This window comes from Salvelinus sp. IW2-2015, linkage group LG1 (genome assembly GCF_002910315.2).
Source record: "Salvelinus sp. IW2-2015 linkage group LG1, ASM291031v2, whole genome shotgun sequence".
Lineage (NCBI taxonomy): Eukaryota > Metazoa > Chordata > Actinopteri > Salmoniformes > Salmonidae > Salvelinus > Salvelinus sp. IW2-2015.
This window is the reverse complement of record NC_036838.1, coordinates 17,755,585-17,899,763: the sequence shown is the minus strand read 5'-3', so window position 1 is coordinate 17,899,763 and position 144,179 is coordinate 17,755,585. Positions and strand designations below refer to the sequence as shown.

Here is a 144,179-nt window from a genome sequence, read left to right as displayed (position 1 = left end):
AAAAAGGGGGGGAAATGTAATGTTACTTTTATGATTGTATTTCCCTTGTGACCCAATAAAAAACAATTGTTCCCCCCCCAAAAAATTGTAAGAATGTCTCACCTTGTGTTCAAGAATGGTCTTTTTCCTCGCTCATTTTCGGTTATTTGAAAACAAAATAACCTCCAAAATATCGTTGTTTTTTAAACAAGCCGTAGAAAGTTGGTTGCAATTTCAGTTTAATCCACCAGAAAAGACAGAACAAATAATACAACAAATATTGTGGTTAAACTCAAATATACTAATTGATTTTAAAAAACTATCGATTGGAATCTTTAACAAGAGGAAGGGGGAAAAAGTATTGTTATTATTATTAACCCTGTTTTACACAAGCGACGCAGGCTGTGGATTCTGCAAACAACATTTCTAGGATGGGCTTTTAGCAGGACAATATATATTGGTCATGGCTCCCGAGTGGCACAGTGGTCTAAGGCACTGCATCTCAGTGCAAGAGGCATCATTACAGTCCATGGTTCAAATCCAGACTGTAGCACATCCGACCGTGATTGGGAGTCCCATAGGGCGGCATACAATTGGCTCAGCGTTGTCCAGGTTAGGGGAGTGTTTGGCCTGCTGGGATGTCCTTGTCCAAAAAATAAGCATGGTGGGCTTTTGGTTTCTCTCCCTCTAAAAACAGAAATAAATATTTTGGCCTTTATTCAGATTACAATTGCTCACTTTTGGTTTTTTGAAAACTAAATAATCTCCAAAATATAGTTATTTTTTAAACAAAGCGATTATTTTTACTATTAATACATTTTAAATTTTAAATTTTAAATTATATAAAATACCCCTTAGATATTATCACAGATCAGATTTGCAGAACGAAAAATGCCCCTTCGATATTAATTTAGAATCCCCCAATCCTCTAAATGTAATTATTGGTGGAGAGCCACGTCATTGAAAAAAATTATTGTAGATATACTTTAGGCCTACCGTAGGCGACATGAGTCTCACTAGTGTTGTGTAATGTGCTGTTAAAAGTGGTGTAGGTCCTTTTTATTTAAAAAACATATTGAAGTTTGAAGCAATAGCCTACCTGCTGTGGTCAACTATTTCAGCACCGTTTTGCGCTGCTCTGAGACAAGCATGGGGACTGGTCTTGATAAATCAATGAGATTTTTATTTTCACTGAATCTCTGTTTGGGTATTGGTTAGACTACAATTAGGGTGTGGAAATGTTACGCTCCTAGTACTGTAGCCTACTCCCGACCACCACATTGTACAGTGACATATTTTCCTAACGGAAACCATGAGGGTTTCGTTTTTCTTGGAATAGAAACACCATAATATCAATCAAATTAATTAAGCTACATTTCTTAAAATCAATTCCATATACTATGATCTTATAAAAAAGGTTTTAAATTCTCTAGTACAGCCAATATCGAAGGCTTTCAAATGCTTCTCAAATATGCCCTCTGGTGTGAAACTAGCACTAACTAGCATTAATGGTAACAATGGCTGACAATTAAATAACGTGCCATAGAATTCTGCGGCAGCCCGCAAGGTGTGCTGCAGTATGATGCAACTTTTACAGGAAGAACCACTGTAGGGCAGATGTTTCCAGCACTTGTGAACTGCTTGGGTGTCCCAATAAGTATAGCCTCAGCCTTGCTACTGTAGGAAGTTCTCTTTCATCCATGCCCTAATGTCCACTAGCTAGCTTTGATAGGACTGAGATGGTGTACGGTTTGGATTTAATATAAACCTGGGTATTGTCAGCGTAGCCGAGGAAGTTTGATGTTATAATCTCTGAGGATATGTGCGTGAGTGAGGATGTAAAATTAAAAACAGGATAGGCCCCAGCACTGTCCCTGTGGGAACCGCATATGACTGCAGACTCCTCCGACCTGGACTCTCCAATAGTGATGTATCGCTTCCTATTGAAGAGGTAGGAGGAGAACCAGTTCAGAGGTGTTCCAGAGACAGCAGTGTGCTCTCTGAGACACCGCAGGAGGATGATGTGGTCTATGGTGTCAAAAGCAGCACTGAGATCCAGAATCAGAAGCCATCAGTAGGGCATTGGTAACATTAACCAGAGCTGTTTCGGTGATGTTCAAGGGCCGGAAAACCTTGTACAACTGATTAGATGACAGATGCGATTGAAGCTGGTTTGTAACCACTTTCTCCAGTACTTTTGATAGGAAGGGGAGGTTGGACCTGTAGTTGGATAGGTAGTTGGATAGGATGTCCTGGTCAAGGTTGGGCTTCTAACGTAAGGGGGCCACTGCAGCTGTTTTGAAGATCAATGGGACCTCTCCGGTCAACAGGGACTTGTTGATCAGGGTGGTGACAAACATAAGCAGGCTACATGAGCAGGTTTTGAGTAGGGATAGGGTCAAGGGAGCAAGTGGTGGCCTTCCTTTTAGAGATGATTGACTGCACAGCGGAGGATGTGACTTCTGTAAAGTTGCTGAAGGAAGGGGCAGTCTGTGTTGAGGGCTCAGTCCGTCTTAGAGGCCATGATGTTTGTCCTGATGGTGTCAATCTTTGTCTTGAAAAAATCTGAGAAGCGATTGCACTGTTCAGAGGAGGCTGCTGAACAGCATGAGTTTGCAGCGTTGAAAAGGTGGATGATGGCAGAGAACAGTGTTTTGGGGTTAGCTTGCCTGGTGGTCTTTATAGGCCAGTAGGTGGACAGTGAGGCCATCCTTCCTCTGTCTCTCAAGTGTACTGCCATGAGTCTTCATTCTGCACAGTTCATCAGTGAACCAGATTCAACCACAAAGACCAGGGAGGTTTACCAATACCTCGCAAAGAAGGGCACCTATTGAATATCCCTTTGAGCATATTAATTACACTTTGGATGGTATATCAAGCATTGTATATTTGAGCGTTGATTGATCATGCAGCTAGCAGAGCAGGCCATAGAGAAGCAATATTTAGACATTGCATATCATGTAACAGTTCCATTTCACATGCTGTTCATAGAAAAATGTATTATAATTGACTGGTTTCTCACAGTGATTTGTCCCGGGAAACAGAAGTGGGTTTGGGCTTGAAATCTCAGTAAATCTAAGTAACCCATTTCCCGCTATTTAACCCTAATATACTGGAGGCAGGCTGATACCTGTCAGCTACTACAGCGAGGTGCAAATTGTGTCTGTTAGTCTCCATGTGCGGTGTGTAAGCACATGGCAATGTAGACACACACGCATTTATGCAAACGCACGTAGACACTGGTACACATACGCAGACGCACACACACTTAAAACCGGTGCTTGTCAAGCACTCTCAACCAAAGGCTGTCACCACCGTAATGACTCAACACAAATGGCAGTCAACTCAAATGGCAGTCAACTCAAATGGCAGTCAACTCAAATGACAGTCAACTCAAATGTCTCTCCGTAATGGTGTCGGTTTTGACACACTCATAAAATACTTGAGCACACCGCTCTCCTTCCAAGTGGCTAACTGATTACGTCTAATGAATGAATTGCAAGGCCGGATGTATTTCCTGAGGAAAACAAGTCATGGCGACTGAGCACTCATCACTTTTCAGGGTGTTTTTTTGCCTGTTTTACACCAAGCTGAGAACAACAAGTTTTGCCTGAATGCATAAAGCCTCTCAGCACAATCTGCCCTAGAATACAATCGTAGAAGAGTTTTAAGGACACAGCACCATCTTGAGCAAATAAGGGACGATAAGGGTAGAAATAGAAGACTACGGCCTGTATTCATTAAGTGTTTCAGAGTAGGAGTACTGATCTGGGATCTGTTTTGTCTTTTACATCAGAATGAATAAGAGGGGGGATTAGCGCGTTGGGTCAGTAACCGAAAAGTTGCTAGATCCAATCCCCGAGCTGCCAAGGTAAAAATCTGTCATTCTGCCCTTGAACAAGGCAGTTAACCCACTGTTCCTAGGATTCATTGTAAATAAGAATTTGTTCTTAACTGACTTTCCTAATTAAATAAAACATCAGCACTCCAACTCTTTGTGAATACGGTTACAGAAGTAGGCCTATTTTTTGCTGATAATATTGGCATACTCAATAATTTTCTGTAAATTTCAAGGCTTTCCCTCAAGCCCTCGATTTTAACACATGTAAATGCAGTCAGCCTTACCATAACATCAAACTACCACATTACCAACCAGTAATTACCACAAAACCCACAAGTCAGAATAAGCTTATTCTATTATCTCTAGAGAATCTAAACTCCCAAAATGGACTTACAAAACGGAATGGCAATACGTGAAACTACTCAGAAGCCGGGAGGAAATGACATGGCCAATCTTTTCTCCATCATGTCTCGCCTCACCTTGCCTGATTGCGGCCAAGCTACAGTCTTTGGTTAGCGTTCCGTTCGACACACAACACAGGCTGGGTTCCTCACTTGCACAATTGATGGAATATCTGCGCAGTGTGACAGACGCCTCTGAGGAGCAGACATTATGTTATTAGAGCCAGTCTGTGCGTACTACACAGCGTAGCCATAGACCTTCGCTAAATTGCAGAGCCCAAGCCACCCAACATGCCTATGCACATTGTTATGGATGACCAAGCAGGCAACGAGAGACAATGTAGAGGTTTTATTCTTTAAAATTGAAAAATACAAGTGCTTTAAAACAGACAAAATTAATAAATTAAATGAAAAAAACTGCCTGTCCTATAAAGTCTCAACTTAAAAAATAACTGAGGTCTAAAGTGCAGGAACAGAACGTTCATAAACCATAAATCAACTCCCAGGAAGGGACGTTACACCAGACAGGAAGCGGAAGAGAGAGGCCCAACTAGGTGGACAATCTGTCTCCCTCCAGCAGATAACGTGTTTTCGTTACGGAGGTCAATGAGTGTCAAATTTGGTCAACAACAAAAAATGTATGACTTATTTGCTACATGAGGTTTATTTGATTGAATAGAAGTTTCATAATGCTTAAGTTGTTACGAGTGTTCGGATATAATTATGACACGTGACATCCCTGGCAACTTTGAGAAAAAAGTTCTCGAGATTGGCTATGCATATTCATGGCATGAGGCTAGTAGCGTAACATCTCTCTCCATTGAATACAGGCGGTTGACGTCAACAACCCTCATCAAATATTCAAAAAAGGATTACAATAATGAGATGCATCCACCAATCCAAAGAAAGGATAGGCGGGAGTTAGACAGCCTGCCGTGCCGCTTTGTGGAAAACAACTCCCATTGTTAGGGCGTATCTTGTCAGTATATCCATAATCGTTGGTTATACAGAGACTATAAGGGGAATGTCCAGTTCCATTCTCTGTTCCAAGGGAGTCTGCAAAACACACATTTTCAATACCGACAATAACGATATAAAGTTTCGATGTACTTGTCAGGTTCTTAAATACAAGCATTATTTTAGCATTAACAGTACACAATATAAATGTGTAACTGTACTTGGCTATTTTAAACTCGCCCTGGCGGTGAACAGAGGCGTTTTTCAAATGCTTTGGGATTCCAGTCGGACCTCCTTTACTAGACAGAAAACAGCGGCATACATGCTGCAGGCATGGTGCCTGTAACTCTGCTGAGACACAGAGGTAAACAAGGCATCACATAGAACTTTGACTGTTTGTTTGAGAATAATAATGGTTAAATCATAAAGTTAGATGAGTTAAATTATACCAGTGACTGTTACCACGTAAACTATGAAGCGTGCACTCAACATAGAGAAACAATGATAACAAATGTCATGACTTGTAATTCTGCAATAAAGTTATATATGGGGAAAGATTTATAAGAAACAAAAACGGGACCGTACAGATAATTGTATACATTCATATATTATGTGTTTTATATATTATGTGTATCGCCATGTGTATAGTGCAAAGTGAGTGTTAACATGCGTGAAATGAAAATGGCCTGCGTTTTACTATGCGGTCCAAATTGCGGCCATCACACACATTAACACACGAATGTCAGTATGGTTGCACACTCAGAGGTACAGCCCCGCACATAGACTGTACATGCTCTCAAACATACGCACCAACACACAACTACGTATAGTAAAACTACCAGTAACACTTACTTAAAGCCTTCAGCTATCATAGTTTAGAACTTGTTATAATAAAGCTTATACTGTATGTTTTGTCTATGTATTTATCAACATTTCAACTTATTCAAAATGGCCGGCATTTAGTTATTATGAGAAGATACTAAGTCATCATAAAAGGGTCATGCATGTTAATGACAAGTCCGCCAATGAAAGCGGTCCTTTGTAGCTCCGTTGGTAGAGCATGGTGCTTGTAACGCCAGGGTAGTGGGTTTGATTCCCGGGACCACCCATACGTAAAATGTATTAACGCATGACTGTAAATCACTTTGGATAAAATCGTCTGCTAAATGATTCAATATGACCGGCATTTAGTCATTATGAAAAGATACTAAGTCATTACAAAAGGGTCATACATGCTAATGACAAGTCTTACAATACATAACCACATCATAATGCATTATAACCTACCTGTTGGCTTTAAGTAAAGTGTTGTCACAGTACAAAACCTTGTCCCCAGGCTATTGGGCAAAGCATTTGGCGGAAGTGTCTGGGAACGAGATTTCCACACTACCACCTGCAACATACTGCACACATCTTCCTCGTTAGCAGTGAGAGTGCCTGGAGTCTGGGCTCGGCAAGCACACCAATCCAACTGGGAGACTGGAGCTGGTAGCACCCTTACCCAATGGCAGTCACTGTTTTTTAGGCACTTGGCCCACAGCCTTTTGCCGGACAGGTGTTGCCTCTACATGCCACTACAGCTGCTATTACGCCTTCTCAATGCTACCTCCTGGGCCCACATGAAGATGTTTGTTTTGTTGTACAGTTTGGGTAATTTAGTTGAAATGAATCACACTTGGGCTACATTATAATGAGACTTCCCAATGGCACTAAATCAAAGTGGGACCAATGTGGGCCCGCCCAATACTTTTCTTTGGCCCCAGCCTCAGTCATGGAAACACAAAAGGCTGAGTCTTTAGGCCGAGCACCGATGTAAATCCCAAAGGTGGAAAAAGGACATGAAGCCTAAGTCGGCTTCATTTAATGTTCTTTTGAGCTCCCTTTTTTTTTTTTTTAAGCTTAAAGCAGAATGGGGCACAATGTTCATTTTGGGATGAGTGAGTCTGCATTAAAAAGTTTTAGAATCCTTATCAGTATTGGGTGATTAGGAAACAAAAACACAAATACATCTAATCTGACCGAGTGCCTGGACTAATTTGACAGGAGTGCCTGGACACGGAAATGTATATCACTCAAAGCATTTATTGTGGATGCATTCTCCCTCTAGATACAATCTGTTGCATGCTGGCAATAGTCTCCTGTATCGAGACTGCTGTGAAACCCTCCTCTCATCCCTCAACAATCTTGCCAGACAATTCCTTATCTCTGTCTTTCTCCTCTTGCTTTATCACTGCAAACGCCAATCAGGCTTTCAGGCACGGTTCTCATGTTGAAGGAGGAATCCATTTGTCCCGTCGTTATCTCCTAGGCGGTGTGTTAGTGTTCCAGGCAGCCAGATGTAATAGTCAGTGCCTTGGCAGGCAGTGCCTTGGTCTTATCAGTTCTACTCAGGTGAGCTCACTATCTACCTCCCGAATGACTCATTAATCAGTCGAGTGCTGAGGCGCCACTTTCTCAGACCCAGCACAGCCCAGGATAGATCTCAAGGCCCCCTGGGGCCATAACTGTGCCAGCACTGTAAAATGAAACATGCCTCGACATTGGGTTGGTCACAGCAAGCACCCAATACACACTCATGCATGTATAGTATGCACACACGCCTAGATATACATAGGTGTTTGTTTGGTCAATGCAAAGGGTCCGTGCTGCCGCTTGCGCACGAGTGTAAGCGGCAACACAGAGTTCTAGCAAAAAAAACGAAAACAAAACAGCATTCACAGTTATGTTATTGTCAGCTTGGAATAGATAGCAGTTTTATGCTAGATAAAGGCATGTTGTTTGTTTTTTATTTAACTAGGCAGGTCATTTAAGAACAAATTCTTATTTACAATGACGGCCTACACATGCCAAACCCAGACAACGCTGGGCCAATTGAGTGCCGTCCTATGGGACTTCCAAACACGAGCGGTTGTGATACAGCCTGTATTCTTGTCATTAGATTTTCTGTTTAATAAGCATTTCCACATTGACCATTTCACCCCTGGGCAGGTAAACCTGGGTTCAAACACTAGCCATTGGGTGAAAATGCCAATGAGTCTGAACCAATGACATATATAAACCATGGATTGCTGATGCCATGTATTGGACATTGAGAGGCCATATTGGCATTCCCAAGTAGAAGCAGTCCTCCATAGGATTGAATGGAATTCTACCAGTAGAGGCTGCTGAGGCGAGGACGGCTCTTAATAATGGCTGGAAAGGAGCGAATGGAATGGCATCAAACACATGGAAAACCATGTGTTTGAGGTTGTTGATACCTTTCGACTTATTCCACTCTAGCCATTACCACATGCCCGTCTTCCCCAATTAAGGTGCCACCAACCTCCGGTGAATTCTATAGTATTTCATTGAAAACAGAATTACATGTTTTTAAGCATTTTCCTGTTGTAGTGGGAACAATAACATTAGCAATCTCTGAAAACTATATCATATAACTACATAATGTAATTTAAAAGTAGGAATTCAGCTGTCTGTAATATAATAAATGTGGCAAAAACAAATGTAGACATTAATAAATGCATTTCTAGAGCTTCCAAAATATTTTTTACAATGGTGGGCGAGTGCCAAGATGGAGGCACGGTGGCTTTAACACAGCGTCAGTCATCTAGTGCAGTGGTTCTCAAACCTCTCCTCGGGGACCCCCAGCCGTTCCATGTATTTGAACTATTCCAGAGGTAGCACACCTGATTCAACTTGTCAACAAATCATTAAGCCCTTGATTAGTGAATCAGGTGTGCTAGTTCAGGGCTACACTAGAACCACTGATAAATCATTGGTCTGAACCCACTAGCCTGTTCACCACAGGGTGAACTCTGTCCCAGTGTGAAAACGCCCATACCATTTGCAAGACTTTTAATTTGTCTCTAATCAATGTTTTATTCATCCCCAGACTGACTCTAATGCATTGGCTGTACACTCCATTTGCTAGGACCAAGATTCCAAATGAGTAGATGTAGTGCTTTTGCAGGAAATAATGTTGATAAAAGCCTATTACTGTGATTGTCTATGGGAAGGAGAAAGAGAGAGACTAACTGCATATGACTTGATAAAAGTATATTATGTTCGTTCTATAGGAAGGAGGAAGAGAGATAAACAGAATAGGCGTATTATTGGATATCAGTACTTGACAAAAGCCTACTGTATTCATTGGTAAAGAGAAAGAGAAAAACTGCCTAAGGATGTGAACCTCATGTTTCTGACTTAGGCCACAACTGTATTTATAGAGAAAACAGGATGTGAGCGATGGGAAGACGGAGAGACAAAGCGTATAAATGCTCATTGATCAGAAGCTCTACTCTGTTCCCAAAAAATATCCATACTGCATTGAAAAACAAATGAAAACAGCCAGACAGAAAAAAAAGCCTCATATCATGATTCAATAATCTAGGCGCAAATGCAATAGTGTTCGAGCCATGTGCTTTGCTTTATGTGAACACAAAGTAGGAACTAGTGGAGCTGTCCAGTTGCTTTTGGTGCTGAATTAAGAAAAGCCCTGGAAGGGTTGCAGCAGTAAACTCAATTAGCTCAGTCAGAATCACATTAAATCAACAGACTAGTAACTATGTTTAGAGGGGAAATTCTGGCGTGACTGCCACTGGTAAAGTGTTGAAAATTCAACATATCTGTGTAATTTAAGGAATTCACACTGACACAGCAGTAGTCTATGATCTGATGTAAAAATGCATAATCCACGTTCCTAAAAGCATAATCGCATGGATCGCCTAGATAGCCTTTTGATAGTACTTTATCCATTTAAAAGGCAATGTCAACAACATGAACAAAAATGTAAAGGAATGACAGATTTCAAAGTGATGCCAAGTAGCCCAGATTAGATTGTTATCAAAAACTAATAACAATGTAGCCCGTACCACCATTCACACCCATATAAAGGATATGTATGGAATAGGCTACATACATGCCTAATTAAAGTATGATGATATTGAAATGATTTCTGCTCGTGCCAACCCACTGGGCACAAACTGGTTGAATCAATGTTGTTTCAATGTCATTTGTCAATGTATTGTGACGTGGAATCTAAGTGGAAAACACATTCGATTTGAAAAAAGTCATCCTTTTGAAAAAAGTAATCCATGACATTTTAACCACAGGATTATGTCGTCATTGTAAACTAAATTTCAACAGAGACAAACCTTGTGGAAAATATGTTGAATTTGTACCTTTAAAACAACGTCAGATCTTCAACGTTATATCCAGTATATATATTTTTTAAACTATATCTTTGGCAGTACCTCCTACTGGATCTATAGCTACCCTTTGGTCTCCCATCCAGGGTCATTGTCTCATGGCCATCTGCACTGATCTGTCTGATAACTCGCAAACACTCATGGGGTAGCTCAAAAGGAGGTTGGCTACAATGTGCTGTTCTAACACTAGAAAATATTACCAAGGCAACATCATCCTCTGAAACCCCTTTCATCATCAAAAAAGTCAGAGTTAATCTTCCCCAAAACTTATTTTTTTCATGAGCAAGTTCACTACTTAATCCTAAATTTAGCTAAGGTGTTTTGTGGTTGTAGAATCAGTATTTATGTGCTACCTAGCTAACGTTAGCATCTGTTGGGTAGGTTACTTTCTAAATGTAATCTGTTACGGATACTAGTTAGTTACCTGTCCAAAATTGTAATCAGTAAGGTCATTTTTGGATTGCCCAAATTCAGTAATCTGATTATTTTGTTACTTTTGATTACTTTCCCCTTAAAATGCATTAGAAGAAGACAAAAAGGATTCGCTCAGGTGGAACAAACTTAAACTTGCACCTTTTTTCAAAGCTAAATTCAAAGTCATTGAGAAAACAGAAAGGTGTGATAATGTATTTGTTTTTTTCGCAAACATTTAAAAGTGATCCAAGATTATCTGTAATTTGATTGCAATATTTTTCCTGGTAACGTAACTGATTACAGTTCAAGTTTTTTTGTAAGCAGATTACATGTAAACAGTTACTCCCCAACCCTGCGTCTGCTTGCTGGCTGAGCCAGTCTCATATCAATCCATAATGAAATGAAAGGGATGCTAAAAAACGCCAGTTCACACACAATGCTGAATACTCCGTCTAGCTAGCTAGTGTAGTGACATTCTAGCTAATAGCACAAGTGAGTTTTCATGATCAGGCAGTTTCCGTTCAGTTGTGATAAGTGTGCCGAGTGCCGCATCACACACTGTACTTGCACTGGCTGTGACGTTATCACGTTGACCAAATGGTATAAAGAAGTGAGGCACAGTGCCAGCTGTCAGAGTCAGATACATGCTGCTTTTTGAGAACATTCCCATAGCTTGGGTACCATACAACTTCATCAGCAAGCTGACAAATTAACTACCGTAAAGGCCACAATGATCCCGGATCCGGGATGGGTGGTTCAGAGAGGTTGAAACAAGCTCACACTAGGCTGCTAGATGGTGAAAGTTTGCTCAGGTGATCGAGCATGATTTGCCATAGTAGCCATTAGCCAGTGTGGCATAGCTACGGAGAGCGGAGTGATTTTCAGAATAAGGAACTAGTGTTAGGCTGAGCTAAATCTAGATTTTTGGGGGGATGGGTTACACATTAATAGTTGATATGTTGAATTCACGATTCCATCTCAACCAAAAATCGAAGTCATAAAAAATAGGACTAAATCAAATCTAACTTTATTTAAATTGTACATGGTCCTTGATTTGGTCCTACTCTTCAGCTTAGATTTTTGGTTGAGATGAAGGCGTGAATCCAACATATCAATGATTCATTTGTAGATAAAGTGGAATTAAAGCCAGACCAAGTTCCACAGATGGAAATATCCAAGCAGAAGATTAATCCCCTTTAAATGTTGATATTTGGTTGCATTGACAAACAAACAGAATTCAATATCACATTTCAAATACAATGAGTAGCCTATTAACTTGTCGACAAGTTAACAAATTATATGTTGGATTCACGTCTCCAACTCAACCAAAAATACAAGTATAAGAATTGGATTAAGCCGGTGGCTCAGATGGAACTATCCAAGCAGTAGATTCAGTGCATTCGGGAATGTGTTCAGACCCCTTGACTTTTTCCACATTTTGTTACGTTACAGCTTTATTTTAAAATTGATTAAATTGTCGTCGTCCCCCCCCCAATCTACACACAATACCTCATAATGACAAAGCAAAAACAGGTTTTTAGAAATGTTTGCAAATATCACATTTACATAAGTATTCAGACCCTTTGCTCAGTACTTTGTTGAAACACCTTTGGCAGTCTTCTTGGGTATGACTCTACATGTTTGGCACACCTGTATTTGGGGAGTTTCTCCCATTCTTCTCTGCAGATCATCTCAAGCTCTGTCAGGTTGGATGGGGAGCGTCGCTGCAAAGCTAGTTGTAGGTCTCTCCAGAGATGTTCGATCGGGTTCAAGTCCGGGCTCTGGCTGGGCCACTCAAGGACATTAAGAGACTTGTCCTAAAGCCACTTGTGCTTTCTATTGGCTGTGTGCTTAGGGTCGTTGTCCTGTTGGAAGGTGAACCTTTGCACCCCGTCCTGAGCGCTCTGCAGCAGATTTTCATCAAGGATCTCTCTGTACTTTGCTCCGTTCATATTTCCCTGGATCCTGACTAGTCTCCCAGTCCCTGCCGCTGAAAAACATTTCCACAGCATGATGCTGCTACCACCATGTTTCATCGTAGGGATGATGCCAGGTCTCCTCCAGACATGACGCTTGGCATTCAGGACAAAGAGTTCAATCTTGGTTTCATCAGACCAGAGAATCTTGTTTCTCATGGTCTGAGAGTCCTTTAAGTGCCTCCAAGCAGGCTTTCATGTGCCTTTTACTGAGGAGTGGCTTCCATCTGGCCACTACCATAAAGGCCTGATTGGCAGAGTGCTACAGAGATGTGGAAGGTTCTCCCATCTCCACAGAGGAACTCTGGAGCTCTGTCAGAGTGACCATCGGGTTCTTGGTCACCGCCCTGACCAAGGCCCTTCTCCCCTGATTGCTCAGTTTCACTTGGCGGCCAGCTCTAGGAAGAGTCTTGGTGGTTCCAAACATCTTTCATTTAACCTTTTCATAGGTGAGTTCCAAATATTTCTAACGGTCGCCCCAGCATGAGTTGTTTTAAGCACGTGACGTGAGAACGCACTCATTATTCCAAAACGTGATTGTTACGCAACATGTTAGTTAACAAGCGCTGCATGCTCATTATCTATAGGCTGTTTCAACTTGTCAATTTCTAATTATTTTCTAACAAGTTGTATTTTCTAACAACAGTTTGAATTGAGGTGTGTTCCGCCTCCTCATTAATTCACATAGAAGTAGCCCATTTCAGTGTTCACAGGCAATTTATGTTTTGAGGCTTTACTGAGCCGGACAAACTTCCCTCTTTGAGGAGAGCCCTTCCCCATTTTTTCCGCACATCAAGTATGCAGACATTTGCGCAGTCTTGTATGAACTGGCACATTTTCTGGCTGGTGCTCACATTGTTCCATTGTTGTTTTCCTTACAAATAATAACTTTGGACATGTGTGCGTTGCTATCAAAGTAAATGCCTTATTTTCTGTATATCGTGTTGTCGTTTCTACTGTAGCATACAGGGTCTGTATGTATGCATGTATGTATGTATGGAGCATAATGCACAGTACCAGTCAAAAGTTTGGACACACCTACTCATTCAAGGGTTTTTCTTCATTTAAAAAAAATATTATCTAGACTATAGAATAATAGTGAAGACATTCAAACTATGAAATAACACATTTGGAATCATGTAGTATCCAAGAAAGTGTTAAACAAAAGAACATATTTTCTATTTAAGATTCTTCAAAGTAGCCACCCTTTGCCTTGATGACAGTTTTGCACACTCTTGGCATTCTTTCAACCAGCTTCATGATTTCAATTAACAGGTGTGCTTTGTTAAAAGTACATTTGTGGAATTTCTTTCTTTCCTTGAGCCAATCAATTGGGTTGTGACAAGGTAGGGGTGTTATACAGAAGATAGCCCTATTTGGTAAAATACCAAGTCCATATTATGACAAGAACAGCTCAAATAAGCAAAGAGAAACGACGGTTCATCATTACTTTAAGACATGAAGGTCAGTCAATCCGGTAAATTTCTAGAACTTTTAAAGTTTCTTCAAGTGCAGTCGCAAAAACTATCAAGCACTATGATGAAACTGGCTCTCATGAGGACCGCCACAGGAAAGGAAGACCCAGAGTTACCTCTGCTGTAGGGGATAAGTTCATTCGAGTTAACTGCACCTCAGAAATTGGAGCCAAAATAAATGCTTCACAGAGTTCAAGTAACAGACACATCTCAACATCAACTGTTCAGAGGAGACTGCGTGAATCAGGCCTTCATGGTCAAATTGCTGCAGAAAAACACACGGCTGAAGTACACCAATAAGAAGAAGAAACTTTCTTGGACCAAAAAAACACGGGTAATGGACATTAGACCGGTGGAAATCGGTCCTTTGGTCTGATGAGGTTTTTTGGTTCCAACCGCCGTGTCTTTGTGAGACGCAGAGTAGGTGAACGGATGATCTCTGCATGTGTGGTTCCCACCGTGAAGCACAGAGGAGGTGGTGTGATTATTGAATCAATTTTAGAATAAGGCTGTAACGTAACAAAATGTGGAAAAAGTCAAGGGGTCTAAATACTTTCCGAATGCACTGTACATCTCCTTTAAAATGTTGATATTTGGTTGCGTTGGCAACCAAACACAATTTCAATATTACTTTTGTAATACAGTGAATTAGTCTTACAAACTAATGTAACATTCAACCTTAAAATGAGTAACACATTCATGGCCACATTTAGGTTACTGTAACTACACATTTCTTCTGTAGTCATATTCAAGATAAGTTCAAGATCGCATGCATAGGTCGTCGCAGGTCTGTGGGGACATTCAAAATTGCTATAATAATAATCATGTGCAGAATCTTAAACGGCATTGATCTCTTGCACCCAGGGAACCTCAACTGCAATCCAGGTCATTGGTTCTGCTTTTAGATGCAGCACTGTTATAACACATGAATCTGTTGTATAAATAAACGAAATATCTGACTTTGTATTCCCATTTGAACTTTGCTGTGCTTTTAAATGGTTGAAAGTGCAGTGAGACTAAAACTAAAATCAGACATTGTTTTTCCATTGGAATTTGGTTGAGCTTTTAGATGGTTGAAAGCATAGTGATAACTCATTGGCAATTCAACTAACTTTTAGCTGTCTTTTTGATTGGGTGAATATACAGATAACTGCTAAAATAAAGGAAACACAAACAAAGTGTCTTAATAGGACATTTGGCCACTACGAGCTACCAGAACAGCTTCAATGCTCCTTGGCATAGATTCTACAAGTGTCTGGAACTCTACTGGAGGGATGCGACACCACACTTCCACAATAAATTCTATAATTTGGTGTTTTGTTTCTGGTGGTGGAAAACACCATCTCAGTTGCTGCGGCAGAAATCTCCCACACGTGTTCAGTTGGGTTGAGATCTGGTGACACACACACACACACACACACACACACACACACACACACACCCTTTAATCCTCTAAATTCCCTTTCAATGTCACTGAGATCTCTTCTTCGAGCCATGGTAGCAAAAATAATGGGCAACTGGTCATTTTTATACATGACCCTATTCATGAAGGGATGTTAATTGCTTAATTAATAACTCAGGAAGCACCTACTTTCAATATACTTGTATCCCTCATTAGCTGGAATGTTTCCTTTATTTTGGCAGTTACCTGTAAATTGTAATCTCATTGCTCAATGTTTTAACCAGATATTACCCAATATACACGTTGAAATTACGTGGTATGCCCAGTTGGGAAACTATACAATAATGACCGCACGCGCAACAACCCTCACGCTACACTTCCCGGTGAGTCCGTCGTTTGAATGTCTTCACTGCCTATATGAAGACAATAATTAACTATGTTTCAGACGCCTCCCGAGACCGTGTTGGAGGCTGGGGGCATTTTTTTAGCACCCTGGTCATGCTTTTAACCCATGTAAACAAATACTTACACGTATGCGTGGTAAATGAATGCCCATCCTCTTGGTCTCTCCAAAACATTGTAAAGAAAATTCTGCAGTCTTCTGTAGAAAACAGTTCTCTTTGGAGGCTTGGGTTTGCCGGAGAGGCTGGATCTCGGTTTGCTAAGGATGCTGCCCCGTGTTGTTGCCTTGGCGTCCGCACCTGCTATGAGCAGCGCCGCATCTCTGTTTGAGTCGGTAGCCCCAGGTTCTAGCCCGACAAAGCCTACTTTGAGTTTTTTCTCCGCAGCTGGACCCGGATAAACACCGCCGTTGCCGGATTTCTTGACCATTCTGTCGAAATACTGTCATGTGGAGCTTGGAGATTTTTTCCGCCCTTTACCAGGTAACAGCATCGCAGTGCTGGGCGTATATAATGATCCGTAGAGCGCCCGAGACCCTGACTGTGCACGTTGCTGAGGCTACCCTGCCTCTCTGAGAAGCCAATTGAAATGCAGAGAAGAATCTGCAACGAACACAATTCTCCTACCTCAGCGTCTTCCGGCCACCTGACAACAAAAAAGAAATTAGGTGAAAACAAATGTTTATATTATAGCCTATATATAAACAATGTAAACACAGACAGTCAATTGTTTGATTTGCAGTGTAGCCTAAAGGCTACAAACAAAAAGTGTACATATGATTTCCTCTACGTTTGGCTATCCATCTTTAAATATTATATTACCGAATGAAATAGCCTATGTTCAAGGTTAGAACCACTCATCACAAGTCTTTTTCAAGCAATAATAGCAAAGTACTTCATAAGTTAGTGTTCATGTGGTAGGTTACTGTCCTAATTTGCCTAAAGCTCCAAACTAATGCGTAAGCAAATACAACAACTATATACAACAACTACTACTGTAATTTAAGCACTATAGTGCTTGAATTACAGTCCTTGCCCGTATTCATAAAGTGTTTCAGAGTAGTACTGATCTAGGATCATCCTAGATAAGCACTTTTAGTCAGATGCTTTATGAGATGGATTGCTACAGTATTCAGATTCTTCATGTGTTTGATCCAAAATAGCCCCCCCCCCCCATCTTCCCCTTAGGGACACAGACCTAATTACATCTAATGACAGTCAGTGGTAGTACCACCCTTAAAGAGACGTTTGGGAACTTTGGCGACTATGTAAGTATAAAAAAATAAATAAACACCAGAAGAAATCCACTTTTTTTCGAGCTGAAAGACGATGGCCAGAGCTTACCTATGATGTTGCACAATGATTTGTCAATAAGTCATCGTTTTAGTCAAAGTAGGATATATTGTGGCTTGAAGTGACATTCGAACTGCCCACTTCGTGTAAATCCATGTCAATGATGTGTCTTTTCCTATGAGATGGTGTGGAAATTATTTTTTAAGGGTTTTCTTTAAGGGCTGGGTTTTATTTGAATGTTATCACCCATCAGCATGGCATTGTTTATTTATCAGAAACACCTACAATGTTGTTGATCTTTGCGAGTCGCAAATGAGCCTAAGGCGATGGTCAAGTCGTGCATTGTCTGAACATGACCCGCCAAACCGCGTTTCTTAACACCCGCCAGCTCAACCCGGAAGCCAGCTGCACCAATGTGTCGGAGGAAACACCGTTCAACTGACTACTGGGATCAGCCTTTCAATGTAGAAAATAGTAAAAAATAAAGAAAAACCCTGGAATGAGTAGGTTTGTCCAAACTTTTGACTGGTACTGTATAAGGAGCCTGGAGGTGGAATCTAAACAAGTATTTACGCTCTAGGGCAGGAAATGCGTCAAAATAGGGGCGGCATTACAGTTTAAATTAGCAACAAAATCCCTAGTTTGAAAGCGACACGTTTACTGGAAGCTGTGCAGCGCCATTTTGAGTACTGCAAGCTTGGCCCACGTGGGCCAGACCGCTATTAATTAAAGTTCCAGCCAATGAGCTTCAGTCACTTGCCATTTGAGTGACAGCTAGCATGATGCACATTGACAGTTGCACAGCGAAGGAAGGCTGGCCCAGGCCTACCCCGCATTATCCAATGAGGTTCCAGGTCGGGCCCAACGGCTCAGTAACACAGCAGAGAGAGAGAGAAATTTCGTACTGCACATATATAGTATGGACCCATTTTGGCTCGAGCGCTACTTTCAGAACTACTGGCTAAAAGTATGCAAATCTTCTGGAAAGTCTCTTTAAGGACCCATCCCCCCCAGAGGTATAAGCTGGAGTAGGGGGATCTTGGATCAATATTGCATTTTCACCAATAATGGTTAAAGCTGAGATCCCCAAAAGGTGAAACAGCACCACAGTTCGCCCAAGAATAAAAAAAAATTATCATATAGTACATACTCTGATGTTGTATCGCGCCTGCAATGATGTCCAATAATGTCAGAGGAATTAAAATAGTTTTGTTGTTTGTGGTAACATCTTTGTTGTTGTCATGTCACAAAAACGTCAGTTGCAGGGGGGAGGATGGCTTTGAATTTAAACAACAGGCTCTAGGACAGCCAAAAACAGTGTTCCTCTAGGAATCTCCTCCACACACTCGTTTGTTAGCTTTAACCTCCATTCTACAGTGTATTAGTGCTAAGAGTAAGCTAGTTGAGGCATTTTATTCAATTTATTCTACCGAGTCTCCTACTATCGGTTGATACAGTGTCTCTCAGGGGTGTAATTCACGTGTGTGTGTGTGTGTGTGTGTGTGTGATGTAGTGTGTGTGTGTGTGTGTGTGTGTGTGTGTGTGTGTGTGTGTGTGTGTGTGTGTGTGTACAGTACTAAACCTTTTTTGTCAATCAATATAATTTATATCAACCTTTTTACATTTAATCACTCTCTTCCAGAGGCTGAGTGGCCGTTCGGGCAAAGGCCAGATGAGCAGAATTATATTTATTTGGCTAATAATGGAGGCCCGGAGGAAAAAAATAAGACCAGTATATTAAAAATGCTTGTGCCAATTTCTGGTCCCAGTCCGTCCCTGACCTCTTCTCTAAAAGAAACCACAACCGGAAACCCAGGGCTTCAATCTATATTCATTATGTTTGTTTTGTGGTGGGCACATAAACCGAGGACTGAAAACCAACAATTGAACAAGACTTTTACATGCATATATTCTGCATAAATATGGATTTATTGTCTCTGTGGTCAAATTTTACAACCTGAAATGGAATCAGTATAGTTATAGATATATTGGAATACTGTACTTCCAACCATGTTATATGGCAATAATACAACGATAAAAGGGGAAGTTAGTTATAAAAAATATTTGCTAGTAATACTTTTTTTTTTACATTGAACCTTTTATTTAACTAGGCAAGTCAGTTAAGAACAAATTCTTATTTTCAATGACAGCCTACCGGGGGTGGGTTAACTGCCTTGTTCAGGGGCAGAACGACAGATTTTTACCTTGTCAGCTCAGGGATTTGATCCAGCAACCTTTCAGTTACTGGCCCAAATCTCTAACCACCTGCCACCCCAACATAGTTGTTTAACTTTAAGGCCTTAAAAAGGCCATCTGTGATTGGTACATCTATATGCATTTTTAATTAATGATATAGTCCTTATTGTTTTGTTAAACCAAATTAATCACAAATAAAAAAAATTGTCTTCAAAGGGTAAAGGACGGAATCAGCTCACATGCGGTAAATACTGACTTATGATTTGGTAATCCTTCAGTAAAACTATATGGGTCATGATATATCGTAACATACATAAAACCTGTCTTAGAATATTTATTACAAGCAAATGTATCATATTTGGAGTAAAGTCATTCAGAACTTTGAATATACACTACGGGTCAAAAGTTTTAGAACACCTATTCTACATTGTAGAATAATAGTGAAGACATCAAAACTATGAAATAACACATGGAATCATGTAGTAACCAAAAAAGTTTTAAACAAAATTTACATTTGAAGTCGGAGGTTTACATACACCATACACATTTAAACTCCGTTTTTCACAATTCCTGACATTTAATCCGAGTAAGAATTCCCTGTCTTAGGTCAGTTAGGATCACCACTTTATTTTAAGAATGTGAAATGTCAGAATAAAAGTAGAGAGAGTGATTTATTTCAGCTTTCATTTCTTTCATCACATTCCCAGTGGGTCAGAAGTTTACATACACTCAATTAGTATTTGGAAGCATTGCCTATAAATTGTTTAACTTGGGTCAAACATTTCGGGTAGCCTTCCACAAGCTTCCCACAATAAGTTGGGTGAATTTTGGCCCATTCCTCCTGACAGAGCTGGTGTAACTGAGTCAGGTTTGTAGGCCTTCTTGCTCGCACACGCTTTTTCAGTTCTGCCCACAAATTTTCTATAGGATTGAGGTCAGGGCTTTGTGATGGCCACTCCAATACCTTGACTTTGTTGTCCTTAAGCCATTGCAACAAATTTGGAAGTATGCTTGGGTCATTGTCCATTTGGAAGACCCATTTGCGACCAAGCTTTAACTTCCTGACTGATGTCTTGAGATGTTGCTTCAATATATCCACATAATTTTCCTCCCTCGTTGATGCCATCTATTTTGTGAAGTGCACCAGTCCCTCCTGCAGCAAAGCACCCCACAACATGATGCTGCTACCCCATGCTTCACGGTTGGGATGGTGTTCTTCAGCTTGCAAGCCTCACCCTTTTTCCTCCAAACATAACGATGGTCATTATGGCCAAACAGTCTATTTTTGTTTCATCGACCAGAGGACATTTCTCCAAAAAGTACGATCTAGTCTGGCTTTTTTATGGTGGGTTTGGAGCAGTGCCTTCCTCCTTGCTGAATGGCCTTTCAGGTTATGTCAATATAGGACTCATTTTACTGTGGATATAGATACTTTTGTAACTGTTTTCTCCAGCATCTTTACAAGGTCCTTTGCTGTTGTTCTGGGATTGATTTGCACTTTCGCACCAAGTATGTTCATCTCTAGGAGACAGACCGTGTCCCTTCCTGAGTGTATGACAGCTCGTGGTCCCATGGTGTTTATACTTGCGTACTATTGTTTGTACAGATGAACGTGGTACCTTCAGGAGTTTGGAAATTTCTCCCAAGGATGAACCAGACTTGTGGAAGTCTCCAATTCTTTTCTGAGGTCTTGGCTGATTTCTTTAGATTTTCCCATGATGTCAAGCAAAGAGGCACTGAGTTTTGAAGGTAGGCCTTGAAATACATCCACAGGTACACCTCCAATTGACACAAATGATGTCAATTAGCCTATCAGAAGTTTCTAAAGCCATGACAACATTTTCTGGAATTTTCCAAGCTGTTTAAAGGCACAGTCAACTTTGTGTATGGAAACTTCTGACCCACTGGAATTGTGATACAGTGAATTATAAGTGAAATAATCTGTCTGTAAACAATTGTTGGGAAAATTACTTGTGTCATGCACAAAGTAGATGTCCTAACTCACTTGCCAAAACTATAGTTTGTTAACAAGAAATTTGTTGAGTGGTTGGAAAATGAGTTTTAATGACTCCAAGCTAAGTGTATGTAAACTTCCGACTTCAACTGTATTTTATATTTGAGATTCTTCAAATAGCCACCATTTGCCTTGACGACAGCTTTGCACACTCTTGGCATTCACTCAACCAGCTTCACCTGGAATGCTTTCCCAACAGTCTTGAAGGAGTTCCCACATATGCTGAGCACTTTGTTGGCTGCTTTTCTTTCACTCTGCGGTCCGACTCATCCCAAACCATCTCAATTTGGTTGAGGTCGGGGGATTGTGGAGGCCAGGTCATTTGATGCAGCACTCCATCACTCTCCTTCTTGGTAAAATAGCGCTTACACATCCTGGAGGTGTGTTTGGTCATTGTCCATAGCAAATCAGAAGGGATGGCGTGTCGTTGCAGAATGCTGTGGTATTCATGCTGGTGAAGTGTGCCTTGAATTCTAAATAAATCAGTGTCACCAGCAAAGCAACCCACACCATAACACCTTCTCCTCCATGCTTTATGGTGGGAAATACACATGCAGAGATTATCCGTTCACCCACACATCTCACAAAGACACGGCGTTTGGAACCAAAATTCTCAAATTTGGACTCTAGACCAAAGGATACATTTCCTTCGGTCTAATGCCCATTGCTAGTGTTTCTTGGCCCAAGCAAGTCTCTTCTTATTATTGGTGTTCTTTAGTAGTGGTTTCTTTGCGGCAATTTGACCATGAAGGCCTGATTCACGAAGTCTCCTCTGAACAGTTGATGTTGAGATTTGTCTGTTACTTGAACTCTGTGAAGCATTTATTTAGGCTTCAATTTCTGAGGTTGGAAACTCTCTAATGAACTTATCCTCTGCAGCAGAGGTAACTCTGGGTCTTCCATTCCTGTGGCGGTCCTCATGAGAGCCAGTTTCATCATAGCGCTTGATGGTTTTTGCGACTGTGCTTGAAAGTTCTTGACATTTTCCGGATTGACTGACAATTATGTCTTAAAGTAATGATGGACTTTCATTTCTCTATGCTTATTTGAGCCGTTCTTGCCAATATATGGACTTGGTCTTTTACCAAATAGGGCTATCTTCTGTATACCCCCTAGCTTGTCACAACACAGCTGATTGGCTCAAACACAGTAAGGAAAGAAATTCCACAAATTAACTTTTAACACGGCACACCTGTTAATTGAAATGCATTCCAGGTGACTGCCTCATGAAGGTGGTTGAGAGAATGCCAAGAATGTGCAAAGCTGTCATCAAGCCAAAGGGTGGCTATTTGAAGAATCTCAAATATAACAAATGTTGTTTTTTTAACACTTTTTTAGTTACTACATGATTCCATGTGTTATTTAATAGTTTTGATGTCTTCACTATTATTCTACAATGTAGAAAATATTACAAATAAAGAAAAACCCTTGATTGAGTAGGTGTTCTAAAACTTTTGACCGGCAGTGTATGCAAATGTAGATGAAGTAGTAATGCATTATTCAGCTATTAATGGTAGTAGTAGGCCTCCTACTGTAGCTACACACATGTAGCTTATCACATAGAGAGAGCAAAAGTGGTAGAGAGAAAGACCGAGAAGGAGAAAGAAAAGACAAGACCAGGTTTCCATCCAACTTTTTTCTGCGAGTAAAGTACATGTCGGATAAAAAATGTCACAACAGGCCTGATGGAAACGGCTAATTAGTCAGTAAACTTTCCAAATGCCGACAAAACAAAATGCACTAGACAAGGTGTGATTTAAAATATATATATATATTTCTGTAAAATGTATTTTGCGAAAAAGGGCAGTGGAAACGCCTTTATGCACAAATGTTGATATAATAACCATCATATCGAAGTGAATTTGAAGTCCCGTGATGATGTGGTCCTCCCACTACGACTCGGGGAAAGCATGCAGTTTATTAGGCTACAGATTAAATAAATGATGATGAACTTCACAGGGTGGTGAAAGTGCACAGTGATGAGCTTGACGCTTCTTTCCAATAGATATAGAGAGTCTTATTCTGGTGACATGATGATCGATCTCATCATGTAGGCTATGTCTGCAGTGTATCTGCGAGCTGTTACAGTGCACCTGCCAAGACCAGAGTGGGCACATTCGCTATATAACACATTTGTACCGACAAAACCATCAGCAGAGTTGAAAATGCGATGCAAACCCATTTTTTATTCAGTACATGGAAATGAAATTTTTACGTGCACTACATCATCACGCACAGGCTTTTATCTGCAACAAGTCAATTTGATGGAAACATCCCTCTGGTGGGAAAATGCGCATATTGCTTTTATGCAGATTTTAGAATATTCACAATCTGTCGCCTATTAGATGGAAATTTAGCTAGTGATGAGAAAGAAAAGGAAAGAAAGATGGCGATAGAGAGAAATTGAGATATTTGACCCACCCTGGTTTTAAGGTGCTGGGTTTGGTTTTCATCTAGTAAGGCTGTGTTTCCATGACAACTAACCCAGGGAACAATAAGGCGTCTTCCTCTCTGTGCCTCTTGTCCCTGACGGCCAGATGTGACGAGGTGAGACTCCACTCCAACCCACACTGGTGTCCATCTTGTCAATACACAGTCCACAGATACACCAGCTGCTTTCCACAGACTGCCTTTCTAACAGGACTGACAATAACGTCTATACCTGTAATAGTCAATTACACTGTTCCCAGAAACATTTTTAAATTATATAACTACTAAGTAGACACCTCTTTTCACAGCCTGGTGAAAAGAGGTGTCTGCTCATATCGTCTCTTTTGTGGGAGAACGTTGGTTGTGATGATTCACAGTTGAGTTGAGCAGATCCTCTGTGTGTACTGAGCCACTGATAGAGAATGATCGAATAGAATATGATGTTCGTTTTTTTCTTCCAGATTGGATACAAAGTTGGTTGGGGATGGTAACCATGGAAACTATGTATGCCTCATTCGCCATCACCACTTCAGCTTCAGGTAATGATTAAACTATACTGAACAAAAATATAAACACAACATGGAACAATTTCAACGATTTTACTGAGTTACAGTTCACATAAGGAAATCAGTCAATTGAAATGAATTCATTAGGCCCTTATCTATGGATTTCACATGACTGGGCAGGGGCGCACAAAAGGGGTTTACAACAGACAGAAATACTCCTCAGTTTCATCAGCTGTTTGGGTGGCTGGTCTCAGACGATCCTGCAGATGAAGAAGCCGGATGTGGAGGTCCTGGGCTGGTGTGGTTACATGTGGTCTGCGGTTGTGAGGCCGGTTGGACGTACTGCCAAATGATCTAAAACGATGTTGGAGGTGGCTTATGGGAGAGAAATGAACATAATTTTTCTCTGGCAACTGTTCTGATGGATATTCCTGCAGTCAGCATGCATCCAAGAGGCTTCTAACCAGCTTCTACCCCCTAGCCTAGTGGTTAGAGTGTTGGGCCAGTAACCGAAAGGTTGCTGAATCAAATCCCAGAGCTGACAAGGTCAAAATCTGTCATTCTGCCCCTGAGAAAGGCAGTTAACCCACTGTTCCCCAGGCTCCGAAGACGTGGATGTCGATTATGGCAGCCCCCTGCACCTCTCTGATTTCATAGGGGTTGGGTTAAATGACACATTTCAGTTGAATGCATTCAGTTGTACAACTGACTAGGGATCCACCATAAGACTACTGAACATCTAATACCCAGACTAATTGCATTGCCTCCCCCTCTACAATGCTGCTACTCTCTGTTATTATTTATGCATAGTCACTTTAAAAACTCTACCTACATGTACATATCACCCCGCACATTGACTCTGTACCAGTACCCCCTAGATATAGCCTCTCTATTGTTATTTTACTGCTGCTCTATAATTATTTGTTACTTTTGTCTCTTACTTTTTTTTGTAGTTTCTTAACTGCATTGTTGGTTAAGGGCTTGTAAGTAAGCATTTCACTGTAAGGTCTACACCTGTTGTATTCAGAGCATGTGACAAATCAAATTTGATTTGAACATTTCTGGTATCTTTTATTTCAGCTCATGAAACATGGGACTAACACTTTAAAATGTTGGGTATACATTTTTGTTCAGTATAGATTTGTGACCTTGGAGCTCGCACAGGTCTCTGAAAAATTGTTCAATCATTATATGTGGATTAATGGCATTTCTGAATAGACCCTCTATATGTCAAGTGTTCCCGAACAGTCCAAGTAGGCCTATATATACATGTATCATTTACGTATTTGTGATTACGATGATATTGAGTGGATATATTGAGTGTCATATTATTATAAAGATAACTGAGTTCCAGAGTTCAATCTGATTGTCTAGGATATTGTACAGTAGGAAAACATGTTTGATTTTATGTAGCTGCATGTCACACAATAAGCATGATTTTGTTGCGTAGGCAACATGGATCCAAACAACAATTTTTTGCAGCTCAAGAGGAATTGTTGTTGACTTCTCCCTGAACCCCAGTAGAGTAAATGTATTTATTGTAGCTGGGTTTCAAATTGTTTGATTGAATAGGGGCCTTAGGAAATAACGTCCATAAGACATGAATAATACCAATGTTCACATTGTATACTCTTGTTTCAGTGGCAGGCTGGGTCTGGCTGGTGCCTCTGGCCTTCCTGCTTGCCCAGAATCCTTTGCCAGGATACTGTTCTGCTCCGCAGTAACGTAGCCGGAGGGCACCTGCTCACGAAGGAGTGAAATAGACAGGCTGTTTACAGGGTGAAAAAACAAAACATTCTCACATTTGGAATGGAAGCCATGATGCGGAAGAGTGGTCATATTTGGGCTTACAGTAGGTGAGACTGGACTTGTGGACGTGTGTGTGTGTAGTTAGAATAAATAGTACAACATACATGCATTCAATGGCTTTGTTTTGAACAGGCCTAAAATACTCAGGCCTAGATTCAACCAGTTCAGCTTTAACCCGGAATAACCGGTACCTGCAGATCATTGATCACAGATCACTTTTATTTAGGCGAGATGACCGAGTTGTAACTGTGTTGGAGCGGTCAAATCAGTGAGCGGCTGCTCTATGGTCGTTGTCACGAAGCCACAGCCGTCCACCTCGAGCTAGAAGTTCAAAACGAGAAAGTGTGGGCTACTAAGAAATAATGACACTCACATTGAAAAGGATTGAACTAAATAATGAGGGATTTCTATCATCCTAGTAGAGGTTTAGATTACACCACACATTCCAGTGTTCAAACTTGTGAACACGGCAGCATGGGATTTATAATGCGACGCCAGGAGCCGCGCTAATCTGAATGAATCTAGCCCTCACATATAGTATTTACTCGAACGTTGTTAGATACTGTAAACTTCTAGTAAGGGAGCAAGAATTGCTATAATGAACACATATATTGCAGTAATGAATCCAGATAAGTCAATCAATAAAATATCAGTGGACCTCTTTCAGTGTCAGAAAAATACTTGGCCAGGCAAAAAAAATCCACAGGACTTCTGTTTTCAAATGTAATAAAATGGAGATGTATAAAGAAAATAGGAGGGTTTGGCCTCATGAATAGAAGCTGTGCTTTAATTAACCATACGGGCACAAAAAGAGAGAAGTGAAAGAAAAGTGAACGGTAACACTTCACTCAAAGGGCCCCTTTAATGTAGGCAGGTGTACTGCGTTATAATGCATTGTGAGACTTGTCATAAGCACCTATGACCCACCTTTGAGCCCTTATACTGTCTTATCTAAAAATAAAAAGTTAAAGTGGAACTGACAGCGTTTTAACTACTTTGCAGATATGAAACAATAACAGTAAAAAATATCAAATTCCCAGTTTATGCTACAAAACCAACTTAAGAGGTTTTAAAAATAGGTTGTATTTGACTCAACATTCCATGACGTACACCAAGGCATTGTTGGCAGAATAGACGGATGCAGTTCAATGCATGATTTAATATAATTCACCAATACATTTCTTGGTAGTCCAAAAAATATTGCTTTCAGGTTCTACATCACAGCTGGCCTGGTACATTGTTTGCTGCCTCCACTGTTTCATTTTCAATTACTCAATATTTTGGACAAAAATGAACAAATGTAACTAAGGCTGGGAATGTCAAAATGATCAAACTAGTAAGGGCATTGATCACAAGTCAGTCATAATGTGGTTAATAGACTAGCGTATCTATTTATGTAGCAAGCTAAAAATACAGAGCCTAACGTTAGCTAGCTAGCTGCTAGGAGGATGTCATGTCATTGGAGGAGTGGGTGAGGGGTATCCCCCCAATATCGCTTTTTGGTGGGTATACACAGCTAGAGATGCAGGTGTCATTTGGTTAACTAGCAAGAACTTGAAAGACTGTTATGCAGTTAGCATATCTCCTGCGTTAGTAAATTCACTCTGGCTATCTACTCCGATTTCAGAGCACTCTTGTCTGAGCGATTTTTTAAAATGTATTTTTATTTAATCTTTATTTAACGAGGCAAGTCAGTTAAGAACAAATTCTTATTTACAATGACGGCCTACCAAAAGGCCTCCTGCGGGGGCGGGGGGCTGGGATTAAAATTAAAATACATTAAATAAAAAGATAGGACAAAACACACATCACGACAAGAGACAACACTACATAGAGACCTAAGACAACAACACAGCATGGTAGCAACACAACATGGCAGCAGTACATGGTAGCAGCACAAAACAGGGTACAAACATTATTGGGCATAGACAACAGCAGAAAGGGCAACCTGTTGAATATGACCGGTGACAGTAAATGTAGGCAAAAAAATGTATAGTTAGTCACGAACGCTCTAGATAACATGTAAACAGTCTAGCTAACCAGCTCTGCTAGGGCGAGTAAAATGTTCAGAGTGAGGTGTTCTCTCATTTGTCTGGCAGTAGCAAGCTAGCAAGCTAGACAACTTTAGCCAGTTAGCTTGGGTGCAGGCAAGCTGCAGAAGGACGAGTAGGCTACACTTCCCCATCGTTAATCAGTGTAATTTTGATGGCCAACTAGGTGAAAAGGTTTGAGGGTTTATCTAATGTTCCTTCGTTTTTAGCTCATCTTTCTTTGACTGGCATTCGTTGTCGATCTTGTTGTGTGTTGCTGAGGGAGAGAGAGCCTACCTTTTTTATTGTTGTTTGATTATTAATAGGACTGTAAAGTTCCCAAATGTTATTGACATGTTTGCATAAATGTTACTGACATATTTGCATAAATCCATTCAGGTGTATTTTGTGGCTTTTGGCAAATGTGTTCTAATGATCTAAAGTCGCACTGTTGCAACTCCCTGTAAACACACATTCCAGTTCAAAGTGAATGATGGCAAGCCTGTGTGGCAAATGGTTTCTTTGCATAAAGGTCTACTGTAGCTCTGGTTGGCTATGGTGCACCGGTCCACGTAGACTCCGGTCCTGGACGAGACAGATGTTTTATTTACTGCAGTTTCTATTAATTGTCCAAACGCACGGCCGATTTCCCACGCTATATTGCTACAGAATTTTCACAAATGCCTTAGTATACATCATTCCCAAACATTAAGAATTTATGAAAATTACCATACCATATCTAAGCGCTTGCTTGCCAGAAAATGTTTTTAAAAAGTGTAATTCTTCCTGGGGGTGTAGTATATAAACACATTTTAATAAGATTTTATGTTGCTAAAATGCTGTCAGTTCTACTTTAAGGAATTGGTGCATAAAATGTATCATATTAACCTTATTATAAGACATTATAAAGGCTGCTTATAACATGTAATATTGCAGTCCTTTCCCTCCATCCTCTCCGTCCTCCTGGATTTATCAACACTGTGGTCCCAGGGACCATAGCTTACCTTCACTTTTCGGTTGTGCGCATAAAATTGAAAAGAGAGCATTTTTCCACCCCCTTCTTAATTTTAAAATCCGCTGAAACACTGCTGACATTGAGAAGAAAAGGGGTGATTTGGGGGTAGAAAAGTGCAGCATAACGGGTTGCAGCGGTGCTTCGGAGGGCTAAGATGATGTGGCATGGAACTGGCCCAGGCCTTTGCAGACCTTGCCAAGATGCTGACCCATCCCCACACTGGGAGAGAGAAAGCAAGGCACCACCACTGCAGCTATACCACTGCTGTGGTTGCCAGGTATTGTGGGGGTCGACTGCGGGTTGCCAGTTAATGTGGGGTTTTGACATTGACGAAGGGGCCGCATCAAGCCACAGAGGTTGACCGGGTCAGGAAGGACCGAGGGGGGGGGGGTTGTGGACGTGGTGAGGGGGGTGCACATTCAGCAGGAGCGTACAGTGGGGGGTAGGGAGGTGGAGGAGGAACGTAAATAACGATAAACTACTCCCCAAGAGGCAGACCATGACTCAGCAGCTTTGCCTGAATGTCCCTTGGGATAGATACTGTCGGTAGGTGTACTGTACACAGCCTAATAAGAGTATAACAGACACACACTGGATTTCAATCTGGATTTGGAGGTAAAGACTACTGTGGAATAGTGAAGTCCCCAGGTGGATTGTTCAATACCTAAATTGAAAAAGCAAATGATACAGCATCTTCTTACCCAATTAGGGGGAGTTGTTGTCTCTGACAATGTTTACCTTGGTTACCGGTATTCATGTAGAATATGAAGAATAGTGGATAAAAATTCCTCCGGCATCAGTATGGCTGGAGATTGACTGTGCGAAAAACATTCAGTTATTTAGTTAACTATTCCCTATCTGGTCAAAAGTAGTGCACTATATAGGGGATAGAGACTGTATATTTGAGACACAGACTATATATCTTCTAGTATTTCTCACCAAACTCCGCTACAGAAAGCATTGCCATGCTTTTAAGTACAGCTAGAGAGTATGTTATGGATTATAAACTGAGTGGTTCGGTCCCTGAATGCTGATTGGCTGAAAGCCGTGGTATATCAGACCATGTACCATGGGTATGACAAAACATTTATCTTTACTACTCTAATTACGTTGGTAACCAGTTTATAAGGCACCTCGGGGGTTTGTGATATATGCCCAATATTCCAAGGCTAAGGGCTGTGTCCTAGCACTCCGCGTTGCATCGTGCATAAGAACAGCCCTTAGCCGTGGTATATTGGCCATTTACTACACCCCCTCGGGCCTTATTGCTTAAATATAAGCCACTAAAATTGCAGCTAAAGATGAAAATATTTCAATCTTACCAATTTAGCTTTGTTCAAATCTTCCTTTTGTACAGTACCTGCTCAATGTCATTTTGTGCAGCCTCCCTGTCTCTCATCATCTATGTTAATCTACAAACACTGTCACATTCTGTCTGTCACATTCCTACCAGCTATGTTGTATTGCCTTAATGGTAACACTTTACTTTGAGCATACAGTATTAATGCATTGAGCACGAGGCCTTATAATGCTTTATAAATAACTGTGCGGTATAATATGCTACGTCGTTCTATTTGGCAATATTCCAACTGGCTCAGAATGAATTATTAAAAAAAGGAGTGTAGTTATTTGAAGGTTACCTGCATAGTTAGCCACCCCCCCGCTCACACCAATTCTAGGCGTTATGAGCTGCTGTGAGTGTGAATTAACACTCTTGAGCTGCATAGGGCTGTGTGTGAAGGCCGCGGGGACCACTTAAAAACCATAGAGAAGAGAAACATGCGTTAGGTGCGTTGTTTTGAGGACAACGTTGTGTTGTTTAGATACATTGCCGTTATGGTATCAGCTCACATTTCACTTTACATTATGGTCCTAAGGACATGGTAAAGTGCCATCAGAAAATATTCACACTAGGGTTGAATGGAGGGAACCCGGTTTCCGAGATCCATCGGGATTTACCGCCCAAAAACATTCCCTTTTCCTAGGATAAATAACTGAGAAACTGGTTAATTATAATAAATTATTTATATGAACAGCATGGCGTGAAATGTAACTTAAATTACATGCAATGTCTAAATCTGGCTTCTCTACGGCCTATGCATGATGAATCAATGCGCAGGGTGGGGACAGACAGCCCATCTGTCACGAATCCCGCTTCCTGAGTCTGTTTTTGCCTGTGTTCTGTCCTGGAGTGTTTTTCCGGTGTCCTGGAACGCACCCTGTCTGGTTGCCGGGCGACGTAGCTAGTTGGGAGATCTCTGATTACCCGCACCTGTATCCCATCAGCTATCTGCACACCTGGTCCTGATCATCACCCCTCCACTTCATAAGCTCTGACCTGACATCCATTCCCTGCCGGATCATTAGCCATGAACAGTATGTTGTGCCAGCGTATCAGCCTCCAGTTTGATAGAGTTTGTTTTGTACGTCTTGCTTGCCTTGAACTTACCTCTGTTTGTTCTGTCTACAGTCATTTACCCGGAACACTCACCCCATCCCTGCCTGGTCGTCGGTGGCTTCTGTTACTCCCTTGGATCTGCCTATTCACTCCCATCAACTCACCTCCGCTGCCCGCTCCGCCACCTGGATCTTTCTACCTCTACGTTTACACTTGTAAATAAATACTCACCTTCGTCCTACTCTCCTTGTCCTGGTCTGCTTCTGGGTTCTACTTTAGAAAACCGTGACACCATCTCTGTGTAGAGCACTGTTCACAATGCATGTAGACCTACAGTATCACTCATCATGGTAACTTTTTTTCTTGTGATAGCCTATGCTACAGTAATATAAAGACCACATTTGAGTGTAATTTATCCATCTCCATCTGGCTTTCAGGGGTCACCTTGTTTTTTTAATTGCAAAGATTATATATATATTTTTTTTTTTTTTACCTTTATTTAACTAGGCAAGTCAGTTAAGAACAAATTCTTATTTTCAATGATGGCCTAGGAACAGTGGACTAACTGCCTTGTTCAGGGGCAGAACGACAGATTTTTACATTGTCAGCTCGGGTATTTGATCTTGCAACCTTTCGGTTGCAATGCTCTAACCACTAGGCTACCTGCCGCCCCAGAGTTTTAAAACGGCCTATCATTCGAATATCATTCCTTTAAACAGTGCACACATGATCACTCTCTCGCAGTCTTTCTGTCTCTCCATCAACTCCATTCAAATTGCATCCAAAATAGATAGTCCTGTTCAAGATTGATATATAGCCCTATATATATATATTCTAGCCTACCTCTTTCAGGTAATACATTCAATGCAGTATTAGCCTTATATTTGTCTAATTAATGATGGGTTATGCATAATAAGCTTCTAACTTGTTGCCTTTGACTCTCCGCTGGCCTAACCTTAAAAAACGCTCCTTAGCTCTTGGAGTTCCATGCAGGAAAAGATAGACTAGAATAACTTGCTGGACATCTTTTTTTTTAAGCATGTCTTATACCAATAGACCAGTGGTTCCCAAACTTTGTATTGTCCCGTACCCCTTCAAACATTCAACCTCCAGCTAGCACCAGGGTCAGTGCACTCTCAAATGTTGTTTTTTGCCATCATTGTAATTCTGCCAAACACACACTATACGATACATTTATTAAACTTAAGAATGAGTGTGAGTTTTTGTCACAACCCGGCTCGTGGGAAGTGACAAAGACCTCTTATAGGACCAGGGCACAAATAATAATATAATAATCAATACTTTGCTCTAACCATCTTACATATAAAACCTTATTTGTTCATCGAAAATTGTGAATAACTCACCACGGGTTAATGAGAAGGGTGTTCTGGAAAGGATGCACATATCTCTGCAATGTTGGGTTGTATTGGAGAGAGTCTCAGTCTTAAATCATTTGCCTGTATTTAGTTTTCATGCTAGTGAGGGCCGAGAATCCACTCTCACATAAACTCAGCAAAAAAAGAAACTGCCCTTTTTCAGGACCCTGTCTTTCAAAGATAATTGGTAAAAATCCAAATAACTTAACAGATCTTCATTGTAAAGGGTTTCCCATGCTTTTTCAATTAACCATACACAATTAATGAACATGCACCTGTGGAATCGTCGTTAAGACACTAACAGCTTACAGACGGTAGGCAATTAAGGTCACAGTTAAGAAAACTTAGGACACTAGAGGCCTTTCTACTGATTCCGAAAAACACCAAAAGAAAGATGCCCAGGGTCCCTGCTCATCTGCGTGAACGTGCCTTAGGCATGCTGCAAGGAGGCATGAGGACTGCAGATGTGGCCAGGGCAATAAATTGCAATGTCCGTACTGTGAGATGCCTAAGACAGTGCTACAGGGAGACAGGACAGACAGCTGATTGTCCCCACAGTGGCAGACCACGTGTAACACCACCTGCACAGGCTCGGTACATCCAAACTTCACACCTGCGGGACATCAGTGCTCAGACTGTCCGCAATAGGCTGAGAGGGGCTGGACTGAGGGCTTTTAGGCCTGTTGTAAGGCAGGTCCTCACCAGACATCACCGGCAACAACGTCGCCTATGGGCACAAACCCACCGTCGCTGGACCAGACAGGACTGGCAAAAAGTGCTCTTCACTGACGAGTCGCGGTTTTGTCTCAGCAGGGGTGATGGTCGGATTTGCGTTTATCGTCGAAGGAATGAGCGTTACACTGAGGCCTGTATTCTGGAGCGGGATCGATTGGAGGTGGAGGGTCCGTCATGGTCTGGGGCGGTGTGTCACAGCATCATCGGACTGAGCTTGTTGTCATTGCAGGCAATCTCAACGCTGTGCATTACAGGGAAGACATCTTCCTCCCTCATGTGGTACCCTTCCTGCAGGCTCATCCTGACATGACCCTCCAGCATGACAATGCCACCAGCCATACTGCTCATTCTGTGCGGGATTTCCTGCAAGACAGGAATGTCAGTGTTCTGCCATGGCCAGCGAAGAACCCGGATCTCAATCCCATTGAGCACATCTTGGACATGTTGGATCGGAGAGTGAGGGCTAGGGCCATTCACCCCCGGAAATGTCCAATAACTTGCAGGTGCCTTGGTGGAAGAGTGGGGTAACATCTCACAGCAATAACTGGCAAATCTGGTGCAGTCCATGAGGAGGAGATGCACTGCAGTACTTAATGCAGCTGGTGGCCACACCAGATACTGACTGTTACTTTTGATTTTGACCCCCCCTTTGGTCAGGGACACATTATTCAATTTCTGTGAGTCACATGTCTGTGGAACTTGTTCAGTTTCTGTCTCAGTTAATGAATCGTGTTATGTTCATACAAATATTTACACGTTAAGTTTTCTGAAAATAAACGCAGTTGACAGTGAGAGGACGTTTATTTTTTTGGCACGTGGTTGCAAAGGTCATCAGCGTCTTAACACCCCAATTTTCCAAGGCAAGAAACTCTGAGCACAGCCCTGTCCAGAAATCTGCCAGTGGCTTCTGATTTAAATTCAATTTTCACAGAACCGCATGTTTAAGTTTTGATGAGGCTCTCTTGTTTAGAGATCGGTAAGTTGACTGGAGGCAGGGAATGAAACGGATAGCGAATCCAGTTGTTTGTGTCATCTGTTTTTGGAAAGTACCTGTGTAATTGCGCACCCAGCTCACTCAGTTGCTTCGCAATATCACATTTGACATGGTCCATAAGCTTGAGTTAATTTGCACTCAAAAATCATACAATGATGTAATGACCTGTGTGTTGTCCTTATTAATGCAGACAGAAAAGTGCTCCAACTTCTTAATCATAGCCTCAATTTTGTTCCGCACATTTAATATAGTTGCAGAGAGTCCCTGTAATCCTAGATCCAGATCATTCAGGTGAGAAAAAACATCAACCAGATAGGCCAGTTGTGTGAGAAACTTGTCATCATGCAAGCAGTCAGATAAGTGAAAATTATGGTCAGTAAAGAAAACTTTAAGCTCGTCTCTCATTTCAAAAAAACGTGTCAATACTTTGCCCATTGATAACCAGCGCACTTCTGTATGTTGTAAAAGCGATACATGGTCACTGCCCATATCATTGCATAATGCAGAAAATACACAAGAGTTCAGGAGCCTTGCTTTAACAAAGTTAACCATTTTTTATGTCGTGTCCAAAACGTGTTTCAAGCTGTCAGGCATTCCCTTGGCAGCAAGAGCCTCTCGGTGGATGTTGCAGTGTACCCAATTGGCGTCGGGAGCAACTGCTTGCACGCGCGTTACCACTCCACTACGTCTCCCTGTCATGGCTTTTGCGCCATCAGTACAGATACCAACACATCTTGACCACCAAAGTCCATTTTCCTGTTGTCCTGGTTTCCAGTGGTTTGCAGAAGAGGATGTCTTCCTTAATTGACCCCCCATAAATGTAACGGACATATACCAGGAGCTGTGCCAGGCCCGCCACGTCTGTTGACTCATCCAGCTGAAGCAGTAATTGTTTCAAAACATCTCCTGTCATGTCACTGATTCGTCGTGAAACAGTGTTTGATGAAGGCATTGTCTGTATAGTTTTTTGGGGCCTTTTCCCAGCCATATCCGCGGCAGCAGGAAGAATTAAGTCCTCCATAATAGTATGGGGCTTGCCTGTCCTAGCCACTCGGTAGCTCACCAAATAAGATGCTTCTAGCCCCTTCTTATTAATGGTATCTGTTGCTTTTATACATGTCTATTGAATACTTTTCAAATAACATTTTATTTGTCACATTGACCAAATACAACAGGTGTAGACCTCACTGTGAAATGCTTACTTAGAAGCCTGTAACCATCAATGCAGATTAACAAATAGTTAAGAAAATATTTAGGAAATAAACTAAAGTAAAAAATAAAATAAAAAGTTAACACAATAAAATAACAAAAACAAGGCTTTATACAGGGGGTACCGGTACCGAGTCAATGTGCGGGGGTACAGGTTAGTCGAGGTCATTTGTACATGTAGGTAGGGTTAAAGTGATAATAAACAGCGAGTAGTTGGGGGGGAGTGTCAATGTAAATAGTCCGGGTGGCCATTTGATTAATTGTACGCATTACCCTCTGTAGCGCCGGTGATGCAACCGGTCAGGATGCTCTCGATGGTGCAGCAGTAGAACTTTTTGAAGATCTGGGGAACCATTCCAAATATTTTCAGTCTCCTGAGGGGAAAAGAGGTTGTCGTGCCCTCTTCACGACTGTCTTGGTGTGTTTGGACCATGATAGTTTGTTGGTGATGTGGACACTAAGGAACTTAACTCTCGACGCAAACGTTTGCCCCGGGCGGCCAGCTCTAGGAAGAGTCTTGGTTGTTCCAAACTTCTTCCATTTAAGAATGATGGAGTTCACCGTGTTCTTGGGGACCTTCAATGGTACCCTTCCCCAGATCTGTGCCTCGACACAATCCTGTCTCGGAGCTCTACGGACAATTCCTTCGACCTTATGGCTTGGTTTTTGTTCTGACATGTACTGTCAACTGTGGGACCTTATATAGACAGGTGTGTGCCTTTCCAAATCATGTCCAATCAATTGAATTTACCACAGGATGACTCCAATCAAGTTGTAGAAACATCTGAAGGATAATCAATGGAAACAGGATGCACCTGAGCTCAATTTCAAGTATCATAGCAAAAGGTCTGAATACTTATGTAAATAAGGTTTCTGTTTTTTATTTTTAATACATTTGCAAAAATGTCTAAAAACCTGTTTTCATTTTGTCATGATAGGGTATTGTGTGGATTTATGTTTTTTCCTCATCATTTAATCAATTTTAGAATAAGACTGATCCTGAGTGGCGCGGTGGTCTAAGGAACTGCATCTCAGTGCTAGGCGTCACTACAGACCCTGGTTCGATTCCGGACTGTATCACAACCAGCCGTGATCGGAAGTCTCATAGGGCGGCGCACAATTGGCCCAGCGTTGTACGGGTTAGGGGAAGGTTTGGCCGTCATTGTAAATAAAAATTTGTTCTTAACTGACTTGCCTAGTTAAACAAAGGTTACATTTAAAAAAAATTGAAGTAACAAAATGTTAGTCAAGGGGTCTGAATACTTTCCGAATGCACTATAGCAATGGTATTTTTACTAATTTTTATTAACTGTGTATTTATTCCTCATCTCACTATTTCTAATTTGTATTTCTATCTTGAAGTGTTGTAAAAGGACCATAAGTAAGCATTTAAATGTTAGTCTACACCTGTTGTTTACAAAGCATGACCAATACAACTTGATTCTCTGCTGCCCCCCTCTGGCTCCAGTCACACAAAGATAGATTGTTGCCTAAGGGGTAACCTTTCCCCTAGGATCAGCTTTTATCTAGCATTACTAATCTTAACCCTTATTGGGAAAATGCAAAAAACTGACCCAAGATCAGTGTCTATGGACACCCTCACCCTAGTTTTTGCATACCGGTTTATAATTCCTATCTTTATTTGGAATGGGAGATTAACATAAATTCCAACTGGCCTACGCTTTTATTGGCCTATTCATATGAGAACATAAAGTTATAGCCCCATATGACTACGTAAAACAATTACTATAATTCTACTGTAATTACATTTTTATGGGCGTGACTACCACTAAGTCTGAGTAGGGCAGTTCAGGTGAAACACAATAATTAGTTTTGGAAAGGTTAAAAAATGTGTTTAAGCATGGTCGGTCAACTCTCAGGCAACACAGAAAGGTATTGTAACGGTTTTCTTCCATAGGTGAAGGAGAGGACCAAAGTGCAGCGTAGCCAGTGCTCAACATGTTTAATTAAAAGATCAAGTGAACACTACAAACAACTTACAAAATAACAAACGTGAAAAYCGATACAGACCTATCTGGTGCAGAACACAAACACAGAGACAGGAAACAAACACCCACAAAATCCCAACACAAAACAAGCCTCCTATATATGATTCTCAATCAGGGACAACGATTACCATCTGCCTCTGATTGAGAACCATATTAGGCTGGACATAGAAAMAGACAAACTAGACACACAACATAGAATTCCCACCCAGCTCACGTCCTGACCAACTAAACACATACAAAACAACAGAAAACAGGTCAGGAACGTGACAGAACCCCCCCTCAAAGTGCGAACTCCGGGCGCACCCCTAAAACTCAAGGGGAGGGTCTGGTGGGCATCTGTTCGCGGTGGCGCTTCCGGCGGTGGACGAGGACACACTCCACCACTGTCTTTGTCCCCTCCTTAGCGTCCTTTGAGTGGCGACCCTCGCCCACGACCTTAGCATAAGAATCCTCCCCAAGGCCCCACATGATTTTGGAGGTAGCTCAGGACAGAGAAGGTAGCTCAGGAACGAGAAGTAGCTCAGGACAGAGAGGTAGCTCAGGACAGAGAGGTAGCTCAGGACAGAGAGTAGCTCAGGACAGAGAGGTAACTCCGGACTGAATGGCAGCTCCGGACTGAGTGGCAGCTCCGGACTGAGTGGCAGCTCCGGACTGAGTGGAGCTCCGGATGAGTGGCAGCTCCGGACTGAGTGGCACTCCGGACTGAGTGGGCAAGCTCCGGACTGAGTGGCAGCTCCGGACTGAGTGGCAGCTCGGACTGAGTGGCAGCTCATGATGGTGGCAGCTCATGACTGAGTGGCAGCTCATGACTGACTGCAGCTCTGACTGTAGGGCAGCTCATGACTGTAGGGCAGCTCATGACTGTAGGGCAGCTCATGACTGTAGGGCAGCTCATGACTGTAGGGCAGCTCATGGACTTGTAACTGGGCAGCTCATGACTGTAGGGCAGCTCATGACTGTAGGGCAAGCTCTGACTGTAGGGCTCATGGCTGTAGGGCAGCTCATGACTGGCTGACGGCTCTGGACGCTCATGGCTGACTGACGGCTCCGGCAGATCCTGTCTGGTTGGCGGCTCCGGCAGATCCTGTCTGGTTGGCGGCTCCGGCAGATCCTGTCTGGTTGGCGGCTCCGGCAGATCCTGTCTGGTTGGCGGCTCTGGCAGATCCTGTCTGGTTGGCGGCTCTGGCAGATCCTGTCTGGTTGGCGGCCCTGGCAGATCCTGACTGACGAATGGCTTCTAGCGGCTCCTGACTGACGAACGGCTCTCTGACGGGGCTCCGGGACAGACGGGCGGCTCTAACGGCTCAGGACAGACGGATGGCTCAGACGGTGCTGGGGAGACGGATGCTTCGATGGCGCTGGGGAGAGCGGATGGCTCAGATGGCGCTGGGGAGACGGATGGCTCAGATGGCGCTGGGGAGACGGATGGCTCAGATGGCGCTGGGCAGACGGGCAGTTCAGGCGCCGCTGGCAGACGGGCAGTTCAGGCGCCGCTGGGCAGACGGGCAGTTCAGGCACCGCTGGGCAGACGGCAGTTCAGGCACCGCTGGGCAGACGGGCAGTTCAGGCACCGCTGGCAGACGGCGATCTCTGGCCGGCTTGAGACGCACTATAGGCCTGATGCGTGGTGCCGGAACTGGAGGTACCGGCTGAGGGCACGCACTCAGGGCGAGTGCGGGGAGCAGGAACAGGGCACCTGGACTCTCGAGGCGCCCTATAGCCGGGTGCGTGGTACCGGAACGGATGGAGTACCGGGCTGAGGGCACGCACCTCAGGGCGAGTGCGGGGAGAGGAACAGTGCGTACAGGGTCTGGAGATGCACAGGAGGCTTGGTGCGTGGTGCCGGAACTGGAGGCACTGGGCTGGAGACACGCACCATAGGGAGAGTGCGTGGAGGAGGAACAGGGCTCTGGAGATGCACTGGAAGCCTGGTGCGTGGTGTAGGCACTGGTGGTACTGGGCTGGGGCGGGAAGGTGGCGCCGGATATACCGGACCGTGAAGGAGGACACGCGCTCTTGAGCACCGAGCCTCCCCAACCTTACCAGGTTGAATGGTCCCCGTAGCCCTGCCAGTGCGGCGAGGTGGAATAGCCGCACTGGGCTATGCAGGCGAACCGGGGACACCACCTGTAAGGCTGGTGCCATGTACGCCGGCCGAGGAGACGTACTGGAGGCCAGTATTGTTGGGCCGGCTTCATGGCACCCGGCTCGATGCCCAACCTAGCCCTACCAGGCGGCAAGGTGGAATAGCCCGCACTGGGCTAAGCACGCGTAACTGGGGACACCGTGCGCTCCACCGCATAACACGGTGTCTGACCGTACGACGCCCTCTCACTCCACGGTAAGCCGGGGAGTTGGCTCAGGTATCCAACCGGCTTCGCCACACACCCTTTAGCCCCCCAAGAAATTTTTGGGTGAGCCTCTCCGGGCTTCCAGCCTCTCTTACGTGCTGCCTCCTCAATCCACCGCTCTGCGGCTGTGGCTGCTCCTTCTCCGAGAGCGGCGATTCTCTCCAACCTTCCCAGGGTCTTCCGTCCATGATCTCCCAAACCATTCCTCCTGTGTCCAGTAGTCCTGTGTACTGGGCCGCTGCTGCTCCCCGTTGCTACGCTGCTTGGTCCGGGTTTGGTGGGTGTTTCTGTAACGGTTTTCTTCCATAGGTGAGGAGAGGACCAAAGTGCAGCGTAGCCAGTGCTCAACATGTTTATTAAAGATCAAGTGAACACTAACAAACAACTTACAAAATAACAAACGTGAAAACCGATACAGACCTATCTGGTGCAGAACACAAACACAGAGACAGGAAACAACACCCACAAAATCCAACACAAAACAAGCCTCCTATATATGATTCTCAATCAGGGACAACGATTACCATCTGCCTCTGATTGAGAACATATATTAGGCTGGACATAGAAACAGACAAACTAGACACACAACATAGAATTCCACCCAGCTCACGTCCTGACCAACTAAACTACCTACAAAACAACAGAAAACAGGTCAGGAACGTGACAGGTATGAAATAACATGAGTTCATCATTGTCTGTGTTTTCTGCTCATCAAGTTTGATCATACATAAAAAGTGATAGAAACAGACTATTTTAACTACAACTGTGTAAGAAGAGAACCACACAGCATAAAAATCATAAGAAGTTCATTAAAATCTTTATTCGTTACATTGTGTTACATTCAATATTCAATGTGTTTCTTATGGACACATAATAAAACGGCATAAATACAAACGAGCCGTTTTTGTGCCTTTCGTGGAGGAGGGACAGACGACTGAAATGTACGCTCAGTATGTACATATCTTCCAACTTTATTCAAGTTTATACCTTCAATATTTACAGAACAAAATTAGACGTTTACGAAGAACAGGACAAAATCTAGTTCAGTTCCATGTGGCTCCATCGAGATGGTAGAATATTTGCAGAGCACAATAGCTGGCTAGAGTATCGATTAATTTGATAATTGATATTAATTGAAGCCATTTGATTAGCAATAGAGTGGACATTCCAGATTTAAAAAACTTGACACTAGGAAATTGACACCAGAATTAATGCCTTAAGTGACATTTTACTAGCCTGGTCACAGATCTGTTTGTGCTGGAAAGCACAAATTCTTATGTTGGAATTAATACAGCACAAACAGATCTGGGACTGGGCTAACATTTTACTGAATTTACATTCTTGTATTTGTTTCCCCTCTTGATCCTCATAAAAACACAGGACAAAAAGCAAATAACCTAAAGAATTACTAATATTATTCTGGGGGAAAAACATAACTCAAATTAGCTTTTAGCTTCCCCAGATACAGTCTTAAATTGGTCAGTCTTTAGTACGATTGAGCTTTTCCTTTAACAGTAAAGAACATGTCAATCTCTTCAAATTAAATGTAACATAATGAAACACATAATCAGTGATCTATGGAACGAAAGTGGAGGAAATCCTATTTTCAGAAAATCCAAATGTCACAATGGATCACCATCTCAAATATCATGCAAAAGATCTAGTTCTGCATTATTTTACATATAAAAAAACAGATTTATACTGACCAAAATCTAAACGCAACATGTAAAGTTGCAGGAATGTCCACCAGAGCTTTTACCAGAGAATTGAATGTTCATTTCTCTACCATAAGCCGCTTCCAACCTTGTTTTAGAGAATTATTACGTCCAACCGGCCTCACAACCACAGACCGCGTGTAACCACACCAGCCCAGGATCTGGGCTGCACAAACTCTCAGATACCGTCTCAGGGAAGCTGAACTGCGTGCTCATTGTCCTCACCAGGGTCTTGACCCGACTGCAATTTGGCATCGTAACCGACTTCAGTGGGCAAATGCTCACCTTCGATGGCCACTGGCATGCTGGGAAGTGTACTCTTCACGGATTAATATGGCGTTGTGTGGGAGAGAGGTTTGCTGATGTCAACGTTGTGAACAGAGTGACCCATGGTGGCGGTGGGGTTATGGTATGCCAGGGATAAGCTACAGACAATGAACACAATGCATTTTATTGATGGCAATTTGAATGCACAGAGATACTGTAACGAGATCCTGAGGCCCATTGTTGTGCCATTCATGTTTCAGAATGATGATGCACGGCCCCATGTCGCAAGGATCTGTACACAATCTAAAAACATTTCCAGTTCATCCATGGCCTGCATACTCACCCAACATGTCACACATTGAGCATGTTTGGGATGCTCTGGATCAACGTGTATGACAGCGTGTTCCAGTTCCCACCAATATCCAGCAACTTCCCACAGCCATTGAAGAGGAGTAGAACAACATTCCACAGGCCACAATCAACAGCCTGATCAAATCTATGCAAAGGAGATGTGTTGCGCTGCATGAGGCCAATGGTGGTCACACCAGATACTGACTGGTTTTTTGATCCATACCCTATTTACATAAGTATTCAGACCCTTTGCTATGAGACTCAATTGAGCTCAGGTGCATCCTGTTTCCATTGATCATCCTTGATGTTTCTACAACTTGATTGGAGTCCACCTGTGGTAAATTCAATTGATTGACCTTGATTTGGAAAGGCACACACCTGTCTATATAAGGTCCTACAGTTGACAGTGCATGTCAGAGCAAAAATGAAGCCATGAGGTCGAAGGAATTGTCCGTAGAGCTCCGAGACAGGATTGTGTCAAGGCACAGATCTGGGGAAGGGTACCAACACATTTCTGCTGCATTGAAGGTCCCCAAGAACACAGTGGCCTCCATCTTTCTTCAATGGAAGAAGTTTGTTACCACCAAGACTCTTCCTACAGCTGGCCGCCCGGTATAACTAAGCAATCGGGGGAGAAGGGCCTTGGTCAGGGATGTGACCAATTGTCACTCTGACAGAGCTCCAGTTCCTCTGTGGAGATGGGAGAACCTTCCAGAAGGACAACCATCTCTGCAGCACTCCACTAATCAGGCCTTTACGGTGGAGTGGCCAGACGGAAGCCACCCCTCAGTAAAAGGAACATGACAGCCAGCTTGGAGTTTGTCAAAAGGTACCTAACAACATTCTCTGGTCTGATAAAACTAAGATTGCACTCTTTGGCCTGAATGCCAAGCCTCACGTCTGGAGGAAATCTGGCACCATCCCTACAGTGAAGCATGGTGGTGACAGCATCATGCTGTCGGCATGTTTTTCAACAGCAGGGGCTGGGAGACTAGTCTGGATTGAGGGAAGGATGAACGGAGCAAAGTACAGAGAGATCCTTGATGAAAACCTGTTCTGAGCACTCAGGACCTCAAACTGTGGTGAAGGTTCACATTCAAACAGGACAACAACCCTAAGCACACAGCCAAGACAACACAGGAATGGCTTCGGGACAAGTCTCTGAATGTCCTTGAGTGGCCCAGCCAGAGCCCGGACTTGAACCCGATCGAACATCTCTGGAGAGACCTGAAAATAGCTGTCCACCGACGCTCCCCATCCAACCTGAAAGAGCTTGAGAGGAGTTGCAGAGAAGAACGGGAGAAACTCCCCAAAAACAGGTGTGCCAAGCTTGTAGAGTCATACCCAAGAAGACTCAAGGCTGCAAAAAAACTGTTTTTGCTTTGTCAATATGGGGTATTGTGTGTAGATTAATGAGGGAAAAAATTATTTCATCCATTTTAGGATAAGGCTGTAACGTAACAAAATGTGGAAAAAGTCAAGGGGTCTGAATTCTTTCTGAATGCACTGTATATGTGACCAACAGCTGCATATCTGTATTCCCAGTCATGTGAAATCCATAGATTAGGGCCTAAATAATTTATTTCAATTAACTGATTTCCTTATATGAACTGTAACTAAGTAACATCTTAAATTGTTGCATGTTGAGTTTATATTTTTTGTTCAATGCATAAAAATCAGTGTCTAAGACAGATCCAGTGACATATACAGTAGTGAACGAGACGTCAGTTGCATCCGTCCAACCCTTAACAGAACATTGCAAAAATAACTTGATAAAACTGATGTTTCAGCCCTTAATAGCGATGAGTTGTTATGACGTCTCGAATAAAGTCGAGCACAAATAAAGACACTAATTGGTGGGAAAAATTATGAGTACAACCTCTGCAGCGACACATTAGTGACTTAATGCTCTGAATTTTGGTTTTAGACTGGACATATTGGCATGGAAATATTATAGACATAAAATGTTCGGTATGCATCAGCTTCTGAAGTATCACATCTGGAATGGGATGTTAAACACAGTGCTCGTGACAATTTTTTTTTTTTTAATCATCCAACATGATAACTTTTTCCAACTGTGAATAACAAACAATCAACTGAAACTCACCTTTTATATCAATAATCAAAATGTATTTTATACATATTTTGCATTTTTATCTGATACGGGAAGAAACAAACCAATAAAGGATTCTATACCAAAAAAAGTAGAATCCATCAGTGATTTTGACTTCCTGAAGTTCCATATCGAGACTACCATCAGCTTCAGTGAATGTGAAATGCCACACGTTTTCGAGTGCACTAAAAGTGAATAATGCCTAAAACAAGGTCAGTTTGTTAGTCTCGAAAAGCCGACCCTCGGCGACACAGTGACTGGGGTCTGATTTTAATGATGGAATATTTAGGCGTAGAGGAACTACTGTACGTCACTGCTTACGTCGATAAGAAAATAAACACAAATGAACGCAAATAAACAAATATCCGGGGACTCTCCCAAAAAATGACGAGGCAGACATGCCAGAACGTTGCAATTCAAAATCAGTTGGCAGGCAGGGGTTTCAATTAAGGTAGTTGACGCAAACTAGCCACTTGCGAAATGCACTCATTAAAAATGACCTCCGTGATCTTCATCTTGCTAGCTACTATTTTGTATTTTATTCAAGCGGATAAAGTAGTGGCGTAGGCAGTGACGTATTTTCTCTATGCCAAAAGAGTCCATTATTGAAAGCAGACTATAGTCACAGTTGGTTGGGAGTGCATTGAGTACATTACCAGGGTCGCATTCATTAGGGCACACTAGCTAAATGCTTTGCAATGGGAAACACACTTGTTCCGCTACTCTCTCCCTATTTAAGTATATATTTTTTTCCTTTTCGTGCCTAAAGAAAACAACCCAGATACCGATGAATATAAAAGGCTCAAACTACCTGAGATTTAAAGTAAAAGCAGAATTCTACATTTTCGCTAACTGGTACAATTATGTATGTGGGAAGAGAAAACCAAAAGTCAAAAAATTACAATTTACTGAAGTGAGATTTGAGTTTTGTCAATATTAGTTTTTGTAGTGTCGTTGTTTAGTCAATGAAAAAGTAGGATGTTTCGACCTCTCTTTTCCATTCCAGACCAACAACAAATAAACAAAAAAACTGTTAGATATGGGAAATGGACAGACTGATGCATTTCATAGAAAAGCAAACAGAAGAATCGGACTTGAAAAACCACAGTGAGACGGCTGTGGGAACTAGTCACAGCCACAGAGTGGAAGCCATTTTGAATTGAGCGCCGACAGCAATCACTTTGCCACGTGCCGTGTCACAAGTTAATAGTCAGTTGTTTAAGCATATACCCTCTCCTCACAGCTAAAGGTGCTTCCTTTGCACAAGCCTGACGCCTCGCAGCCAGGTGAGGTTAGTGCCACAACCAGACTCCATCAAAGAGTCCTACAAGGCTTGGGTAGAACTAGAGTAAGTTGCAGATGAGCAGTGTTGCAGCGCGGGGTGGGAAAAAACAAAATTGTCGACTTGGAACGTGGCCACCCAGTGCTGATAATATAAATAACAAAGTAAAGAAGAAGAGAAACAATTTATAAATATAAAGAATCTTTGCAGTCCTTGTGGGGAGGGAGGTGAAACTTCAAAGTTCATCGGGGGTGGGGTCACGGTCGAGGCTGCTCACGCCGACCTCCTGGAAGAGCGCGGTATAGAACTCGGGCTCCAGCTGCTTATTGCGGTAGCGGTTCACCACCTCAGCGATCTTCTGTTTCCGACGCACGTGTGGCGGGTTGTACGAGTCACTCTCCAGCCGCTTCCGCCGGCACGCGTTGATCACTGTCTGCCTTACCAGGAACCCTGAGACAGAGTTGGGAGGGAGGGAGAGAGTGAGAGGTGGGATGGAGGGAGAGAGTGTGAGGGGGGAGGGAGAGAGGGGGGGATGAGGGGGGGTAGAGGGAGGGAGAGAGTGGGAGCAAGAGACACACACACAGTTGAATGTGGCACTTGCAGAGCCAGGATAGTGGGTTGATTTCCCGGGACCACCCATATGTATGCACACATGACTAAGTCGCTTTGGATAAAAGCGTCTGCTAAACTGCATATATTATTACAGTCTGCCTCACCAGGAACTCAGAGCGAGAGAAAAGAGGGAATAGAAGAGAGGGAGAGAGGCGACCGATGGCTCAGCACCGACTTGGAGAGAGACGTGGTGCAGCTAGGCCTGATGCTAAGCATCTGCATCTGGGATGACTCACACCCACATTTGACATGTGTGACGAAGAGAAGTGGGGACTGGGGTCTCTAAGATCATCGCCTGGTAGCAATCTCTCTCTCTGGCATAACTAATTTATATTCCTCAACAGTGATACTGTATGTCAGCCATCACTGTTGAAGAGTGCAGCATCTCTTGCAGACACTGGCAGTTTGCTCTCGCACGCACACACACACAGTTGTACTAGTCACAAGTCATCGTGATAGCTCACACACACCTTTCACCCCTCCCCTACCCATACCTTTACACACACACCCCAGCCCCAAAACACCTCCTCACCCCCAACCTCTCTCACCTAGTGACCTCCTGCTGACTACCATGCCGTCCACCAGGGGGACGACCATGCTGAACTTTCCCAGGGCCCCATGCAGGCGGATCCGGAACAGGCCCGTCTTCAGAGGGTGGATGAAGATCACCTGCACATCCTGACCGGACGTCGTGGGTCTGAGGAGGAGGAAGAGGGTTGGACAGGCATAGAGAGAGAGGTAGAAATGAATGTGCCTCTCTTGCAACGGCTCTATGCACACTCACTGGACTCCACTCACACATATTACACTGACCGTCCAATACACACACACACACACACACACACACACACACACACACACACACACACAACACACACACACACACACACACACACACACACACACACACACACACACACACACACACACACACACACACACACACACACACACACACACACACACAACACACACACACTGCTGCTACTCTGTTTATTTATCGATCCTGATTGGCCAGTCACTTCTTTACCAACATACATGTACATATTACCTCAATTACCTCGTACCACTTCACCTTGACTCAGTACCGGTACTCCTCCGCCCTGTCTCTGCTACATAAACACTAGTACTCGCCTGACTCCGTTGGTCCCCCCGCCACCATGCTGAGCCCACATCACTACACCTTGCACTGACTTAATAATACATGCCATTTGTACAGGACTTTGCTGTAAAAGACAACTGTCTGGTCTTGGTGGTGGTATATACATGGAGCTTCTACCTAGCATGTCAGAAGAGGGTACTTTTATTTCAAGGGTTTTGTCCTTATCATTGTCACCCTCGCTTGCTAAAAAAAACATATGACCACTTCGTGAATATGAATAAGTAAAAGACAATATTGTTTGACTGATTGAGAATTCCTCAAATCTGCAATGTTCCATAATTGTTGTAGCAACTACTTTCTCAGTTCAATTCTCTTTTGACTCAACTCTAAGTATGTCTGAAAAGGTTTCTAGCTGTCAAATCCTTGACGATCCAATGGTCCCTCCCTTGACCTTCTTTTCCAATGAGCTTTGAGAGGGAGGCGAGGTACAGAAGGAGGAGGAAGCAAGGACTTCACAGCTGGAAAACATGTCAGACAGTCTCTGTGTTGAGTAGTGATGGATGGGAGCCTGTAGTACCTTGTTGAGGTGCTACTGTTGGCCGTGGTTTCCACTCCAGTGCTCGTCTCTACCAGCAGGTCAGCCAGGGGAAAGTTCTCTACAATACAATGATTCAACATACACTGCGGTTAAAACAAATTAGGTGCACAAAATTTATTAAGATGAACTGAAGTCAGTAATTACCAGAAATGAGAACATTCTATAAAATACTTCTCAATAAAATCTCAAAATTAATAGTTCTATAGAATAGACTCATCAACTGGATCCAATCATTTTATAAAGAGCCAAAATGGCTGCCAATTGAGGTCAGTTTCAGCGTGACGCAGCAGGAGGTTAGCCTACCGATATCATCGTAGCGCTCCACCCAGACCACCAGTACTTTGGTCTCTGGTCCCATTGGAGGGATGGTCCTGCCGGGAGGCATCTTCTTAGACTTCACCGTAGGACTCTGAGGGACATACAAGCCAAAATCATGTAAACAAGCAAGAAAAAGGAAAGACAACAAAAGCATTTTGTTGATGTTTGAATTCCAGATTGTCTCTATAATCCAACCTGCACATTTTTCTTTATTTTTTATTTCACCTTTATTTAACCAGGTAGGCCAGTTGAGAACAAGTTCTAATTTATAACTGCGACCTGGCCAAGATAAAGCAAAGCAGTGCGACAAAAACAACACAGAGTTACACATGGGATAAACAACCGCACAGTCAATAACACAATAGAAAAATCTGTATACAGTGTGTGCAACTTAAGGATTTAAGGCAATAAATAGGCCAATAGTGGCAAAGTAATTACAATTTAGCAATTTACACTGGAGTGATAGATGTGCAGATGAGGATGTGCAAGTAAAAATATTGGTGTGCAAAAGAGCAGAAAAACAAAAACAAATATGGGGCCTTTACAAAAACATAACGTTGAGACCTTTACAAAGTTTTGCCTAGCTATTATTAGTGCTTGAATTGGAAAAAAAATGCGCACCCCTAGTTAGCTTAAAAATTTGAGGAGGAAAAACATATACCCCAAATATATTTAAGCAATAAGGGGGTGTTATGTTTTTATGCATAACGCAATGCCTGGATACAGCCCTTAGCCGTGGTATATTGGCCATATACCACAAACCCCCAAGGTGCCTTATTGCTATTATAAAGTAGTTACCAACGTAATTAGAATTGTAAAATTAAATGTTTTCTCACACCTGTGGTATATGGTGTGATATACCACGGCTTTCAGCCTATCAGCATTCAGGGCTCAAACCACACAGCTTATAATAACCGATCTATAACTACATTTACATTTACATTTAAGTCATTTAGCAGACGCTCTTATCCAGAGCGACTTACAAATTGGTGCATTCACCTTATGATATCCAGTGGAACAACCACTTTACAATAGTGCATCTAACTCTTTTAAGGGGGGGGGGGGGTTAGAAGGATTACTTTATCCTATCCTAGGTATTCCTTAAAGAGGTGGGGTTTCAGGTGTCTCCGGAAGGTGGTGATTGACTCCGCTGACCTGGCGTCGTGAGGGAGTTTGTTCCACCATTGGGGTGCCAGAGCAGCGAACAGTTTTGACTGGGCTGAGCGGGAACTGTACTTCCTCAGAGGTAGGGAGGCGAGCAGGCCAGAGGTGGATGAACGCCCCCCTATAACTACACTTTAATCTTTAGGCTAGAAACAAGCAAATAAAATCACATTTTATTGGTCACATACACATGGTTAGCAGATGTTATTACGAGTGTAGCGAAATGCTTGTGCATCTAGTTACAACAGTGCAGCATTTTTTTTTTTATACATTGGATAAAAAAGTAGAGACTCAGAGCTACAAAATGGTATATCATACACAGCATTTTTGAGGAACAATGGGAAAGTAATTATACTTTGAAAGGCGATACACTTGTAAAGTCACTTTTGAGAAAAGGACCTTAAAATGTTTTGGTACCTACTAGAGAGCTCTCCTTTGTCTACACCCATTGTTCACACCCTCTTAAGCCAGCCCCACCCATCTCTTTAAGGATTCACATGAGGTCATGTGCTAAACAGTGAGTAGTATAGTAAAAATGAAGACTGAAAGTGGTAGTAGCCTACAATAAGGAAAAATTCCAAGTCAACAGAAAAATATTGTATGAATATTTGATGACGCTTACCCAGATACACTCTAAATTGATGGGTCATGTGAAAGAAATGCTATAACCCCCAGCCACATCCAGTGGTGGAAAAAGTACTAAATTGTCATACTTGAGTAAAAGTATGAATCATTTAAAATTCCTTATATTAAACCAGACAGCACAATTGTATTTTTATTATATATTTTTTTTATTGACGGATAGCCAGGAGCACAATGTACTTAAGTATCAAAAGTAAAAATATAAACCATTTCAAGTTTCTTATATTAAGCAAACCAGATGGCACAATTTTTTTTTTTTTGGGATGGATAGCCAGGAGCACACTCCAACACAAACAAAGCATTTGCGTTTAATGAGGCTGCCAGATCAGAGGCAGTAGTCACGACCAGGGCTGTTCTCTTGATAAGTGTGTGAATTGGACCATTTTCCTGTCAAAATGTAACAAGTAGTGTTGGGTGTCAAGGAAAATGTATGGAGTAAAAAGTAAAAAAAAATCTTTACAAATGTAGTAAAGTAAAAGTTGCCAAAAATATAAATAAAGTAATGTACAGATACCACAAAAACGACTTAAGTAGTACTTTGAAGTATTTTTATTTAAGTACTTTACACCACTGCCCAAATGCCTTCACACCAGAACATTCACATATACTGTTACACATGCACTTATCACAGTATCCATACATATGTTTATTTATTTTGCACATGTACAGTACATAAACAGATGCATGCTCCATATATTTGTGTGCTGGACACTTGATACGGTCACATGATATTGTTGTGGTATGTCACAAAATCATGTTACGACCACACATAAATATTAATTTTATATATATCAATATTTTGCTAAGTCTTGCTAAGTGGATGGTCTCTACAGAAGCTGTAAATAGTACAGCCAAATGGTTACTTGCATAGTAGCAATATCAGAAATAGAGTGTCAATATAAATCAAATATACAGAATGTACAAGAACAATATCAATAATGATATCAGTGATAGACGAGGTAGTTATATGCATACAATCGTGGGTAAAGTGGCTGAGAAGCAGGATAAACCCCAAACATTGTAGCAGCATCGTATGCCGTGTGTGATAGGAGAGAGTCATTTGAATAGAGGCACTGCAGATAGTGCCGATGACTGGTCCGTCGCAAAACACTCTGATCTTCTCAAAAAGATACGTTTGTCTAGCTGTGTCCAGTCCAGGTGGTGCTTGTATAGGCAGACCATCTACGGGATGTCAGAGGTGCGCAGCAGCTAAAACCTGGTCCCAACTGAGTCCGAACGCTCCTTGGCGACAACACCACCAGGCTCCAGAGCATCGAAGCTGTAAAACAGGGAATAATAACAACAAATCAAAGACATTACAACATTGCACAACATCAATTTACCTCCCAAGTTTATATAAGAAGAATAACTTCATACAATGCAATGAAAATATTTTCACCTGAAGTGCTGGTCTGCTTGATCTGTGTTAGCGGCCTGAAGTACAGAGTCAGGTGTGGTTGCCAGCCATAGCTTTCCACCAGCACCGTATTATCCTCCAGTCCAACCAGCTGTGGGATGTTGACCCGTCACAATGTCCTTCACAACACCAGCAATCTCAGACAAAGTGTTCACTCTGGTCTTTCTGAATCACTGCTTGATGAGGCCGAAGCACCAGTCAGGAGCACACTTGGTGCGGCCTGTGATCAGGAAGTCCAGATTGCGGTGGAGCTTGTGCATGGTCCAACAGGCACAATACCAGAGCACAAACTTGTTCTTGTTTTGGCGACTGCAGTTATCACAATTCAGGTACACACGTGTTTTCGTAACTAGTTGGTGAAGAAATGGTGCATGTAGTTGATGACTGCGCTGCTGCCTTTGCTTGCCTGGGCCAGCTCTCTTTTTGATGACTGACTGGCGGATTAGAGTCAGGCCGGTTCTACTGATTGATGCTGAAAGACAGATTCCACATACAAATATTTTAGCATAATTATACAATAGATGCGAAATGGCATTCTGAGATAACATCACTACACACAGTTCATACAGGTAATGTTAGCTACTGTAGCTAGCCTGCCATCTAATGTCAGCTGGCTAGCTAACAGCAAGCTTTAACTGGCAATACAAACCGATTGTCATAGCTAGCTAAAGTTAACCAATAGGTTCAATGTTAGATAGTTAGCTAGCTAACATTAGGCTATAACAAGCAATGCGAAATGGCATTCTGAGAAATCACTAACGTTACACGCACCTCATACACATAAGCTAATGTTAGATAGCTGAGGTTAGGTGGCTGGATTGCTAACATTAGCTAGCTAACAGCAAGCTGGTGTCTTCAAAATCGAATCAAATTTTGTTGGTCACATGCAGATGTTAATGCGAGTGTAGCGAAATGCTTGTGCTTCTAGCTCCGACTATGCAGTAAAATCTAACAAGTAATCTAACAAATACACAACAACTACCTTATACAAACAAATACACACAAATGTAAAGGGATGAATAAGAATATGTACATATAAATATATGGATGAGCTAACCAAATAACGTTAGGTTCAATGTTAGTTAACAAGCCAGCAATCGAACTCCAGCTGGCTAGGTAACAGCAAGCTTTAGCTTGCAATGAAAACAACTTTGACAAAATTACAAATGTATAATATCTGAATCTATAACTAGATTCTTACCTGTATACATGGATGAAAGGTTCACGGCAGACTGCAACCCCTTTTAAAAGACACCCGGTGTTGTTCCCGTTTAGTTTGCACAGCTTGTTTGGCCCGTTGTGTTCCGCTGATTTCAAAACATGTTATTTTCAGAGAGAGTCAGCATTGCACGGTACGATCGTTGTCCAGAAAGTAGTCCATCACAACTCTTTCCCACTGACGTTTGTTGATAGCGCCTGATCAATTCAGGGCAGAAATGATATTGAGAGCAGTAGCAAAATATTTGCAGTTCTCCACGGCTAACGTTTATCTAAAAAAAAACTGCAGTGGAAAGGAGTATCTAATCATTACGAGCAGCTCATTTTATCGACACAAGATGCAACACCGCAGACCAATCCAAACTCATCTCTCTGCATGTCCAGTCCACTCATTATCTCAGCCAATCAAGGCTAGCGGGAAGGTTGCAGTCTTTCTCTGTGGCTAAACCAACTAGGCTTGTAATTTAACAATTGTATTCGTATTTACAGAAGACATACACGTTTGATATTAAGGCACATGAAAGTTCACATGTTCGAGAAGGCATTTCTTTAAAAAAAACAAAAAATGTACATTCAAAAAGCTCTCCATTGAAATCGTGACTAGCGACATACGCCTAAGTTCCCTGAATCGGGTCACATATACATATAAATATATGGATGAACAATGACTAAGCGGCATATGCAAGATGCAATAGATGGTATAAAATACAGTAAATACATATGAGATGAGTCATGCAGGATATGTAAGCATTATTAAAGTGACTAGGGATCTATTTATTAAAGTGGCCAATGATTTCAAGTCTATGTAGGCAGCAGCCTCTCTGTGTTAGTGATGGCTGTTTAACTTGTTTGGGATAGGGGGCAGCATTTTCACTTTTGGATGAATAGCGTGCCCAGAGTGAACTGCCTCCTACTCAGTCCCAGATGCTAATATATGCATATTATTATTACTATTGGATAGAAAACACTCTGAAGTTTCTAAAACTGTTTGAATGATGTCTGTGAGTATAACATATAACTCATATGGCAGGCAAAAACCTGAGAAAAAATCCAAACAGGAAGTGGGAAATCTGAGGTTTGTAGTTTTTGAACTCACCCCTATCGCATACACAGTGGGATATGGGTTATTTTTCACTTCCTAAGGCTTCCACTAGATGTCAACCGTCTTTAGAACGTGGTTTCAGGCTTCTCATGTGAAGGGGGGGGCGGATGGGAGATGTTTGAGTAAGGGGTCTGCCTACAGCCTCGTTCACAGCCACGCACTTTCACTTGAGAGGTTGCTCTCGTTCCAGTGCATTTCTACAGGCAATGGAATTCTCCGGTTGGAACATTATTGAACTTTTATGAACAAAACATCCTAAAGATTGATTCTATACTTAATTTGACAAGTTTCTTCGACCTGTAATATAACTTTTTGAACGTTTCGTCCGAATGGACCAGATCGCGCTTTTGGATTGTTTACCAAACGCCCTAACAAAAGAAGCTATTGGACATAAAAGGACATACATGATGGACATTATCGAACAAAACAAGCATTTATTGTGGAACTGCGATTCCCGGGAGTGCATTCTGATGAAGATCATCAAAGGTAAGTGAATATTTCTAATGCTATTTATGAATAATGTTGACTACCCAACATGGCGGATCTGACACAGCGGTTGCTTTAAGGAGAAGTGTATCTAAAGTTTCATGTATAATAGCTGTATTTTCATCAACATTTATTATGAGTATTTCTGTGAATTCATGTGGCTCTCTGCAATATCACTGCATGTTTTGGAACTACTGAATCTAACACGCCAATGTAAAATAAGATTTTTGGATATAAATATGAACTTTACCGAACAAAACATACATGTATTGTGTAACATGAACTTCTATGAGTGTCACCTGATGAAGATCATCAAAGGTTAGTGATTCATTTTATCTCTTTGTGCTTTTTGTGACTCCTCTCTTTGGCGGGAAAAATGGCTGAGTTTTTCTGTGACTTGGTGGTGACCTAACATAATCGTTTGTGGAGCTTTCGCTGTAAAGCATTTTTGAAATCAGACACTGTGGCTGGATTAACGAGAATTTTATCTTTAAAATGGTGCCTAATAGTTGTATGTTTGAGAAATCTGATTTATGAGATCTGTTGATTTGTATTTGGCGCCCTGCAATTTTATTGGCTGTTGGCGAGGGGTTCCGCTAGACAGGTTAACAGTCTGACGGTCTTGAGACTGAAAAACAGATTCTGTCTCTTGATCCCATCTTTGATACACTTGTACTGACCTCGCCTTCTGGATGGTAGTGGGGTGAACAGGCAGTGGCTCGGGTGGTTGTTGTCCTTGATGATCTTTTTGGCCTTCCTGTGACATTGGTTGCTGTAGGTGTCCTGGAGGGCAGGTAGTTTGCCCCCGGTGATGTGTTGTGCAGACCGCTCCACTCTCTGAAGAGCCTTGCAGTTGTGGGCGGTGCAGTTGCCTTACCAGGCGGTGATGCAGCCCGACAGGATGCTCTCAATTGTGCATCTGTAATAGTTTGTGAGGGTTTCAGGTGACAAGACAAATTTCTTCAGCCTCCTGAGGTTGAAGAGGCGCTGTTTTGCCTTCACCACACTGTCTGTGTGGGTGGACCATTTCAGTTTGTCCGTGATATGTATGCCGAGGAACTTTCCACCTTCTCCACTGCTGTTCGTTGATGTGGATAGGGGGGTGTTTCCTTAAGTCCACGATCATCTCCTTTGTTTTGTTGACGTAAAGTGAGGTTGTTTTGCTGACACCACACTCCGAGTGCCCTCACCTCCTCCCTGTAGGCTGTCTCGTCATTGTTGGTAATCAAGCCTACGACTGTTGTGTCGACTGCAAACTTGATGATTGAGTTGGAGGCATGCATGGCCATGCAATTATGGGTGAACAGGGAGTACAGGAGGGGAATGAGCATGTACCCTTGTGGGGCCCTAGTGTTGAGGATCAGCGAAGTGGAGATGGTGTTTCCTACCTTCACCACCTGGGGGCGGCCTGCCAGGAAGTCCAGGACCCAATTGCACAGGGCGGGGTTGAGACCCAGGACCTCTAGCTTAATGATGAGTTTGAAGGGTACTATGGTGCTGAGCTATAGTCAACAGCACACTTACATAGGTATTCCTCTTGTCCAGATGGGATAGGGCAGTGTGCAGTGTTATGGCGATTGAATTGTCTGTGAACCTATTAGGGTTGTAAGCAAATTGAAGTGGGTCTAGGGTGATAGGTAAGGTGGAGGTGATATGATCCTTGACTAGCCTCTCAAAGCACTTCATGATGACAGAAGTGAGGGCTATGGGGCGATAGTAATTTAGTTAAATTACCTTTGCCTTCTTGGGTACAAGAACAATGGTGGCCATCTTGAAGCATGTGGGGACAGCAGACTGGGATAGGGAGAGATTGAATATGTCCGTAAACACACCAGCCAGCTGGTCTGCGCTTGCTCTGAGGACGCGGCTAGGGATGCCGTCTGGGCCGACAGCCTTGCGAGGGTTAACACGTTTAAATCTCTTACATTGGCCACGGAGAAGGAGAGCCCACCGTCCTTGGTAGCGGGCCGCGTAGGTGGCACTGTACTATCCTCAAAGCGGGCAAATAAGGTGGTGTTTAGTTTGTCTGGAAGCAAGACGTCGTTGTTCGTGGCTGGTTTTCTTTTTGTTGTCCGTGATTGTCTGTAGACCCTGCCACATACATCTCGTGTCTGAGCTGTTGAATTGCAACTCCACCTTGTCAGTGTACTGGCATTTCGCTTGTTTGATTGCCTTGCGGAGGGAATAACTACACTGCTTGTATTTGGCCATAATCCCAGTTACCTTTCCATGGTTAAATTAAATCAAATCAAATCAAATCAAATTTTATTAGTCACATACACATGGGTGGTTCGCGGTGGTTCGCGCTTTTACTTTTGTGCGAATGCCGCCATCTATCCACAGTTTCTGGTTAGGGTAGGTTTTAATAGTCACAGTGGGTACATCTCCTATGCACTTCCTTATAAACTCACTCACCGAATCAGCGGTACATTTCGATATTATTCTCAGAGTCTACCCAGAACATGTCCCAGTCCGCGTGATCAAAACAATCTTGAAGCGTGGATTCCGATTGGTCAGACCAGCGGTGAATAGTTCTTAACACGGGTACATTCTGTTTGAGTTTCTGCCTATAGGAGGGGAGAAGAAAAATGGAGTTGTGGTAAGATTTGCCAAAAGGAGGGCGGGGGAGGGCCTTGTATGCATCGCGCAAGTTCGAGTAGCAGTGATCCAGAGTTTTGCCAGCAAGAGTACTACAGTCAATATGCTGATAGAATTTAGGTAGCCTTGTTCTCAAATTTTCTTTGTTAAAATCCCCAGCTTCAATAAATGCAGCCTCAGGATATATGGTTTCCAGTTTGCATAAAGTCCAGTGAAGTTCCTTGAGGGCCGTCGTGGTATTGGTTGAGGGGGGATATACACGGCTGTGACAATAACCGAGGAGAATTCTCTTGGGAGATAATACGGTCGGCATTTGATTGAGGATTCTAGGTCAGGTGAACAAAAGGACTTGAGTTCCTTTTATGTTGTTACAATTACACTATGAGACGTTAATCATGAAACATACACCACCGCCCTTCTTCCTGGAGAGATGTTTATTCCTGTCGGTGCGACGTACAAAGAATTCAGGTGGCTGTATCGACTCCGACAGCATATCCCGAGAGAGCCATGTTTCCATGAAACAGAGCATGTTACAATCCCTGATGTCTCTCTGGAAAGTCACCCTTGACCTAATTTTGTCTACCTTGTTATCTAGAGACTGGACATTAGCGAGTAATATACTCGGAAGAGGTGGGTGGTGTGTGCACCAGAAGACCACTCCGCCTACCTCTTCTCTGGCAGCGTTGTTTTGGGTCAGCCTCTGGAATCAGCTCAGATGTCCTGGGTAGTTCGGACAAAGGATCCGCTTCGAGAAAGTCGTATTCCTGGTCGTAGTGCTGGTAAGTTGGCCAGCAGCATACCACCCTGCATACCACTGCTGGCTTGCTTCTGAAGCTAAGCAGGGTTGGTCCTGGTCAGTCCCTGGATGGGAGACCAGGTGCTGCTGGAAGTGGTGTTGGAGGGCCAGTAGGAGGCACTCTTTCCTCTGGTCTAAACAAAAGATCCCAATGCCCCAGGGCAGTGATTGGGGACACTGCTCTGTGTAGGGTGCCGTCTTTCGGATGGGACGTTAAACGGGTGTCCTGACTCTCTGAGGTCATTAAAGATCCCATGGCACTTATCGTAAGAGTAGGGGTGTTAACCCCGGTGTCCTGGCTAAATTCCCAATCTGGCCCTCAACCATCACGGGCACCTAATAATCCCCAGTTTACAATTGGCTCATTCATCCCCCTCCTCTCCCTGTAACTATTCCCCAGGTCGTTGCTGCAAATGAGAACATGTTCTCAGTCAACTTACCTGGTAAAATAACGGTAAAAAAAAAAATAATAATAAAAAAAAAAAAGATATTAAAAAAAAAAAAAACAATTTTTTGACAATGCTCTGATATCTAATAGTTCTTCCCGGCTGTATGTAATAACGCAACATTTTCTGGGCTACTCCTACTGCTCTCTCACTGCTACTCCTACTGCTCTCTCTCGTCTGCCCACTGTTCTCGCACACCCCGAGAGCTTCTGGTCAGCGGGGTGGTGGCACTGGGATCCTCATTTCTCCCAAGTGGACATTCTCTCTTTCTCCCCTGACCCATCTGTCTATCGCCTCCTTTGAATTCCATGCTGTCACAGTTACCAGCCCTTTCAAGCTTAACATCCTTATCATTTATCGCCCTCCAGGTTCCCTTGGAGAGTTCATCAATGAGCTTGACGCCTTGATAAGTTCCTTTCCTGAGGATAGCTCACCTCTCACAGTTCTGGGTGACTTTAACCTCCCCACGTCTACCTTTGACTCATTCCTCTATGCCTCCTTCTTTCCACTCCTCTCCTCTTTTGACCTCACCCTCTCACCTCCCCCCCCTACTCACAAGGCAGGCAATACGCTTGACCTCATCTTTACTAGATGCTGTTCTTCCACTAATCTCATTGCAACTCCCCTCCAATTCTCCGACCACTACCTTGTATCCTTCTCCCTCTCATCCAACACTTCCCACACTGCCCCCACTCGGATGGTATCGCGCCGTCCCAAACTTCGCTCTCTCTCCCCCGCTACTCTCTCCTCTTCCATCCTATCATCTCTTCCCTCTGCTCAAACCTTCTCCAACCTATCTCCTGATTCTGCCTCCTCAACCCTCCTCTCCTCCCTTTCTGCATCCCTCCTGCTCCGTGGCTCGACGACTCATTGCGAGCTCACAGAACCGGGCTCCGGGCAGCCGAGCGGAAATGGAGGAAAACTCGCCTCCCTGCGGACCTGGCATCCTTTCACTCCCTCCTCTCTACATTCTCCTCTTCTGTCTCTGCTGCTAAAGCCACTTTCTACCACTCTAAATTCCAAGCATCTGCCTCTAACCCTAGGAAGCTCTTTGCCACCTTCTCCTCCCTCCTGAATCCTCCTCCTCCCCCTCCCCCCCTCCTCCCTCTCTGCGGATGACTTCGTCAACCATTTGAAAAGAAGGTCGACGACATCCGATCCTCGTTTGCTAAGTCAAACGACACCGCTGTTCTGCTCACACTGCCCTACCCGTGCTTTGACCCCTTTCTCCCTCTCTCTCCAGATGAAATCTCGCGTCTTGTGACGGCCGGCCGCCCAACAACCTGCCCGCTTGACCCTATCCCCTCCTCTCTTCTCCAGACATTTCCGGAGACCTTCCCCTTACCTCACCTCGCTCATCAACTCATCCTTGACGCTGGCTACGTCCCTTCCGTCTTCAAGAGAGCGAGAGTTGCACCCCTTCTGAAAAAGCCTACACTCGATCCTCCGATGTCAACAACTACAGACCAGTATCCCTTCTTTCTTTTCTCTCCAAAACTCTTGAACGTGCCGTCCTTGGCCAGCTCTCCTGCTATCTCTCTCAGAATGACCTTCTTGATCCAAATCAGTCAGGTTTCAAGACTAGTCATTCAACTGAGACTGCTCTTCCTGTGTTCACGGAGGCGCTCCGCACTGCTAAAGCTAACTCTCTCTCCTCTGCTCTCATCCTTCTAGACCTATCGGCTGCCTTTGATACTGTGAACCATCAGATCCTCCTCTCCACCCTCTCCGAGTTGGCATCTCCGGCGCGGCCCACGCTTGGATTGCGTCCTACCTGACAGGTCGCTCCTACCAGGTGGCGTGGGGAGAATCTGTCTCCGCACCACGTGCTCTCACCACTGGTGTCCCCCAGGGCTCTGTTCTAGGCCCTCTCCTATTCTCGCTATACACCAAGTCACTTGGCTCTGTCATATCCTCACATGGTCTCTCCTATCATTGCTATGCAGATGACACACAATTAATCTTCTCCTTTCCCCCTCTGATAACCAGGTGGCGAATTGCATCTCTGCATGTCTGGCAGACATATCAGTGTGGATGACGGATCACCACCTCAAGCTGAACCTCGGCAAGACAGAGCTGCTCTTCCTCCCGGGGAAGGACTGCCCGTTCCATGATCTCGCCATCACGGTTGACAACTCCATTGTGTACTCCTCCCAGAGTGCTAAGAACCTTGGCGTGATCCTGGACAACACCCTGTCGTTCTCAACTAACATCAAGGCGGTGACCCGTTCCTGTAGGTTCATGCTCTACAACATTCGCAGAGTACGACCCTGCCTCACACAGGAAGCGGCGCAGGTCCTAATCCAGGCACTTGTCATCTCCCGTCTGGATTACTGCAACTCGCTGTTGGCTGGGCTCCCTGCCGTGCCATTAAACCCCTACAACTCATCCAGAACGCCGCAGCCCGTCTGGTGTTCAACCTTCCCAAGTTCTCTCACGTCACCCCGCTCCTCCGCTCTCTCCACTGGCTTCCAGTTGAAGCTCGCATCCGCTACAAGACCATGGTGCTGCCTACGGAGCTGTGAAGGAACGGCACCTCCGTACCTTCAGGCTCTGATCAGGCCCTACACCCAAAAAACAAATACTGCAAAGTTTCCTAAGGACTAGAAGCACGGCAGCCCTCTGTCGGCGCCATGCCAACCGGACCCTGCCTACTGTAGCTCCTATCCCTGTTAACTTAAAGATTCGAGCCCTGGCTATCACCATTCATAACCCCATCTAAAAAGCTGTCAGTCGGAAAAGGCACAACATCCCTATTCAGAAGGTGAGAATGAAACGGTTAGGGTTGTTTTGGCCCTCCAGGACCAGAATCAAATAACACTGGGGTAGGGTTCAGGTGGGCTTTTGGCCATTGACCAGGTGGGTCTGACTGAGGAAAATAATACTTCTATACTTAACGGGCACCTCATCACTTTTTAACCTACATATATTTTCACATACAGTGCATTCGGAAAGTATTCAGACACTTACACTTTTTCCACATTTTGTTAAGTTACAGCCTTATTCTATAATGTATTACATTGTTTTCCCCCCTTATCAATCTACACACAATACCCCATAATGCCAAAGCAAAAACAGTTTTTTAGAATTGTATGCAAACACATAGAAAATTGGAAATAATACATTTACATAAGTATTCAGACCCTTTACTCAGTACTTTGTTGAAGCACCTTTTGGCAGCGATTACAGCCTCGGTCTTCTTGGGGATGACGCTACAAGCTGGGCACCCTGTATTTGGGGAGTTTTTCCCATTCTTCTCTGCAGATTCTCTCAAGCTCTGTCAGGTTGGATGGGGAGCGTCGCTGCCACAAGCTATTTGCAGGTCTCTCCAGAGATGTTTGATCGGGGTTCAAGTCCGGGCTCTGGCTGGGCCACTCAAGGACATTCAAGACTTGTTCTTGAAGCCACTCCTGCGTTGTCTTGGCTGTGTGCTTAGGGTCGTTGTCCTGTTGGAAGGTGAACCTTCGCCCCAGTCTGAGGTCCTGAGCACTCTGGAGATGGTTTTCATCAAGGATCTCTCTGTACTTTGCTCCGTTCATCCTTCCCTCGATCCTGACTAGTCTCCCAGTCCTTGTCGCTGAAAACCATCCCCACAGCATGACGCTGCCACCACCATGCTTCACTGTAGAGATTGTGCCAGGTTTCCTCCAGACGTGACGCTTGGCATTCAGGCCAAAGAGTTCAATCTTGGTTTCATCAAACCAGATAATCTTGTTTCTCATGGTCTGAGTCCTTTAGGTGCCTTTTGGCAAACTCCAAGAGGGCTGTCATGTGCCTTTGACTGAGGAGTGGCTTCCGCCTGGCCACTCTACCATAAAAACCTGATTGGTGGAGTGCTGCAGAGATTGTTGTCCTTCTGAAAGATTCTCCCATCTCCACAGAGGAACTCTGGAGCTCTTTCAGAGTGACCATAGGGTTCTTGGTCACCACCCTGACCAAGGCCCTTCTCTAGGAAGAGTCTTAGTGGTTTTAAACTTCTTCCATTTAAGAATGGAGGCCACTGTGTTCTTGGGGACCTTAATGCTGTAGAAAATGTTTGGTACCCTTCCCCAGATCTGTGCCTCAACACAATCCTGTCTCGGAGCTCTATGGACAATTCCTTTGAACTCATGACTTGGTTTTTGCTCTGACATGCATAATCAACTGTGGGACTTATATAGACAGGTGTTTGCCTTTCCAAATCATGTCCAACCAATTGAATTTACCACAGGTGGACGCCAATCAAGTTGTAGAAACATCTCAAGGATGATCAATGGAAACAAGATTCACCCCAATTTCGAGTCTCATAGCAAAGGGCCTGAATACTTATGTAAATAAGTAAAAACAACTGTTTTTGCTTTTTAATTATGTGGTATTGTGTGTAGATTGATGAGGGGGGAAAAATGCATTAATTCCATTTAAAAATAAGGCTAATACTTTCCGAACACACTTCATGTAGACACTGGTATGGTTGGAAATAATGATAATAATGTAAAAAAAAAAAATAAGTGTCCCTTATAATGGTTTGTAGTGCGTCTTACCCTCTGTGCGGGGGCCACGTTGTCAGAGTGGTTGGGGAAGAGCTCCAGTGTGAGGTTGGACTGTTTCAGCAGGTTGGGTAGCAGTTCCATCTGAGAGTCAGAATCCACTGTGGGGAAACTGTTCTCCGACGACTCAGCTATAGGAACAACACAAAGACAAGTGAGAACACAGTCTGCACCCTATTCCCTAGATAGTGCACTACTTTTAACCAGGGTTTTGGTCAAAAGTAGTGCACTATATAGGGAATAGGGTGACATTTGAGACACACACAGATGAACCCACGCAACTTCATCAGTCACGGCATAATGTGACTAAGTGTTTTACAACAGAAAAAAAGATGAGTCCATTTTCTTCTGTTTAGTGCCTAATGAATACACCCCTGCTCAATGACTTTCTAATGCAATTACAAAGCTCTGAAAGAAAATTTGTTGAGGAAATCAAATTAATTTAAATTTATGTAAAATTCTCCCCACAAAAAGAACACAATATATGGGGGATTAAACAGTCAGCCCTGTGCAGACTCTGCAATGAAGAAACAGAATCAATAGATCATCTCTTTTGGTACTGTCCTTTGGTAGCTCGCTTTTGGAGTCAGGTCCAGAGTGGTTGTTGAGTCATAATGTCTGTGTTCAGATGGACCTACAAACAGTACTGTTAGGAGATCTGAAAAACCACAATCAATCAATGTGAAATATGATTATATTCTTAGGTAAAGTATTTATTTTTAGGGCAAACTCAATAGAAATAGTACAAATGGAGAGGTTCAAGACCCTCGTAAGACACCACAGTAAAATAGAAGGTTGTATTGCAAAAGGAAATAGTGAAATGGCAATACTGGGAAAGATGGGTTAGTCTGTGGACATCTGAGTGATGGAATTAAGATTAGAGGGATTGGTTGATTTGACGATACACTTGGGAGTCCAGTAGAAATAGAAGGCTACATGGGTATATATATTGAATTTGAATGTTTTCTACCAGGTCCTCCAACCAGGGGATGGGGTGGTAGGGGTAAAAAAGAAAAAGAAAAGGGGATAAGAAATGATGCAAGTAATGTTATTTTATAGACTAATCTGTCTGCTAGTTTCATAGCTGATCTCTCCCCCCCAAACAACAAAATCCAGATGAGGAGTGGAGGAGAGAAAATAAGATGTGCTGATGGGAGAGATGGATGAGGAGTACAGGAGAGAAAGTAATAGAGGAAGATGGGAGAAAGGGATGAGGCCCACCGGAGGAGTCTGTGAGCGAGGGAACGACAAAGGCGATCTCGGTCAGGGCGTCGGCGTAGTACAGCACCCGCTTCTCTCCATTGAACACGCCCCCGCCCGTGTCTCCCAGGGTGATAGTATCATCTGTGGGGACAGAAAGGAACTTCCTTACTACTAGGTTTGGGCATTTTAAATATTTTCACTATTCAAATAATATCATTACATTTTTATCCCGACAGTCGAAATACACACGTGCGAAAAATAAATATTGTTTGCTGCGCGACTCGGCAGAGAGAGTGCTGCTCTGCTTGAGGGCGCCATACTTGTGCTAGTTAGACAAACTTGTTGTGGCCATATCTATCATAACATCTGGTTGTGCCTGTCTTGACTGCATCAAGAAGCCAGCTACGCTAGCCAGCTAAGTTAGTGAACTAGCTAGCAAGGCTAATTGAAGCCATTTAGCTGCGCTTCTCGTCCTTTTCTACAACAACACCATTAACTTTAAACAATACCTATTGGTTGCTCATTGAAGTCTACGCATTCTCGTTCAAATAATTGTGTAATTTGTATTCCATTTTGCATTGATTAGAAATATCCCACTTCATCAGCTAGGCTACATATGGAGTCTCTGACTGTTAAGCCTTGTTCACACTGCAGGCCTTAATGTTCAAATCAGTTTTGTTTCTCAAATCTGTTTTGGACTACTGAATGTCCAAACAGCAAGTTACAAGTGACCAAATCGGATATGTGTGTTGAGACCTCAGTCATTTGCTGACAATGCTACATTAGTTGTCATAGTAAGGATGGGTGTGTGTGCGCAGTGTTGTAGGCAGATTGGTGGTGGTGCTTGTGCTTCCCATCACTCAGAAGTTATTTAGCAAGCTAAGGTGACAGCAATGCCTGTGATGGACATTTTCCAGATGCTTTGAATGTTCAAAATCATAGGGTAAGAACAATTTTAAAGCCTCAAACAAATTCACTTTTAAGAAGGCACACCTGTTAATTGAAATGCATTCCAGGTGAATACCTCATGAAGTTGGTTGAGAAAATGTCAAGAGTGTGCAAAGCCGTCAAGGCAAAAGGTGTCTACTTTGAAGAATTCAAATATAAAATATATTTTGATTTGTTTTACACTTTTGGTTACTACATGATTCTATATGTGTTATTTCATAGTTTTGTTGTCTTCACTATTATTATACAATGTGGAAAAAAGTACAAATAAAGAAAAACCCTGGAATGAGTAGGTGTGTCCAGACTTTGACTGGTACTGTATGAGGAGCCTGGAGGTGGAACCTAAAAATGCATTTATGCTCTAGGGCAGAAAATGTGTCAAATAGGGTCGGCATTACTGTCTTACTTCAATTAGAAACAAAATCCCTAGTTTGCAAGCGACTGTTTACTGGAAGCTGTGCAGCGCCATTTTGAGTAATGGAAGCTTGGCCCACGTAGGTCAGCCCCTATCAATTCGAGTTCCAGCCAATGAGCTTCAGTCCCTTGCCATTTGAGGAAGAGCTAGCATGATGCACATTGACGAGTTTGATTTGGATTCGTTTAAAACTTTTTCAGTTACTACGTTATTTCATAGTTTTGATGTCTCACTATTAAAAAAAAAAAAATGTAGAAGAAAGTTAAAATAAAGAAAACCCCTAACTTTTGACTGGTACTGTATATTCTCAGGTTGGCATTATAATGCTCCCTCCCTCACCTGGTGGGATGCTGTCTCCGTTATTGTTGTTGTTGTGGTTGTTGATGGACCAGCTAGTGTAGACGCTGCCCGTCCAGCCCGGGTGTTGCCCCACCTCCACGGGCCAGCCCAGCGACATCAGGAACTCCAGGAAGTGATGCTGCACGTTGGCGCTCGACTCCACATTTCTCAGGATCTGGCATAGGACCATAGAGTTAGAGGCCTCATCATCGATATAACCCGTTTTTGCATGGACATGGCCATTGAGAGCGTCAACAGGGTGGGGATTCCTATGGGTTGGGAGTGATCAGCCAATGATCAGAGCATTGTCTTATACAAATTGGGTGCTATGGTTTGTAAATGTGACCCGTTTCAGGAAACTAGAAGTATGTCGCAAGTCACGACTTCACAGGAGAGCCATTTTAATGTTTTTGTATTTATTTAGAAAAATGTGTTTTTTGGGGGCAGAAATGCCTTCTTGAACATGTAAACTTTCATGTCCCTTAATAACAAACTTGTATGCCATCTGTAAATACGAATTGAATTGTTAAATTACGAGCCTTGTTGGTAAACCACAGAAAAAGCCAGTAACCTTCCCACTAGCCATGATTGGCTGAGATAATGAGTGGGCTGGACATGCCGAGAGAGGATTCTCATTGAGCTCAGTCTGTGTTGGTAATCCTGTTGAACGCGGATTAAAAATAAAATAAAAGTAATGTAGCTGCATAAGTGTTGCTCTCCACTTTCTGGAGGATCGAGTTTCAAATTAGTGTAATTAGAGTATGACAGCTAAAGAGATGGCAAAAACACCTGTTTCCTGATTAGGTCTTCAAACTAAGGGCATTTGTGGCATGGATTCGTGACAGTCCATCATGCATGATGATCTATAGGGTAAGATTGTCTAGCTAGCTACATTTTCAGATATTACACGTTTCTAATTTTGACAAAGTGTTTTTTGTTTTTTTATATGTGTATGACATTATTCATTGTTGTTTAACTAGCTAACATTAGCTTGCTGGCTCGTGATGTGTGATATTACATGTTGTTTACCTAGCTAGGTTCATTGTTTACCTAGCTAGCTAGCTACATATCTTGAGCTAACGTGTAGTTACTGTTAGGTAGCGTTAGCTTGTTGGCTCACCAGCTAACGTTAGGTGGCTGGCTCGTTAGCTAACGTGATGTGTGTGATCTTACATGTTTCTTACCCAGCTAGGTTCATTGTTTAATATCTTAAGCTAAAGTGTACAACACCCGTTGAATATAGCCGGTGTCAGTAAAGTTGGCAAAAAAGCATAATGAAATTGTTGCCAACAGAGCTGGTTAGGCTGTTTTCATGTTATCCAGTGGTAAACAAATCATCGGCCAGAGAGTCAAGTGTGCGCTCTGAGAACGAAACGAGATGGGTGGGGCTAAAGCTTAAGAGGGTGTGAACGATGCTGAATGGGTGTAGACAAAGAAGAGCTCTCTCACCGAAACACTAAAATACAATTTTCTAGTTTACAAGTCTATCAACTTTCAAAGCAGAATTACTTCCCATTGTTCCTAAAATGCAGTGTATGATATAGCATTTTGTAGCTCGGAGTCTCTACATTAATCCAATGTAAAAACAGAAATTCTAATTTTGCTACATAAGACCGAATCCAGGTTGTGAGTCACAAATGGCTTGAAACTATATCACCGCCATCTAGTGGAAAAAATGAATGAATGAAAAGATTTTTGTTCAGGAATCCAGCACTGCAGATGGTGGTGAAATCACCAATATTAGCTTTACTACTTTTTTCAAACAAAAAAGAATAAGAAAATGTACTACTTTAAAATGGAGATAAGACTCAATGGCGTGACCTTGCTCTCACAGAAGCCATAATGGGACAGGTACAAAGATCAGTCCTCTAACTAACTCTATGCATGGGACAAAGGGACAGACAGTCCATTAACAGAGGAGACGTGAACATGAAATATTTCATTTTCTGTAAATAGATTTAGACTGTAAAAGTTTTTGGTCAAAATTTCAGTTGTATTTTGCTGGTTTTATTAATAGGTTTGAAATGAGAGGGAGTCTGCAGATCTACCAATAGACCAGACTCTGGCACCTAATGTTTTTCCCCCAACCATTTTAGAATAGTTTAGCGTAACTGTCTAGAAGGAATTTCAGAGAAAGTAAACTAACTTCTTTCAAGCATTGATATTATAATCAAGACTTTTGCAACGGTCCATAACTCCTGAGCCATGCTCATTAGGGCACATCGTAGCAAAAAGTTAAAAAGTTTCAGCAATGGAAAACCAGTTTGACCTTTTTCTTCTGTTCATTCCTAATCAAATAAAATGTTATTGGTCACATACACATGGTTAGCAGATGGTAATGCGAGTGTAGCGAAATGCTTGTGCTTCTAGTTCCGACCATGCAGTAATATCTAACAAGTAATGTAACAATTTAACAACAACTACCTTATACACACAAGTGTAAAGGAATTAATAAGAATATGTACATATAAATATATGGATGAGCGATGGCCAAACGGCATAGGCAAGATGCAGTAGATGGTATAGAGCACAGTATATACAGTTGAAGTCGGAAGTTTACATACACTTAGATTGGAGTCATTAAAACTCGTTTTTCAACCACTCCACAAATTTCTTGTTAACAAACTATAGTTTTGGCAAGTCGGTTAGGACATGTACTTTGTGCATGACACAAGTCATTTTCCCAACAATTGTTGACAGACAGATTATTTAACTTATAATTGACTGTATCACAATTCCAGTGGGTCAGAAGTTTACATACACAAAGTTGACTGTGCCTTACAGCTTGGAACATTCCAGAAAATTATGTCATGGCTTTAGAAGCTTCTGATAGGCTAATTGACATCATTTGAGTTAATTGGAAGTGTACCTGTGGATGTATTTTAAGGCCTACCATCAAACTCAGTGCCTCTTTGCTTGACATCATGGGAAAATCAAAAGAAATCAGCCTCAGCCTCAGCCAAACATTGTAGACCTCCACAAGTCTGGTTCATCCTCGGAAGCAATTTCCAAACGCCTGAAGGTACCACGTTCATCTGTACAAACAATAGTATACAAGTATAAACACCATGGGATCACGCAGCCGTCATACCGCTCAGGAAGGAGACGCGTTCTGTCTCCTAGAGATGATCGTACTTGGTGCGAAAAGTGCAAATCAATCCCAGAACAACAGCAAAGGACCTTGTGAAGATGCTGGAGGAAACAGGTACAAAAGTATCTATATCCACAGTAAAACGAGTCCTATATCGACATAACCTGAAAGGCCGCTCAGCATGGAAGAAGCCACTGCTCCAAAACCACCATAAAAAAAGCCAGACTACGGTTTGCAACTGCACATTACATACACAAAAACATACATTTTGTGTATGTAAACTTCTGACCCACTGGGAATGTGATGAAAGAAATAAAAGCTGAAATAAAATCACTCTCTACTGTTATTCTGACATTTCACATTCTTAAAATAAAGTAGTGATCCTAATTGACCTAATACAGGGAATTTTTACTGGGATTAAATGTCAGGAATTGTGAAAAACGGCGTTTAAATAGATTTGGCTAAGGTGAATGTAAACTTCCGACTTCAACTGTACATATGAGATGAGTAATGTAGGGTATGTAAACATTATATAAAGTGGCATTGTTTAAAGTGACTAGTCCTACTGAACACAACCCTGTTGACGCCCTCCCCTTAAACTTCTCACCTCCTGGCTGCTCTTCTGGCCGGCCTTCATGTAGAAGAGGAAGACTGTGTCACAGGGCCGGCAGGGCAGCAGGTCCAGGTAGCTCATGTCGTCAAAGAAGCCCGGCAACCCAGAGTCCAGTGCAATCAGGTGGGGAGGTAGTCGACTGTTGCCGGGCTCCTGGAAGGCAGGAAACGTCAACGTAATTGGCTGGTTCATCAGCTAATACAACCTTAAAATGACTTTACGTAGGAATTGGCCAGTTTAGCTGCTGTATTTGGTTAACTATAATTTGCTACTTGGTGACTACACCTTGAATCAAAATAAGCTAAATTAAGCGAAGCCATTTCAGACGGGAAACTCAAGTATTTGTGATAGCATCAGCTGAGATTGCACCAATCAGATTCACCTTAATATGGCGTTCTATTTAAGTTGACCAGCTCTGCACCCACATCCTCTGCTGTTGCGCTAAGCAGTAGGCTTTTTTTTGCTGTTTAATATTGCTGCAGCTGTAACATTGCTGCCACCAGATATGTGTACTGATTTTGGCTAGCCCTCCACCACCCCAGCTTCCACCTGTTTGGTGGTTCTTCCCCCCCCCCCCATCAGGGGGATTGGTATCTTGCTCACTGCCTGTAGTTGATAATGGTAATAATTGACACACTGCTCTAGCAGCAGGCTCCCCTGAAGGAACAGAGCCAAAAACAGTGTCTTAAATTATGTTTTTACTGAATAAATAGTCATTGATAGATTGCATACTTTCTAGTTGATATAAACTGAACAAAAATATAAACCCAACATGTAAAGAGTTGATCCCATGTTTCATGAGCTGAAATAAAAGATCCCAGAAATGTTCATACGCAGAAAAAGTTTATTGCTGTCAAATTTTGCGCATAAATTTATTTATGTTAGTGACCATTTCTCCTTCTCCAAGATAAACCATCCATCTGACAGGTGTAGTATATCAAGAAGCTGATTAAACAGCATGATCATTACACATGTGCACCTTGTGCTGGAGACAATAAAAGGCCACTAAAATTTGCAGTTTTGTCACACTACACAATGCCACAGATGTCATTTTTGGGGGAGAGTGCAATTGGTATGCTGACTGCAGGAATGTCCACCAGAACTGTTGCCAGGGAATTTAATGTTATTTTAAGCTGCCTCCAACGTTGTTTTAGAGAACTTGGCAGTATGTACTACCGGCCTCACAATTGCAGACAACGTGTAACCACGCCAGCCCAGGACCTCCACATCCAGCTTCTTTACCTGCGGGATCATCGGAGACCAGCCGCCCGGACAGCTGATGAAACTGAGGAGTATTTCTGTCTTGTAATAAAGCCCTTTTGTGGGGAAAAACTCATTCTGATTGGCTGGGCCTGCCTCCCCAGTGGGTAGGTCTGGTCTATGCCCTCCCACGCCCACCCCTATTCAGTCATGTGAAATCCATATATTAGGGCCTAATGAATGCATTTCAATTGACTGATTTCCTTATATGAACTGTAACTCAGTAAAATGGTTGAAATTGTTGCATGTTGCGTGTATATTTTTGTTCAGTACAGTTTGCCGCGATTCGGTTTGATTAGAGGAACAATGATAGATGCGATTCACCATTTTTTTTCACATTTTCCATTTTTAAATGATTTATCTGCTGCCAATGGGAGCTCAGGAGCTGGGCCTCTCTGAGCTGGATCTGTCTGAGATTACTTCTCTAAGCTGAGTGGCCCTCAGTGTGTGTGTGTGTCTCAATGGTATGTGTAGGCACCTAAGCAGCCTTAGAGCAGGCTGAGCACGTACCACCCCACTATCCCCCCACTTTTTATGTGAAATCACTGTAATTTACTGATTCACTTGTCATTTTGCAGATATTTGTTTTTGAGCTAGTACTATGTCAATATTTATCTTTAGAAATTAGAATGACATTTAGCCAATTAATAAAATGCAACTGGATTTTACCCCCATCTCAAAAGCGAAATGGTTTAGACTTTGGGGAATTTTGTCATAGCTCGCAAAAATGATTATCCTTCATGAAATTACCTGTTCATGTAAAAATGACCAAAAAAACTGACTGTTTAAAGCAGAACTACGAAAACTATGTCTTATGGTGAACCTGAACAATGTTAATAAAATTTGAATGATTGGGGTTTTCAATCAGCAGTTAGATGTAAAAAATATATAAAAAAAATAAGAAGTTTAATAGTCTATAGATCTGAAGGAGAGGACACATCAATTCAGTCAAAACAGATAAGAGGTATTTTCGGAATCAAATATGAATAAATAAAAAAAACATTAGGAACCTTTTGAATTGGTTTTCTGATTGATGCATGCTTCATTTGGATCGGTTTGAGCTCCCGCGGACCGATACACTTGTACCTTAAACATTTGAACCCCGGATGATGTGTATCGGTGAATCGTTACATCCTAGTTCCACTACACATGTACATCCTTTTAAATCCCTTACAGCCACTGAACACGCCGATTGGTATGTGTGTTTTTCTGTTGCTCATTAGGAAAACGAGATTTCAGCCTTGGAGGTGGGTTTCCTAAACGATTCAGTGTTTGGTTAATGTTTGTCCCCAATGAGACACTGTAGATGTGGAAGCCTATTTCAATAACTCAAAATCCCCAGAATGAATTTAAGATAACTCAAGAAATCTGTAATTAATTTTGACGTTTTTACCGAGGATGTTTCAGTGGTGCAATTTTTCATCTAACTAAGGTGATTGGTGCAGTATTGCGCGACGTGTTGTCTTATGTAAACAGTTGGCGCTCCTGAGCAGGTCTGTCACACTGTCTATGTTATTGGATAGAGAGCGTTCACCCCATGTTAGTGGGCAAATGGACATCGTCAAATTAAAACCCAACCTTCATTTACCTGTTGTGGAGCATGGATTTTCCAAAATTTTTAGATGACTGACTTTTTGACCAGAATGATCATCTTTACACTTTGTAGTCAATTTTGCTACTAGAATAACCGTTTGACTCATATCGATGCCACATAGGCAGTTTTCAAACCTCTCATCTCTTTCCCCAGTACCTTGAGTGCCTCCAGCGACAGGAAGCCAAAGTGCGACAGGAAGAGGCGGGCCGTCTGGAACTCCTGCGAGGGAGACGGAGGCTTGCAGTCCGTCAGCACGTCTGGGAAGCTCTTGCTGCCCCAGCGCTCCTCGCTGCCGTGCTCCAGCGTCGTCTCGTACTCGATCTGCTTGGCCATCACACCTCGCAGCTTGTCGTGCTGCATCTCCAGCTGAGAGGGAGGAATGGATGATGGTATCGCCCCTTGACACTTATCCAAGGTCAGTTTGACATTTTTCACCCTCTAAAAATGGTTAAGATTAGAAGTGGCTGGTCCTAGATCTGTGCCAAAGGTCAATGGGAGACGATCCTATGGCTGTTGCTCATTCTGATCTTCATCTTATAGTAGTAATGACAAATAGTAGTCATTACTGTAGATACCCCCCAAAAAAAGAGTGCCATTGCATTGCTGGCAAGTGTCATTGCATACATCCATCGAAATGCACCCATACACAGACAATCCCCCCTCAAAGCACCTCACAAAACATCAAACACCCACAACCACTCACCTGACATGAACGAACCATCAACGCAGACAAACCTTCCCAAAACACCCAATAAACTCTGACAAAATCAATACAGTGCGCACCCAATCCCTACACCTTTTCGCTCCCACAGTCATAGTCAAACTGGAAAATACTGAGGAGTAACCAATATCAGCTGGCTCTGATAAAGAGCAAAAGGTTTGGTGGTAGGTGTTGTTAGTGAATCATGTCACGTTTTGTGTGTGAGGACAACTCGCGTCCGGATCACTGTACACCAGTGTAGTAGCTATGTGTCATGTTTGGCTTCTCAGTTGAGAATATATATATTTTTTCTTCTTTCAGACAGACACTTGTTCATTGAAGTGGACAAGTTCACAGAGAATGATAAACTCAAAAGTTAGCCTACATTTTGTTTAACATTAAATGGGCTAGTTGTCCTAGTTGTGCAAAGTGGATTCAGGTGTCCCATCACTCCTATGGGGCCATAGCGGTGCTGATCTTTGATCAGTTTTTACTAAATAATAAATAACAGGGGGACCTTGATTCTAGATAAGCACTCCTATTTTGAGTCACTTTGTAAATACAGGCAATGGCTGATGCAAACACCACCTCCACGCTACAATACAATTCTCATTAGGGCAAAGGAGACATTATTATTCTAATAAGGATGGACAAACAACGCCAGCCTACCTCCTTATCTACGATATCGTGTAGGTCCGGAATGCTCAGGTCTGCTTTCACAAATGGAATTTTGTCCACTTCTTCCGGGAAGGGTCTGTGTTTGACGTTTAACCGGATCCCCACATCATTTTTGGGAGTGGGCCGACTCTCTGGGATAAACACCTGCTACAGAGAGGAGCGAGAGAGACAGAGAAGGGGGGGGGGATACTTCTGATGAGATACAGACCCCTGAGAAAGGAACTGGGAAAACTCAGCAAGAAACACGGACTGACATGTGATCATTTAGCATTGTTAAAGGTCTACGATAAGCATCTGATGAATATCAATTCCCTGACGCAGACATTTTCCCCCAAACAGATCTGGAACCAGCAATCATAGTTAACATTGAATGAGATTAGAGGTAATTTGTTCATTACAGCAATGTGAAAACCTGGTTCCTAACAATGGAGTTGCTAGTTAATAAGACATCAATGTCAACCTTGGCACTAATAGAAATGTGCTGAAACATACTAACATAATTCATATAAAGGGTTAACTACGGTGTGTGTTACCTTGTGACTGGCGTGTACTAGAAATGTACGGAAACATAACATAACGAATCTAAAGGGTTAACTAAAGTGTGCGTGTTACCTTCTGGCTGGCACGGGCCCCCCTGGGTTGGTGGAAGAGCTGCATGGTCCAGGCGTGTCTCCCAGACATTCCCCTGATCAGCATGGTCACGGATGGACAGGGATCTGCTGACACACACACACGGCAACCAGGTCAACAGGGCTGTGTTCATTAGGCACAAAACGGAAGACATTGGACATGTCCAATGAGAAACTCCAATTTTCGTTTTATAGTGCAAAACCACTTTTAAACATTTAAAATGTTAATAAACATGAGGATGATAACGTGAGGATGATGACTGAAAACGTGGTTGATGACTGATAACGACTGTCAAAATGGTTCTGGGATAACATGTGAAGGATTGACAATAATATGTCAACAAATATCTTTGAAGTGGATTTGGGATAACATAACTGACTCTGTTCGTTGCCCAGCGGCTGCTCCAGCATGGCCAGGATGACAGAGTTGTCTAGGACGAAGTAGCGGAAGTTCTTGCGGCTGGTAGAGGTCAGCCTGGAGTACTTGATTAGGGTGTCCTCGTTCAGCAGGCTGCAGGGGGAGGCGGGGCCACTGGGCGACGGGAACGCCCCCAGGACCTGCATTATGCTGACAGGGACAGAGGTGCTGTGCATTCAAAAGACAAAATATATACGAGGCAGGAATACCTGCTATAAAACATTTCCAAAGCAGAATTGTAGGAGTATGAATACAAATAGCAACCCTGAACTAAGCGGATAAGAATACAGGATTGGTCAAATACATTTTGGGGGGGAATTACCCATAAATACTGGCAGGTAAAATGGTTGAAACTAATATAAAGCTACAGTCCGCATTTGGTACTTACATTTTTTTTTACTTTTAAATTAATAATATATAGCCATAGATTCTTGAAAAAATATAACTTATAATTGCCTCATGAGCTTAGTTCAACTGTCTTACCCAAACAGTACCCAAAATATATGCTTGTTTTAATTCATTGTTTGCAAAGAGTGTAATTGTTAACAAAGACTTGATAACTTTGCATCCATAGCTCAGTCTATGAATTTGATAGTGGTTACATTCCTCCAGCCCGATCCCGAAGCGGTTTCCCAAAACAAGTGACCGAATACCAAATTGCTGCTCCTTTAAGGAGAAAAAGAGACTTTAAACTGAGTTACAGGTTTGATTTTCTCATGTCCGTAAAACACCTCATATCTTTAACCTGTGTTGTGTTACATCACACATCTTTCTTGGTAATGTGCTTTATTAGTTGAGTGACAACCTATGTCATTTGCTAGGTTATTATCTATGCGCTGTTGAAAACTGTTTTACCGGAATAAAAGTAAGCTACCGGAGACAACTCACCTGGCTATACCTGCTGAACGGGGCTTACAATATATTTCATTTGGATTGTTCAGGTTAACCATCAGCAATAGTTTTTGTCGTTTTTCTTCAAACAATTACTGACATACACTGAGTATACAAAACATTAATAACACCTACTCTTTCCATGACAGACTGACCAGGTGAATCCAGGTAAAAGCTATGATCCCTTACTGATGTCACTTGTTAAATCCATTTCAATCAGTGTAGATAAAGGGGAGGAGACAGGTTAAAGAAGGATTTTAAGCCTTGAGACAAGGATTGTGTATGTGTGCCATTCAGAGGGTGAATGGGCAAGACAAAATATTTAAGTGCCCTTAAAAACAGGGGTATGGTAGTAGGTGCCAGGCTCATCGGTTTGTATCAAGAACTGCAACGCTGCTGGGTTTTTCACGCTCAACAGTAAAAAAAAATATATTTTTGCATCACATTGCATCAATTCTTTCTCTAATCAAACCGAATCGTTTCAAACTAAAACTTATCGTACCTGAATCGGAGCCCATGTATCTAGATGCGTATCGAATTGCGAATTGTCTTGAAAGGGAAAGATGCACATCACTACTAGTAGAGCCATATAAAATCCACCACATTTTTCCCCAAATGCCATTTTCTGGTTTTCGCTCTAAAATAAATAAATGTTTCATAGAAAATTCAAACTAGTTGTTTTTCTAAGTTCACAGCAAAGCTTAAACCACATTAGGAACCCACTTTTGAGGTCTGGGAGAAATAAAATAAAAATACTATCATTCTTGGGTGTAGTAACCTTTTAATTCCAGCGCACACCAACAAGAGTTTATTAGCAGTGTTTTTGCATACATGTGAGGGTAGAGTTTGCAAAACAAATACCCACTGGATTGATATGTAACTTTCAGAATACAGAATACAGGGTTGATTTCTGTATTTTGAAAGTTACACATCTTCAATTTGATTGCTGACAAACAACATTTTGGGAATATTTTAACAATGGACTAATGAAACAAAAACCCAAAGATAGTTTTGGGGTGGAAATTTCCTTTAACTACAAAGTAGTCTATGCTTACTTGGCAGAATGATATCATGATTATTTGCATCAATCCAGTGGATATTTGTTTTGCAAACTACCATCACATGTATGCAAAAACCCAGCTACAAAAACAGTCTCCTGCTGGTGCACACTGGAATTAAAGGTTTACACAACCCACACATTTTAATCTAAATTGAGTTTCTTGAATATTTAATTGTGGTTTTTGAGAAAAGTCTTCCGGTAGATGGAAAGGTTTCCATTAGCATCATCGCTAACGGCTACACAATGGTAGATCCGCACAGACAAAGAATTCTCATTGCCTCTTCAGAAAGTTGCAGGAAATACATATCACTGATGCATTCTGTTCATGTCTTATCATAAACTGTGTTACTAAGTTCAATCTCCTGCTAAGTTGAATGAGTAAAAAAAAAAATATGTGAATTCCATTTTAATATCTGGGTTCAGTGATTCCGTCCGCGTTCTCCATATTGCAGAATTTATAGGGCCATATACTAGCTTCACTTCTTCTCTACTTAAAAAAGGACAACTTCTAAATGTTATGCAGTGAAATCAGCTAAATATATCCACATTTGCACTTTAATAACCACATTGTGGGCCTGTTATTACAAAACATAAATCATGATGGATTATTACGAATATCAAATTTGTTGAATGTGTGCTGCGTTCCATGGATAAGTTATATTCTTCAAGAATCAATGGCTTTATATCATTAAAAGTAAAAACAAAATTGGATATACCAACCACAGATTGCCCCTTTAAGAGAGAGCAAAAGGCAATGCATCTTTCCCTAAGAAACGTAACTGTATATTCCCATTACTTCTGTCAGGTGGCACTCACCATGACAGGGTGGCCTCGGCAGCATCCTTCACCCTCATGGAGGCCGGATTGTGCTCCTTGTCCCCTTTGTACCGCACTTCCTGGTCACTGGTCTTAGACTTGCTGCCTGATATTCCCAGCTCCACGATCTCCAGCACCTCTATCAAACAGTCCTGCAACAAAACACTATGTAATTGCATGGCACAAAAGTCGGGAGGTGAGTTTAGTCTTTAGAGAGCTCAGCTCATAAGGCAGGGAATAATGACGATAAAATAGTAAATCATGACATTATGTCAATGGAGGATTTGTGACCATTTGAATGATTCAAAGGGAAGATTTGACCCACACCTCAAAGGTTGATATTTGCATCCATAGCATTTAGTAGCAGCAGCATAGTCCAAGGGGTGAATCCTAACTTCCCATTAAATCTAATTTCCACCGTCATACATTGAAATCAATGAGAGACTAAGTGAAAAATCAACTTAAACGGAAGTTACGATTCACCACCACATGCTTAGATGGACAGAACAGTAAGACTAGCAGGCAATACTGTAGGTAGAAAGCAGGTGGTGTTGTTGTTCCCCTACCTTTTCGTTGAGCATGTCGGGGTGCTCTGTCAGCCACACACACAGGCACTGGAAGGCCGCCACGATCATAGAGTGCAGGTCTCGGGAGTGGAGGGGGGCCGGCCGGCTGCACTGATACACGATATAACTGCACACAGAGCTGACTGCACGTTTACGGTCCGCAGACTCCACACTCGCCCTCACCTGAGGAAGAGGGACACACAGCAGGGATCAGTGAACTACGACTGGTTCTTATTCACTTTTTTGCTTACTCCTTCATTTTCATTGCAGCACTTGTGTTTATTTTCGTAGCCTTTCCATATGTCCCACCACCCTATAGGAAATGGAAATTCCTTTGGTCTCTACTGAGTTAGATAAATCAGCTTTTAGTTTATTTGCATCTTATTTGTGAAACAATCTTTAAAATGTTCTTAAATTTGATGTTTTGGTGCCGAGGGCAATTCAGAAAGCGGATTGAGGACCTTACTGATGAATGTCTTAATTTTTTATGACTGTTTTTCTTTCTGCTTGCAATTTGTAATTATATTGATGTGTGTATTTCCTGTAATTTATGTAATTCTGTAAAAGAGACCTTGGTTCAAATGTTGCAAACCCTAAGGAAATACACATGTCCACCTACCTGAAAAACTAATTCTTGATCCCGTTGCAAGACGTTTTAAAATGTTGCGTGCCTTAATGAACAAGACCCCGGGGGCTCTTACCTTGGCTAGGCCGGCCAGCAGCTCTAGGGCGGCCAGGGAGATGCTCATGTCGGGCCTCCACTGGGAGTTGAGCCTCTGGGTGACCAGGTGGATGCTGCGGATCAGTAGGCCGGCGGCTGTATCTGTGTGGAGAGCTAGGGATATGACACCCCCAGATGACGACACCATACCACGCCACAAGCAGAGAAGGAGAGCTGGGGTTAGTAACTACCGGACCAGGCAGAACACGTCTAATAAGCATCAGATACACAGCAATCAGCATGTCGACAGTACTGTATGAGGACAAACAGGCACACTCAAACCATTGGTAATTGAAGTAATGGCTTTTTTGTTAGGTATGAGGTTAGATATTGTGGTTGTATAAACCAGGGTTGGGGGTCAAATTCAGTTTAACTCATTGAAATCTAAAAATCCTCACTAGAAATGTTCAATTCGTGAATTCACACCAACACTGGTATAAAGCATGTCCAACCGTGCATGTTGCCAATAAAGTGGTAGCCAAAACTTGGGACAATTTTATCGAACATGCATCTTTACAAAAAATAAATAATAATAATAATCAACAAATAGTGTTGCATGTAAGTGTTTCACTTGACTTTCAGATACTTGGGTGTTAAAATGAAGATGGACAAACACTTAACATTCCAACAAAGTTTTTAGAAGATTCTGTTTGAAATTCACTTGTCAGAGAACACAAGAAATTGCAGTACAACTGCTGCACACAAGAGGGAGCCTGCATTTAGTGGATTTTTTTGTGGATCTTCAGGATTTTTGCCCATTATCTACTTATTTTATCATATATTTGCGGCCAGTCAGTGGGAATAACATGGGATGAATCTCAATTGTAAGTGTGCTTGATTCCTTGTGTCCTCACCACCTACTCAAAATGCATTGGAGGAGAAGATCCTAGGGACGGAACCTCAGATCTTCTGCTCCAATGTGCTTTGAGAAGGAGACAAGCAAGGATTATGTGAGGAATCAAAGAAATACTTAAACATTCAACTCCAGGTCTTGGTTCATAGTCCAGCTCCCATAAAACGACATGCATATGCGGAATTCCATAACGCATGCAGTTAAAGACGTTAATGAACAAGTTACACACACTGTATAGGGAGAAGATCTAGCAAGTGACAATACACATAAGTCTCCATTCTGATAACAGTAGTATAGTATCATTCAAATGACACGGCATCACTGCAAATATGAGAATAACAATGCATTTTTGGTTCATCATGGAATCACCTTTAGTCAACGTCATATATGTCCACTATACAATTAAAGCATGGCTGACCGGAATGAAAAAGGTGAAAACAGTGTCAACATTCAGAACTAAAAAAACAATTTTGATTTTACATTGCGCACGTCTAGCTTGTTACACTAGTCAAGAAACTTTGCTAAGGCCTCATCTTCAGAGCTACTAACAAGGAAGGGCTGACGGTTGGTTGATGTTTGGCACACCTAGGTCCAAATATAATTGGTTTCCTTTAAAGACTCTTCAGGTGCGCATGATTGAACTTCCCTGTCACAATTTTGCCAATTAAACAGGTGCGCATGGTTGAACTTCTCTGTCACAATTTTGCCAATTAAACAGGTGCGCATGATTGAACTTCCCTGTCACAATTTTGCCAATTAAACATATTAACCCAGGTCAGGATTTTGGAAAAAGGGCTCATGAGTGCGTTCTCGAAGGGGCTCACCGTAGTCTCTGAGGAGGGCCTGGGCGGGCCTCTCGCTGTCGGGGGTGGTGGCCTCAGAGCTGCCCCCGCTGGCGTTGCTGATGCCACTGTTGTTCCTGCTGTGGCTTTTAGCCAGCGCATGGCTGCCATCCACACTGCCCTATTGGGATGGCATTAGAATGTTCAACGGTCATAGTCTGCTCAGATGATTAAAAGGGATATTTTACTCAAAAAGCATTTTGTTCATAAGTCCACTATTAATATGGTCCCCTAACCATTTTTGGGGATAAACACTGGACTAATGAACAAAATAAAAAATATATATGTTTGAGTAAAATATCCTTTAAATACTGATTTATTGATGTCCTCATGCCAGGTCGCCCCCATAAGAGGTTTCTAACCTCAAGGGTCTTTCATTGTTCAATAAAGGTCACATCCTTTTTTTTTTACGATCTCTCTTAGCTACATGTGTAGTTAAGTTTACTGTATTTACACATTTCTTTCCAGTTGAGTGAGCGCTTCTACAGCGTGGAGTACAAAAGTATTAGTTCTTACCACCTCCGCTTGGGCACCGATGGACTCCAGGAGAGCAGAGTCTTGGACAATGTTGAGCATGGCACCTGTACAGAAGAAAAGGCCTTTAGTCATTCCATTCTAGTTATGGAATAGTTATTACAATTCATTGATTCTGTATTACTTAAGAGAAAGATGTCAAATGACAAAACAACACATTTTTCAGTGTAAACAATCAAAGTAAAAAAATTGCTGCAGATAAAATTGAGATCAACTTCACCCAGGATCATCTGCGTATTGGTGGGGTCCGTCTCCGTCTGTAGCGCTCCTATTAGGATGTTGACCAATCGCAGCTTGAAGGAGAGGAAGGTGACGGCCTTGTCGTGCAGCGAGTTGTCATCATTGCTAAACTTGCCCTCCAAGAGCACCTGGAACATACAAATAATACACAAGGGTTACTTTGCATTTAGGCGACCTCAGAACTACAGGGCATTGCAAATGATTAACTAAAACAGACGGTTTAGTCGAAAGTCAGAACAAAACATTAATGTTGCGATAAGTCCAAGTCCCGGTCCATCTATTGTATCTGCCTCAATCGAAGTTAAATATAATAGCTATATCATTTCCTAATGTTATGCTAATATTTTCCACGTATTTAGGGTTGATATGAAGCATATTAGCGGTCTCTACACAACCGATGGTGTGATTCAAATTTCAATTTTTAAGTGTGATGTCCCTTTAAACTCTTATAATTAACAGGTTTACCTCTGACTTGACCTTGCCAAAGTGGTGTGGCAGAGGCAGCATGGACAACAGGATGTTAATGGAGGCTCTCCTCAGGTCAGTGGGGTTCACGTATGTCTTAAACTTTGACAGCTCTCTGGGGGGAGGAAACAACAAGTTACATTAACTCAAATGTCAAACATTCAAAAGATACAGCAGTCAGATACCATGTTTAACCAACACCAATTGTCCACTGATAAGACGCCTCAAACAATTGCTTACATTTGAGCTCATTTTAAGCATATACCGTTTTTTAATGTTAATTTCTGGGCATTTCCCTTGCGTGACACTAAGAGACAAACATACAAAAGGCGGCATACTTCACCCTAAGGGCTAAACAAGTCCATTCTGGTCAAAACCGCATTCCTTATGCATGCAGATGTCCTTAACACAGGAATAGAAAGACCATTTGACTTGAACAGTCTTTCATACATCATAAGACTAATTAGACAAGGTACATTTCTGTGTGCTTGAGTCAGCTGTACAAGCAGTAGTGCTGTCACGATACCAGAATTTTGCTTCAATACTGATACCAGGTTAAGTATCATGATCCTCGATACCAAAATTACACCACGGCAAAAAATAATGCTTATTAGCCAAAGGTTGGCATGCTGTCTCTCTACATACATTTTTGCGTCAAATTACAAAGAATATCGTTGCCATTTAATAAGATATTTTAAAGGGAAATTGTCAACTTCATATTCATCATCTCCAGCACCACCCTAACATCAACATATGTGAAAATAGAACATTTATGTTTTGTAGTAAAGATTGTGGATAAGTGTTTCCAATGACATCAACCAATTAGTAGGCCACGCCTACTCAAAACTGGTTAAAATCACACGACGCACACCAACGATGTCAACGGAAACATCTTGCTATATCTGTCAAAATAGGGCTCCAGAATTATCTGAATCATTTGTTCAATAGAGATGAACTTGCTTATATCTTTATGGGCACCAATATCATAGGCTAATTTATTTTTGGGGCCAATTCACCGCATGAGTAAGTGGAAACTCAAAACACATTAACTAGATCGCTAACACTAAACATAATACCCACTGCTGGTAGCCATGTATTAATCGAACAGAATATTAAAAGGTCTTAAAACTTTGCAATTGTAGCCCACTACCCAATGAGTCCTATGCAATCGCAAAGGCTGTTGCGAATTTCGCGCACTGCGTATTTCAAAGCCATATCAAATATCTTGGTTGTAAAATAGTTGCTATAGAGCTAAATACAGTGACAACAGTAGTTGCTTCCAAAGCTGTATTCCCCCCCCCCCCCCACTGTTATAGCCTACAAATGCATTTTCTCTCAGAGTGCGGGGGAGAGGAAGAGAGTGGCACTCTCATCACAGCAGCAGGCCTGAGTGAAACAGCCGCAGGGCAGAGACTTTCATTACAGGAATCATAAGGATCATGCACATTACTGTTTGACCAAATCATGTTTTTAGCCTCCTAAAATAATAGGACGTTTGAAATGAGGTGAACGTGCAGCTCGCGCCGATGCGACCAATTATTAAAAAAATGTAACTCGCACAGCCAATTTAAAGGGTCGCAAATTACGACTTAATGGTCACTGTTCGGGAGCCCAGCCTCCTGATGACCCGGATGGAATCATGTGATCCTTCCTTAACCCATATGGGTTTCAGCCCATTCTAAAAATGGCTTTTGGGACCTAGAGTCCTCTATCCATCTCTATGATCTGGCTACAGTAGCCAAGACGAATGCTAGGCGTCTTTCTGGAGCCTATTCCTAAGTTGCTACTATATTAATAATTGAAAGTGTTGCTAGTCTGGACAGTTCCTGTGTGCCGTGTTGAATGCATCAACTCATGTACTGCTTATTAAATTGTGACTCGCGTGGTGGTATTTGAATAAATGGCCAATCAGATTGCTCAATTATAGCTTTTTCCATGTGTAATCTAAACAACGCAGCGCTGACTAGGAAGCGACACTAGCAGTTTTCTATGGCAGACTGTGACAGAGCACATAAATGTCTAACTAGAACGCCAAATGTGCTGAAACATTACTGGCCTGGTCAACAAATTACTAGACAGACTTGATCCTGTCATTCAGTGTATGGCGTGAGACATTTAATAGAAGAACCAAAAGTAACAAATCTTGTACTGAACCGTTTGTTGTAATATCGTTTCTTATAAGCAGTATAAGTGGTGTCAGCGCAGGAGAGTGCAGAATAATGAGAAGTATGGCGAATAAGTGTTCTTTCAGCAAGCACACCAAATATAGACGGTGCATTCCTCACCGGTCAGGGAGGACGTTCTCCAGGGCTGAGATGAAGTAGGGGACCACCACATTGATGCCCTTAATATCGGAGCAGAAGAGGGCTGAGGAGTTGAGGATGATGCTGGCCAGCACAGGTCGGCAGATGTAGTCGGAGATCTGGAGGCCCTGGATCAGAACCATGTAGAACCTGGGGGAGGAAAGAGACTGGATGAGTCAGTCTGAAGCTAGAACACACGTGCATGGAAAAGCTGTGGAAAAGGGGAACACAGCCATGTGGAACAGATTTAGAAACTTCATAGTAGTCTGGGTAGCCATTTGATTAGATGTTCAGTAGTCTTATGGCTTGGGGGTAGAAGCTGTTTAGAAGCCTCTTGGACCTAGTCTTGACTTGCCGGTACCGCTTCCCGTGCTGGAGCAGAGAGAACGGTTTATGACTAAGGTGGCTGGACATTTTTAGGGCCTTCCTCTGACACCGCCTGATATAGAGGTCCTGGAAGGCAGGAAGCTTGGCCCCAGTGATGTACTGGGCTGTACGCACAACCCTTTGTAGTGCCTTGCAGTCGAAGGCTGAGCAGTTGCCATACCAGGCAGTGATACAATCAGTCAGGATGCTCTCGATGGTGCAGCTGTAGAACCTTTTGAGGATCTGAGGACCCATGACAAATCTTTTCAGTCTCCTGGAGGGGGAATAGGTTTTGTTGTGCCCTCTTCACGACTGTCTTGGTGTGCTTGGACCATGTTAGTGATGTGGACACCAAGGAACTTGAAGCTCTCAACCTGCTCCACTACAGCCCCGTCGATGAGAATGGGTCATGCTCGGTCCTCATTTTCCTGTCGTCCACAATCCTCCTTAGTCTGACCTCCCTATATGCTGTCTCGTCGTTGGTGATCAGGCCTACCACTGTTGTGTCATCGGCAAACTTAATGATGGTGTTGGAGTCATGCCTGGCCTTGCAGTCATGCGTGAACAGGGAGTACAGGAGGGGACTGAGCACACACCCCTTAGGGGCCCTCATGCTAAGGATAATTTTGGCGGATGTGTTGTTACCTACCCTTACCACCTGGGGGCGGCCCGTCAGGAAGTCCAGGATCCAGTTGCAGAGGGAGGTGTTTAGTCCCAGGGTCCTTAGCTTAGTGATGAGCTTTGAGGGCACTATGGTGTTGAATGCTGAGCTGTAGTCAATGAATAGCATTCTCACATATGTGTTCCTTTTGTCCAGGTGTGAAAGGGCAGTGTGGAGTGCAATAGAGATTTCATAATCTGTGGATCTGTTGGGGCGGAATGCAAATTGGAGTGGGTCTAGGGTTCCTGGGATAATGATAATGGCTAGAGACGTGAGTGCCACGAGTCGGTAGTCATTTAGGGTCGGTTACCTTAGTTTTCTTGGGCACATGGAATATGGTGGTCTGCTGTGTTTTTAATGTCTCGTTGGTAGGATAGACGTGCTTTTAACATTTTAGCATGTTAACTACGTTACTACACTGAACGAATATATAAAAACGCAACACGCAACAATTTCACAGATTTTACTGAGTTACAGTTCATTGTAAGGAAATCAGTCAATTGAAATAAATAAATCTATGGATTTCACATGACTGGGAATACAGATATGCATATGTTGGATGAATGGCACGACAATGGGCCTCATGTTCTCGTCACGGTATCTCCGTGCATTCAAGTGGAGCTCCCGAGTGGTGCAGCGGTCTAAGATAAGACACTGCATCTCAGCGCCACTACAGACACCCTGGTTCGAATCCAGGCTGTATCACAACCGGCCACGATTGGGAGTCCCATAGGGCGGCGCACAATTGGCCCAGCGCTGTCCGGGTTTGGTCGGTGTAGGCCGTCATTGTAAATAAGAATTTGTTCTTAACTGACTTGCTTAGTTAAATAAATGGTTAAACCAAATAAAAATTACCTTCGATAAAATGCAATTGTGTTAGTTGTCAGTAGCTTATGCCTGCCCATACCATAAACCCACCATAGGACACTCTGTTCACAACGTTGATGTCAGCAAACCGCTTGCCCATACGACACCATACACAGTCTGCCATCTGCCCGGTACAGTTGAAACCGGGATTCATCCGTGAAGAGCACACTTCTCCAGTGTGCCAGTGGCCATCGAAGGTGAGCATTTGGCCACTGAAGTTGGTTACAACGCCAAACTGCAGTCAGATAAAGACCCTGGTGAGGACGATAAGCACGCAGATGAGCTTCCCTGAGACGGTTTCTGAGAGTTTGTGCAGAAATTCTTCAGTTATGTGAACCCAGTTTCATCAGCTGTCCGGGTGGCTGGTCTCAGACCATCCCGCAGGTGAAGAAGCCAGATGTGGAGATCCTGGGCTGGCATGGTTACAGTTGTGAGGCCAGTTGGACGTACTGCCAAATTCTCTAAAATGACATTGGAGGCGGCTTATGGTAGAGATATTAACATAAAATTATCTGGCAACAGCTCTGGTGGATATTCCTGCAGTCAGCATGCCAATTGTGCGCTCCCTCAACTTGAGACATCTGTGGCATTGTGTTGTGTGACAAATCTGCACATTTTAGAGTGGCCTTTTATTATCCCCAGCACAAGGTGCACCTGAGTAATGATCATGCTATTTAATCAGTTTCTTAATATGCCACACCTGTCAGGTGGATGGATTATCTTGGCAAAGGATAAATACTAACAGGGTAGTAAACAAATCTGTTCACAAAATTTGAGTGAAATAGGCTTTGTGTGAGTATGGAACATTTTTGGGATCTTTTATTTCAGCTCATGAAACATGGTACCAACACGTTCCATGTTGCATTTATATTTTTGTTCAGTATACTTACAAAAACAAAATAAGTAATCTGTGGAGATTTGGGTACTCATTTAAAAAGAATACTTATATAATAATACTACTATATTGCCTTTCTGTTTTGACTGTATCACGGTAAAACATGTGGGTACCTGGACAGATAAACGGGCAGTATCTCCTCGCCAGTCTTCTTGCTGCAGAAGATCCTACAGAGGGTTCCACAGGCCTCGGCCCGGCCCGACTCGTAGTTATCGGGGAACTCGTTGGCATCGAACATGGGATTGGACACCATGGTATCTGTGGACATCTGGGAGCCCTTCCTCCTCAGCTCCACACCTGTCTGAGTGGCCAGGGCTGGCAAAAGAGAGCGAGAGAGAGAAGGGGGGTTCATAGGAAGAGGGGGAGTAGAAATAAGGGAGAGAGAGAAGGACACGAATGGAGGGGGTGAATGAGAGAGGGTGGGGGTAGAAAAGAGAGGACGGATAGAGAAAGGAGGAAAAGGAAAGTGGTGAGAGCGGACAGAAGAATGAGATAAAAATGGTGTGTTAGGTCATAGGTCAAAGGCAGAAACCACTGACACAAAGTGGATATGTAAAGTACCTGTTCTTCAATTGAAAAGAAACTGCAAAAGTTGGGGGTAATTTTCCATAATTTCCAATAAGGCCTCTGAGCTCGGTGGTAGCTCGGTGGTAAAATGAATAATTATTTCCAAAATATGATGTTGTGCTAATGGATTCATCCAATGGAGAATATTTACTTTCAAGTCCATTGTTACTTACTTTGGCCTGACTGCTCTACTGCTGCAACCTTGATGAAATGTCCTGCCAGGATGGTCTCCATCCCAAATGGCACCCTATTCCATACAGCAGTACTATGGGCCCCGGTCAAAAATAGTGCACTTAATAAGGAACAGGGTGCCATTTGGAATGCACCCCATACGGTTTGAAAGGGAGCATTTACAATACTTCTGCCTGGGCATTTTGCTCTGCCGACAACAACCGATTTGGATTACGTAAAGTTCCATTATGTTTTCGGAGCCAAAAAGAGATATGTAAAACACACAGCAGCCTCTTTGTGAGCTCTGTGTAAAGCAGCCCACAAAGAGCTGATACAGGTAAATATATTTTCTCATCAATGGCAAAATTCAGTTTGCAATGTCTACTTATTAGTTCCTTGGAAGTTCACACGAGGCACGATATATAGCATAAATATATGGAACAGACATCCACCACATACATGTGTAACATACAGTACATACAAATTCAAGGTCATCAACTGAGGAGCAAAGAAAGCTACGGCAAAAAAAACTGAACTTTTGTTGGTTTCTTTGGAAAATAAGTATTAGTGTGTGAGATCCTTTGGGAAGGAGATTACATGGGTATGATCCAGGTGTAGCAGGTCAGTTTGATTCCAGGCAGAATGGGGGGGTGGTTTGGGACTGGCAAGTTCAGGGTCGTATTCATTAGAGCATACCATAGCAGAATGTTTTGCGATGGAAAACGAAAACAAGTGTTTCTTATCGGACAGGTTCAGGTAGTCCCTCTCCTTGTTTCCATCTGTTTTCTTCCATTTGGTGCCTAATGAATACACCCCTGGCAACCAGGGCGATGACAATGGGCACAAAGAAAATTCTAAACAAAAAAATGCCAATCAAATACAGGAAAACTGCAAGTTAAAAAAGGTACGGGAAGTCTGTATTCCTACTTACAAGACTTATAAGAAAGAAGAATTTGAACAAATGTAGCTGCAAAATAGAAAATGATATTTCTAAGTGATCTTAACATCAGTGTCAACAAAGATAGACAGTCGAAACAACCATCATGACAAATAACCAACATGCAAAAACTGAAATTGAAAACTAAACCAGAAGATAATGAAATATAACAAAAAATGCAACAGCCTAGATTAGGGGTCGGCAACTTTTATGACTGGAAAAGCCAATTCTTTCAAGCCCTTTTCATGTGCAAAGGGGGCAATAGCACCACATACCAGTCAGATCAAATTACCACTAAATCTGACATTCAGGGTCACAGAGCAGAGCACAGCGGCTGTCTGGTGAAGTTGGAGAAAATCGAATCTTGTGAACATACAATAACATAGCGATAAGACATTTTTATTTAAAAACCTACCAACAAAAGGAATTAATTGAAATACCCACATCAAGCCCAGCAAGGAATGTAATAATCAAACACAGATACACAAGTATTATAATGAAAAAATAATGTTTGATGGTAATCAGTATAGAGTACCAGTCAAGTTTGGACACAAATCAAAATCTAATTTTAATTTGTCACATCACATGTGTTTAACAGATGTTATTGCGGGTGTAGTGAAATTCAAGGCTTTTTATTTATTTTTACTATTTTCTACATTGTTGAATAATAGTGAAGACATAAAAACTATGAAATAACACATACAGTGCATTGCGAAATTATTCACTCCCTTGGCATTTTTCCTATTTTGTTGCCTTACAACCTGGAATTAAAATAGATTTTTATTTGGATTTCATGTAATGGACATACACGAAATAGTCCAAATTGGTGAAGTGAAATGAAAAAAATTACTTGTTTCAAAAAATTGCAGACCATTTTCAGCACCTTTGGCCTCGACAACGACCGTATGGTTTTGGAGAAAGTGATCTCTCGTGGAGCTGCCTATTTTGATTACAATGGCTGTCCTATTTGTTAATCACATTTTTTCTTTACATGGTATATGGTAGGCGATAATAAAAAATAGAATAAAAAAATATGTTGTTCTTTTTACCCCTTTTTCGTGATATCCAATTGGTAGTTACAGTCTGTCCCATCGCTGCAACTCCCGTACGGACTTGGGAGAGGCGAAGGTCGAGAGCCATGCATTCTCCGAAACACGACCCCGCCAAGCCGCACTGCTTCTTGACACACTGCTCGCATAACCCGGAAGCCAGCCGCATCAAAGCGTCAGAGGAAACACCGTACAGCTGGCGACCGAAGTCAGCGTGCATGCACCCGGCAACCACAAGGAGTCGCTAGAGCGCGATGGGACAAGGACATCCCAGTCGGCCAAACCCTCCCATAACCCGGACGACGCTGGGCCGATTGTGTGCCGCCTCATGGGTCTCCCGGTTTCGGCCGGCTGCGACACAGCCCAGGATCGAACCCTGATCTGTAGTGACGACTCTAGCAACGCGATGCAGTGCCTCAGACCGCTGCGCCACTCGGGAGGCCCTAACCATTGGTATGGTTTTCTAAGATGGGTCCACCTTTTTTCTTTCATCACCTTTGCTCCCCTCTGAGTGCAAGCTGTGAGCCTATAAAACAAATGATTATGTCAGCTAGATTACAAATATTCTATTAATTCACATCTAAACAAAAACTGGTATTTCTAACAGTTATGAAAAAAAATCTTACAAATGTATTAATAAATAAATAGCATAATTTACTGGTGATATCTGGCACGAGATTTTGCAGGTCCGTTCTCAGGGCTTTGAATTTTGACACCCATATGTCCTTGTCCTTCCTGTATGTTGGCGAGACCGGACACTGTGTATTGCATATTGCCGCCTTTTGCAACTTGGCGTGAGAATATATCTAAGCCTCACACCAGTAGGTGCAGGTGCCTGGCTTCATTCCTAATGAAATGAAGTATTTTTTTTGATTAACCTTATTTTTGGGGGGGGTACTAACTTTTCCGATTTGAAAAATGTAATTAAAATAATAATAATCTACACACAATACCTGATAATGACAAAGGGAAAATGTTTGAGAAATATTTGTAAATGTATAAAAAATGTAAAACAGAAATACCTTATTTACTTAAGAATTAAGACTCTTTCCTATGAGACTCGAAATTGAGCTCAGGTGCAGCCTGTTTCCATTGATCATCCTTGAGATGTTTCTACAACTTGATTGGAGTCCACCTGTGGTAAATTCAATTGATTGGACATGATTTGAAAAGGCACACACCTGTCTATATAAGGTCCCACAGTTGACAGTGCACGTCAGAGCAAAAACCAAGCCATGAGGTCGAAGGAATTGTCCAAAGAGCTCCGAGACAGGATTGTGTCGAGGCACAGGTCTGGAGAAGGGTACCAAAAAATGTCTGCAGCATTGAAGGTCCCCAACAACACAGTGGCCTCCATCATTCTTAAATGGAAGAAGTTTGGAACCACTAAGACTCTTTCTAGAGCTGACCGCCCTGCCAAACTGAGCAATCGGGGGAGACGGGCCCTGGTCAGGGAGGTGACCAAGAACCCGATGGTCACTGACAGAGCTCCAGAGTTCCTCTGTGGAGATGGGAGAACCTTCTAGAACAGGGGTGGGCAACTCCAGTCCTCCAGGGCCTGATTGGTGTAACACTTTCTCCATCCCTAGCAAACTCAGCTGATTAATCAAATGTATTCTAAACTGAAGATCACGATTAGGTGTTTATTGGAGTCAGGTGTATTAGCTGGGGCTGGGGAAAAACCGTGACACCAAATCAGGCCCCCCTGTTCTAGAAGGACAACCATCTCTGCAGCACTCTACCAATCAGGCCTTTATGGTGGCCAGACGGAAGCCACTATGGTAGAGCGGCCAGACGGAAGACTGACTATGAAACAAGATTTTCTGGTCTGATGAAACCAATATTGAACTCTCTGGCCTGAATACCAAGCGTCATGTCTGGAGGAAACCAGGCACTGCTCATCACTTGGCCAATACCATCCCTACGGTGAAGCATGGTGGTGGCAGCATCATGCTGTGGGGATGGTTTTCAGCGGCAGGGACTGGAAAATCGAGGGAAAGATGATCGGAGCAAAGTACAGAGAGATCCTTGATGAAAACGGGCTCCAGAGTGCTTAGGACCTCAGACTGGGGCGAAGGTTCACCTTCTAACAGGACAACGACCCTAAGCACGCAGCCAAGACAACGCAGGAGTGTCTTCAGGACAAGTCTCTGAATGTCTTTGAGTGCCCCAGCCAGAGCCCGGACTTGAACATCTCTAGAGACCTGAAAATAGCTGTGCATCGACACTCCCCATCCAACCTGACAGAGCTCGAGAGGATCTGCATAGAAGAATAGGAGAAACTCCCCAAATACAGGTGGGTCAAGCTATTAGCGTCATACCCAAGAAGACTTGAGGTTGCAATCACTGCCAAAGGTGCTTCAACAAAGTACTGAATAAAAGGGTCTGAATAGTTATGTAAATGTAATAAATCCGTTAAAATATATAAATTTGCAACAAAAAAAACAACCTGTATTTTCTTTCTTATTATGGGGTATTGTGTATAGATTGATGAGGGGGAAAAAAGTATCTAATCAATTTTAGAATGAAGCTGTAACGTAACAAAATGTGCAAAAAGTTAAGGGGTCTGAATACTTTATAAATGCACTGTAATCTATAAATAACCAGGGAGCCGCAAGAGAAGGGTTGAAGAGCTGCATGTGGCTTAAGAGCCGCGGGTTGCCGACCCCTGGCCTAGATCAACTGAAAAACCACAGTCCATCAAAATGGAGGATAGAAACAATGATACTGGCAGCCATCCTACCCATTTCTCACAATTGAAGATGAATACTAATATTAACATAATCTGCAATAGGTGGCTGAAAACACATTAAGATTGACTGAATTCCCAACTGAAATTCCCTTTGGTAACTTGACACTATGAACTGTCCATTACTAAAAGTAAGACCAGCTCAGGGTTATATTTGTAGAGGCGCGAGTGGAAGACTGAGCTCGGCCTACAATCCAGGATAAATCAACACCATTACCGTCACACACCTTTTTGCCTGCTACTTTATCCAATTTAAGACCACCATTTCCTAATTTCCCATGATAAATGAAACTGGCTCAATAGTGTGGCTTGTGTGGTCCAGCAGTTAGTGCCGCAGACCCAGCCACACATGTATACAGATGTAGGATCTTAATTTGATCACTCTTGTTGCTGAGAATTTTCCTGTACTGCAGGAAATGCAGATGAGCTTCATGATTTACATACATTTACTGAAAACACACAACATGGTTATATTAACAGTATTTCCTTTTTCATTCCTTTTTCAAGTGGTTGCAGGATTGTTTTGCTGCTGCGATAGTACTGATCAAATTAAGATCTGACATCTGTATACCATTGACTTGATCTCTCTGCAACCTTTCCAGTCTACTCTTCACAGTCCGATCCCAATAAAACCACCAAGACGAAAAAAGAAACCTGTTCAATGATGTAAAGAAAGAGGCTGAATACTAAAATGTATAAGGAAATTAACTTGAACAAAAATAACACTATAGGTGCATCTCAATAGCTTAAGGTGGATTAATATTGTCTCATTTGCTTCATATCCACTGGTGTGAAAGAGCCGAAATGGCAGATGAGCATCCTTACCCTTACCAAATGGGCCACATTCAGCAGGCAAATGTGGAACATTCATTTCCAAATTGAAATAGAGCTGACATTGTTGTTCTATATAATACAGTTCTATGCTGAACAAAAATATAAAACGCAACATGTAAAGTGTTGGTCCCATGTTTCATGAGCTGAAAAAAAAAAAAAAAAAAAAATGTTCCATACGCACAAAAAGCTTATTTCTCTAAAAGGAACGTCCACCAGAGCTGTTACCAGAGAATTGAATGTTCATTTTTCGACCATAAACTGCCTCCAATGTCATTCTAGAGAATTTGGCAGTACGTCCAACAGGTCTCACAACTGCAGACCACGTGCAACCACGCCAGCCCAGGACCTCCATTTCCGGCATCTTCACCTGCGGGATTGTCTGGGGGGGGGGTGGGGAGCCTTATTCTAAATATGATTAAATTGTCCCCCCCCCTCAACCTACACACAATACCCCATAACGACAAAGCAAAAACAGGTTTTTAGAATAAATAAATGTATTCAAAATAAAAAATACTGAAATATTTTATTTACCTATGTATTTAGACCCTTTACTCAGTACTTGGTTGAAGCACCTTTGGGAGCAATTACAGCCTCGAGTCTTCTTGGGTACAACGCTACAAGCTTGGCACATCTGTATTTGGGGAGTTTCTCCCATTCTTCTCTGCAGATCCTCTCAGCTATTTTCAGGTCTCTCCAGAGATGTTCGATTGGGTTCAAGTCCGGGCTCTGGCTGGGCCACTCAAGGAAATTCAGACACTTGTCCCAAAGCCACTCCTGCGTTGTCTTGGCTGTGTGCTTAGGGTCGTTCACCCCAGTCTGAGGTCCTGAGCACTGTGTAGCCGGTTTTCATCAAGAATCTCTCTGTACTTTGCTCCGTTCATCTTTGCCTCGATCCTGACTAGTCTCCCAGTCCCTGCCTCTGAAAAAACATCCACACAGCATGAATGCTGCCACCACGCTTCACCGTAGGGATGGTGACAGATTTCCTCCAGACGTGACGCATGGCATTCAGGCCAAAGAGTTCAATCTTGGTTTCATCAGACCAGAGAATTTTGTTTCTCATGGTCTGAGTCTTTACATGCCTTTCGGCAAACTCCAAGCGGGCTGTCATGGTTGTTGGTCATCTCCCTGTTCTTGGGGACCGTCAATGCTGCAGAAAGTTTTTGGTACCCTTCCCCAGATCTGTGCCGCGACACAATCCTGTCTCGGAGCTCTACGGACAATTCCTTCAATCTCATGGCTTGTTTTATCTCTGACATGCACTGTCAACTGTGGGACCTTATATAGACATGTGTGTGCCTCTCCAAATCATGTCCAACCAATTTAATTTACGACAGGTTGACTTCAATCAATGGAAACAGGATGCACCTGAGCTAAATTTCAAGTCTCATAGCAAAGGGTTTGAATACTTATGTAAATAAGGTATGTGTTTGTTATTTTTAATACATTTGCAAACATTTAAAAACTTGTTTTTGCTTTGTCATAATGTGCAGAATGTTGAGGATTTTTTGTTTTTAATACATTTTAGAATAAGGATGTAACGTAACAAAATGTGGAAAAAGTCAAGGGGTCCGAGTACTTTCCGAAGGCACTGTATATGAATGTTCCACAACATGCCCTGCTGAACACATTTCTAAAATCTAAAGAAGAGGCTACAATAAAGGAGAGGAAGACTCTTTAGACTATTGAGTACAGTACAACACAATTCTAGTCAAACCAGTTTTTGACCAATTGTTGACCCTTAACCTCTGACCCTTGCCTTACCAGTCATGCTGTTGTCCCGGCTCAGGCCTGCGTGGAGCTTGCAGTGCACCAGCGCGGCGTCAAAAAGCCACTGGCCAAAAAGGTTGAGGACACTGTTGACCTTGGGCCTGGTGGGGGCAGGCAGCGGCCGGGGCTCCGAGCTGGTCTGGTTGGGGCTGGACAGGGGGGAGGTGGAGGACGGCTGGTGGGACACTTTGGGTTGGTGTGTTATGCTTGCCTGGGTGGGTAGGGGAGGGGGTGGTAGATAACCATGAATTTATTAAATTAACTATCAAACAGGCACAGTAAAAATAGGAATATTCAGTCACATTAACATTTACTCATTTTTTTTAAAGATTGAAAAAACATTATTTGGCAAAGGTATGAAGTCTTTTTCCCATTTTACTTCAGTTCTCCATTTTAAATCTGATACAAATGGGCCAAATTAGGAAAGACTAATAAACAGCAGCTCAAAAGAAGTACAACAAACTCTGGGGTAGGAACCTACCGTTGAGGTTTTACTGGCCGTCTTTGTGACCCCTGTGGGTTTGTGGCGACGGCTGTGAGGGGGCGTGGTGGTGTTGGTGGTGGGCGGCGGCATGCTCAGTCTGTTGACAGGGGTGGGCGGGGCACTGTCCGACCGGGGACGGGAGACACCTGAGGGAGAGAGAGAAGGAACGAGGCACAGAGGACATTCAAGTGTTTGAAGTGAAAACAGCAACAACCAAATCATGGCCTGTTTCCCGATGTTAGTAACGTCAACATCGGCAGCGTGTAATTTTTGTGATTCTCCTTTCCTCCACAGACAGAAGAAAAAAAATCTGCTTAAAATGCACAAGCCATCTCATATGGATGGGTGTCTTCTTTGTTGCAAGATACTCACAACAGATAAAGTAACTTTAAAAATCTAAATCTACAGAGAAAAAGATTCACATTCTCGCTTCATTGCCAAGATGACCAATTTTGATTGACAACAGTTCACTTATTCAGTAGCTTTGCATAGCCTATCAAACATTACAGGCATATACAGTTGAAATCAGAAGTTTACATACACTTAGGTTGGAGTCATTAAAACTAATTTTTCAACCACTCCACAAATGTCTTGTTAACAAACTATAGTTTTGGCAAGTCGGTTTGGACATCTACTTTGTGCATGACACAAGTAATTTTTCCAATAATTGTTTACAGACAGATTATTTCACTTAAAATTCACTGTATCACAATTCTAGTGAGTCAGAAGTTTACATACACCAAGTTGACTGTGCCTTTAAACAGATTGGAAAATTCCAGAAAATTATATCATGGCTTTAGAAGCTTCTGACAGGCTAATTGACATCATTTGAGTCAATTGGAGGTGTACCCATGGATGTATTTCAAGGCCTACCTTCAAACTCAGTGCCTCTTTGCTTGACATCATGGGAAAATCAAAAGAAATCAGCCAAGACCTCAGAAAAAAAATTGTAGACCTCCACAAGTCTGGTTCATCCTCTGGAGCAATTTCCAAACACCTGAAGGTACCACGTTCATCTGTACAAACAATAGTACGCATGTCTAAACACCATGGGACCACGCAGCCGTCATACCGCTCAGGAAAGAGACGAGTTCTGTCTCCTAGAGATGAACGTACTTTTGGTGCGAAAAGTGCAAATCAATCCCAGAACAGCAAAGAACCTTGTGAAGATGCTGGAGGAAACATGTACAAAAGTAGCTATATCCACAGTAAAACAAGTCCAACATCGACATAATTTGAAAGGCCGCTCAGCATGTAAGAAGCCACTGCTCTAAAACTACCACAAAAAAGTAAGACTACGGTTTGCAACTGCACAAGGGGACAAAGATCATACTTTTTTGGAGAGATTTCCTCTGGTCTGATGAAACAAAAATAGTACTGCTTGGCCATAATGACCATCGTTATGTTTGGAGGAAAAAGGGGGAGGCTTGCAAACCGAAGAACACCATCCCAATTGTGAAGCCTCAGAGGTGGCAGCATCATGTTGTGGGGGTGCTTTGCTGCAGGAGGGACTGGTGCACTTCACAAAATAGATGGCATCATGAGGGTGGAAAATTATGTGGATATATTGAAAGCAACATCTGAAGGCATCAGTCAGGAAGTTAAAGCTTGGTCGCAAATGGATCTTCCAAATAGACATTGCCCCCTAGCAACTTCCAAAGTTGTGGCAAAATGGCTTAAGGACAACAAAGTCAAGGTATTGGAGTGGCCATCACAAAGCCCTGACCTCAATCCTATAGAAAATTTGTGGGCAGAACTGAAAAAGCGTGTGCGAGCAAGGAGGCCTACAAACCTGACTCAGTTACACCAGCTCTGTTAGGAGGAATGGGCCAAAATTCACCCAACTTATTGTGGGAAGCTTGTGGAAGGCTACCCGAAACATTTGACCCAAGTTAAACAATTTAAAGGCAATGCTACCAAATACTAATTGAGTGTATGTAAACGTATGACCCACTGGGAATGTGATGAAAGAAATTAAAGCTGACATAAATCATTCTCTACTATTATTCTGACATTTCACATTCTTAAAATAAAGTGGTGACCCTAACTGACCTAAGACAGGGAATTTTTATTAGGATTAAATGTCAGGAATTGTGAAAAACTGAGTTTAAATGTATTTGACTAAGGTGTATGTAAACTTCCGACTTCAACTGTACTTACTGTTCCCTTAATGTCCACACTGACAACACATTACCGAGTACCACTCCATATTTTCAAGCATGGTGGTGGCTGCATCATGTTATGGGTATGCTTGTTCTCGTTAAGGACTGTGGAGTTTCAGGATAAAAAAAATAAACTGAATGGCACTAAGCATAGGCAAAATTCTAGAGGCAAACCGGGTTCAGTCTGCTTCCCACCAGACACTGGGAAATGACTTCACCTTTCAGTAGGACAATAACCTAAAACAAGGCCAAATCTACATACGAGTTGCTTACAAGACAGTGAATGTTCTTGAGTGGCCAAATTAGTTATGACTTAAATCTGCTTGAAAATCTATGCAAGACATAAATGGTTGTATGGCAATGATCAACAACCAATTTGACAGAGCTTGAAGAATAGATGGGCAAATGTTTCACAATCCAGGTGTGGAAAGTGTTTAGAGATTTAGCCAGAAAGATTCACAACTGTAATCGCTGCCAAAAGATGATTCTAACATGTATTGAGGGTTGAATACTTTTCTAATCAAGATAGTTTTTTTCATACATTTTAGACGTTTTTTTCCACTTCGACATTCATATTGTGTAGATCGTTGACTAAAAATGACAATTAAATCAATTTTAATCCAACTTTTTAACACAACAAATGTGGAAAAAGTTGAGTGGTGTGAATACTTTCTGAAGGCACTGTATATAAAAATAACAAGAAATACAGGGGTAGAGAAGAGAGGTTTTCAGGATTGAGACCGTTTGTCACTGCTGTCCTGATAGTGATTATGGATTCAATTGATTTGGACACAGCCACTAAGTGCATGCACCAGCTAGCTTCACCACACAGTCAGATTTTTGCGAGCCCCAGGAAATCCAACAAAATGCTTCAGCTCCCTTTATGATTGGTTGGGAGCACACTACTACGGAGTACCATAGGAGGGCATGGAGGGAAGCCTTTCTCTAAAGTTGTTCTTAGACACAGCGAAACCTGAAGGAAAGAAAGCTGTCAAAGCACAGCCTGGAAAATCACAACACAGTCCAACTAACCAACCAGCCATGACAAAATTGACCAATTCTTCTGGCAGCATCGATCAAAATTAAGAATCAAAACAGCTTCGCAGCTTGTCTTTCTGACACAGTGAATAATGTGTTTTTCCTAGATGTGTATGAATAGGTTGTTTTTGTGACTGTAGAAGTGTGGCACCACACTATAGGGAATCTTGTTTGTTATATACATAATGTTAGTGATTGGATTTCATTGGGTTAGATCTGGTTTAATAGTGTACCTAGAGGGTGAAGTTTGTCACGTATATTGGTCCTAGGAGACAACACTAGTGGTGTTTCTGGGAAAGAAGAAAAATAACAAAAGCTGAAGCAGAAACACAAAATGGCAGGTTAGTTATTGGGCTAAATGACTGTTCAACAACTCAAGCCATGTTAGGTATTTATTAGAGACATTCTGTGTGTTTGGGCACTGTAGAACATAATTGGCCACATAGCTAATACTAGTTTGTGATTTTCAAAATGAAAACTGATACATTAAACAAAAGAAAAATCTAAGTAGACTTGCGCTGCCGTTTCATTAAACATGGGGATGTCAAGAGATTTAGGGAGGTATATAAGCCTTCACTGTGACAGTGCTTAGATGAAGTATAGGKCAAAAACGCAGGGAGGTCTGCTTGATGTTTTTTATTTTTCAAAATCTAAACCCTTTTACTCCTGAATTGAATGCTGAAGTTTATTAAGTCCCATAAGGCAGTTTCTCTCTAATCTCTCTCTTTGCGAGTCCGACACCTAGCCAGAAGGAAACATATACGTGGCCTCTTATTTCAGATGTGATCCAGCAAAACATGAGGATATGAAAGTATTGGATAGGTTCAAGCAACAGGGCAAAATCTCCAGCCTATTATGGGAGAAGGAACTACTACCATACCTATCCAATTTTTTCACGGCCCGTATTCAGAAAGCGTCTCATAGTAGGAGTGCTGAGCTACAATAATCTTATTCATTATGATCTATGAGGCAAAACTGATCCTAGATCAGTACACCTACCCAGATGCCTACTCTGAACTGTTTCATGAATACGGGCCCAGATCTACATGAAGTGCCTAGGGGAAAGGGCTAGGGGTTGTCTCTGGACAGTGCCAAAGTGAAACGTAACAGTATATGCAATGGAGAAAGAAAAATGATAAAGTGAGGTAGTCTTACCCAGGAAGGCATCCACCAGGCAGCTGACCCCCCGCATGGCCCTGAAGAAGATCTGGGGCAGCTGATTGAGACAGGGATGCTGCTGGATCACCTCCTGGGGCACGCCGCTCACCCCCAGCAGCTGCTCCTGGAACTTTGGCGTGGAGCTGACCGTCAGCGGGTTGCTAAGGTCCACCGGGTTACTGCAAGAGGAAGAGAGGTAGAGGGGACTGTTAGCATAGGGGTGCAAAAACATTGGTTCTGGGCTGGATTTCCCAAAGTCTGTAGGTAAAGTAATATGTTATTTCTCTCCACAACCTAGACGAAAACAACTGCTAGAGAGTAACAGTTAAATTGATGTAGCCTAAGATCTTTAGGTTACAATTTTGGAGGTCCATTAAGAGTCTAGAATCATTTTCAGATCCCATTTTTTGATTTTATGTATTTTTTTGTATGTTCTTCATCAAAAAGACCCAATAAGCTCCTTCCAGGATACGTTTCTTAAATGATGATTGAAGAAAGTTATACTATTTCATCGGGGAGCAATTACACAGAATACAGTATAGATCTGAACAGCAATACCTCCCATGCTGTGCCACACATATACAGATAGCTAGCTCCGTGGGACTCACCTCAGCATGTGAAGAAAGCGGAACCAGGTCTGAGCCACACAGTCGTTGTCCATCTCAGTAGGGATCATGTTGGCGTCCTCCTCTGGGACTTTGAACGGAGGGAAGGATGGACCGTAGGTGAACCGCAACAGTCTGTGCCAAAACAGAACATTTAATGAATCTTATGAATACATTTACATAATTAATGTTTGATATTAATTTGTGCTTATAAATCAGCTAATAATCCATTATCAAATACTTTAACCATTAGTAAAGTGTTTATAAATATTCCTGCATGTACGTGTACAGTGCCTTCAGAAACTATTCATAGCCCTCGACTTATTCCACATTTTGTTGTGTTACAAGCCTGAATTCAAAATGGATTAAAACGATGGTTTTTCTACACACAATACCCCATGACAAAGTGAAAACATGATTTTAGAAATGTTTACAAATGTCTTGAAAATGAAACATAGATATATCTCATTTAAGTCAATACTTTGTAGAAGCACCTTTGGCGGCGATTACAGCTTTGAGTCGTGTTGGGTGTCTGTATCAGCTTTGCACATCTGGATTTGGGGATCTTCTCCCATTCTTCCTTTCAGATTTTCACAAGCTCTGTTAAGTTAGATGGGGAATGGCAGTGAACAGCAATCTTCAAGTCTTTCCACAGATTTTCAAATGCGATTCAAGTCTGGGCTTTGGCTGGGCCACTCAAGGAGTTTCACATTCTTGTTCTGAAGCCATTTCAGCGTTGCTTTGGCTGTATGCTTGGGGTTATTGTCCTGTTGGAACGTAAATCTTCGCCCCAGTCTGAGGTCATTTGCACTCTGAAGGTTCTCATCAAGGATTTGCCTGTATTTGGCTCCATTCATTGTTCCCTCTATCCTTACCAGTCTCTCAGTCCCTGCCACTGAAAATCATCCCCATAGCATGATGTGCCACCACCATGCTTTACGGTAGGAAAGGCGTTAGACGGGTGATGAATTGTTCCTGGTTTTCTCCAGACAGCACTTTGCATTTAGGCAGAATCTTTTCCATTGTGCTCCAAGTCTTTCAAATGCCTTTTTGCAAACTCCAGGCATGCTGGCATGTGCATTTTTCTCAGGAGTTGCTTCGGTCTGGCCACTCTCCCAAAAAGGTCAGATTGGGTTAGTGCTGTAGAGACAGTTGTCCTTCTGGCAGGTTCTCCCATCTCAGCCAATGAACTCTGTGGTTCTGTCAGAGTGGTCATTGGGGTCTTGGTCACCTACCTGACCAAGGTCCTTCTTTCTCAGTTTGGTCGGACAGAAAGCTCTAGGCAGTCTGTGTAGTTTCATACTTTTTCCATTTCCCAATTATGGAGACCACTATGCTCTTGGAAACGTACAACACTCTAGAAATTGTTTTATACCCTTCCCCAGATAGAATTATGACGAGCCATCTGTCTCCGAGATCTACGGACAGTTCCTTAGACTTATATAGACAGGTGCGTTTCCTTCTAAATCATGTCCAAACAATTTAATTGGCCACATGTGGATTCCAATCAAGTTTTAGTTACATCTCAAGGATGATCAAAGGAAATTGGATGCACCTGATCTCAATTTGGAGCGTCATAGCATAGAGGTTTGACTACTTAGTGTCTAAATTAGATAATTCTAATCAAGAGAAAACAGGTTAAAGGTAAAAAAAAGAATTTAAAAAAAATACAGAAAATAGTCCTGATCATACAGTATAGGCCTAGACAATATCCAAAACAACAAACAATACACTGAATTCATACATTTTCAGTAATTTAAATTGTGAACACTATATCACAACTAATTCTTCCAATCTGGGAGGTAAAACCAGTAAACCCAATTCAAATCGTTTCACTGTGTATTTCGTATGGAATCAAGGCATTAGAATGTACCAGAGGCTTGTCTTAACAACCTGAGGGGATTCTGGCTGGCTGATTTTCTATTTGGCTGGATACTCCATGTGCTTGTAGAAAACACAGGTTAGTTGACAGAAAAAACTCCTGCCTGTTATCCAATTAATTTGGTCTTACCTGAAGGTGTCCAATAAATCCACGCACATTGTTTAAAAAAGCTAATCATATGTTTAAGCACTGAGCTTAAACAAAAGCCTGCAATCCCAGGGTTGGCAACCCCTGTTCTTGTTGTGGTGTGGCTACCTGGAGGTGAGGGCGGCGATGACCTTGCTCCACTGCTCCACCACGGGCGGGTGGTGCCTCCAGTTGGCCAGCATCTCCCTGGCCGTCTTCCAGTAGGGCGGTGTGGGGAAGCAGCGCATGCAGGCCAGGAACCACACCTCAAACAGCACACTGATCAGCTTCTCAGCCAGCTTCTCCGCTATCCCACCTGAGCGAGTTTGGGGGATGGGGGACAGGGTGGAGTAAGGATGAATTTGCATCATCCAAAATGTCTAGATGGGGAAAAATGCTCCCACACAACATCGTCATTTGCTTCTAACTAGTAATATTAACAGCAAAGTTACTTAATTTATCAAAGCCAAAAAGATTATGCGGCGAATCCTAACATCCACATATTGGTCATGGTATGATGTCAATGGAAGACTAAAATGTGACCGAAGTGGATGTGAGGAATTGCCCCACAACACTACAAAAAGTACTCTAATTGCGTCTGTTCCACTTGGCTGACCTCCGACTGTGGGCGGGGCCAGCAGGGTGTCGTTGATGCGCAGCAGGAAGAGCAGCAGCACCTCCCAGGTCTCCCGGGCCATGCCGCCGCCCGATTCCCTGGCCAGCTTTTGCACCGCCGTCAGCACCTGTTGGCACAGCCGGAAGTGCATGGGGCTGTAATGCTCTGGCCTGAGAGAGGGAGGTAAAGAAAGAGACAGTAATGGACCGCATTTGTAAAAGGAAGCGGAAATATACACTCCATTGACCATTCCCTCTTCAATGCTCCGTTCCCCTAAGCCTTGTGATTTAGTTTGATGAACTAATGGAGGGTATCTGTCCCTATTTAGAATTACCATGTTATTTAAGCAAAGTAGGTTCAAATCAAATCTTATTAGTCGCATACACATACTTAGCAGATATTGTTGGTAAGGCCTTAAACTGATAATTCGCCCAACTTACAAAATAAACAAAAACAACAAAATAAAAGATTGTTTATCTAAAACAAAGTCACATAGATTTGAGAATGACGTGCAAAATATGCTAATTTAAGTACATTGACTAGCATGGGATTTGTGCAACAAATGCAAAGAGCCTGACACCGTTGCCCGAGCTCTCCTACAATCCAATTAGATGCGAAGCGCACATACTGGACAACGACGACATTCAAGGGAAGGCAACAGGCCTTCACTGGTGAAATAAACAATAAACAATAAAGTACTTACTTACTTTATTGTCCCCATGGGGAAATTTTGTTGCAGTGTCATGTACACATTAAAAGTGGCTTTAAATACAAAACAAGATTGACAATACAACTTTCAATAACAGTCACGCACCAATAAATAAAATAAAATTTAAAATTTAAAAAAGACTAGCCTCCATGGTGCGACAATGGGAAAAAGTCGACCCGAGCCAAAGACAGGGTTAGGTAAATAAACCTGAAAACCCCCTGGGAAGACTGCAGGCGCAAACAGTAGCTGATGGGTCACATGTGGAATGTGCTCTGTTTCAGGAAACTATGTCGCAAGTCACGACTTCACAGGAGAGCCGTTTGAACGTACATTTTTTTATCAAATTGCGTTTTTTTGGCAGAAATGCCTACTCGAACATGTGAACTTTCATGTGCCTTAATAACAAACGTTTATGCCAACTGTGAATACGGATAAAATGGTTAAATTAGGAGCCTAGTTGGTTAAGCCACAGAAAAAGTAGGCAACCTTCCCGCTAGCCATGATTGGCTGAGATAATGAGTGGGCTGGACACTACTGTCTATTTGAGCTGGTCAGTATGGGTAGGATGGGTAATCCTGTCTAACACAGGTTTGTTTTTTTATGTATCGCGTATTAAAACTTAACAAAAACACTCCGGTATGCAAGTATCCATATTATAGTTCATTGTTTAGCTAGCTAACGTTAAACGTCTAACCAAAAGACCAAGTTAAAGCTTGCTGGTTAGTTAGCTAACGTTAGCTGAGGTTAGATGGCTGGCTTGCTAGCTAACATTAACTTAAGTGTATGAACTGTGTGCAATGCAATTTCGCATAGCTTTTGTTATAGCCTAATGTTAGCTAGCTAACATTGTCATAGCTAAAGTTAACAAAATAGGTTAAAATCGGTTTGTATTGCTAGTACTCTATGGTTTGGGATTATGGTTAATTGTTTAGCTGGCTAGCTAACTACATGTCTAAACAAAAGACCAAGTAAAAAATAGGGATAGGGTCTAGTTTCCTGAATTTCCGCCTGACTGACGTGCCCAAAGTAAACTGCCTGTTACTCAGGCCCAGAAGCCAGGATATGCATATAATTGGTATCATTGGATAGAAAACACTTTGAAGTTTCTAAAACTGTTAAAATAATGTCTGCGACTATAACAGAATTGATATGGCAGGCGAAAATCTGAAAGACAACCAGATTTATTTTTTTATATAATGGAAATGGAAATCTATTGTTTCTATGTAAATCCGTCTCCCAGATTGTAATTCCTATGGCTTCCACTAGATGTCAAGTCTTTATTCAAGGTTTCAGGCTTGATTTTTGAAAAACAAGCACGAATTTGGAGTTTGGGTGAGAAGAGCACCGGAACATTATCAGTCTTTCAGCGTTCGAGGGAGAGGGTGCGTGCTTACAATTTTTCCTTTCCTATTGAACATACTACTTTCCATATGAAATATTATAGTTTATTTACATTTTAGAGTACCTGAGGATTAAATAGAAACGTCGTTTGACTTGTTTGAACGAAGTTTAGCGGTAGCTTTTTGGATTACTGAAATGAATGGTGCCAACTAAACAGACTTTTTGGGATATAAAGAAGGATTTTATCTAACAAAACGACCATTCATGTTGTAGCTGGGACCCTTGGGATTGCAAACAGAGGAAGATCTTCAAAAGTAAGTGATTTATTTAAATCGCTATTTGTGATTTTATGAAGCCTGTGCTGGTTGAAAAATATGTTGATTTGGGGCGCCGTCCTCAGACAATCGCATGATATGCTTTCGCCGTAAAGCCTTTTTGAAATCGGACAACGCAGTAAGATTAACAAGAATTTAAGCTTTTAAAATGATATAAGATACTTGTATGTTCATGAATGTTTAATATTACGATTATTTATTTGAATTGTGCGCCCTCCAATTTCCCGCTAGCGGCTGGTGTCCCGCTAGCGGGAAGTCTATCCCTAAGAAGCTTGCTGTTAGCTAGCTAACATGACGTGTATGAACTGTGTGTAGTGATGTTCTCTCAGAATGCCATTTCACATCCATTGTATCAGTAGAACACGCTTAACTCCCCTCCACCAGTCATACAAAGAGAACGGTCTAATGCCTCTCATCAAAAAGAGAGCTGACCCAAGCAAGCACAGGTTACACCTGAAGCATGACGACTTGCAGCGAGTGGTGAACTTCAACAACTACGCAGAGGATAATGCAATAGTATTACCAGGACGTCACCCAGAACAAAAACACTTTGGTGGAAAGCTGCTGCCATCCCATGTGACAAAAGCAGCAGTGTGGCGTCTCTACAAGGAATCGATGACAACACTTGGTATGTAAAGCAAAAACACATTTTGATTATTTAATTGACCTGCAACATGATTGAAACTACTTTTATTGATCTCACATTACTTCTGTATTTTCCAGAAGCTGTTAAGTCAGCCAAGCTGAAGAAGCAAGAGCAGCATCTCCTGCTTGTTCAGAGTGAGCGGTCCGTCTACCAGAAGATGGTTGCTGACTGCAAAACCACCTGTCAAGACCTGCAGTTGTCTCTGGGGGGGCCCCACTGAACCAGCAAGCAAAGACATAAGATTGCATTACAGCTTTGATTTTGCTCAACAAGTAAGCAACATTTGATATATATGGGAGGGAGGCAAATACCTTTCACTGAACTGTGTGCAGAAAGACTGACAGGGGTGAGACAATTCATTGTAATTTCTCTTACGGTTCTTTTGTTGTTTTCAGGTGCACTATTGTTTCCAGGTCCCATCTACTTTTTAACTCGTCGCAAGTGTGGCTTGTTTGGTGTTTGCTGTGACGGAATACAACAAGTCAACTACCTGATTGATGAAGGCATGTCATCCAGCAAAGGCAACCACACCAAGTTTGCCCCCGGCTGGTGTCAGCTTCATCAAGCAGCGCTTCCGAAAGACCAGAGTGAACACTTTGTCTGAGATGTTGTGCAGGGGTCAACATCCCACAGCTGGTTGGACTGGAGGATAATACGGTGCTGGTGTAAAGCTATTGCTGGCAACAACACCTGACTCCGTACTTCAGGCCGCTGCCACAGATCAAGCAGTACCAGCACTTCAGGTGAAAATAATTTTTCATTGAATTGTATGAGGTTATTCTTCTTATATAAACTTGGGAGGTGAATTGATGCTGTGCAAGGTTGTAATGTCTTCAGATTTTTTGTTATTATTCCCTGTTTTACAGCTTCGATGATCTGGAGCCTGGTGTTGTTGTCAAGGAGCGTTCGAACTCAGTCGGGACCAGGTTTCAGCTGCTTCACAACGCTGACATCCTTCCTCCCATAGATGGTCTGTCTATACAAGCACCACCTGGACTGGACACAACGTATCTTTTTGAGAAGATCAGGAAGTTTTGCGACAGACCAGTCATCAGCACTATCTGCAGTGCCTCTATTCAAATGACTCTCTCCTAACACACAAGCCATAGGTTTCTGCTACCATTTTTTTTTTTGTTTATCCTGCTGCTCAGCCACTTTACCCCTGATTGTATGCATAACTACCTTGTCTATCACTGATATTGTTATTGATACTGTTCTTGTACATTCTGTATATTTATATTGACAGGATCTATTTCTGATATTGCTACTATGCAAGTAACTATTTGGCTGTACTGTTAACACCTTCTGTAGAGACCAATCCACTTAGAAAAATATTGATATAAAATAAAATAATTGATACGTGTGGTCATAACATGATTTTGTGACATACCACAATATCATGWGACCGTATCAAGTGTCCACCACATAAATATATGGCACATGCATCTGTTTATGTACTTTACATGTGCACCTCACTCAGGTTGCATGGCCTTAACTTATATGGAATACTATGTAATAAGTGCATTTGTAACAGTATATACTGTATTCTAATGTACTGGTGTGAAGGCATTTGGGCAGTGGTGAAAAGTACTTTAGTAAAAATACTTGAAATATACTTCAGTATTGGGGGGGGGGGTATCTGTACGTTACTAATTTATATTTTTGGGAACTTTTACTTCACTACATTCCGAAAAAAATTTACTTTTTACTCCATACAATCCCTGACACCCAAAAGTACTTGTTACATTTTGACAGGAAAATTGTCCAATTCACACACTTATCCTCTGCTCTCATCCTTCTAGACCTATCGGCTGCCTTGATACTGTGAACCATCAGATCCTCCTCTCCACCTCTCCGAGCTGGGCATCTCTCGGCGCGGCCCACGCTTGGATTGCGTCCTACCTGACAGGCTCTCCTACCAGTGGCGTGCGAGAATCTGTCTCCGCACCACGTGCTCTCACCACTGGTGTCCCCCAGGGCTCTGTTCGAGCCCTCTCCTATTCTCGTATACACCAAGTCACTTGGCTCTGTCATATCCTCACATGGTCTCTCCTATCATTGCTATGCAGACGACACACAATTAATCTTCTCCTTTTCCCCCCCTCTGATAACCAGGTGGTGAATCGCATCTCTGCATGTCTGGCAGACATATCAGTGTGGATGACGGATCACCACCTCAAGCTGAACCTCGGCAAGACGGAGCTGTCTTCCTCCGGGAAGGACTGCCCGTTCCATGATCTTGCCATCACGGTTGACAACTCCATTTGTCTCCCTCACAGAGTCTAAGAACCTTGGCGTGTCCTGGACACACCCTGTCTTTCTCAACTAACATCAAGGCGTGACCCGTTCCTGTATTCATGCTCTACAACATTCGCAGAGTACGACCCTGCCTCACGGAGAAGCGGCGCAGTCGTAAATCCAGCGACTTGATCATCTCCCGTTTGCTAGCATTACTGAACTCGCTGTGGCTGGCTCCCTGCCGATGTGCCATTAAACCCTCACACAACTCATATCCAGAAACGCCGCAGCCGTCTGGTGTTCCAACTTTCCCCCAAGTTCTCTCACGTCACCGCCGTCCTCCCGCTCTCGCCACCTGGCTCTCCAGTTTGAAGTCGCATCCGCTACAAGACCACCTGGTTGCTTGCCTACGAAGCTGTGAAGGGAACGGCACCTCCAGTCCTTCAAGCTTCGATCCAGGCCCTACACCCAACAAGGCCAGCGCGTTCATCCACTCTGGCCTGTCGGCCTCCTACACTCTGCAAGGAATACCAGTTCCGCTCAGCCCAGTCAAAACTGTTCGCTGAGCTCTGCGACACCCCAACTGTGGAAACAAAACTCCCCTTCACCGAACGCCAGGTCAGCGGAGTCAGAATCACCACCTTCCGAGAACCACTGAAACCCCACCTCTATTAAGGAATACCTAAAGGAAAAGTATCCTGTCTAACCCCCCCTTAAAAGAGTTAGATGCACTGATTGAAAGTTGGTTGTTTCCAACTGGATATCTATAAGAGTGAATGCAACAATTTGCTAATGTCCGCTCTCGATAGAGACGGCCTCTGACTAATGACTTAACATGTAAATTAATTTCACCCCTACTGCATTTGATCTGGCAGAACAATTTACAACAAAGGCATTTGTGTTTATATGTCTGAGTGTTGGATGTGCCCCTGGCTATCCGTCAATAACAGAAAGAAAAATTGGGCAGTCTGGTTTAACAACGAATTTGAAATGATTTATACATTTAAGTTTCTCAAAAGTGAGTATACAAGTTTATCAACTTTCAAAGCAGAATTACTTTCCCATGGTTCCTAAAAAAATGCAGTGTATGATATACCATCTTGTAGCTCTGAGTCTACGTTTTAGCAACATAAAAAAAACGATTTTAAATATTGCTACATAAGACCGAATCCAGGTGGTGAGTCACATATGTGACCGACTGGCTCGATCTTAAAATCCCAATCAGACAAGAGTGCTCTGAAATCGGGAGTAGATAGGTCTAGGTCTATCGACAGTTGCCGCAGTGACATCATAAACGTTCTACTGAAATAGTTACTTGCATTGTAGAGTATTTTGTTAAGGCATGTAGATAGCTAGCTAACCACATAATCATAATCCCAACTCATAACGTTACTACCCTGCATGAATCAGCAGGTAGCTAACCAACCAGGTTCAATGTTAGCTAGCTAAGATGAGGATAACTAGCAATGCAAATGGATCTGAGATATGAATAATATTGCTACACAGATCATACACATAACGTTAGCCAGCCAGATAACATTAGCTAGCTAGCAGKACACTAACTTGAAATTAAAATGACGGACAAAATTAGTAATATCTGAAAATGTAGCTAGCTAGACTCWTACCCTTATACATGGATGGACGCTTCTCCCTCTGTCACGGATGCCATGGCGGCCTTAGTTTGAAGATGTAATCCGGATACAGGTGTTTTATAAACACACCAGCCTTCTGTGTTTTCTCTTTTCGACTCAGTCTGCATATTTGCAATCAAATGCCATAATTTCTCCATCTCCTTAGCTATCATACTCTAATTCCACTGATTTCAAAAAAAGAGTTAGAAAGGATTACCTACACATACCGGCCAGCTCATATTATTGACAGAAGCGTGCTACATGGCAGACTAATCCGAAATCATCATCTCTCGGCATGTACAGCCCACTCATTATCTCAGCCAATCATGGCTAACAGGAAGGTTGCTCACTTTTTCCATGGCTAAACCAACTAGGCTCGTAATTTAACAATTGTATTGGTATTTACAGATGGCATACAAGTTTGTTATTAAGGCACATGAAAGTTCACATGTTCAAGAAGGCATTTCTGCCATGAAACACATTTTGATTAAAAAACAAAGTTTAGGYTCAAATGGCGCTCCTGTGAAGTAGGGACAGGCGACATACGCCTAGTTTCCTGAAATGAGTCACATACAAATCAGGGATGCCAAGGACAGTAGTAAAGCGAAAGACGGAGGCATATTACATTAGACACTTTTCAGAAGATAAAAGCTGCTATGAAAATGATTNCATTAGACACTTTTCAGAAGATAAAAGCTGCTATGAAAATGATTCTTAAGCACAATAGACACCAGAATGAGCTTAAAGAGACTGTGCGTAAGTGACGTCCTCCCCCCTTAGAGATGGCACAACAAACTGTATAAATGTAGCGGCCTTGGCAGGCCGAGAAAGCGGTTAGAGGACCTAACAATTATGAACCTTCTCTTCATCCAAAAGATCCTACAAGGAGCATAGGACCATTGAAAACAGAATTCGACACAAAAAAAAAACTGACCAAATATAAAACAGAGAGCGTGCATAAGGGGCCGGTACTATTTTCCAAGAGTCCGTCTCTTTCCTTGCTTCGTTCACTAGGGTATGACGATAGCTGCAAGGATTGTAATGGCCAACCGGAAAAACACTGTTGTTTTGGGGTGGAAACTAGGAGGGGTAGGAGTAGCAACTATTAAACCCAAATAGAGAGGGTAGGGCAGAGGCCCTGCACACCATCCTCCTTAACCGCAAGGGATCCACCCTAGGTTGACCAACCCCTCTTACCTYCCTTAACTTCTTGGTGACATGGGGGCAGTATTGAGTAGCTTGGATGAATAAGGTGTCCAGAGTAAACTGCCTGCTACTCTGTCCCAGATGCTAATATATGCATATTATTAGTAGTATTGGGTAGAAAACACTCTGAAGTTTCTAAAACTGTTTGAATGATGTCTGTGAGTATAACAGAACTCATATGGCAGGCGAAAACCTGAGAAAAATCCAACCAGGAAGTGGGAAATCTGAGGCTTGTTATTTTTTTTTTTACTCATCCCCTATTGTAGATAGTGGGATATTGGTTATGTTGCACTTCCTAAGGCTTCCACTAGATGTCAACCGCCTTTAGAAACTTGTTTGAGGATTCTACTACATAGGAGGGGCTCATAAGAGCTGTTTGAGTCAGTGGTCTGGCAGAGTGCCTTGGGCTCATGAGTTAGCTCTCGTTCCATTGCTTTTCTACAGACAATGTAATTCTCCGTTTGGAACATTATTGAAGATTTATGTTAAAAACATCCTAAAGATTGATTCTATACTTAGTTTGGCATGTTTTTACAACCTGTAATATAACTTTTTGTCCGACTGGACCTGAACGCACGTTTGGATTTGTTTACCTAACGCCCTAACAAAAGAAGCTATTTGGACATAAATGATGGACATTATCGAACAAATCAAACATTTATGGTGGAACTGGGATTCCTAGGAGTGCATTCTGATGAAGATCATCAAAAAGGTAAGTGAATATTTATAATGCTATTTCTGACTAATGTTGACTACCCAATATGGCRTATATCTTTTTGGCTGCTTTGTTGTCTGAACGCTGTACTCAGATTATTGCATGGTGTGCTTTTTCTGTAAAGTTTTTGGGAAATCTGACACAGCAGTTGCATTAAGGAGAAGTATATCTCTAATTCCATGTGTAACACTTGTATTTTCATCAACTTTTATGATGAGTATTTCTGTAACTTGATGTGGCTCTCTGCAAAATCAATGCATGTTTTAGAACTACTGAACGTAACGCGCCAATGTAAAATGAGATTTTTTTATATAAATATGCACTTTAGCGAACAAAACATACATGTATTGTGTAACATGAAGTCCTATGAGTGTCATCTGATGAAGATCATCAAAAGGTTAGTGATTAATTTGATCTCTATTTGTGCTTTTTGTGACTCCTCTCTTTGGCTGGAAAAATGGCTGGATTTTTCTGTGACTTGGTGACCTAACAATCGTTTGTGGTGCTTTCGCTGTAAAGCATTTTTGAAATCAGACACTGTGGCTGGATTAACGAGAATTTTATCTTTAAAACTGTGTAAGATACTTGTATGCTTGAGGAATTTTAATTATGAGATTTTTGTTGTTTTGAATTTGGAGCCCTGCRCTTTCACTGGCTGCGCTAGCGTCTCACATATCTCAGAGAGGTTAAGAGTGTTAGAGGGGCAGATCCTTGTGGCGCAAAACTGCTTCCCTACAGGTTTGGCCTGGTTCAAGGGCTTAACCTGAGTCTTGGCAGACAACTGCATCGCCGGGGACCTCAGTGCCCAAAGGCCAGTCTGTTGCCCCCCCCCCCCAGCTGTGAGGTTGGGGCGAGATGCAGGAACCAACGGAATGCCACAGGCCCAGGTCTGCAGGGCTGGCAGTAGTTGAAGGCTTCGCTTTCTTTCTTGTGCATGTTGGTGACTTTTGTCGAGTCGCCGTTGGCTATTGAACCGCTTTCTGTGTCACTGCAACCCTACTATCTGCCCCGTGAGTTCCCCCAATTGTTTGTGAAACTGGAATTCATCTCCCTGACACACCCGAATTTGTTTCAGGGATTTTAACAACTGTACTTTGGTCCTGAGCATGTACCACCAGTATGTGAAATGTCAGGAAAAATAAGACTCTTGATTTGTGCTATGGGACAATACCAAATGCTTTCTGACACCACCAGACCTGCTCTGGGGAAATCAGACCAATGTTGTCTACCTCCGGCCAACCTACTGTCAGCTCTGGAGAGAGAAACCTCAGTTAAAACTGTCCAGATCTGGAACGACAATAGTATCACTCGTCTCTCCAAGGTGTTTTTGACTGTACTATGGGGGGACAGCAGCTCTGATCACAGATGTTTTTTCAGACGTAAACTTGTGTTGAGTCAGTTGTGCCTAATAAAATCTGTAAAATCTTCCCTAACAATAACCCTTGGGTATCAAAAAAATCTAGAATCACTACTTAATAGGAAGAAGCAGTTTATGCTGAGGGTAATAGACAGGCTTTAAGAGATGTACAACGTGAGATCAAAAGACAGATACTGGTTGACAAGGAGGCATACAAGAGAGGAAACTTAAGGGTGGCCTGGCAAGGGATTAAATCCATTGGGGGGGGGGGGGGGCTAATGAACTGACTGTTTTCGTCTCAAGATTTAATCTGACGACTTTGTGTCAGAGGTAAAACAAATGCAAGCATCATTACAAAATGTTTAAGGGTTGTTGTTAAACAGGCTGATGTTTTGAAGTTGTTTAAGGGAAGTAACGCACACAAAAGCCCAGGCCCAGACAAAATAAGCACTGTGCTGAACAAYTGGCTGGTGTTTTTACAGACATTTCCAATCCTCTCTCGACCAACAACGTGCCAGTTTTGTGGAAAAACTCAATAGTTATACCCATTCCTAAAGCATCTAATCCATCTGTGCTGAATTACTACCGCCCTGTCACTTTGACATCCTTAGTAATGAAATGCTTTCGAGAAAATTGCACCACCCAGAAGCTCCTCAACCCATTTCAGTTTACCCATCAGAAGACTTGATGATGCCATTCTTACTCTCCTCTACATGGTCTATAAACATCTAGAGGGTCATGGTTCTGTTTGTTGACTTTTCTTCTGCCTTGAACACAATCCAGCCTTACATTCTGGCACAGAGACTCATAAGGGACTTCTCCTTAGAAGGAGGTTTAACAAGTTTTTCATTGAGAGTATGAACTTTTTGTATTGTTTGTTGGTTTGGAAATGCCACAGAAATATGCTGAAAAGGATTATCACCACAGCAAGCAAGGTACATGGAGTCAAACAGACAGGCAGGCCTGGATGAGATCTTTAAGGTCAGGGCCCTCCGCAAGGCTCACTAAATAATTTTAGACCCAAGCCACCCCCTGTACCCAGAATTTGAAATACTCCCCTCTGGGTGCAGGTATAGGGCACCCCTCAGCAGGAAAAACAGAACTAGACAATAATTTGTGCCATGTGTCACATCCCTCCTAAATAGCTCAGGCTAATGTTCCTATCGACCCAGTAAGGCCAGCAGGCTAGTCTCATTTTATTGGTATGTAACTGTTATGAAAGTTGTATTGTCAATTTGTTTTGTTTTTAAACATGTACATGACACTGCAACAAAATTTCCCCATGGGGACAATAAAGTCAGTAAAGTACGAAATGAAATAGAACCCAGTAGAAAATGGGTCATTTCATAGCGAACTGAAGCTTGTATCCCTTCGTAATAGTAGACAGCCCTTAGGGAGTAACTGTGCTTGCGTGTCGATTCTCCGCTATGAGAAAGAGCTGTCCACAAGCCTGATGACTCGCATTCAACCAATGTAGTGGGGTGGCACCCCCTATTGGCGTCAAAGAGAGACACTTTGATCGAAATATCATGGCCCTGTGCCCTTGCATTTCTGGAGACACAGTGCTGTTAGGCATGGAGTGGGGACAGTGCTTGTTGGCTTAGCACAAGTCGGTACAGTGTAAAACTTAACACTCGCAGGGCTTGTTGGAGACCTGCATGAGCAAGTTAGTTTCCCATTGCAGGGCCATACTAACTCAGAGGGACAAGCATTGTTTAACCGAGTTATGCGTGTGCTAGTCGACGCTTAGCTGTGAGGCATTTTGTGTTAGTGTTCACTAGGGATGCAACGGTACAGTGGGCCCACGGTAACAGTACTGYATCTTTAATTTAAGAAAAGTGTGCGCTTGTATGACTGTCATACAGAAGACGAGTTTGCAACACGTAGCTCTTCATCTCCCAATCCAGTACATAGTGAACCGTCACAGTGAAGTAGCTTTGAGTTGCTCTGGAGGTCCAACTATCAGTGGAGAGAGCTAGATAGCGTGTCCGTGTCAATTTCTCTCTGATGTTTCATAGAGTTTGGGAATTACTTTGCTGCTGAAATGTGTGCGGGAGGGGACATTGTAACGTGGTAAAAAAGAAAAATCATCAGGTGACGAAACCCCGAGTCAGTAACCACCGAATAGGGCTGCAAATCTTTGGCTAGGAATACTCCCACTGCTTTCGTTATTTCTTTATTATTTTCTGAATTTGTCGCAAATTGTTGTTGGAAGGCAGCAGCGAGAGATTGTGTTTTCCCTAACGAGTGGACTCCTTGCTCCAGCTCCACCTGCAAGGGATACGGTCGGGTGATGGCGACGTAAATGACAAGTTAGAAGTGTTTCCACTTGAGTAGCCGACAGTGGCAAAGCAATGCTTGCAGACTGTACTTTGTTTGTTTACGGTCTTCTTACCCTCATCATCGTATTGAACGCTGAATCCAAAAGGTTCCCACACAGCGGATTTGAAAGACAGCAGTGCCTCTTCAAATTTGATTCTCGCCGTCTCGCTATCGCTCGCCATTGTCACGTTGGAGCTGAGAGAATATTTGTTTTTAGTTTCCCYTCTCTTCATGGGGCCCCTTTAGGGAGGTTTCCTACTGAGATGTCACTGAAAATCAATCATCCATTGGTTGTTTAAGGGGAGGGGGTTGCGGTCACTGCGGTTGTCACATTTAGAGACATTGCTGTGGAGTAAAGTTTGTCAGCCCTCAGAAGCCCCCTAACGGCCTGGGGCCCCAAGCAGTTGCCTGCCTTGCCTGTTCACAAACTGCGCGTCTGGATCTGAAAGTACAAYGTGCGTGTAGTCTGCAGCGCGATTAGCAARTTTTGGAAATTCTAGGAAAATGACAGGCATATCGTAATTCCGCGGTTCACGTATTGAACCGTAGAGGGCGTACCAAACGGTTCGACAACACACTGTGTACCGTTGCATCCCTAGTGTTCACCTAGCTAGTTAATAGCCTAACTAGTTATTACCACGTTAGCCGAAGACAAAYGCATGAATAGAGTCGTTTCTTCGTCTTGAGAGTCTCTTTTGACCATAGTAACGTGAGGTGTCGCTGGTCAGTTTAGCCAACGAAAACAAGTGAATGTTTTCRTTGACTGCCTCGCCTGGTTCACCTACTACTTTGCAGACAGAGTTCAGTGTCAAATGGGAGGGCCTGTTGTCCGGACCTCTGGCAGTATCTATGGGGGTACAACAGGGTTCAATTCTCAGGCCGACTCTCTTCTCTGTATATATCAATGATGTCGCTCTTGCTGCGGGTGATTCCCTGATCCACCTCTACGCAGACGACACCATTCTATATACATCTGGCCCTTCTTAGGACACTGTGTTAACTAACCTCCAAACAAACTTCAATGCCATACAACACTTCTTCCGTGGCCTCCAACTGCTCTTAAACGCTAGTAAAACCAAACGCATGCTTTTCAACCGTTCGCTGCYGGCACCTGCCCGCCCGACTAGCATCACTACCCTGGATGGTGCAGACCTAGAATATGTGGACAACTACAAATACCTAGGTGTCTGGCTAGACTGTAAACTCTCCTTCCAGAGAGTTAAACATCTCCAATCCAAAATCAAATCTAGAATCGGCTTTCTATTTCTCAACAAAGCCTCCTTCACTTACGCCGCCAAACTTACCCTAGTAAAACTGACTATCCTACCGATCCTCAACTTCGGTAAAGTCATCTACAAAATAGCTTCCAATACTCTACTCAGCAAACTGGATGCAGTATATCACAGTGCCATCCGTTTTGTTACCAAAGCCCCTTATACCACCCACCACTGCGACCTGTATGCTCTAGTTGGCTGGCCCTCGCTACATATTCGTCGCCAGACCCACTGGCTCCAGGTCATCTATAAATCTATGCTAGGTAAAGCTCTGCCTTATCTCAACTCACTGGTCACGATAACACCCACCCACCTGCTCCAGCAGGTATATCACACTGGTCATCCCCAAAGCCAACACCTCCTTTGGCCGCCTTTCCTTCCAGTTCTCTGCTGCCAGTGACTGGAACGAATTGCAAAAATCGCTGAAGCTGGAGACTTATATTTCCCTCACCAAYTTTAAATATCAGCTATCTGAGCAGCTAACCGATCGCTGCAGCTGTACATAGCCCATCTGTAAATTGCCCACCCAATGTACCTACCTCATCCCCATATTGTTTTTATTTACTTTTCTGATCTTTTGCACACCGGTATCTCTACTTACACATCATCATCTGCTCATTTATCACTCCAGTGTTCCAGTGTTAATCTGCTAAATTGTAATAATCTTACTACTATGGCCTATTTATTGCCTACCTCCTCACACCATTTGCACACACTGTATATAGACTTTTTTTCTATTGTGTTATTGACTGTACGCTTGTTTATTCCATGTGTAACTCTGTTGTTGTTTGTGTCACACTACTTTGCTTTATCTTGGCCAGGTCGCAGTTGTAAATGAGAACTTGTTCTCAACTAGCCTACCTGGTTAAAAAAAAAAAAAAAAAAAACGGGAGAAGCAAGCTGGCCAGTAGTAGCTGGCTTTTCAGCATTGCTACGAATTAGCCTTGACAGGCGTGAGCTTGCTCATTAGATACCTTGCGGCTAATGGCTAGCTGAAGTGAGCACTGTGTATGAATGCTATAGCTGTGAAGCTAGGGTAGGCGTTAGCTAGCTAGAAACAACCTTGAGGCTAAGGGTAAGCTATAGCTAGCACAGTGCTCGCCGAAGGGAACAGCATGGGTGCGTTGTTAGAATTCCTGATGAAAATCTMCCAACGACTATAATGCCAAACCGTTAAGTCTTGTCAACACAAACGAGTGAACGTAAGTTGCACTAAACAAGAGAAGGGAGCTAGCAATACTACAGTCTGGGCAGGCAGGGAACTTGTTTCCGAGTTACCTAGCCCTGCTAATGGGACCATATGTGCAGGTAGGAATGCTAGTGTGGTTAGCTTGCGTTCCAGAACGCTAGCCACTGTAAGCTAGCTAGTAGAAGCCTTACGGCTAGTRTTAGCTAGGATGCGCATAATGTGTAAGCTTGCTAGCAGCTACCTCGTGGCTAAGGTATGCCGTAGCTAGCATAGTGCTGGCTGAAGGGAACCACGTGGGGGCAGTTTGACATCGGGTAGGTATTCTCTTACAGCCACGGAGCCGCGAGGCTAGCCAGTAAGTCTAGTTAACACAAACAAATAAACGTGGGCTTAACTACTCTAGAGAAGGGAGCTAGCAATTYTACTGTGTTGCAGGCAGTAATGCTGGTTTGGTTAGCTTGCCTGGGTGTTAGCTAACTAGCAGCTACCTCAGGGTGAAGAGAGCTAACAATGCTACCATGTTGTGGGTAGGGTAAGCTAGCCATGGAGCTAGCTACCAACGGTAACTGATAAGTAAAAATACATTTCAACACAAAACCTTCCGGTTAGTACTCAACCTCTCAACAGGGTCTGAAGACCTACGCTCGGCAGCGATATTCTTCACAGTTCACTTGTGAGCAGGAAAACAGGTATCCAGTCAATCTGAGGAGAGCTAGAATAGAGATACTCTTTGTGAGGAAGAGAAATGAGAATTACCAGAGGCCTGGAGAGTGGCTCCTTTTACAGAAGTGAAGGTCTCACCTCATTGACCATTCTACCTGTCTCCAACAGACGTTTGGATTGGTACTTCTGGGATTAGGCAGTCCTTAGTGAACCCCCATATGTGATATATTGAAACGAGTATTTGAAAGAGAACCAATATGTAATTTTGTATTTTGGGTGAGCTATCCCTTTAAGGTCAAGAAATTGCAATACTTTACATAAGATACCCTCCATTAGTTCATCAAACCAAATCAATACACAACCTCATCCATCTGTCAACAGCTTTTGTGAGTGGCCAGTATCTATTAAAATGCAACACACAATCTAGACACACCGTTAGAGGTTAACAGAGCTTAGGCACACAATTATCGGCTAGCCAGAGCGTAGCCACACAGTTAGCTTGTACCTGGGCAGGAAGAGGTTGTGGAGGTGTTTGAGGATGGTCTGCACGTACAGGTTGGGCTCCTTGGCGATTGGCTGGGGGATGGAGTCGCGCGGAGCGACCAGCGCCATTATCCAGTCCGTGTAGACGTCCACGCACAGCTTGACCGTGTCCCCGTCCAAAGGCAGGGTCAGGCCGTAGCACAGCACCTCCATTGTCCACTTCACCTGTCAATCACACCAAGAACTCTGCCGTTAGAAAGAGACATTGCGCACCGGACTGCTGCAAGCTAGACAGTCAGATGTCATGTCAGTCATTGTCAGAATACTTGGGGAAAGGATGAATGACTTAACACTTGAAAGATGACCACAATAAGATGAACTATCGCTGCATTGAGGTAAACTATTTTCTTTATGCTTAATTATGCTGATTGTAGTGAAATTAACTTAATTTCAAACACAGGGCTAAAGTGATTGTTCATCCACATGAGTGACCGTGACTATATGTAGCATTCGAAACCTAGAGTGTGGATCAAAGCTACTTTCAAAAATGAATTCAAATCATTCAGAAATGTAGGTGAACTAGGCCTATTGCCTGGTGGAACCAGCCTGATTGCGGTGTTCACCATTCTGTCATGTCTCAAAACACAGCAATCAGGGTGGTTAGCCAAGCTAGGTGAACCACCCCTTTATAAACTACAGTGTTCTACACTAACTTTTTCAGTTGRCGGCACMAGCACATGATTTGGTCACACTAAAAATTGATAATGACCTGGCCTGTGTCCCATAATGCGCCTGCATTCCATACAGAACCAGGCGAATAATGACTAGCCATCTTTTAAATGAGCATGTCTTTGTGTTCTTACATTGATTTGGAAAGATTTACTGTAACAGCAAAAGGAGACAAATAAAGTGTGAAATGCAAAATCCTCTAGAGTGCAGAATCTAGACGATACTTGATACCAAAACGAAACAAAAAAAGAATAATAATAATTACGTGCATAATTTCAATAGCAGGTGATTTTATCTTTCACTTACAGGCCAGGCAAGTAGCCTATGCAGGGTTCATACTGCCAAGTCAAATTCGAGGACTTAAGGACTTTAAGTACTTAACTGTAATTTTCAAGGACCTACATTCTATATTTAAATTGTTGTAATAGCCTATAGAAGAAAATGTAAAAAAAAATAATAATAATAATATATTTTTTTAATTCAACCAAAATGTACAGTGGTTCCTCCTTTAAAAGTTGTCATACTGCAGCACACCTTGCGGGCTGCTGCAGCATTCTGTGGCACGTTATTTATTTGTCAGACATTTTTTCTGTTAGTGCTAGTTTGACCACCAGAGGGCATCTTTGAGAAGCATTTGACTTCCATATTGGCATTACCAAAGAATTTAAAACCTTTTTTGTAATAACATAGTAAGTGGGATTGATTAAGAAATGTGTCTTAATTCATTTGATTAATATACTATGGTGTTTCTATTCTGAGAAAAACTAAAAAATGAAACCAACAGGGTTTCCGTTGGGATGGAAAATACGGCACTGTACAACGTGACGGTCGGGAGTAGGCTACAGCATAAGAGGATTGGAGGATTCTAAATTAATATCTAAGGGGCATAACATTTCCAAACCCTAATTGTAGTGTAACCGAACTTTCAGTTGAGCATACTTGCTCTTTGACTTCTACTTCTCTACCGGAAGTTGATGCTGTTGCTATGCAACCTCTTGCTAGCTAGTTAGCATAACACATTACTATTGGGTGGGTTCTTAAATTCAAAATCGGGAGAGCCTGCGCTCACAAACTCAGAGCGTTTTCAGATTGTAAATTCAGACCGTTTCGCTCTCGGAGCGCACACCGGAAAATCGGGCTGAGGAGTAGGGTTGATTTCAGCATTCTGGCCTTACAATGGCAGTCAAGCACCCAAGCTAACATTGGCTAGCTACTTCCAGACACAAATGAGAACACTCGCCCTAGCAAAGCTGGTTAGGGAGTTTGTGTTAACTAGAGCGTTGGTGACTGTAACTGTGCTGCTGGAAACAATTGAATTTGGTTTTTTTGCAGGACGTTTACTGACACCAGCCATTTTCAACGGGTGTTGAGCACTCGTAAATTCATTATTCTGCGCTCTGGTAAACTCAGACGAGAGTGCTCTGAAATCAGTGTAGATAGCCAGAGTAAATTTACGAAAGCACCCGAATGTCCATTGAAAACGCACAACGACTATACCATTTACAGTTGAAGTCGGAAGGTTTTCAACCACTCAACAAATTTCTTGTTAACAAACTAGAGTTTTGGCAAGTCGGTTAGGACATCTACTTTGTGCATGACACAAGTCATTTTTCTAACAATTGTTTACAGACAGATTATTTCACTGTCTCACAATTCCAGTGGGTCAGAAGTTTACATACACTAAATTGACTGTGCCTTTAAACATCTTGGAAAATTCCAGAAAATTATGTCATGGCTTTAGAAGCTTCTGATAGGCTAATTGACATCATTTGAGTCAATTGGAGGTGTACCTGTGGATGTATTTCAAGGCTTACCTTCAAACTCTGTGCCTCTTTGCTTGACATCATGGGAAAATCAAACGAAATCAGCCAAGACCTCAGAAAAAAAAATATTGTAGACCTCCACAAGTCTGGTTCATCCTTGGGAGCAATTTCCAAATGACTGAAAGTACCACGTTCATCTGTACAAACAATAGTATGCAACTATAAACACCATGGGACCACGCAGCCGTCATACCGCTCAGAAAGGAGACTCGTTCTGTCTCCTAGAGATGAACGTACTGTGGTGCGAAAGGTCATCAATTCCAGAACAACAGCAAAGGGCCTTGTGAAGATGCTGGAGGAAACAGGTACAAAAGTATCTATATCCACAGTAAAACAAGTCCTATAGCAACATAACCTGAAAGGCCACTCAGGAAGGAATAAGACACTGCTCCAAAACAGCCATAAAAAAATCCAGACTACGGTTTGCAACTGCACATGGGGACAAAGATTGTACTTTTTGGAGAAATGTCCTCTGGTTTGATGAAACACAAATAGAACTGTTTGGCCATAATGACCATCGTTATGTTTGGAGGAAAAAGGGGGAGGCTTGCAAGCCGAAGAACACCATCCCAACCGTGAAGCATGGGGGTAGCAGCATCCTGATGTGGGGGTGCTTTGCTGCAGGAGGGACTGGTGCACTTCACAAAATAGATGGCATCATGAGGGGGGGAAATTGTGTGGATATATTGAAAGCAACATCTCAAGACATGAAGTTAAAGCTTGGTTGCAAATGGGTCTTCCAAATGGACAATGACCCCAAGCATACTTCCAAAGTTGTGGCAAAATGGCTTAAGGACAACAAAGTCAAGGTATTGGAGTAGCCATCACAAAGCCCATCCTCAATCCTATAGAAAATGTGTGGGCAGAACTGAAAAAGCGTGTGCGAGCAAGGAGGCCTAAATACCTGACTCAGTTACACCAGCTCTGTCAGGAGGAATGGGCCAAAAGTCACCCAACTTATTGTGGGAAGCTTGTGGAAGGCTACCCAAAACATTTGACCCAAGTTAAACAATTGAAAGGCAATGCTACCAAATACTCATTGAGTGTATGTACACTTCTGACCCACTGGGAATGTGATGAAATAAATAAAAGCTGAAATAAATTATTCTCTACTATTATTTTGAAATTTTACATTCTTCAAATAAAGTGGTGATCCTAACTGACCTAAAATAGGGAATTTTTAAAAACTGATTTTAAATGTACTTGGCTAAGGTGTATGTAAACTTCCGACTTCAACTGTATATATATAAATAAATAGGTCAAAAGTTTTAGAACACCTACTCATTCTAGGGTTTTTCTTTATTTTCATTTTCTACATTGTAGAATAATAGTGAAGACATCAAAACTATTAAATAACATATGTAATTCTGTAATACCAAAAAGTGTTAAACAAATCAAAATATATTTTATATTCTTCAAAATAGCCACCCTTTGCCTTGATGACAGCTTTRTACACTCTTGGCAACCAGCTTCAACCCCTACTCATGAGGTAGTCACCTGGTATACATTTAAATTAACAGGTGTGCCTTGTTAAGTTCATTTGTGGAATTTCTTTCCTTCTTAATGCTTTTGAGCCAATCAGTTGGGTTGTGTCAAGGTAGGGGTGGTATACAGAAGATAGCCCTATTTGGTAAAATACCAAGTCCATATTATGCAGGAACAGCTCAAATAAGCAAAGAGAAACGACYGTCAATCATTAGYTTAAGACATGGTCACTCAATACACAACATTTCAAGAACTYTGAAAGTTTCTTCAAGTGCAGTCACAAAAACCATCAAGCRCTATGATGAAACTGGCTCTCATGAGGACCACCACAGGAAAGRAAGACYCAGAGTTACCRCTGCTGCAGAGGAGAAGTTYATTAGAGTTACCAGCCTCAGAATATGCAGCCCAAATAAATACTACAYRGAGTTCAAGTAAMAGACACATCTCAACATCAACTGTYCAGAGGAGACTGTGTGAATCAGGCCATCRTGGTCAAATTGCTGCAAGAAACCACTACTAAAAAGGACACCAATAAGAAGAAGAGACTTGCTTGGGCCAAGAACSACGAGCAATGGACATTAGACCAGGGGAAATTTGATCTMCGCATGTGTGGTTCCCACCGTGAAGCATGGAGGAGGTGTGATGGTGCTTTGCTGGTGACACCGTCTGACTTATTTAGAATTCAAGACACACTTAACCAGCATGGCTACCACAGCATTTTGTAGMKAYACMMYMYCMCMYSTSTYKYRCWYKKRSWMTMWYWTKTKTTTYWMMASRRSAMWRWSMCMMAACACACCTCCAGGCTGTGTAAGGGCTATTTGACCGAGGGGAGTAATGGAGTGCTGCATCAGATGACCTGGCCTCCACAATCACCAGACCTCAACCCAAATAAGATGGTTTGAGATGAGTTGGACTGCAGAGTGAAGGAAAAGCAGCAACCAGGTGCTCAGCATATGGGAACTCTTGAGAGAATGCAAAGAATGTGCAAAGCTGTCATCAAGGCAAAGGGTGGCTATATATTTTTTGATTTGTTTAACACTTTTTTGGTATCTACATTCCATGTGTTATTTCATAGTTGATACCTTCACTATTATTGTACAATGTAGAAAATAGTCAAAATAAAGAAAAACCCTTGAATGAGTATGTGTCCAAACTTTTGACTGGTACTATATAAATAAGTGCACGACAAGAGACTTATCTGGCAAACTAAAATTAGCAGGAATGAGAAAGAGAAGGGACTTAAGGCCATGCATACATTCTTTGGCAGATGGTTTACATGTTCCTTCGCCTATTACAAACAAGCCTTATCTGGCTGCTGAGACTGGATTGGGGGTGAGCTCAAAGAGACGTTTTCCACTGGGGTGGAGAAACACTGTCACTATAAAGCCGCAGGGGTTGAATGCCCCGGAGGTATACTCAGGAAATCCTGTTATGTTATCAAGCAAGCCCAGAGGCCTGGGGGTATCCGAGCTACGAGGCAAACATGATGGGGAAGTAAGCAGTACATTTTCCACAGACAAAAGGGGGTGGAAAATGCTATTTTTCACCCAGCAGCAATCAGAGAGAAGAGATTTGAAAACACAACATAATTTAGAGAGGGAGGTGGTGGTGGCGTATTTTTCAATCAAGCACAGTAGAAAAAAATTATAATAATATTTCAATTTCCAGGATGTAGCCTTAGTCCAAATGTGCAGGTAACCAAGGAGGCTGAATGGTCTTCTAAAAATAAGGGACTGACAAAGCCTAGCCTATGAAAGGTGTGTTGGATGTATCATGTAGCCTATGTTTTTGAGGAAATATGCAGAACAATGTCAGAAGAACTTGGWGCTAAAGAGGGAAGAAACTTGTACTTCTCAATTCTAATKAGTGGCAGTGAAGTGGAGCTTGACATTAGTATACTCTCCCTGTACCTACAGCAAAAAAATCAAGTAGGCCTAGTTGGGGAACTACCCTAGAAATCCAACATTCCAACTCCACTTTCAACTGACAGCTGTAGCTAGCTTATTCCCCTTGAATGTAAAATGTGAGATGGAATGTTGGGTTTCTAGGGTAGTTCCCCTAGATGGGCCAAGTCAAAAAAAGTATCCACCTGTATGGCTTACACATGCATCTACATACACATCTGATTCAGCCATGCAAAAGAATCTGGGTTGTTTTCAGCACAGTCTGCCTACCTCTTTGTCGGTCTTGAGCAGGCTATCGGTGGACAGGGTGCCCAGGGTCACCCCCAGAGGTCTAACCACTGCATTGGCCACGTCGCGCCCCACCACCGGAGGGTACGAGTGAAGGACACTCAGGTGGCCTAGGTCGCTCTGCACCACCAGGTGCAGAGACCTCCATTCCGAATACATGGCGGTGGCTTTTGCTTCTACTGGGTCCAATTGTTACCTGTGTGTACAGAGGAGTGGAGTCAGCATATGCGTAAACAGAGTGGACTCAGAGCCAGCCTGAAGTAGACGTATTAAAGCAACAACAAATGCCCATTACATATAAGGTGGACCCTGATGCTTGATATTCCCATAAGTTCATATTCAGTTTGACCTTTTCATGTAGCTTCAAAAATACAAACATGTCAAAGGCAAACTGTGTGAAAAGGMACAATTGAAGTAGACCCACGCTGTGAATACGACATTGAACAGAGAGAGAGCCTTGACGTGTTATCGCCAGAATTATCTAAAAGGAATGCTAATATTAACAAAAAGGGCTTCACTGAGAGTGCCAAATGCACTTTGCAAGTGCCAAATAGTGGACTGGAGACAGATACTGTTCAGGTGCACAACAGTAAAATTTAATCTTGAAAAGCATAGAAGACGTGCACAGCAATAACTTAGTGCACAGCTCTTTCTAGAAATAAGTTAGCTAGCTAGCTGAGCCTAAAAACAAAATAGAAGTAACATATTAGCTAGCCAGCCAAGTTGCCTAAAGATGTTTTGACTCAAGGTTAGGCAAAACCAAATTATTGCTGGGTAACGTCAAAAAATAAAAGGCAACCCTGAACCCATTGACAACTGCATGATAAACAGACAACAGGCCCAGATTGCATGAGCAACAGACACACACTTGCTGTTTTGCTATACTAGCTACACTAAAAAGAAATACAAATGCAACAATTTCTAAGATTTTACTGAGTTGCAGTTCATAGAAGGAAATCAGTCAAATTAAATACATTTATTAGGCCCTATTTCACATGACTGGGCAGCCCTATTTCACATGACTGGGCAGGGAGCCAGTCCCCCCCCGGCTGCGGATGTGAGGCCGGTTGGACATACTGACAAATTCCCTAAAACGACATTGGCTTGTGGTAGAGAAACTAACATTCAATTATCTGGCAACAGCTCTGTTGGATATTGCTGCATTCAGCATGCCAATTGTGCAGTACCTCAAAATTAGAGACATCTGTGGCATTGTGTTGTGTGACAAAACTGCACATTTTAGAGTGGCCTTTKATTGTTGCCAGCACAAGGTACAGCTGTGTAATGATCATGCTGTTTAATCAGTTTRTTGATAGACCTTCCACCTGAGAGGTGTGGCATATCTTGGCAAAGGAGAAATGCTCACTAACAGGGATGTAAACAACTTTGTGCATCGTGAAATTAKTCAGACCCCTTGACTTTTTCCACATTTTGTTACGTTACAGCATTATTGTAAAACGGATTAAAATTGTTTTCCCCTCAATCTACACACAATACCCCATAATGACAAAGTGAAAACAGGTTTAAGAAAACGTTGCACACTTGTTAAAAAAAATGTTAAAACAGAAATAACTTATATACATAAGTATTCAGACCCTTTGCTATGAGACTTGAAATTGAGCACAGGTGCATCCTGTTTCCATTGATCATCCTTGAGATGTTTCTACAACTGGATTCCAGTACATCTGTGGAAAATTCAATTGGTTGGACTTGATTTGAAAAAGGCACACACCTATCTATATAAGGTCCCATAGAGCATATAAGAGCAAAAATAAAGCCAAGAGGTTGAAGGAATTGTCCGTAGAGCTACGAGACAGGATTGTGTTGAGGCACAGATCTGGAGAAGGGTACCAAAACATTTCTGCAGCATTGAAGGTCCTAGAACATAGCGGCCTCCACCATTCTWAAATGGAAGTAGTTTGGAACTACCAAGACTTCCTAKAGCTGGCCACCCAGCCAAACTGAGCAATCGGGGTAGAAGGGAGGTGACCAAGAACTGACAGAGATCCAGAATTCCTCTGCAGAGATGGGAGAACCTTCCAGAAGACAACCATCTCTGCAGCACTCACCAATCAGGCCTTTATGGTAGAGTGGCCAAATGGAGAAGCCATTCCTCAGTAAAAAAGGCACATGACAGCCCGCTAGTTTGCCAAAGGGTACGTAAAGACTCAGACCATGAGAAACAAGATTCTCTGGTCTGATGAAAACAAGATTGAACTCTTTGGCATTAATGCCAAGCATCACATCTAGAGGAAACCTGGCACCATCCCTACGGTGAAGCATGGTGGTGACAGCATCATGCTGTGGGGATGTTTTTCAGTGGCAGGGACTGTGAGACTAGTCAGGATCGAGGGAAGGATGAAYGGAGCAAAGTACAGAGAGATCCTTGATAAAAGCCTGCTCCAGAGCACTCACTACCTCAGACTGGGGGCGAAGGTTCACCTTCCAACAGGACAACAACCCGAAGTACACAGCCAAAACAACACAGGAGTGGCTTCGGGACAAGTCTCTGAATGGCCCAGCCAGAGCCCGGACTTGAACCCGATCTAACATCTCTGGAGAGACCTGAAAATAGCTGTGCAGTGACGCTCCCCATCCAACCTGAGAGGATCTGCAGAGAAGAATGGGAGAAACTCCCCAATTACAGTTGTGCAAAGCTTGTAGCGTCATACCCAAGAAGAATTGAGGCTGTAATCGCTGCCAAAGGTGCTTCAAAGTGCTGAGTAAAAGGGCTGAAAACGTATGTAAATGTAATATTTCGGTTTATTTTTTGGAAATAATTTGGAAACATAAAAAATTATAAAAATGCAGCTAGATTAGACAAYTGTAATCAGAAGATACTATTAACGTAAATATTGGCAGACACGAGAGGTATGTGGCAGGGTCTACAGTCAATCACTGACTACAAAAGGAAAACCAGCCCTGTCGCGGACCACGATGTCTTGCTCCCAGATCAAAACTAAATAATTCTTTGCTCGCTTTGAGGACAACAGTGCCACTGACACAGTCCCGCTACCAAAACCTGCGGCTTCTTCACTGCAGCCAACGTGAGAAAAACATTTAAATGCGTTAACCCTCGCAAGGCTACCGGCCCAGACGGCATCCACAGCCGCGTCCTCAGAGCATGCGCAGACCAGCTGGCTGTGTGTGTTTACGGACATATTCAATCAATCCTTATCCCAGTCTGCTGTTCCCACATGCTTCAAGAGGGCCACCATTGTTTCCTGTTCCAAGAAAGCGAAGGAAACTGAGCTAAATGACTATACACCCGTAGCATTCACTTCTGTCATCATGAAGTGCTTTGAGAGACAAGTCAAGGACCATATCACCTCCACCCTACCTGACACCCAAGACCCACTCCAATTTGCTTACCCCCCAATAGGTCCACAGACGACGCAATCGCAATCACACTGCCCTAACCCATCTGGACAAGAGGAAACCTATGTAAGAATGCTGTTCTTCGACTACAGCTCAGCATTAACACCATAGTACCCTCCAAACTCGTCATCAAGCTCGAGACCCTGGGTCTCGACCACGCCTGTGCAACTGGGTCCTGGACTTCCTGACGGGCCGCCCCCAGGTGGTGAGGGTAGGTAACAAAATCTCCACCCACTAATCTTCAACACTGGGGCCCCACAAGGGTGCGTTCTCAGCCCTTCCCTGTACTCCCTGTTCACCCATGACTGCGTGGCCATGCACGCCTCCAACTCAATCATCACGTTTGCAGACGACACTACAGTGGTAGGCTTGATTACCAACAACGAGGAGACGGCCTACAGGGAGGAGGTGAGGGACCTCGGAGTGTGGTGTCAGGAAAAAAACCTCACACTCAATGTCAACAAACAAAGGAGATGATCGTGAACTTCAGGAAACAGCAGAGGGAGCAGCCCCCTATCCACATCGATGGGACAGCAGTGGAGAAGTTGGAAAGTTGAGTTCCTCGTACATATCACGGACAGACTGAAATGGTCCACCCACACAGACATCGTGGTGAAGAAGGCACAGCAGCGCTCTTCAATCACAGGAGGCTGAAGAAAATTTGGCTTGTCAATAAAAACTTTTACAGATGCACAATCGAGAGCATCCTGTCGGGCTGCATCCACGCCTGGTACGGCAACTGCTCCGCCCACAACCGAAAGCTCTCCAGAGGGTAGTGAGGACTGCACAACCCATCACGGGGGCAAACTACCTGCCCTCCAGGACACCTACACCACCCGATGTCACAGGAAGGCCAAAAAGATCATCAAGGACAACAACTACCGAGCCACTGCTGTTCACCCCACTATCCTCCGGAAGGTGAGGTCAATACAGGTGCATCAAAGCGGAGACCGAGAGACTGAAAAACAGCTTCTACTCAAGGCCATCAGACTTAAACAGCCATCACAAACATTGAGTGGCTGCTGCCAACATACTGACTCATCTTTAGCCACTTTAATAATGAAAAAAATGTATGGAATAAATGTATCACTAGCCACTTTAAACAATGCCACTTTATATAATGTTTACATACCCTACATTACTCATCTCATATGTATATACTGTACTCTATACCATCTACTGCATCGTGCCTATGCCTTTGGCCATCGCTCATTCATATTTTTTTATGTACATATTCTTATTCATTCCTTTACACTTGGTGTATAAGGTAGTTGTTGTTAAATTGTTAGGTTAGATATACTGTTAGATATACTGCATGGTCGGAACTAGAAGCACAAGCATTTCGCTACACTCGCATTAACATCTGCTAACCATGTGTATGTGACAAATAAAATTTGAAGAATAAATGCAGATAAAATAATGCTGTCATTGAAAAGTGTACACCCAATGTAGGCTACTGCCCATTTAAGAGCTAGAATTAATTTGGTACCCCATGTTGTGATTTTTTTTTAGCATATAGATTACATATTGCAAACAAACAATCAGAACAAAAACTCCCACACGTTGACAATCGCTAATCAATACCCAAAAACAGCAGACATTTTTTTCTGCGAACCTACACATCATCTTCTGTCTTGTGGCACCATCTAGTGCAGGGTTTCTCAAACTCGGTTCTGGGGCCCCCACTGGATACAAGTTGATTGTTGCCCTAGCACTACACAGTTGATTTCAAATATTCAAAGCTATGGTTATTTGGTTGGTTATTTGAATCAGCTGTGTAGTGCTWGRGCAAAAACTAAAACGTGTACTCTGRGGGCCTAGGACCGAGTTTAGGAAAACCCTGGTCTGGTGTGGGATTAATGACAGGCGAACCTGGGGGGCTTTGTGTTCACAATGCCCTAAAAAAAGTGAACCGGACCGCGGAATTCAASCGAACCGAACTCAGACCAACTCTCGGAATGGTCTCAGTTCGGTTCGCTTCGGGGGCCCTTAATGGGTTTGAGTTCCGTTGCAGTGCTCACACTGAACAAAACATTAAGAGAACCGCACTGAGTTCACWAAATKTGTCTGAAAGGAATCAATTGTGAAAACACCCTTAACCCGAACTAAGGGGAGGGACCTACCTGRATTTGTCTAATAGAAACTCGTTCTTTCTGCAAAACCCAAATGTTTGGACTAATGATTAACGTTAGTTACAACCATGTTAACTAGCTGATGATATCTTCAACAGGCGCGAACTAGCTATGTCTTCAATGGTACCAATGCATTGGGACATTTAGCTAAGTAGCAAAATTAGCTTTATGGCAGGTAGCTAACACAGTCGAAAATGAACATAATGCATGGCTAGCTATAGGCAACTTACGCTGTCACAACCTGTACAACCAGCAAAGCGGGCTAGCAAGCAAGTTTCAGCCAGCGTTGTGTGAAGCAGTGTCTCACTGTTATTGAAGGCCGCACGGGCTAGCTGGAGCTAACGGTAGCTAGTTTGCTAAGCTAATGAAAACAATAACACAACAGATCAACCGCAGCTGGCTGTATATTGCTATTTACCTGTGTCGGAAGGAAATACTGTCATATCAACCGTCCGTTTTCTCAGCAAACTACACTAACTAGGATATTGCAGGACCATCTTTGAAGCAAATTCACATCCAATGACAAGCATACATTCGACGTTAATCGTCGAATCGTCATCCGGTTGACGGCTAGCCTCAGTAGCTACTGGCAACTGAACATAGAGATAGATAGATAGAGGAATCATCATGGATATAACACGTTTTAGAATGAAAATTGCCATTGCGGGCTTCAACCATTTTAAAGTAGTCAACTGGGTGGGGATTCCTATGAGTTGGGAGCAGAGATAGCCTCAATGGCACTTCCCATCCTGTCACAGACGCTAGAATACCACAGATACAAATATACGTTCTCTATCTATTTCTATGCAACTGAACCAGAGATAGAAGAAAAAGCGAGACATTTCACTGACTCCTTTTTCTGGTTCATATAGACAGGTTATATGATTCCATGTGTTTTGACTCATGTCATGTCTATGCTAATATGGCAAAAATTCCCTAGCTAGCTAACCAACAACGGTAACGATGTATTTGAGCGACAACAAATGCTCATTGTACAAATGTATTTATGTTTTCAATAAACATTTGGAAGTAAAATATAGTTTACATGTTGTCAACAATCTAAGCCAACTCTGTATGTTTGAAGTACCCCTGACTGCAGTCTTGCAGTTTGGGGCGGGGCTCAATGTGGGCGGGGTCACAAGTGTTTTATTTGTCCATCTGAGGTTTGACAGTCACACACTGAGGGGTCACAAGTGTTTTATTTGTCCATCTGAGGTTTGACAGTCACACACTGAATACAAGCACACACGTTTGTGCAAGGCACACGTTGAACACAAACGTATTTCATTTGTGAAGATCGTAAGAAATATTATATGAAGTGGTACCAGCACMATTTTTGCTTTATGCTATATCTGAGACAAGCTACTGATATTGTTGCAGTGAACAACAGACTTGTTATGTATGTCGTGTACTGTTAAAATTGTGTTGATAAATGTTACAACTTTGTAATTATATTATTTCATAGGAGCATATATACACACAGTTACTACCTATCATGATTTATAATGCTATTTACTCTCCTCGTGAGAATGGAGACAGAGTATACCATATAGACACACTGACAAKCTGAATGTGCTTTGTACATTAACTGCTTCTGTTCTAGTTTCCATGAGAAATATTACGGTGATGAAAATGCCAGATTGTCTGCATAATCAAATAACATTAAGCTTAGACACCCATACTTACCCCACAAGACATGTCACCAGGGATGTCTTCACAGTATAACAAMTTCAAGACAACACACAGTATCATACAGAGCCATGATCGCATGGAACTCCCATCCATTTCCAATTTTGTATTTGTATTTATTATGGATCCTCACTTCCTGTGGCCCAGCAAAATTAAGACAGTTATATAAAAAAAAAAAATTTAAACATTCAATTACATTTCACAACAGATTTAAAAACACATTAAGTGTGTGCCCTCTTGCAACTACTCTACTATCACATATCTACAACACAAAATCCATGTGTACGTGTGTGTATAGTGCGTATGTTATCATGTGTGTGTGTGTGTGTGTCTGTGCCTGTGTGTGTGTCTCTTCACAGTCCCTGCTGTTCCATAAGGTGTATTTTTATATCAGATTTTACTGCTTGCATGAGTTACTTGATGTGGAATAGAGTTCTATGTAGTCATGGCTCTATGTAGTACAGTGCGCCTCTCATAATCTGTTCTGGGGAATGTGGACTTGTGGAATGTGGACTGTTCTGGACTTGGGGAATGTGAAGAGACCTCTGGTGACATGTCAAGGGGGGTATGCATGGGTCTCTGAGCCGTGAGTAGTTTATTGGSATTCAACATGACAATACTTCTCACAACTACAAGTAGTGATGAAGTCAATCTGTCCTCTACTTTGGGCCAGGAGAGATTGACATGCATGTTAGCTCTCCTTGTGCATTTAAAATTTCTTCAGGATCGGTGTTCCCTCCACAGGACGGTTGAGCTAATGTAGGCTAATGTGATTAGCATGAGGTTGTAAGTAACAAGAAAATTTCCCAGGACATATCTGATATTGGCAGAAAGCTCAAAAAAGCTCAAATTATAACAGCACTGTTCAATGTACAGTAGCTATTACAGTGAAGGAATACCTTGCTATTGTTTGAGGAAAGTGCAGAATTTTGAACATGAAAAATTATTAATAAACAAATTAGGCACATTTGGGCAGTCTTGATACAACATTTTGAACTGAAATACAATGGTTCATTGGATCAGTCTAAAACTCTGCACATACACTGCTGCCATCTAGTGGCCAAAATCTAAATTGCACCCGGGCTGGAATAATACATTATGCCCTTTCTCTTGCATTTCAAAGATGGTACAAAAAAAATCCAAAAGAACGGTTGTTTTTTTCATTGTATTATCTTTTACCAGATCTATTGTGTTATATTCTCCTACATTCCTTTCCCATTTCCACAAACTTCAAAGTGTTTCCTTTCAAATGGTAGAAAGAGTATGCATATCCTTGCTTCAGGGCCTGAGCGAAAATGCGAAAAATAAATAATAAAAGGGGTGGATCTTTAAGAGGTTTTAATTAAGTTATACCAGCTCCAGTAAAGAGATCAGAGACTCGGGTGACTTCTACATCATCTTTACTAAACAACATAACACAATTAACAATTGAAACAATTAACACAGCAGACAAAACAAGGTTTGACCACTCCTCAAAAATGTCTTCACTCCTGCTCCTCAAAAGAGGCAAAGACAGTAATTTTCTTGTTGTCAACTGCATCSACATAGAACATCTCATAATMCCTCTGKAACTGGAACGAGAACATGAATGGTTCCTTGAGGAGAATATTTTGCTCTTCATCCAGGCCATCATACAACCGTAGTTCTTTAAGGGTTGTAATGTGGTCTTCCCCGTCCATCCCAATTACACTAGGGAGGGAAACAGTGCCTTTAAATGTTTGGCGTTCGCACCACCTTGCTGCCTCTAGGGTATCCCTTAGAAGAACATCTGCTTCCTGAATAAATATTAAGAGTAGTGCTTCATTGGGTGATCAAGACAAATTACACCCCACTTTCACAATACCACCACGCAAACAAAAGCCACTATTACTAACGGGGTTTTCAGTGATATCTACTCAACAAGTCAAAACAACTATTATATCTTGCCATGCATCAAGCCTTCAGCATTACACACAGAAGACTACATACCCAGTTCACAGCTCCCAGTTCGCCGTGAATATTGTTTTCAGTACCGTCTCGAAAGAAAACAGATTGTGGTCATTAAGTAATGTAGGGGAACCTCTAGGGATGTGTGTACAAGAATGCACCTTACTTTAGCTAATAGCAGTACAGTACCTGATCCTGCAGAGCTGGAGGCTGATGTGACATTCTGTGTCTTCTTGGGGGGAAGCGTCTTCTACATCATCCTGAAATATATTGGAGGGGGGTTAAGTCATTTAAACATTGGKTTAARACCATACCACTCATCATWTGATGCCTCCTACCTGTAGTGTGTTTTGTTTTCGCCGCCTTTTTCGATCTTTCAATCTCTCTTCTTCAGACCTTTGTGAGTGAATGACATACATTACATACATTCAATATGAAAATATATTCGGGTCAGTCTGGCCACAGTGAAACAAGTGATTTTAAGGATGCAAATGATTWAAAAAAAAWWATGTTCAAGACTTACGGCATGGGAAAGTTCTGCAGGAGAACTAGGCACCACCATCGCCTAAATTGCGGGATGTTTTCCTTTGAAAAAGAAAAATCACACAATCGGATGGGTATCCCAAAAAAACCTTATATCCACTARTGATGAGACTTTTATAATTTATACATACCTCAGTGAAATCACAGTGTGCTTCCATTGCAATGTACAGAGCGTACTGTAAGTTAAGAAAGAGTAGGTTGTTAAGTTTGATAGTTCTGATAACAACAATAATAATACTAGTAAATAATGATAATAATAATAATACCCCCCCACCCCTGCCTGTGTAAACACAGCCTAAAAGATACATGTGGTTCTAGGAGATGAACTATGTAGTGTTTTTTGGTTTAGGACCTGTACAGGGTGCAATTTAGGAAATGTTGTATTTTTGCAACGTTGGGACTCACATGGTTAAATGTCTGCATGCTTTTCTCCTTTGAGAAAAAAACAGCTGATTCAAAGGGGGTGTGATGGGTATTAAAACACTTCTGTTCTTACCATCGCAAGGATGCTCATGTGCTTCCTCTACCGAAGTAGGTAATCGAGGAGGGGAGCAGACCCCTTCATTCGGCCTACTAACGAATTGACACTCTCCTCGACCCCTTAACCACTTATCGGTTTCTGGGTCACGGAGGAGAGAGGACGGAGGAGTCAAGGAGAGAACTGACTTTTTTCCAAATGAAAATCTCCCTATGATAGTCATCCTAAATCGACCCCTATGCACTTGTGGAGATTTGACAGGTGCAATCAATATGGTAATATTTACAACTTACCATCTGATAGGCTGGGTGGAAGTTTTGCCATATTGCGCAGACCCATCAAATCATCTCAGATCTCCAAAAGTGTATATAGGGCAAGGCGTAGGGTCTAGAGGTTGATTTGGGATTGGGCCTTAGATACTCATTTACTACTTCCCACAAATCTAAAAGCATTGCATTGGAGGAGACATTGGCTAGAGTGCTCAAATTGAGTCTTCTCTTTTCAGCAAGAGCCATTTGCTTTCCAACCTGTGCTTTTCCYGTGATTGTATTTGAAGCATTGCAAAAGGCCTGTTTGGGATGCTGTTCAGACAACTGCAACTCAACATCAGCTGATTTTATAGCCTATTTGCTGTGCATTCCTGACTGTAGGCTGTACTTTGTGATTGGGCTACACTGTAGGATCTTAATTTGGTCACACTTTTGTTTCAAATTAGCATCTTGATTTACTATAGATGGATTCAGTGGAAACCCACAGTTCTCTCTCTCTCCATGTGGGGGCAATCTGGCCATTTCGGACCAGGGCCTGCTTTCAAAATCCTCCTCTCTTGCTCGCTCAAACCCTAAAGCATTAATTGTATTGATAAATGTCCTATTGCTACTGTAGACCTAGGTCCTATTACTGCAACATTCAAATGTACAAACATGTATCTGAAATGCATCCATACACATCAACCACTGTTGTTTTATATAGCTTAAAGTGTCACTCCAGTCTCCTTTTCACCTCATCTAACACTTGATTTACTTAGCAAAAGGAACATCTCAATAGGTAGTCATGACATAGCACAAGTTCTCTATTGCTCCTCTATTGTTACTCAAGTAAGAGGGAGGCCGATGAAATCACGGTCCTGKGAGTTTGGGAAACCCTGGTCTAAAAATCACTTTTTATCTCAAAATATGTTTGTTTTTTACCCTTTAGGGTGTGTACTTTACTGGGGCTGGAGAAATGTAACCACTCTCAAACCAACTATGGATGCAAGGACCATTCATGATATCAAAATGATAGTTTTAACCATGTTTTGAGGCTATATACTGCTTGTGGACATTTACTTTGTTTACAAACATTGGAGCAAGATAAGCTTATATTTTGAGTTCTGATGGGGTATGACAGTTGAGTTAAGCTCATGACATTTATAAGTTATATTCGTCAAGAATCAGTGGGTTCATTTAATTAATTCAGAAGGCCAAAAATAGATAAGCAACTCAGCAACTGCTGATTGCCCCTTCAAAGTTGCACTTCAGTCTCCTTTTCCGCTCATTTAACATCTGATTTACTTAACAAAAGGCACATCTCAGTAGGTGGTCCAGGTAAGTCATGACATAGAACAAGTGGGGGGGTGGGCCTGTCTTCTTTTGTTCTCTATTGYTCCTCTATRGACGGGTTAACTGGCAACTACATGAAAACAATGCACACGCTTCAATGGGGCAGAAGTCCATGTGTTGTTGTGATTCTGGATAGCCAGATAGCTAACAACAATGACAAGAAGCTGCCATGTGGCTTGTTTCAGCTAGTTTTATCTTGTGYTTGATACCATGTCTTGTTTTGAKGTRTTTTGACTGGTTTTACATATGTAATAATATGGCAAAAAATTCGCTAGCTAGCTAACCAACAAGTGTAACAATGTACAGTGCATTCGGAAAGTATTCAGACCCCTTGACTTTTTCCACATTTTGTTACGTTACAGCCCTATTTTGAAATTAATTAAATCGTTTTTTTGCCCCTCAATCTACACACAATACCCCTTAATGACAAAACAAAAACTGAAATATCACATAAGTACTGTATTCAGACCCTTTACTCAATACTTTGTTGAAGCACTTTTCGCAGAGATTATAGCCTCGAGTCTTCTTGGGTATGACACAACAAGCTTGGCATACCTGTATTTGGGGAGTTTCTCCCATTCTTCTCTGCAGATCCTCTCAATATCTGTCAGATTTGATGGGGACTGTCGCTGCACAGCTATTTTCATGTCGGGTTCAAGTCCGGGCTCCGGCTGGGCCAMTCAAGGACATTCAAAGACTTGTCCTGAAGCCACTCCTGCGTTGTCTTGGCTTTGTGCTTAGGGYCGTTGTCCTGATGGAAGGTGAACCTTCACTCTGGAGCAGGTTTTCATCAAGGATCTCTCTGCACTTTGCTCCGTTCATCTTTCACTCGATCCTGACTAGTCTCCAAGTCCCTGCCGCTGAAAAACATCCCCACARCATGATGCTCCCACCACCATGCTTCACCGAAGGGATGGTGCCAGGTTTCCTACAGACGTGACACTTGGCATTCAGGGCAAAGAGTTCAATCTTGGTTTCCTCAGACCAGAGAATCTTGTTTCTCATGGTCTGAGAGTCATTTAGGTACCTTTTGGCAAACTCCAAGCGGGCTGTCATGTGCCTTTTACTGAGGAGTGGCTTCCGTCTGGCCACTCTACCATAAAGGCCTGATTGATGCTAATTAGCGTCAAAGTAGACATCATGCAAGACTACAAATCCCTGCAAGCTCCTGCACATCATCTCTAGCTGACAGCTTTGCTAACAAGTATTGTGTCAATCTAAAACTTGCACAAGAAAGTTCACAGAATTGTCATTTTAAAGAAATGTTGCCAATTTATTGGTTCCATCAGACCAGAGAAACTTGTTTCTTCTCCCCCGATTGCTCAGTTTGGCCGGACGGCCAGCTCTAGGAAGAGACTTGGTGGTAACAAACTTCTTCCATTTAAGAATGATGGAGGCCATTGTGATCTTGGGGACCTTCAATGCTGCAGAAATGTTTTGGTACCCTTCCCCAGATCTGTGCCTCGACACAATCCTGTCTCGGAGCTCTACAGACAATTCCTTAGAACCTCATGGCTTGGTTTTTGCTCTGACATGCACTGTCAACTGTGGGACCTTATATAGACAGGTGTGTGCCTTTCCAAATCATGTCCAATCAATTGAATTTACCACAAGTGGACTCCAATCAAGTTGTAGAAACAGCTCAAGGATGATCAATGGAAACAGGATGCACCTGAGCTCAGTTTCGAGTCTCATAGCAAAGGGTATGAATACTTAGAAAAATAAGGTATTTCTGCTTTTTAATCAATGTGATACAATTTCTAGAAACCTTGTTTTCGCTTTGTCATAATGGGCTATTGTGTGTAGATTGATTAGGACATTTTTTWWATTTAATCCATTTAATAATAAGGCTGTAATATAAGAAAATGTGGAAAAAGGGAAGGGGTCTGAATACTTTCCGAATGCACTMRTAAAAGTCACCTTGTCCTMGAGAGAATTAAATGGTTATCAAAAYGTCACGTCAGGGTAAGCTTACACAAAACACAGCCCTTATTTTAAGTGTTTCTAAAATCCCTTATGGGAAAAATGAATGGTGGAAAAATYATTGGAACCACTTCCTTGTTTGACTGCTAGGTTTAATAGGTATTATGACTCATAGTGTGGTACTCTTTCGCAGTAAAAGTCAAAAATCGCTGGAGGACATCTTTAATAACACAAGATAGGCTATTGGTCTCCACTATGACATACAAGTGTCAAGTGTGTCCGAAATGCAGCTGTACGTTACACCTAAACTATGGCMTACTGTAGACTATCAAATCTAATAACACACATAGGCCTATAATATTACATGTAAAGACAATATGAAATTGAGAATAGTGAGGTGGCCTACTGAATGCAGCTCAATGGTGCATGAAGACAGATTTTAACCCCCCCAAAGAAACACGCAAAAAACGTAGCCAGCGTTTTTTTTTAGATCTATATATTATCAAAAAAGATAACATCTTAAGGTTTCTAGAGAACCTAAGGTTGCCAACTAACTGTCCAAAATTTTTGTTCAATCCAGTTGATGAACAACAAAGACAAAATGCAATATTAACGTTTTGGGATGGCCTCCTCTCTGAGGGAAGAATTGATGGCAGGTAGCTATGTCACATTAATGGATGGTGTGAAAACCGATAATGTTTGTGTTTCCCTGGCTGAGTTGACTAGCTGATTTGAGCTGATGCCCCATCATTGACAGCTTCTTGAACAGCTTCTTGAACAGCTGATTTCACCATCCCCACTCCTGGAATTTGCGCTAACCCTGTCTCTTTAATCATATGACAATGATTTGGTCATTATCATTCAAGAATGTGATCACAGTGATTGGATGAAGACACATTTGGATAAAATCCAAAYGACTTCACAACAATTGTACATTTTAAAATCACTTCATTACATGTACAGCTTAGTATTATTTTCAGTTGTATCTGCAGCACTATGTCAATAAACATAGCCTACCCTGATAGCAGTGGAGGCTGCTGAGGGGAGGACGGCACATAATAATGGCCGGAACAAAGTAAATGGAATGGCATCATCCCTAATTAAGGTGCCACCACCCTTCTGTGCCTGATAACACTATTGTGTGTTACCACCTTATTAATAGGCATATAGCCTACAGCGTGCAGTAGAATGCATTGATCAGTTGTTTGACAGGTGTAGGCCTGTAGGCTACTGTAGAATTATAAACCGTCCTCCAGTGTAGATGTTCACCCACATTTTATAGTTAGTCTATGTATAATTTGTCAATATATGTGTGGTCGTTGGTGTGGATGCCCCTTAGGTGAGATTTCCATTGCAAAGCTGTTACGCGCCAGCTACACTTTCCGTTTGATGCCGGCATTTGAAGTCCTCCTTGTTCTGCATTGAAAGCCTGTATTGTGCGGCTTTAATATGTATATTTTCGTTTTGTAAACTGTCAATATGTTTATGCATTTGAGCCTATGGAGACTATTAATTTTACTTCTTGAAAACTTTGAAATAAATGCAATTAACTTGTAGGTTTAAATATCTAAATGAAGAAAAAAAATACGATCAGATGGTGGAACTTCACTCAAGTTTTGAGAGAGCGTGCAATTGGCATGCTGACTGAATTAATGTCCAACAGAGCTTTTGCCAGATAAAGTAATGTTAATTTTTCTACCATAAGCCGCCTCCACAGGACCTCCACATCTGGCTTCTTCACCTGTGGGATCGTCTGAGACCAGCTACCCGGACAGCTGATGAAACGGAGGAGTATTTCTGTCTGTAATAAAGCCCTTCTGTGGGGAAAATCTCCTTCTGATTGGCTGGGCCTGGCTCCCCAGTGGGTGGGCCTTGCTGCCAAGTGGGTGGGCCAGTGCCCTGCCAGGCCCACTCATGGCTGCGCCCCTGCCCAGTCATGTGAAATCCATAAAGGCCAAATACATTTATTTCAATTGACTGATTTCCTTCTATGAACTGTAACTCAGAAAGMTCATTAAAATTGTTTAATTTTGCGTTTATATTTTTGTTCATTATAGTTCTGTGAGAAATACAGGCGCACTTCTCACCACAGCAACGGCTACAGAAAACCAAATGATGTCGCTCAAACAGGAGGGGGAACCAACAACGAGTCACTGACAAMAAMCAAAATGAAACAGGTGGGGTTTTAGGAGGGGTTCTAAAAGACACTCATGGTGGTGTCCACTGAAAGTTGACTAGCAACAGCAACAGGAACCCAAAAGACACCCACCATGAGTGCCCACTWAATTTGCCCAAGAAGAGGCAAACAAAAGAAAAACCCACACCAAACATAAAGACAGGAAGCAAACCAAAAAGGTGGAGCAAAACAGAATCAGGGAAATCAGATAAAGGATTGTTTGTATACAAATCTAAATAGGGAGAGCCAACTAAAGGTGTTAACCCTCCGCATCTATCAAGACAACWCAAACATTGGGCCAGCCACTATTAAATAGCACCTGGGCCAGCACAGGTGAAACACCTTCCCACTAATGAGATGACAACCAGCACAGGTGTAACACATACTGACTAATGAGGTGACACTAATCGGTTCGTCCTACGTGCTAACGAGCTATACGTGTCAAAAGTCAAACCTCAAAACATAAATAGACAAATCAAAGCCTGTAACAATATGAACGATCACTAGGCACAAACACAATGTTGCACAAACCTGAGCCCTGGCTGGCCCAACCCGAATTAAATATCAGAATATCAGGCGCGGGCTGAAAATGTATGTTTTCACATGACATTTGGGCAGGAGGATTAACGAGGAGGCAACTTAATTAACTGATCGCTTTTATTCAAATTTTTACATTGCAAAATGAGAAATGTATTTGTTATGCCATGAGAGGTACCGGATCCTGCAAAATCGGTTCCGGCACGCAACAGTCCAAAACTGAGAGGTGCTGGATACTGTTCCGGGCAGGATCCAGCTCAAATAAAGCACTGTATGTATGTCCTGGACAATGTTGATTGTAATTCATAAAAAAAGAGAAAAGGCTATAGAAATGCCCCTTGGCTTAATTATCTCGTTTTGTCCTGTCAGTGCTTAAAGTCGTCAAGTTTTCATTGTTCGTTCGATGTTCAAAGCATACTRAATACACCTGACTTGTGATATTTCTTGATTTATTCCATCCTGGTCATAGGCCTAAGCCTCCCAGGAGTCCTCAGAATTGACCAATTAACAGCTGCTTTGACAAAAGACACCAAAAACATCTCCCCGGGGGAGCATGCCCCCGGTCCCCCCTATAGCTTGAGGTTTTAATAATTCAACCCCTGGCTAGAGGGAATATCCAGCATATTACTTATAACAGTAATTTCCTTTCAAATCAGTGAACACTTTTTAAGAGATAATTGGAACATAGCCTGTATTTGACCTGAAAACAATAGCGTAACAGCGTACGAACTATAGTTTTAGTTCATGTTTCCTGTGCGACCATAATAAGTGGGTTTACCCCTGTTCATACGTGTTCAGATGAAAACATGTCCCAGAGGTCAAGTGTAGTCTGTGCTGTGTTGTTAATGTGCAAATTCATGGTCGTATACCCCTGCTCAGACATTGCACGCATCGATAAATGGTTGCGTGCCACCTCATCGACTGTGGCGTCGGGCACCAGATTGCTATAACATACGATGTGGTTAGCTGAGACTTAAAATACCTAACCAGGCGTTAGATCTGTGATGCGTCAGAAAAATCGGAGCAGGGAAACCAACTTTAGCAACCAGTTTGGGACCACGCTATTTTAAAATGTTTGTGGAGTGGTCCAGTGTTGAGAGGGGAAATTTGTTTAGCTGTATCAGACTATCAGTGTTTGTTTATTCGAATTTTACAATTAAATGGATTCTTTAAATGTATGCCACTGCAGTAATGTCCTTTGTTTTAAATGTATTCCATGTGTTTGAAGAGTGTCAGAAACAATATAACCAAGCAGGCTCAAACCTCATAGCTAAACTAGCTTGTGCTGGAGGTGGATCCGATGTGCTATTGACAGCACGGTAAACTCATTTTCAACCAACCTTTACTTGGCTATACATCCTTCATTCTCAATTTAGATGGCACCAGTGTCTTATAAACGCCTGTTTCCCGTTGCAGGTGGAACTCCAACAACCAGAGAATATTCAGGAAAATATTAAATTKACTCTTTGCACCGAGTGAGGAGCTCTGAAATAGAGTAAATGCATCGTAACTCTGATGGACAGTCAAGTTCTATTCTATATTACAATTAAATAGAACTACAGTTAAAATAATAACAAGATGATTAAGTATGTTGGTTTGAACACATAAACAGGCCCCATGCAGTTTCCCCCAATTTCATAGTCCTGGTACAGTTTGCATGGCATTCTGATCTATGCAATAAAGGTCAGATGTTGTGATTTGATTCAACCTTTGTGGGGAATACATCAAAATGCTCTTTACTAATCAGCCATCTCAGAGTTAGATTTGCTTGGTGATGTTGTCCTCCTTATATAAACATTCTAATGGACATGCTTCTCTCTTTAATACCCTCCACTTTTTTAAACCAAATATAATGTAAAATAGAGATGACTTTGTCCTATTATGTAGCTGGTTTGAACGTCAGTAGAAATCAACCTGTAACATCATTTGTAACCAKCAGATGGCGCCATGCACACACAAACCAATAGTCAAAAGGAGACGAGCGCTCACTGCAGGTAGAGACTCCGTTATGGTTTGTCCACATCATACCATAAGACCACACAGGGCAGTGTATAGTAAGATGGACTGCTGCAGAAAAGAGTAGACTATCTTCTAAGAATATARAAAAAGACAACAGAGCATGTCAACAATCTGCAATATCAAAAATGTTATCATGCAGTCCTTTTTGTGTTAAC

At 42.4% G+C, this 144,179-nt stretch overlaps 2 protein-coding genes and 1 long non-coding RNA gene across 12 annotated transcripts in view; all 3 read right to left on the bottom strand.

Annotated features, from left to right (window-relative positions):
• The window catches only part of kcnq2b (potassium voltage-gated channel, KQT-like subfamily, member 2b), a 91,270-nt gene extending 74,655 nt beyond the window's left edge, over positions 1-16,615 (bottom strand). For both annotated transcript variants that reach the window (XM_023984655.2, XM_070440470.1), the window contains exon 1: positions 16,179-16,615. In XM_023984655.2, the coding sequence (XP_023840423.2) occupies positions 16,179-16,480 (302 nt within the window). In that variant the 5' untranslated portion in view covers positions 16,481-16,615. The remainder of the gene's footprint in view (positions 1-16,178) is intronic.
• A 24,600-nt stretch (positions 16,616-41,215) lies between these two features.
• On the bottom strand, positions 41,216-131,725 carry LOC111961905 (ral GTPase-activating protein subunit beta-like). 9 transcript variants are annotated; one of them, XM_023984609.2, is made up of 30 exons: positions 131,551-131,721; positions 125,605-125,818; positions 119,416-119,618; positions 103,285-103,454; positions 102,798-102,984; positions 100,664-100,795; positions 100,053-100,234; positions 95,695-95,843; positions 95,208-95,424; positions 87,250-87,451; positions 84,330-84,497; positions 82,045-82,159; positions 81,560-81,707; positions 81,322-81,386; positions 80,788-80,926; positions 79,091-79,224; positions 78,390-78,572; positions 77,824-77,975; positions 75,019-75,206; positions 74,622-74,728; positions 74,001-74,153; positions 72,788-72,997; positions 69,772-69,930; positions 66,074-66,248; positions 64,390-64,512; positions 63,163-63,299; positions 48,759-48,864; positions 48,435-48,513; positions 47,304-47,452; positions 41,216-46,593 (listed from the first exon to the last, which is right to left on the bottom strand). In XM_023984609.2, exons 2-30 carry the CDS (start codon positions 125,779-125,781, stop codon positions 46,379-46,381), a joined length of 4,524 nt encoding a protein of 1,507 aa, XP_023840377.1. In that variant the 5' UTR covers positions 125,782-125,818; positions 131,551-131,721; the 3' UTR covers positions 41,216-46,378. The 9 variants fall into 9 exon arrangements, 8 of the variants coding, with proteins under 8 accessions (XP_023840377.1, XP_070296324.1, XP_023840389.1 ...); XM_070440223.1 differs by having other exon boundaries at positions 74,001-74,156; positions 79,091-79,212; XM_023984621.2 differs by having other exon boundaries at positions 79,091-79,212.
• Positions 131,726-134,933: 3,208 nt separating this feature from the next.
• On the bottom strand, positions 134,934-135,334 carry LOC139028235 (uncharacterized). The gene is made up of 3 exons (XR_011480423.1): positions 135,271-135,334; positions 135,086-135,143; positions 134,934-135,007 (listed from the first exon to the last, which is right to left on the bottom strand). It is a non-coding gene; the product is annotated as an uncharacterized lncRNA (long non-coding RNA).
• Between the last annotated feature and the right edge of the window lie 8,845 nt (positions 135,335-144,179).

Bases quoted from the DNA above. Each gene is read 5' to 3' on its own strand.
- LOC111961905 (XM_023984599.2), bottom strand. From the start codon at position 125,781: ATGTATTCGGAATGGAGGTCTCTGCACCTGGTGGTGCAGAGCGACCTA. The intron at 81,387-81,559 runs GTGAAGTTGATC...TCTTCTGTACAG, and splicing joins CAATACGCAGATGATCCTGG to GTGCCATGCTCAACATTGTC. The intron at 77,976-78,389 runs GTAGGGGAACAA...GTTTTGTTGCAG, and splicing joins CCGACATGCTCAACGAAAAG to GACTGTTTGATAGAGGTGCT.